Raw genomic sequence first — 103,369 nt, 5'->3', positions numbered from 1 at the left:
TCTTATTATTCTCCATGGCTGAGTGAGGGGGGGGCCCTGCTGACACTGTGAGGGGGGGCTCTACTAACACTGAGGGAGGGGGGGCCCTGCTGACACTGTGAGGGGGGCTCTACTAACACTGAGGGAGGGGGGCCCTGCTGACACTGTGAGGGGGGCTCTACTAACACTGAGGGAGGGGGGCCCTGCTGACACTGTGAGGGGGGCTCTACTAACACAGAGGGAGGGGGGCCCTGCTGACACTGAGGGAGGGAGGCCCTGCTGACACTGTGAGGGGGGCTCTACTAACACTGAGGGAGGGGGGCCCTGCTGACACTGTGAGGGGGGGCTCTACTAACACTGAGGGAGGGGGGCTCTACTAACACTGAGGGAGGGGGGCCCTGCTGACACTGAGGGAGGGAGGCCCTGCTGACACTGTGAGGGGGGCTCTACTAACACTGAGGGAGGGGGGCCCTGCTGACACTGTGAGGGGGGGGGGGGGCTCTACTAACACTGAGGGAGGGGGGGTCCTGCTGACACTGTGAGGGGGGGCTCTACTAACACTGAGGGAGGGGGGCCCTGCTGACACTGAGGGAGGGAGGCCCTGCTGACACTGTGAGGGGGGCTCTACTAACACTGAGGGAGGGGGGCCCTGCTGACACTGTGAGGGGGGGCTCTACTAACACTGAGGGAGGGGGGGTCCTGCTGACACTGTGAGGGGGGCCCTGCTGACACTGAGGGAGGGGGGCTCTACTAACACTGAGGGAGGGGGGCCCTGCTGACACTGTGAGGGGGGCCCTGCTGAGACTGTGAGGGGGGCTCTACTAACACTGAGGGAGGGGGGCCCTGCTGACACTGTGAGGGGGGCTCTACTAACACTGAGGGAGGGGGGCCCTGCTGACACTGTGAGGGGGGCTCTACTAACACTGAGGGACTGAGTTACATTGTATACCTTTTGGTTTAGTGTAACATACAGAAAAATGCGCTCCCACCCCCCCCCCCCCCCCACATGGGTGTGTATAGTAAAAGAAATTTAACAATGACTTGGTGTCAATCAGTTTTTATAATGTATGGATACGTTAAACGAACAGCAAAAACCCAGCGTGACCCTAGCCCTAGACGTTTCTTGATACACTTAAAGAGGTTTACTAATTTACTTTTCCCTTATCCACAGGATAGAGGACTAGTGAGAGATCACGGAAGGTCTGACCTCTGTACCCCCATCGGGCCCCGGCTTCTTTAATATGAATACAGGTACAGCACGTGACCCGCAGCTCTATTCATTCCTATAGAGCGATCTCCTACTTACCTCCCTCCTCGGCGGCATTCCCATGCTGTTTGAAGTTTACTCCTCAGTCCGGAGCACCGTTAGGAGCACTCCATCACACAAGCCGGCCGGCCTGCCTGCTCCATTGATTATCATTAGAAGCAGTGAACCTGCTTGCGTGATGGGGGTAGGGCAGTGCTCCTAACAGTGCTCCAGACCGAGGGTTACACTGTTAACAGCACTGGAACAGCACAAAGGAGTAAAGGCCGTATTCCACGGAACGATTATCGTTCGTATTCGGCCGATATCGGCCGCTACGGACGATAATAGTCCGGTGGAATAGAGTGCAACGATCAGCCGACATCGTTCATGTCGGCTGATCGTTGCAGTCGCTTGTTTTTCAACATGTTGAAAAACAAGCGACTGATATAGCAGCGATCTGCTGCCGTCGCTCCGTTGAATAGGAGCATCCTATGGGCTGCCCGGACGATCAGCGATCACCCGGGCTCCCCTCCCCCCCTCCCCCCCCCCCTCCCCGCTGAGAGCGCTCGTTTGCTCCTCTAAACGACCTGTGGAATAGGGGCATAAGGGCCCTATTCCACCGGCCGATTATTGTTTGCATAATCGTTAACAATTAACGATCTCAAACAACCGCTATTGCGAATGACCTGAAAACGTTCACTCATTTCCATGGAACGATAATCGTTACTTATGATCGTATTTGCGATCGTTTTTCTTTGGTATTTTTTCTATATTGCGTTCGTATCTACTGCGAACGACCGAACAACGTCTTATTCAATGCGAACGTTTTGCGAACGAGCAACGATAAAAATAGGTCAAGGTCTTATAAAGCGATCAACGATTTCTTGTTTGGTCGTTAATCGTTAACTGCATTTCAACCGAACGACTATCGTTTAGATTTGAACGATTTTACGATAATCTGAACGATAATGGTCCGGGGGAATAGGGCCCTTAGGTAACAGACATAGCTTCTTCCTTGCTGTTTTCTGTGCACTAGGGAGCTATCAGCAGGTTGGATTCTTTTAACCTGCTGATAGTTCCCCTCTAACAATCACCAACATACAGTTATGTGAACAAAGAGAAATTTTCCCATTGGGTTCAACAGAATTCCTAGGAAAAAAAACAGAAAATTCCTTGCCAAATTTTGCTTCTTTGTTTTCCCATAATTTTATTCTCTTCTTTTCCGTGTAGATAAATATCATTTATGTAGCAAAATTTTCACACATTTTTTTTTTGTCCGTCACAAAGACTTTTACTTGGTTCTTCCTACGCTATATACTGCACTTTATGCACAATGCGTCCCTTACTATTTCCTATTGCATGTGCATAGCAACAGCATGTAGTGCAGTATATCCCTCCTGTCCATCCTCCTTATAATAGCGTCCCCGTGGCTGATTGTTACCGAGCAGTAGGCGCTCCATATGCCGCCATATGGTGACCGCTTATGATAACGCCTATAGCTGAGAATATCTCACTATGACGGCATCTAATGCAGCGTATGGATTATGTTGGACTATTATTTATAACCAGTGTATTATTACTGCAATGTTTAGACAAAGTGGTCAGAAGGTGACAGCACCGGACTGCATACAATTTTTGCAGGTGTGTAAATATACAAACAGTGCGATGGGCCCTAAATTTGCGGATCCACAATTAGGGGGAAAAACTATGGAACGTGTGAAAGAAGCCTTATGGTGCGTTTACACAGAGATTTATCTGACTGATTTTTGAAGCCAAAGCTAGGAAAAGACTAAGAACAGAGAATAGGAAAGACTGAGATTTCTCCTCTTCTCAAACCATTCCTGGCTTTGGCTTCAAAAATCTGTCAGATAAATCTCTCTGTGTAAACGCACCATTAGATCTGGTTCTCCCCTTAGAGTCAGTGTAGGATTTAAAGGAGAAGTCCGGTGTCGGACGTTTTTTTTTTAAAAGAGTCGGGGAGGAGGTGACTGAACATAACAACATGCACCTAGCTCTCTGGCCCCAGCGCTGGGGTCCGCCGTCCTCCATCTGGTTCCTGGTCCCCCGGTCGTGACGTGTCACCCCCACCAGTCAGCAGCCATAGAGGAGTCTCCCCTTGCCCGCTGACTGGCTGAGCGGGCTGACACGTCACAACCCGGGTACCCACTGAGACTGGGAATCGGAGTGGGGGACAGCGCTGGAGTCAGGGAGGCAGGTGTACCTTCTCTCCGGTCAACCCCGTCCCCTAGCTGCTTCCTGGTCTGAATGGGGACCCAAGTCGTGACGTGTCAGCCCGGTCAGCAGCAGTGAGTCCCACCTCACCTGCTGACTGGCTGAGCGTCACTGACATGTCATGACCTAAGTCCCCCCTCAGACCAGGAAGCGGCTGGGGGACCGGGAACTGAAGCGGGGGGATAGTGGACCCCAGTGCTGGAGTCAGGGATGTAGGTGCATGTTATTATGTTTAACGACCTCCTCTCTGGCTCTTTTGGGGGAAAAAATTCTGACCTCAGACTTCCCCTTTAAAGCTATGAATATACTTGTATCTTCCTATACTTCTGGGGTAGGGAAGCTGCAGTAACACATTGCCTGCGCAGAGACACCAGCAGAACTGATTAGGTTTTGCCTTGACTAAATTAATAAAAAGAAATCACACTGTTTCTTGTGACACCACAAAACTTCACCATAGAAACCGCAGTTATGTCATGACCATAGAAGCGCCGGCTCCTGCAGGCTTCTCTAATACTTCATTATAAAAGAAAACGAGACGGTAATGTGGTTATGTAATCAGGTGTTTTTTTACCTCTTATTACGAAGAATCCACATTTCCCTCATTGTGAGGATCTGATGCATCAATGAAATGGTTGCCGCTCCTATTTGTGCTTTGTTGAGTTGAAAAATTAGGCCGGGTTCGCACTCTTTTTGTCGTCTGTTTAATGTATACATTTTAATGGGGGGGGGGGAGGATGGTAAAAACAAATGCTGTTGTATGCCATACAGCAAGATGTGCTTTCCTGCGGCTTCCATTATAAATAAGCCGCAGTTTTTTGGGGAGGTCTGTTTAACGTACACAAAGACGCGGTTGACCACATGTTTCTGTACGTTACAAGTAAAGGGGTACTCTGGCGGAAAAATAAAAATCTTTGACACCAACTGGTGTCAGAAAGTTATATAGATTTGTAATTTACTTCTATTTAAAAATCTCAAGTTTTCCCATACTTATCAGCTGCTGGATGTCCTGCAGGAAGTGGTGTACTATTTCCAGTCTGACAGAGTGCTCTCTGCTGCCACCTCTGTCCATGTCAGGAACTGTCCTCGTAGAAATCCTTTCCCTGCTCTGGACAGTACCTGACATGGAAGGAGGTGGCAGCAGAGAGCACTGTGTCAGACTGGAAAGAGTACACCACTTCCTGCAGGACATCCAGCAGCTGATAAGTACTGGAAGATTTGAGATTTAGAGTTTCTTCACACACATCAGATCCGCAGCGGATTAAATGTTGTGGATTTGCAGCAAAATCTGCTGCAGATCCAGTGTCAGTGCATCCCTATGACATCCTGCTGCGAGTATATATGTTAACCCCCTGGCGGCCGGAGCATACATCACCTCCTCCCCGCTCCAGCGTGCTTTGGAGATTCACGGCATCTGCTCGTCCCGCTCAACCAATCAGGGCGCTGCCCTGCCGCAGCCACTGATTGGCTGAACGGGACGTCCCGCTGAGAACCCCTGAAGCACGCCAGGGCGGGGAGGAGGTATTCTCATAGGGATGAGCCACCCTTAAAGAAGCCACCCTTAAAGAAGTCAATTACAGATCTATATAACTTTCCTAAACCTGTTAATCTGAGCAAACAAATGGCTGGAGTACCCTTTTAAATGTACTGAAACAGATGCAAAAATGTACTATGGACCTAGCCTAAGGACCCCACTATATGGAGCAAAAATCTGCCGAATCAGTCCGATTCGGCAGATTATTGCTCCGTGTGATGAGAACAACGATCAGCCAGAGACAACAATCATCAGCTGATCATGTCTTTTGGTCCTGCTTAAAAATCATCGGACGCCATATGTGTATCGCTACGTCTGAAAGCGATACGCAGCCGATGGACGATGATTTTGTAAGAAAAAAAAAGGGATATAAAAACACCTATTAAAAAATAGCTAGAAAATAAGTAGCTGGACGTTTTTGGTGGCTTTTTTTTTTTTTTTTTTTAAACAAAACAAAAAATAAAAAATGGGAGTGCAAAACATGTGTCTGACGTAAGCCTTAATAGGATTATCCAGCACAGCTACTTTCTTGGAAATACATCCCCACTGGTCCTCAGGTTGTGTGTGGTATTACAGTTCAGCTCCATTCACTGAGCCGCAAATCCACACCCAAACTGAGAACAAGGAAGTATATCTCTGTATATCCAGAGATGAGTGCAATGGCCATAGGCTGTATCCATGTTTTCCAGGACTCCCAAGGGCTCCATCAAACTTCTTCAGCCACCAGTATTCAAATGCCGAACAATTGGATTTGAGCATGCTGGAGCTGTGCCCATGTCTATGTATAACCCCTATAATTCTAATTACAAAATAAATAGTATGACCTATGGACCTATGGTCGACCAACAAAATGCCGTTAACTTGCCTCTATGTGAACTTAACCTTGAAAAGTAACTTCCTCTTTGTGTTGTGATTAGAGTCTATATAAGGAATATATTCGGCTGCTGGGAGTGGATCAGAGCCTTGACGACTAGAGGATGCAGGATCACTCCACAAGGTATTTATCTCTATGCTTTTGTTATATTCATAGTACATAGTGAAAATAAGAATCACATATTGGGGTCATTTAGTATGATATTGTTATGACACGTTATCTGTCACATGCTGAACATTACTTCCTAATATGAATTCTATAAATAAAATGTTAGGCCTCATTCTGATGGCTTTGATGTAGTCACATTTCAGCCCCTGTATTACAGCCGCAACACATGGACAGATTGCGGAACTAATGACCTAAATTACCCATAGCTCTAGGGATATGGATGCTGGAACATGCAAGGCCAAGTTCACGCAAGTTTGCAACAACGGCCGTTGTTTAATCACAGCGGCCAATCGCATTTACCCCAATTGAATCCCAGCCGTACTGTATATACACTGTGGCTGGGATTCCATGCGGCCTTACAGAAAACCACCATGTCAGTTTTCTGTCAAAACAGCGGCCGTACAAAATAGACTGTTCACACAATGTGAAGTACGGCTCCCGGCCATACTTTACATTGTGTGCTATGGCTAATTGGAGTGCGAGCACACCCGAATGAACCTGCATTCCAATTCAAATAAGGGTATATTTAAACTGAGTAAATGTGGCGGAATGCTTCTCTTTGGGAGGGCTTGCGCGCTTCTGCTGTCCGCTCAAAGAATTGACATGTCAATTCTTTGATGTGAGAGTGGCAGATACGAAGGCACGTGAGACCTCCCATAGAAAAACAGTGCCACACTGAGGCAGGTGGGAGTCCGACACATTTGCTCAGTGTGAACATACCCTAAAGTGATGTTGAACATCTCACAGCAGCCGTTCCGTGACATGACCACGGTCACTGTTATGCCTTTTGTGTGGCATTTCATGCCCCTCAAAAACCGCCAGAAAAAACGCCAATGCGTTTTTTTCCATGCATTCTGCCTTCTTTTACTTTATATATGAATGCTTTTTTTTTTTTTTTTTTTTTTGCTTCTTTTTTTGTGTGGTTTAGGTGTTTTTGTGTGCTGAACTTTTTTTCCCCTCAGCCATCACATGACCTGGCTGCTGGATTACAAAAGGTGACCAAAAATGCCAGAAAACAAAGCCATATCCACTGCAATGGCATTTTTGAGACAACCAGAACAATCCCATTGAAGCCTATTGTAGAAAAAAACGCCACAGTTTACCGAAAAAAACGCCACGCTCTCAGCATGCTGCGTTTTGGAAAAACTGCCACAGAGCCTCAAAACGCCAGAGAGGAAAGAGATCATAAACTTCCACTGACTTCTAGCCAACACCTGGCCACTAGAGTTTTTTCACGACTTAAACCAGTGTGAATGCAGCCTAAGGGTTTATTGGTTCTGCAGCCAAAACCTGTACACAGTTTTTATGTGCTTCAGCAGTGCTAAGCGTGGAAAACACATGGGGGTTGTCCAGTAAAAATGTTTTTCTTTCAAATCAACTGATATCAGAAAGTTATGCTGTGTTTACACAGACAGATTTATCTGACAGATTTCTAAAGCCAAAACCAGGAACAGACTATAAACAGAGAACAGGTCATAAAGGAAAGACTGATTTCTCCTCTTTTCAGATCCATTCCTGGCTTTGGCTTCAGGAATCTGTCAGATAAATCTGTCCGTGTAAATGCACCATTATACAGATTTGTATCTATTTAAAAATCTTGAGTCTTCCCATACTTATTAGCTGTTGTATGTCCTGTAGGAAGTGTTGTTTTATTTTCAGTCTGACACAGTGCTCTCTGCTGACATCTCTGGCCGAGACAGGAACTGTCCAGAGTAGGAGATGTTTTCTATGGGGATTCATAGAAAACTAAGACAGAGTTCCTGTCTCAGCCAGAGATGTCAGCAGAGAGTAGTGTGTCAGTCTGAAAATAAAACAACAGGACATACAGCAGCTAATAAGTATGAGAAGACTTTAGATTTTTTAATATATGTAAATTACAAATATATATAACTTTATGATATAAGTTGATTCGAAAGAAAAATATTTTCGCTGGACAACCCCTTTAACGTTTTGTTACCCAGCTGTGTGGCAACCACTTCAGAACAACTGCAATGTGGAAATATAAGGGGATGTTCACCCATGCAAATTATAATTGGTTGCAGAAAATCTGCAGCATATTATCCACATAGAAATCGCTTCTTCGGACGATAATTGACCCATGTAATGCTGCGTTTACACGGACCGATTATCGTGCGAATTTGCACGATAACGATCGAATTCGAACGATAATCGAACGTGTAAACGCATCGAACGATCAAACGACGAACGAGAAATCATTCATTTTGTTCTTTGAACATGTTCATCGTTCGCAAAAAAATCGTAGATCGTTCCGTGTAAACAGTCGTTCACCAATTTTTCCTATGTGCGAGATAGGCTTAAGCGATCGCAAAACGGTCGCAAATTTTCCGTCCGATATATCGTTCCGTCTAAACTCTGATCGTTATAAAAAAAAAATAGTTACTTCGAAATCGTTAATCGTACGATTGGGGCGAATTATCGTTCTGTGTAAACGCAGCATAAAAGTGACGGCGATCAGCCGAGGAGCGGGAAAACACCGTTTCTTGGCTGATCGCATCTCTTGTACTGCTGCAAAATATATCGCTATGGGATGTACATCTCCCTGTGTCAACAAGGGATGTCCGGCTGATAGTAATACATTTAAAGGGAACCAATCACTCCAATAATTGATATAGCACTAAGTAACGATAAGTGATAGTATTTTTTTCCCGGTTCACAGGTATCCGTCGGCAGCATAGGACGCTGACCTATCCTGTGAAAGCAAAGGATGCCATTAATTTCAATGGCTGAACAGAGTCACATAGTCCGTTTTAAAATTAGCATTTATGGCCCCAGGTCACTCCTTTTGGCCACTGAAATGAATGTTCTGAGGGTGCAGTCTTAAATCAGTTTTTCTTCTGTAGAAACTGAATAACAAAAACCACATCACACAACCATAGCATTCTACAGTAGAACATACAGCTTTGTCATGTAGCCATCGGCTTTGTATCCTATTGGGTTATGGTAACACAAAGCACATACGCTATGGATTTTATGCTGCACATTTCGGCTATGTCCATGCACATTGGAGTTTCATTGCAGTAAAGCAAAGAATTGATGCAGTAAAGCAAAGAATTGATGCAGTAAAGCAATAAATTGATGCAGTAATGCATTAAATGATGCAATAGTATGTTGTGCTTAGCTAGGCTAGAAGAATAAATGAATATAAATAAGCGAACACAGCAGAAAATCTACCCTGAAGTGTACGTTCACATGCAGAAGAATCCACAGCATCATTTTGTGATAACTTATATGACTACAAGATGAAAAAGTTTTTCAGAAAGGTGTAGAAAAATGTCCCCTATGTGCTGTATGTTAACATTGCTTCCCTCTGTGTCTTGACTGGAGCTGTGAGGCAGGCAGCAGATTGCTTGTGTGATCTCCAGCCCCTTCACTACAGACTTTGTGTTGAAGTACTGCACATATAGTTTCTGTGAGAGCTAGCAGCCTACTTGATTGATAGAAGGAGTCATTCCAACCCTGCGATAACTGAGAGGAAAGTGTACAGCAGCTTGCAGAAACACCCTCGGAAAAGGAGTGGGAGGGTGGCGTGGGCTTGTGCACTGCTTACAACACAAGCCTGCGAACGGCAACAAGGATGCAAGGGGAAAGAAACTTTAGAGACAAACCTGACAGAATGCATTGTGTCATGGGAGAACAGATTCACACTTCCCCCAATCCCATCAATGTCTAGCTAATGTAAGCATCACAGTCTGGCCTTTATAAAAAGTCACTCGAAAGCTAAGGCTGGGTTCACACTGTGTAATACTCACATGTTTATGTCTCTGATGTGTCACCCATTTAATCACATGTGTTCCATAGATGCACTTTTTGTTTTTTCTTTAGGCATGTAATTTTTATTGGTGTAAGATTAAAGGGGTACTCCAGTGAATTTTTTTCTTTCCAAATCAACCAGTGTCAGATAGTTATACAGATTTGTAAATTACTTCTATTTAAAAATCTCAAGTCTTTAAAGGGGTTATCCAGTGCTACAAAAACATGGCCACTTTCTTTCAGAGACAACACGACTCTTGTCTCCAGTTCAGGTGCGGTTTGCAATTAAGCGCCATTCATTTTAATGGAACTGAGCAGAAAAACCCACCCAAGTTGGAGACAAGAGTGGGGCTGTCTCTGGAAGAAAGTGGCCATGTTTTTGTAGCGCTGGATAACCCCTTTAAAGTGACTGTACCACCTGGCCCAGGCTGAAGCACTGGAGGCGGGCCGACCCACCCTTAGTGGGAAGAAACCCCAGCCCCTCCATGACGTGACTCCATTAGAATCAATGGAACCCTATCATAGAGGGGCGGGGGTTTCCTCCCACTAAGGGTGAGTCGGCCGCCTCCAGTGCTTCAGCCTGGGCCTGGTGGTACAGTCACTTTAAGTACTTATCTGCTGTATGTCCTGCAGGAAGTGGTGTATTCTTTACAGTCTGACACAGTGCTCTCTGCTGCCACCTCTGTCCAGGTCAGGAACTGTCCAGAGCAGTAGCCAATCCCCATAGAACATCTCTTATGCTCTGGACAGTTCCTGACATGGACAGAGGTGGCAGCAGAGAGCAATGAGTCAGACTGGGAAGAATCCACCACTTCATGCAGGACATACAGTAGCTGGTAAGTCGTGGAAGACTTGAGATGTTTAAATAGAAGTAAATTACAAATCTGTATAACTTTCTGATACCAGTTAATTTGGAAAATAAGATAGCTGCTTTTCATCCAAGATCTGTCCTGCGGTCTCTTTAGCAGGTGATGCAGTTATTGTTCTAAAAAACAACTTTTAAACTGGCCTAGATTGGGCTGGCACAACCTCTCTGTCCCTCCTCCCCACCCTCCTCATCATTAGGAATGCTCCAGGCAGATTGTCTCCTATTCCTCAGCTGTGTCAGCCCGGCACATGGGCTGGATCGTTAAGACTCCTGTGCAAATGTTCAGCATGGAGAAAATGTTCCATTGGCATTCCTAATGATGAAGAGGGTGGGGAGGAGGGATGGAGAGTGGTGCAAAGTTAGGGCACAGATATTCTAAGCCACGCCTGTAGGGCACAGGGCTGTAAGTTTTAAAAGTTGTTTTTTAGGACAATAACTGCATCACCTGCCAAACGGACCCCAGGACAGATCTTGGATTATAAGCAGCTATCCGAAGGTACAAGTGGTTTGGGGGGGTCAGTCAGTTTTCATCAGTCGGGTTATTAGCAACCACACTCCCACTGATATTTAGATCTAGCCGGGTGAAGGGTGTTGCAACACGCTTCAGTCACTGGCCTGGTGCTGGCTCTGCAAGAAATATACTTTATTATTATTATTATTATTATTATTATAAGTCTATGAAGGCTGTCTCATGCAATGAGATGGATTAAGCATCGAGCCAAGGAGTGAAACACGTGGTCATGCCCTTCACCCAGTTATATCTAGACATCAGTGGTCTCAACACTGAGATCCTGATAGATTAAAACTTTTCATGTCTAAAGTTTTTGTAAATAACAGTAATGCTTGAAAGGGTACCTGCAACGACAGGACGCTGCTGAAACAGCAGTTAGTTCCTCCGTTAGACCATGTTCACACAACGTATGTTTTACATAAATCATCGCAGTTGTTGCAATTTGATTTATGCAAAACATACATTGCATTTCAATGAATGGAATCCCGGCCGGCCCCATGAAAACCTGACATGTCAGTTTTTTGCAGCCGCTATTCATTGAATAGCGGCTGCAGAGAACCTGTCAGTTCACACAATGGAGCGTGCTGCACACGGGTGCGCCCGCATCCGAATTCACCAGAAATGAATATCTGGCTTCGCTTTGGCTGTCCAGGCATGATGGGAATTGTAATTTTGCAACAGCTGAGGGCTAAAGGTTCCCCATTAGAGATGAGCGAACCTGGAGCATGCTCGAGTCCATCCGAACCCGAACTTTCGGCATTTGATTAGCGGTGGCTGCTGAAGTTGGATAAAGCCCTAAGGCTATGTGGAAATCATGGATATAGTCATTGGCTGTATCCATGTTTTCCAGACAACCTTAGAGCTTTATCCAAATTCAGCAGCCCCAGCTAATCAAATGCCGATCGTTAGGGTTTGGATGGACTCGAACCCGAACCTGGTTCGCTCATCACTATACCTGATTTAAACATATTGGGAGCATCACTATGAATGCTGATGCCAGGAGTTCCAAACTCCAGTCCGTAACATGGATCGTTATTATGTAACATGTGACTGCCCCCTAACTATCATCTTCCCGTTTTTTGCAGATCTGCCAAAAAATTCAGATTATGCATGCAGTACGGATTAATTTTGCGGATCGCAGGTAACAATAATGTCCTGAAAAACTACCAAACTTGTGAATGTCGCCTTCCTTCTTGATCTCTGATTAACTCATACTGTACTCGGACAGGTCTGAACACATCTCGTGCAATCTGTATTTTTAAAAAAAGTTTTTACAACTAAACTTTGCAATAAACTACGTTGACATTTTCTAACATATTCGCCCGGCAGCGGTTGACAGAGGGGTCATCATTTCCATGGCTCCGGTAACAAAGTGTGTGCAACAGTCAGCAAGTCAGGGCAATGCCTGCAGCACAGAGAGATTCCTGTGCTTTCATTTCAGCACAGGAGGAGGAGGAGGGGGGAGGCGAGCACTGAATATATGAGGAAGTGACGACTCTATGGAGTTAAACAAGACAGAAAACAAGTTTTTTTTTTATGGACTAGGAGTTGTTGGCTGGTGAGAACTCTGGTAGAAGCAACTCAGGGTGTGGACCCTGCTGTGCACCACTTATTTAGGCTGCCTGACTGTTGATTTTCTGCTGCATTTTTTATTTTTAAAGGGATTTGGTATTTGCTTTACTTTCCAGAACTTCTTTAGCTTGTGTGGAGTTTGCACAGTGCAATTGACAGGGGCAGCTGCAACACTCTGGACAGGGGGAGCATTACAGACAGCCCTGAGAATATCTACACTATGAGGAGACCGCTGGAGCTTGCAAGTCTCAGAAAGGTATGTGCACTCCTTTACTACTGCTTTATGGCGGGCCAAAACTTCTTGCATAAAAAGTTTCGATGGTGGGAAATGTCATAATTCAGTCTGCACCGTATACATACAAACAGGGGCCTTGTCGCAGCAACATTTGCACAACTTTCTTTCTTGCACTTTCTGGTATGATGTATTCCACATACACTACATATATTGCATATTTTGTAATTGTTTTGCTTGTAAATTTCCCGGAGGGCGGACTGATTTTTCTTATAGATTTTTCTTATAGGTCTCGCTATGTATGAGGAATAAATCTCACATAGAATAATCTATTTTGCAAATGTATGTGTTCTATAGGATACGATGATGATACGGCTTTAAAGGCTTTCCTTTATAATATAAATTAAGCTTCATTAATGATGATTTATGCGAATGCTATGAATATTTCCATTCACTGACAACCTACAGAGATCTGTGGTGACTTATGGAAACATAATGTGCATAAGAATGTTATATAACAATGATTCAGCTTTATCAACTTGAAATCACTTTTGTCAGAACAAAACAATGTTGCAAGGTCTTGTGATGGTGCAAGTATAAGTACGCTGGATATCAGTCTGCAGAACTGGTGATTTTTGCAGGATCTGCATACACCCTTTTTGTTTTCTATGGTTTTACGTATCGGGGCGTAACTGATCCTTAAACATTAGCAAATACAACTTCAGATGAACAGCAACCAATGACAAACTGCACTAATTTATTTACAAACAAGGCCGAAATGCAAAAGTGATTAAAAAAAATAAATACGCCCTGACTGCTTTAATAGGATTTAGGAGCGTAATGGTGCGTTTACACAGACAGATTTATCTGACAGATTTTGGAAGCCAAAGCCAGGAATGGATTTGTAAATAGGATAGATCCCAGTCTTTCCTTTATGACCTGAACCCTGTTTATAGTTTGTTCCTGGTTTGGGCTTCAAAGATCTGTCAGATAAATCTGTCTGTGTAAACGCACTATAAGTAACAGCCAGGTGCTGCTAGTCAAATGCTCTTGAGTGTTGATCATCAGCAAGTTTGACCACTGTATAAAAGCGTATGTTTGGGCAGTTGTCTGGAGCATTAAAGGAGTTATCCAACCATGAAAATGCTACCTAAGCTATCGGCATCATGTTATAGAGCAGAAGGAGCTGAGCGGATTGATCTATATCTTTATGGGAAAAGATGCAGTATAACTTGTAATTTATTGATTGAAATTGCTGATATTTCCACGCCAAAGAGTCCAGCCCATTGAGTGACACCGCCCACTGGACTCCTTATCAAAGAACGATCAGGGATTTCAATCAGCAAGTTACAGGTTATACTGTGTCAGTTCTGTAGCGTGAATCTTTACACTGATTTGGATCTCCCGCCGTCATAATGAATGATGATGCCAGGAGTTCTGTGATTCTGGTCCACTGTCATCACCCCCCCCCCCACCCCAAAACCACTTGTATCGTCAGATAGCTGCTTTTAATCCAATATCTGTCCTGGGGTCCGTTCGGCAGGTGATGCAGTTATTGTCCTAAAAACAACTTTTTAACTTGCAGCCCTGTGTCATGCTGGCGTGGTCTGGAGTGTGTGTGCTCAAGCCTTGCACCCACCCCTCCGTCCCTCCTCCCTGCCCTCCTCATCACTAGGAATGCCCTGGGAAGTATTTTCCCATTCATCACTTGTGTGAACACTGCCAAGGTGCCTTAACAATCCAACTCATGTGCCGTGTTTACACAGGTGATGAGCCGACTGTCAGTTCTCCTCGGCGTTATCGCCCCTTGAAGTTGGAGGGGGTGTGTATGTAGGGCGAGTTTGGGGGGGGGGGCTGCCTGGGGTGACAGGTTCCCTTTAACACAAGGGCATGAAGCAAGGACGTTGGCGATGAGCAATTGTTGCTGCCCTTCAGTCAGGGAAGGGTTATTGGGTACTTTCCAAACACTAAAAAATCCATCATTCTACAGTAAGAAAGATAATTCACAAGTAGGAAAACATTCAAGATAGTTGATGATCTGCATCTCTGACTCTACAGGCCACAGTTAGCAAGTTCATGATGATACAATTAGAAAACGACTCAACAAGTATGGTGTGCATGGAAGTGTCTGTAATAATTAATATAGCCCTAAGCCTATACACTTGGCGCATATATATAGGGAAATTGGTAAGATAAGTAAACAATCTGTAAAATATAAATATATGACTGGCTTTAGGCTAGAGCTACACCGAGATGTTGGCCACACAATGTTTTTAGTGGCCACTGATCACTGTTGCATCACAATCAATAAAGGGAAATTAGCTCACATTGTCACCCCTGTTACCAGTCCTGGAGAGGTTTCTGGCAATGTTTAGGTTGTGGTAATTGGACAGTGCAACTAGGTAAATTTTGGGTGTGAAACCAAAGTCACCATGTAGCCTAATGGTCCTAATCATTTGAAAAAAATTTTTTACATTCGCTTTAAGATCACTTAAAGGGGTACTCCGGGCTGGGGGGCTTTTTTGCCTATGGTCGTGGAGGAGGTGGATGAGGGCAATGACGTCCCCTCACCTCCCTGTTTCCAGCGCTGTGTCCCGGATCACGCTGCTCCGGTCCGCACTGCCCGGCCGCTTCCTGGTCTATTCATGGGTTTGAGACGTCGCGTCTCAAGCCCGCGTCAGAGTCCATGAAGCAGACAGGCAGCGCAGACCAGAGCGATCCAGGACACGGCGCTGGAAACGGGAAGGTAAGGGGACGCCATTGCCCTCATCCACCTCCTCCTTGGCCATAGGCAAAAAAGCCCCCCAGCCTGGAGTACCCCTTCAAGGCCAAGCCACACAGAATGGTGGATCTGCGAAAGACTGTTTAGACAAAGCGATCTGCAAATTATCAGGATCTGGGATCTGCAAATTATATTTACATGAGCAGATAATTGCTTTGATGCGATCACTATTGTGCAGATTTGAAAGATGATTGATCTGTGTAAAAGGACCATTAGCCTTAGGCTACATTCTGTGGACTATGTGCTACAGAACTCCCGACATCATCATTCAGTCTGATGCCACAAGCTCCTACATAGGTAACTCTTTGTACTACTGTACTGACACATCCATGTGTGGAGATTTGAACGGTTTCGGAATGATGTTGCTGGAACTTCATAAATCCAGTCTGTACCACGTCATCCATATATACATACTGTGAATGGAACGTGAGAATAGGGGGTCTTCCGCACTATCTGTGCAGGGCACGTACGTGCTTGATAACGCTCTTAGGAACTCTTCACGCTACTGTACCGACACACCAATGTTAAAGAGTTACTTCCAACTTTTAGTTTGTAGCACATTGAACGCGCATGCACCGTAATTGCGGAACTTGTAAATGCTAGAGAGCCTCCTTAAAGGAGACCCTAGTGCTTATTCCCATAGCTGAGGCCGGTTCACTGAACATGTAAGGCTCCTGTGCTCCAAGGGAACAATACATTTGTAATGGTGTGTTTACACAGAGAGATTTATCTGACAGATTTTGGAAGCCAAAGCCAGGAATTGATTTGAGAAGAGGAGAAATCTCAGTTTTTCCTTTATGATCTGTTCTCTGTTAATAGTCTGTTGCTGGTTTTGGCTTAAAAAATCTGCCAGATAAATCTTTCTGTGTAAAGGCGCCATAAGTCTGATGGAGCATGGCACAATAGTTTTTGTTTGACAGATGCAAAAAATTTTGTTATTTTTTTTAGTACTTTATGAAATAATCTAGTTGATTCTTTCAAATCAACTGGTCCCAGCAAGTGCCAGAGATTAGTAGTTAACTTCTATTAAAAAAAATCTCCAGTCTTCCAGTACTTTCAGCTGCTGTATGTCCTGCAGGAAGTGATGTATTCTTTTTGGTCAGACCTAGTGCTCCCTGCTGCCACCTCTGACCATGTGAGGAACTGTCCAGAGCAGTAGAGTAGCAAATCCCATAGAAAACCTCTCCTGCTCTCCAGACTCAAAAGAATACACCACTTCCTGCAGGTCATACAGCAGCTAATATGTAGTGGAAGAATTGCGATTTTTTTTTTTTTTTTTTTTTTTTTTTTTTGTTTGTTAATAGAAGTAAATTACAAACCAGTTTTTTTTTTGTTATCTACCCCTGTTACCCCTGTTTTGTTATCTACCACTGTGCATTGGGATTATTGGGAATGGGGGAAAATATTAAACCACAATTTTTATCAGTAATATACAATTATGACACAACATTAAATGAGCTTTTTTATGTTCATTTTCAATCATTATGAAGCAAGACGTCGCTATCTATCTATCTATCTTATCTATCTATATATATATATATATATATATATATATACATACACACACTCTGATAAACCAACAGCACTCCGTTCTCTTTAAATTCAAATAAACGTGATTTATTCCATTACATGGGCACCTGAAGTAGTGATATATGCATTGCATTCTGTAGTGTGGCTGTGTAACTAAACCAATGCAGCTGCCCCCCTCCTGCAGCTCCCTGATCACATTTCCACATACAGTATATTGTAAATTTAGAACTCATTTACTGCTTTGTATAACTGTGAATCTGTGTGCATTTATAAATACATTTATAGGCATCCCTGTTAAATCTCAAGATGTTCTGCAGCAGCGCCTTGTCTAACCCATTTTTCTTAGCTGGCTTCACACTAACCACTAAGTGCTTTATGTCCATGTCCTGATTCTTTTACATGTTGTAGCCACAGGCAAAGTAAGATGCTTTTATCCAGGATCTAATAAATCACTCACCACAATACCATCAGCCGGCCTATACAATATAACAGACAAGCTGATTTGCAAAATATATATATATATATATATATATATACATACATATATAATGTAGAGGAGACTATACGGAGCACAGGTTACATAGCTTGCTGTCTAGCATATTAAAGTTTCTGTACTTACCTATAGACATTCCCATAGACAGTAAATAATGGAGAGGTAGGGGGGCATTCACACATTCTGTGATTTCGGTCCCAGCACATGGCTGTGTCAGTACAGTAACACGAAGAGTTAAACTATTTTACAGCTCCCGGCATCATAATAAATGATGATTCCAGGAATTCCAAACTCAGTTCCGTAGCACATGGTCAGTATTTACAGACAGCAGGGGAGATTTATCAAACATGGTGTAAAGTGAAACAGGCTCAGTTGCCCCTAGCAACCAATCAGATTCCACTTTTCATTTTCCAAAGAGTCTGTTAGGAATGAAAGGTGGAATCTGATTGGTTGCTAGGGGCAACTGAGCCAGTTTCACTTTACACCATGTTTGATAAATCTCCCCCATAGTGTGTATAGCCTCCTAAGGGCTCGTTCGCACTGCAGACTTTGCAGACTAGACTATATGGTACCTGAATTTTCTAGAACAGATCACCTCAGAGCTGGCAGAGGGAAAGGAGCTGAGCTGAGCAGAGAGAAGCTGACCAGAAATGGCAAAACATCACCGCTTTGCAATTGTTGAAGATGCACTAATTTCAGAGGGATGTATGTAGGTATGTATGTATGTATGTTTTTTTTGGGAAACTTTTGCTGTGGTCATATGCTGTGTGCATGCTGACATTGTCATTTCTTTCTTGTGGGCCCCTGGTATCACCTCCTTTAGGTTGTCTTGGGATTTCCCCACTCATTTCCCCCCCATTTCCGCGTTCATTTAGCGTGTAATTTCCGCTTGTATTACGCTTGTATTACGCGCTGAAACAGAAAATCAGAGCCCCATTGATTTGTATAGGCTTCCGCCTAAATATAGGCCCAGTAAACGAGCGCCAATCTAGCAGATTGCTGCTCGTTTATAGTATTGGCCCATGTAATAGCTGCAACTTCTGTGTACAATACTGCAAAGTCTATATACAAGTGTTTTAGTTTATGTTTTGTTTAGAGGTTTTTTTTTTTCAATGCTGTTTTTATAAAAAAAAAAAAAAAACCAAAACTGTTTAACAGGGTAGCTTCACACACACCGTATCGCAGTGAATTTTCTGCCGCCGATACGCAGCAGATTTGAAGTAAATAACTGAACACCGCATCAAATCTGCTGCTGATCTGCTGTGCATCGGTCGTGTGTGTTAGCATCGTTAAGGGTACGTTCACATGTATCGGATCCACAGCGTATTATCTGCTGCGGATCCTATATGTGTGAACGCACCCTAAACACATAAAAGGCAGCTGCAGCCGACCAGAGGTGCTGACTGTGCATTAACTGACAGGTTACTAGTTAGCCGGTTACCTTTGCCTTAGTCTCGGGGGAGGGGATGCTGCACATTTTCATATCTTACACTGAAATTCCTTGAGTGGAGAGCAGAGGCACACAAGACATCACATCCAGACAGTGAGGCAGGCGGAATCTCCGCCTGTTTTGCTCTGTGTGAACGGGCCCTTACTATTCTGCGCCGTATGGCCTCCAGCACGCTCAAGCCAGCCTCCATGTTTGCGCATGCGCCAATGCTGTCAAGGGCCATGCGCAATAGCTGTGCACCTCTTCTCTTCATTGTTTGCAGGGACGCTGTAGACTGGTGCAGTGGCGCAGGTGCGCTAAGTGTCCCGATTGTGGGCACTGGCTTCAGCCCCTCAGCGTGTGCCACTACCCGGTCTTTAACGCCTATGCGAACAATGAAGAATAGAGGCGTGCATCCTGGGATATCAGTGGAAAACTGTCAGAACGGTGCGCACAGCCTTTGACAGCATCGCCGCATGCGCCAATGCACCAGCCCCTCACCACTACTCCGCTCTAAAACTTGTTAGAAAGAGAAAGATATGAAATTGTGCAGCATCCCCTCCCCAGAGCACTAAGGCAAAGGTAACCTGCTAACTAATAACCTGTCACTTAATGCACAGTCAGCACCTTGGGTCCTCTCCAGCTGCTGACAGATTCCCTTTTAACAATTGCAGTCACCATTAGCCTACCTTTGGTCCATTGAACACAATAGACTTTGGCAGCTGTGGTGTGAAGGCAAGGAGCACATGGGGTGGCAGGTAATAGTAAGTGACTCTGGTGCATGGTGAATGTGACTGTGGTGTAGTTTCTGCACTGGGGCCCAGCATCTGTAGTTGCAGTACATCTCTGGTACAATTACACATGTTAATAAGCTCTATACGTATACCCCTATTTGCATTAGCAGACATTAGTTTGTCATTACATGGGTGTGCTCGGCCTATTTCATAAGGGTGTGCCTTAGGAAGAAATATGCAGCGTAGTAAATTTTTCAGACATTTGACTTGACCATTACTACACCCACTAAATCCATCGACCACACCTCCAAAACCACCACACTCACCTATATGTAAATACACATAAAGACAATAGCTTGGTCACTATTTTAGCAAAACCAGACAGAAAAGTATTACTTTACTTTAATATTATACTCATAACGCGAAGCCAAGCATGCAGCATTTGATTACTACAGTGGCTGAAGAAGTTAGATGCAGTCCTAAGGCAGCCTGGAAAACATGGCCATAGGCCATGTGCTGTATCCATGTTTTTCAGGATACCTTAGGGCTGCATCCAACTTCTTTAGCTACCAGTAATCAAATACTGCACACTTGGGTTCACTTAACTCTACTTGTAATTTAAAAAAAAAATTACCACTTAGGCTAGGTTAACACTGCGTTTTTGTAATCTGTTTAAGGCCCCGTTCCCACTGAGCAAAAGTAGCGAAATTTCGCGGCAGAATTGTCCGCCGCGGAATGCAGTTAGCCTCCCGCTCATAATGGGAGTCTATGGGAGGCGCGCGCATCGTGCTTTGTCTGTGCTGAAGAATGAACATGTTCATTCTTCAGCGCGTACAGAGCAGGAGCGCGCGCCTCCCATAGACTCCCATTATAAGCGGGAGGCTAACTGCATTCCGCGGCGGACAATTCCGCCGCGGAATTCCGCTACTTTTGCTCAGTGGGAACGGGGCCTAACGTATAGGTTTATTGGAAAAAACGGATGCAAAAACAGATGCAATTGTGAGTGGTCCGTTCGGATCCATTTTTCCATTGACGTCCATTGTAAGAAATAACGGATTGAAACGGATGTGGGATTTTTTAATGGACAAAAAAAGTAGTGTTGACTACATTTTTCTATCCGTTAAAAGTTACCAATTAAAAACGAATACGTTGAACAGATTTCAAAAACGCAGTGTGAACCCAGCCTTATCCAAAAGATAAATGATAACTGTCTGACTGGTGGTGGTTTAGCTGCTTGGACCCTTACCTATTAGGCTTCCATAAGACACAAAATTTACATGGTTTTTACTATTGGCTTAAAAAAAAAACTGGCAGCAGTTTTTACACTTTTTTGCAGTTTTTCATCTTGTGTGTGTGTGTGTGTATAATAGCATAGGGGTTTTAGGTGTTTTTTTGTTTGCTTTTGTTCTTCTTTCTTTTTTTTCTTTTTATTACACGACATGTGAATCTAGGTTTTCTAGGGGAAAAACGCCAATATGCATATAGACACAACTTCTCTAAACATATGGGAGGGGAAAAAAAACAAAAAACAAACAAACATGGAGCATGCTGCAACTTTGCTGATGCAGCACTGCAAGGATATGGTCAACTACTGCAATTAACTGAGGCATTCATATAGCATTTTTATTGCGTCTTTGGATGTTTGAACACAGCCTTATCGCCTGTCCTAGCACCTAGCAGCAGCAACAACAACAAAAAAAAGTTCTGGTAAACCTGTAATGTATGAAATCTAAGTAATATTGTATCTACTCAGACTCCATATTCTACAAAAGCACCAGATTTCTAATAGTGGCTCAGGCTGTTAAAAAAATCGAGGTTTGAGCCCGAAAAATACAGTAAGTCTGTCCTTTTTGTACTTAATGTAACTTAGCTAAAAAAAAGAAAAAAAAATTGCATGTTTTATTCCAGCCCAAGTCAAGTGCCATTCTAATTTGTCACATAGTGGTTGATGACACACTATAGTCTTTGACTTGGGTGGAGCAGCTCAGAACAAAATGATTATGTTTTATTGCCATAAGGATATAGGTCATGCTTGGAGAAGCGATTGTGTCAGGCAGCCTTTGATAAAGCAGACAGTGGTGAAGCTCTATGGTGTAGCGTGTAATTACACTTCACTAAGCTAGTGCTGGGGTTCTTGTGCAAGGTTGCGTTTGCAGGACTGTCTTGCTGATTTGCATTGCAAATAGTTCGGCGCAAGGCCCAGCCCATGGGACAATTGCCAAGTTCCTCTGTCCTTTGACCTAAAGTCTCTTGTGAGTGTTTCCTTTTAGTCTATAGTTATGTTTGTGTGACATTTCCAAAGATGAAGCAATGTAGCGTTCACGGTGAAAACAGTCCAGGCTCCGACAATTGTTTTCAGGAATCAGAAGGCGTCTGTCTTGAAAATCATAGCAATGAGCTGAAGAATATGTAATTGTGACGTATTAACCACTTAGTGGCTGATACAGCTTGTAGCTCTGTGATGGGGCATCCTATAGGTTAATGTTATATGCAGTATAATTCTATCTCTTGCAGCAGGAAGCCCAGCTTCACTTGCATTGTGTGTCACTGTATGCCTTTTTCAGAGGGTCCTCAAAGGTAAATCAAGGCTTTGCTCTCCTCCCTGACCATCCATAAAGTTTTAGACAGCTTATAATGTACATAGTGCTGCCTCCTGAGTGCAATCTCCTCTACCCCTCTCTTCTGGCTTTTCTTCTTTATTACCAGCAGCAAAACTTAGCTAAGCTAAGGCCAGGGCTGATTTTGCGATGCAGACCCCCCTACTTGCTCTTTCCCATCTACCTTCATAGCACCTTGCAAACCCTGAGCATCAATAACCCCATTCTTGCCCCACATGCCATTATTATAGCCGTATACTAAATATACTGCCCCCCCCCCCCTCCAGCACAACGCAGCCTGTTCAGTCTAGTGTACTCTCCAGCATTGCAGAGAGGCGTAGTTGCTGGTCTCAGAGGTCTGACCCCACAATTTATAAAGTACAGTGGTACCTTGGTTTAAGAGTAACTTGGATTAAGGGTCTGTTCACACGCACTGCGTAAAACTCGCACAGAAATCGTATTAAACTCGCACGAAAGTAGCTGCGTTTTTTGTGGTGTTGAACTTGCCTGTGAAAATCAAAACCCGCATGTAAAAATCACACCAAACACGCAGCGAGAATACACATACATTGACTTTATAGAAATCAGTATCACTGTGGATTTATATGCGAGAAACTCGCAGCGATACGGTACGTGTGAAGGCTCCCTTAGAGTGGATTTGGATTACAAGCGCGGTCCCGGAACGAATTATGCTCGTAATCCAAGGCACCACTGTAATGGCATATCCTTAGGAGAGTGATCTACCCCTTTAAGTGGCTTCCCACCAAGTGAAGTGTAAACCTATAGGAACTCAAATATGCCCCTCCTAATGTACACAGTATTTTACTTACTAGAAAGGCATTCTGTTTTCTTCCTTGTAATGAAGATTCTATGCAAATGCTTCTTTCCTGGCCTCTTCCTTCACCTCCCACCCTCTCCTCCATTCACATTTACTTAACCCGCCTCAGATATGATAAATGTAACCAATATAAATAAATACCTGAAATCTACAGCCGATGAATTATACATGAATGTACCCTTAGGGTGTGTTCACACAGGGTAGATTTATTGCAGAAATATCTATGCGTCCATGTGGGCCTTCCATTTATGTTTCTGCAGCATGTACATGATCTTTTTAATTTACTTTATTTTTAAATTTTTTTTTTTTTTTACAAATTTCTGCAACAAATCTGAACATGAACATAGCCTTAAATGTCTATCCTGTGTGACTATGTGACTCCCTTATTCATGTCAGCGCACTGTGATTACCAAATAGGAAGCACCAAAGTTGGAACACCCACACGACAGCTCATAGTTAGGAATTCAAGCCACTATTATTAGGGTTTTCAATCATTTCAATGAAGGTCACACCCTGGGAGCACTAAATTTAGCAATAACAAAATAGTTTTTTAATAGTGCACCTTATGGAAGCCACAGTAGCTATAATAATTACCATTCTTCTCTTTTTGTTTGTTTATTAATTCACCCCCCTTCAGATTGCTCATTTACGTAACTAATTTCTATCATATATATCCTAAAAATTTATAGCATTGATAGTAATGTCTTTATCCTCCAATAACTTCTACAAACCATTGGAGCATAAAGCTGAAGACATGGCTGCGCTCTTAAAGGGGTTTTCTGGTGAAGACAGCCACCTCTCAGAATGACTATGCTTATAATGTATGAATGTTCAGTGTCTTAAACTTTTTTTTTTTTCCCCTCGGCAAAGTAAAAATACTTCTCAAAGTAATTTTAAAGAGTATTTTTAGCCAAGGGGTAGTATGAAATCTGCAGTAATACAAATAACACATAGCCATGCATTTTAAAAAGTTGCTATTTATGCATTACTATAACAGTTTTCCATACATTAATAGCTAGTTAGTCAATTCTAAATTTAATCTGCTATGAAATAAAATGCCCTATAAACAGAAAGATATTACCAATAATACCACTACATTCTGCCTAAATAATACCACCACACCCTTACTCCTATCATAACCATTATAGACCATATGAGAAATAAAAATGCAGTTACATTCAGTGACTCACAGGGGGCATCTTCTCTGATTATTCAGAGAATTCTCTTTCCCTTTTCTTCTCAATCTGTGAGACATGTGATGGTGTCTCTGCAGTGTTCTTTTGCATATTTGATTTCCCAGGGGGCAATGTTCTAGAATACACTGACGTTGAGACACGTGATGGTGTCTCTGCGGTGTTTTGGTTGATCTCCCTGAGGTCAACCAGCGTCCTTTTTCTTCTCAATCTGGCACAGACAATACCCTCCAGCCACAATTCCTCCATTCTCACACAGTGGTTCGGGGAGGGCTAGGTCCCGCTATTAGAAAGGTAGGTGCTTCCTGTACAAATCCAGATCCCCTTGTAAGTAGTTTTCCAAGTAGTGATGTCTCCCCACTATACTCCCTTAACCTCCCAGCTCCCACACAGTGCTCTGCTATCTTCTTTCCCCACGCACAGGAGTGATGACCTGTACGCCTCTGTGCCTTTCTGTCAGGGGCATCTCTGTCAGGCTCCTTCGTGGCAGAGGCCCCCTACTCTGCTTATGCATCGTTCTGACCCATACTTATAATTACCTCTTGGGCTCACACCGACACCAGACCCTGTAGCTAGCGCTTGCTGTGCTTGGTGTCGGCACGTGCTATCTCCATAATAATAATATTTTAGATAATTAGTTATGATCATGCTTTCCTAATTCTACTAGACTTGACTAATGCTGCGTTTACACGGAGCGATAATTCGCCCTATCGTACAATTAATGATTTAGAAGTAAAGATTTTTTTTTATAACTATCAGAGTTTAGACGGAATGATATATCGTACGGAAAATTGCGAACAATGATTTTAGAACCTGTTGTAAGATCAAAATGAACGATTTCTCGCTCGTCGTTCGATCGTTCGCTACGTTTACACTCGAATTCCATCATTATCGTGCAAATTCGCACAATAATTGTTCCGTGTAAACGCAGCATAAGAAGGGATGGTAAAAATTTAAAACCAATCACATATGATTTTTTTTTATTTACTTTTACTTTTATTTACCTTCATATAGGTCCAATTATATTTCTCTTTATTTTGTTGCTTTGTTCACCTGTGACATATGTTTTTTTTTTCTCCTTTTTTTTTATTTTGCAGTATTTTTTTGTTTCTAAACATTACTGGGCTCTGTGCCATTACTTTTTGGCTATATATATATATATATATATATATATATATATATATATATATATATATATTGCATCAGATGTAATTATGCAGGAGATGAATTCTAACTGAAATATCTGTAGAATATAATATTTTCCGTTACATAGTGCATGCATTTTTGGTAATCTGTCTAGGACCAGTAAAGGCTGCATCTAGTCTTCTGACTCTATTTTATTCTTTAACTCTATTTTAGTATTGCCTATAAAAATTATTAAAAATTATTTTAAGATACAAGGCAGGGGTAGTGAACCTTGGCTCTTAAGCTGTTTCAAAACTACAACTCCCATCATGCCTGGACAGTCAAAGCTTTACCATGATGGGGGTTGTAGTTTTGCAACAGCTGAAGAGCCATGGTTATCTACCTTGCAATAAAGACAATAAGGGGAAGAATAAACATCTATATTTGCTGCAGCAGAGCAAGATAAGCACTTACAGGGATTATAAATAGAGATGAGCCAATCTCGAGCATGCTTGAGTCCATCTGAACCTGATCGTTCCGTATTTGATTAGCTGGGGCTGCTGAAGTTGGATAAAGCTCTAAGGTTGTCTGGAAAACATGGATACAGCCAATGGCTATATCCATGATTTCCACATAGCCTTAGGGCTTTATCCAACTTTAGCAGTAACCGCTAATCAAATGCCGAACGATCAGGTTCGGATGGACTCAAGCATGCTCCAGGTTCGCTCATCTGTAATTATAAACATTTAAGGTAGTCTGTTACAATTCAGAGGTAGTTATCTGGCAGTGAGATATATATTCTAACATCTAGAGGTTGAGACAAGGACATCCAAGGCTATCAATTTTTTATATATATTTTTTTCCCACTAGGTTATAAGCTGAATAGCAAAAACTGTTCTCGGGCCAGACAACCCCTTTAAGGCCTCATATACACACACCAGTTTTCTTCTGTCCGTAAATCAGGATCGCGATTGGCAGAAAAAGGACCCATTGATTTCAATGTGGTCATCCACACATCTGTTTTTGAGCACAGAAGTAGGGCCTGCACTTATACAGTGCGTTTTTGTGGAATATATATAAAGCAGAAAAATTAAAATAAAAATGCAAGTATTATAATTCACTTGAGATGCTGCTGCATATCTATGGCTTCTGCTATAGGCTATTTCATGCTAATTTGTGGCTAACTGTAATGTAATTCAGTTACCATCTATAATCTAATGACATTTTGTCACATATACTGGTCATAGGGAACTCCACACATAGGTACGCATACACATTTAAAACCCCCGCTCTTATTCTTGTACTTGAATTCCTCTTAAAACAGAAACTCTGGGGCTTTTTTTTTTTTTTTTAGGTCGGGTTTACACTCAGCCGACGACATTTCCCTCTAGCAAAGCACCGGCGGGGAACAGATCTTTGAACTGATCCCATTCATTTGAATGCAGCGCCCTGCCTGATAGTGAATGAAAAAAAAGGATGGGACACCTGATGACAACTGATGCATTTTTGTGGCATCAGTTTCTGTTAAAGGAGAAGTCTGGCGATTTCCTAAAAGCTGGCAGGGTCAGGGGGGAAATTGATTACAAGTAAGAACTTCTACCTGTACCTGCGGCTGGAGTGGCCTCAGGACCCCAGGCGGAAGTCCTCCCCCTTCCCCCGGGTTGTGATGGAAAATGCCTGTCCTGGCTGATGGACAGGCCGCTCAGCCAATTAGTGACTGGAATTACGTCCCGCCCCAGTCACTGACTGGCTGAGTGGCCAGTCCATCAGTCGGGCTGTGACATAGACACTCTAGAGATCCTGGAGCCTGGCGGGGTCCCATGGCTTTTGCGGCCGATCACCGCAGGCACGGGGAGAGGCAAGTTGTTACTTGTATTCAATCTCTGCCCTCCCCCTGCAGGCTGCTGGCTTTTAGAAACAGCTGGACTTCTTTAAAAGAAGGATGCCGGACCACCTTATGAATGTAAGCCCGGCCTTAGAATTCTGGAGCAGGAAAGTGCCTGCTCATCTGCTGAATGCAGCTTTTGAGATAGTGATCATTCGTGCGGTCCGGCTCCCCATATCAGGCCGTGAGGACTTTTAGGCCTCATCTACGCATCTGCTTTCCTTCTGGGACCACACAAATCTGGATCAGTAATCTGGATCAATGGCAAGTGGATGGCACATCCGTGTCTTGTCCAATAAAAACTGACCCACTGACTTCTATTGGAGCTTCTATTCCACAAAAACGCACTGTATACACTTCGGACGGGATCCCTAGCGGCACCATAGAAAACTATCATGTCAGTTTTCTGTGGCCACTATTCAGTTAATAGCAGCCGCAGAAAACCCTGTCCGTGCACACTATGGAGTGAGCGGCTCCGGCTCCACGCACCGTAGTGTGCAGTGGGGAGTTCTGATGCAGGCGCGCTCTGATGCATCCGCATCAGAACTAAGCGGCGCTAAAGATCATCTGGCCGGTACTGCGGATGATATTTTCTGAGGCCGGCCGTTCTGTGACCCGGCCGGTCTCATACGCAGTCTGAACATAGCCATAGGGTGCATTCACATGTACAGGATCTGCAGCAGATTTGAAGCTACAGATTCAAAGCAAATCAATCTTGGGCCATCAAATCTGCTGCAGATCCTGTACGTATGAACGCACCCTTATAGGTTACAGAAAATGTTGTGGGTTTTACATTGAATCCTGAGGAAAAACAAAAAGGCGGTGGAAAAGTTCTCTCTGGGAGTTTCCATCTTCCCTGGACCTAAGCAGCCCCGCTGCAGTTTAATGTGCAACTCGACTGATTGTTCAGCGTCTGTGAGTTGCTGCAGGTTAAAGTAAAGATTAACATCTGTTACACTAGTAAAGAGAGAAGAAAAACAATGTAACTTCCAAAAGGCATGTCCGCCAATGGGTGTGTATAGGACAGGGACACCTTTACACCAATTTTTTTTTTATTGAATATTTTTTTTTCCCTGAATGCAAAATAAACCAATGTAATAGTTGTAATAATAATTTTTTACCATTTAGCTATAGCTTTGGCTGTCCAGGCATGATGGGAGTTGTAGTTTTGCAACAGCTGGAGAGCCAAGGTTCCCCACCCCTGTCCTAGTGCTACGCCATTAATGTCTGTGAGTGCGACAACCCCTTTAAAGTGTCACTGTCGTGTGTTTTTTAGTTTCGTTTTTTTGCGGAATTCAATAGCACAAGTACTGGGGTTTATTAGGCAAATCTGCCATTATCTGAATTCAGAAAGACTCCCCCCCCCCCCCCCCCCCCCTCTCATCCACTGCTCATTTATCAGGAAATCTCAACTCTTTTACATCAGTCGAGCCTTGTGTAACCTATGGAGAGGGGAGGAGGGAGATTAGTCGGCAGCAGAGAGCAGAGAACAAAGGATTACACAGCGGGACCTGTGTGAAAGATGGTATTCAGAGGTCAGAGCTGACTTCAGAGGAGATAGCCCAGTGATGTAAATTAACGCTTTGTTATCCTGTTTTGGTGCCTCATCTCCCTCCACCCCTCCCCTGTCGATAAGACAACCATGAAGACAGGGGGGAGAGCTTCAAACTGCTTTTTCATGATAAAAATGCATTTTTCGTCAAATACACCTAATAACAAAGTTTCTTAAAATCGCCTGTACTATTGATTTCTGAAAAAAAAAAATTAGACGGCAGTGACACTTTAAAGGGAACCTGACAACTCTAACCTGCTCGAAGCGGCTTTTATTTAGATGAAACTGATATGGTTTTATTGGGCATGTGTCTGGCACAGCTGCATTACAGCAGCTGTAAGATGTATCTCTATATTATATAACACAATGTAGTAATAAACTATCCATATAAATGCAGAATATTACAGCCTAAAGACTGTAATGATATCTTAAAGCGCTATATGCCATAACTTATTTTACTGAGCCGCCTCACACATACAGGGCTACACCCCACATATAATACACCGTTCACTTGTAAGTAATGGGTGAGAGGACAGCTTCTAAATACGAATGCTGACGGCAGACATTGCTTGTTTATTTTCCAGCAGAAAGGGGTGTTTACTGCCTGTAAATTCTCAGTATAAAAAGAGCGACTTGAGTTAAACAGATAAGTCATTGTGTTTGCCATAGTGATCTGGCTGGCAGGATTACAATACAGGGTGCACAGCTGTGGAATGGAGAATATCATTTGTTCATTATGTAACAACTGGTGACTAGGAAAGAATCCAATATCTATCTTGTCCTGTGTGTTTGTAGTGTGTTATGTGCTCTGCAGCATACAAGAATAGATATAATAATGGACATGGAGCTTGGTTGGGAATTGGATTCAGATCAAATGGAAATATGGAAGGCTCTGTATAATACAGTTTAAAAATCTACAGCTTTTCAGTACTTATCAGCTGCTGTATGTCCTGCAGGAAGTGGTGTATTCTTTCCAGTCTGACACAGTGCTCTCTGCTGCCACATCTGTCCAGGTCAGGAACTGTCCAGAGCAGTAGCAAATCCTCATAGAAAACCAGAAAACCTCTCCTGCTCTGGACAGTTCCTGACATGGACAGAGGTGGCAGCAGAGAGCACTGTGTCAGACTGGAAAGAATACACCACTTCCTGTAGGACATACAGCAGCTGATAAGTACTGGAAGACTGGAGAGTTTTAAATGGAAGTACATTACAACTATATATAACTTTCTGGTACCAGTTTATTTGCCCCTTTTAAAGGTATGACCTTTCTTTTCTCCCAGACCTCCACTCCTATCCTATGGTTTTCGAATAATCTGCCAGCATCCACTGACCAGTTTTTTGTTGTTGTATGTCCTGTATGCAAAAGTGAATGACCCCAGGATGTGTGGATGAGGAGGAAAGCCTCAGCTTGTATACAGAGAATCTGCATTGTCCCTAAAACTATGATTTCAGAGGACTTTTCAGGATTTGTTGTCCTGTGTATGTATATGAGGAGCAGGACTATATCAGCCCATTCTATCACTAGTATATGCTATTTCCCCCCTTGTTCGCACCTTGCCAACTCCATCTCTGTGTCTGCTTTTCCTATGCTCAGCTCCAGTGTGCAGAGCAGCTCTGAGCAATCTTACATGTGGCCACAAAGTCTGCACAATGCACAGGCTGTTTGTCTCCTCTTCCTGCTCACTCAGCCCCTCCCCCCCTCCATAGACTATGATAGGAGGTGCAAACCCATCTTCATTCATATGTCATGGCATAGCAGAAAGGGGTAGGTGCAGTACTGTGATTAGCCATATCGTCGGGGGGGGGGGGGGGGGGGGCTGTTGCATTGTGTATACACTATATATATAATCTCTTGTAATGCTTCTCTGTTGAATCATGCTGTGGTATAAACTGAAATCCCTGCAGAAAATAGAAATTGACCTTGCATCATAGATTACATTATCATAGGATTTTATGGTATGTTTTGCAAACTGAAGGATCACCAAAAAATGTTGCCTTCATATCTACTTAGTAATTTATTGTTTTTAAAGAGAACCAGTCAGTATGATTGTGCCGATATGGTTCCCAGCAGCGGAGTATAGAGCTACTGTGCAGCTCGTGGAGGATATATATATTAGCTGCGGCTGTAAAAGTAGCTTTATAAAGGTGGAAAAGATTTTTTATTATGCTGGGCAAGGCTGGGAGAGGGGTGGCAACTAGTCATCTGGGCGGGGAGCTGCCCGTGACTATTCTTCCTGTCAGCGTGCAGTGCAGGGATGGTTGGCAGACATACAGAGAGGCTGATAAGCTCTGTGAGCTGCACACTAGACCTATATTCTGCTGCTGGGAACCATATCACCACAATCGTGCTGATTGGTTCCCTCTAGGCCCTGTTCACACTACTGAATCGGCTCAGAGATTCCGTGCGGAAACCCCTCGCGCGGACTCTGCGCCAAATCCTGTTTTTAAAATATCTTTGAACTGAGGTTTTTTTTGCATTAAATCTTGGCGCTGATTCCATAGTGTGAACGGAGCCTTAAAGATAATAGAAATGTATTATGCTCTGTGTCTGGAGCAGATTGTCCAATAGTCGCAAAGTTTAATTCTTTTCTATTGTAGCCGATTAAAGTGAATGCAGTTGAAGTTGTAATACCAGACACAACCTGAGGACAGGGGTGGCGCTGTTATTGTGTTGTTTTTCTAATCTATTGCTTTGAGGTCAAATCTAGGCAGCGCCCACAGATCTATGAGATGGATCTGCATTGTGTACCTTCTTTTTGCACACAGCTTTGCTGCATGAAGGATACAAATGATTTATATGAGTACAGAAACTTGCAGATGTTAAAGACGCTACAATATGAATTTGCATAATGGAGCATTTTATACTTTCATGGTTAATTTTCCATTTGAGACGATATGAGGTGGTGAAGGAGACTACCGTTCAGGGAAACTGGTTGTGGCTTGCAGAAATGACTCGTCTTCTTTCAGAGAAGAGCATTGGCCACAGCATGAATATTACCCCTCAGCATTATACCTTATGTATCGGTTTCCAATAGTGTTAGTTGGGTTAAAATTTTCTGATCAGTGGCTACCAATGCTTTCATTATTTTTAATTGCAGTGACCTAATACTTATAATGCAGTTTGTGTGGCCATTGCAGCCCTACAGAAGCCTGAAATAGTGAGGCGGTAGGTATATGAATTAAAAGCGAAACTTTTTCTTTCAAATCAACTGGTTTCAGAAAGTTGTTTAGATTTCTAATGTACTTCTGTTTAAAAATCTCCAGTCTTCGAGTACTTATCAGTTGCTGGATGTCCTGCAGGAATTGGTGTATTTTTTCCAGTCTGACACAGTGCTCTCTGCTGCCACCTCTGTCCATGTCAGGAACTGTCCAGAGCAGGAGAGGTTTTCTATGGGGATTTACTACTGCTCTGGACAGTTCCTGACATGGACAAAGGTGGCAGCAGAGAGCACTATGTCAGACTGGAAACACCATTTCCTGCATGACATACAGCAGCTGATAAGTATTGGAAGACTTGATATTTTTAAATAGAAGTAAGTTACACATTTATATAACTTTCTGAAACCAGTTAATTTGAAAGATAAGATTTTTGCCAGAATACCCCTTTAATCTTATCAAAGCCTTGCTCCTCCTTCTATGATCCAGCCTTGGGTTTGCTGACACAATAGCAGAAGGGGAACAGATCTCTCTCGAAGGCCTCATGCATTGCGCTGTATGGAATAAGAGTCACTCGGAGGTGAAATATAAGCTTATAGCCGAGGGCATTTACTGACGTGGACCCTAAACTGTACTACAAAACCATTATAACAGAAGGGTGTAAGGGTGGGTAGCACTGTTTAAGTTTTTATTCAGTGTGATGACATCTGTTATATTATACCAGTCAGAGTAGTATAGTTGAAGGGGTATTCCCATCTGCGAAAATTATACTGTATGAAGAGGATCGGGGGATTAGCAGCGGGTCATGCAGGTAGACTGACACTTTATTCTTTATGGAATCTGCTGGAAACAGCAAACACCTTACACAGCAGCAGTATCTGTAGCTCCCATACAGAATGAGTAGACATCCCCTTCTAGCTCCCTACTGCTTTATTCTAGCTTATGGGAGACTGAGGTCCCTCTTCTCGAGATTGCAAGGGGACCCAACAGTCTCCTGAGATCATCGTTCCTTCATCAGCCTTGTAGCTGTTCTACACAGAAAAGGCCAGGAGTGGAAGTGATGGGCCTATTGGGATGGGATTACTGGGCACTTATGGCACTGGGGATCGCTCTATTGACCCTAAAGTAAAAGTATTGTACTGCCCCCCAAAAGTTATACAAATCACCAATATACACGTATTAGGGAAAAAAGCTTATAAAGTGCTTTTTCCCTGCACTTACTACTGCATCAAGGCTTCACTTCCTGGATAACATGGTGATGGCACTTCCTGGATAACATGGTGATGTCACTTCCTGGATAAACATGGTGATGTCACTTCCTGGATAACATGGTGATGTCACGATCCGGCTCCCAGAGCTGTGCGGGCTGTGGCTGCTGGAGAGGATGAAAGGCATCCATACTAGACACTTTTCTGTACTTTAGATGCTTTTGAGCTGAGTAAAGAAATGCAATGCTTGTAACGTCACCCAGTCACTTCACAACTAATGATGCTGAATGTGATCACGTTCTGCAAGTTACCAGGACACATCAACCATCAGGAATCCAAACCTGCTGGATTTTAGCAGCTACATTATGATCTCATAGCCCCAAGTCAGTGTGTACCTCAACCCTAATAGAGTCTCCATGGCAGAGCATTCCACATATTGTACTCTTCCTATAGCATCTCCTTTGTATCTCCATACAACCCTTTTTTATGCATTATTTTTAAACTTGCAAAAAAAACCAAAAACATTGTTTAAAGGGGTTGTCCGGCGATAAAAAATTATTCACAGAATAACACACATTACAAAGTTATACAACTTTGTAATGTATGTTATGTCTGTGAATGGCCCCCTTCCCCGTGTTTCCCCCCACCCACGCTAGACCCGGAAGTGTGGTGCATTATACTCACCGCATCTCGTGTCGTCCACGGTCTCCGATCGTCAGCAGTGACGTCTTCTTCGGGAGGCCGGCGGATCTTCCCGAGTGCCGGCCACCCTCTGCAGCATCATCCGAAGCTCAGCCGCGATTGGCTGAGCATAACTGTGCTCAGCCAATCGCGGCTGAGCGGCTGATGACGCGGCAGAGGGCGGCCGGCACTCGGGAAGATCCGCCGGCCTCCCGAAGAAGACGTCACTGCTGAGGATCGGAGACCGTGGTCGGCACGTGACAGGTAATGTATAGCGCACCACACTTCCGGGTACACGGGTGGGGGTGGTGGGACACGGGGAAGGGGGCCATTCACAGACATAACATACATTACAAAGTTGTATAACTTTGTAATGTGTGTTATTCTGTGAATAATTTTTTATCGCCGGACAACCCCTTTAAGGGTGCGTTCACACAAACAAGATCCGCAGTGGATTTTCTGCTGCAGATCCGCAGCAGATTTCATCTAAATAACTGAACACGACATCAAATCTGCACCGTCAAATCTGCTGCAGGTCCTGTACGTGTGAACGCACCCTAAGTGGGTTGTTTTTTTTTTTTTACATATATGCTGTGTATGTAGACTTTACTATACTTTACTACAGGAACTGTCCAGAGCAGCAAAGGTTTTCTATGGGGATTTGCTGCCCCTCTGGACAGTTCCTGACATAAAAAGAGGTGGCAGCAGAGAGCACTGTGTCAGAATGAAATGAAAACACCATTTCCTGCAGGACATACAGCAGCTGATAAGTATGGGAAGACTTGAGATTTTTTTTAAAAAAGAACTAAATTACAAATCTATATAACTTTCTGAAACCAGGTGATTTGAAAGAAAAAGATTTTCGCTGGAGTCCCCCTTTAACATGTGGACTAATCATTGCTGAACAAAAAGTAGAGGGAGGTAGGTTGGATTTTCTTGTGCTCTGTCCAGACCACTCCTGTTTATGGCAAGGTATACAAGAATATTATAGGGAATTGCATACAATGTTATATACATTCGTGTATTTACTAACTAAGGTTCTTCTGTTATGTAGAAATTGTTCCATATAATAGGAGCAGAACTGCTTCTTCTTGCTGGGTTACTATGCTGAATGTACGGGAAATTCCAATTTCTGGTTTCATTCCAGCTCCATAAATGAACTACCCATACTCTCAAACCCGCATGGTTCTATTAGATTAACCCTTCAGTTAGATGACAAGGGGATTTCAATTTTCTCATTGTGCTTATTCAACCTCTGAAAGTTCCCTGTAGAGATGAGCGAACCTCAAGCACATTTGATTTTATGTGAACCCGAGCGTGCGGCATTTGACTACCGGCGGCTGCAGATATTGGATGCAGCCCTAAGGCTGCCCAGGAAACATGAAAACTTCCATAAGCTGTATGCATGTTTTCCTGGACTCCCTAGGGCTGCATGCAACTTCTGCTGCCACCAGAAATCAAGTGCCGCACGCTCAGGTTCACATAAAATGGAGTGTGCTTGAGCTTGGCTCATCTCTAGTCCCCTCCATGGTGCACAGCTGTAAATTCTCTGCTTTTCAGGAAGTGGGGCCATAGATGGGCTGTTTGGCAGGAGTACACACACAGGTACTTCCTTTCTCTTATGTTTCTGGCCAATTACAGGACAGCACCTACTCCTCTCTGCTATGCTATGACAAAGTGCTGAAGAATAGACTGCCACTGTGTTGAGGGATGATTTACAGTACATTACTATTGATGATCGATGACAATCAATGGATCGGGCGGGCCGGATGACGCTTTGGGGGAAGGGCAGTGCTGCTTACAGTGCTCCTGGCTGGAAATTACCCTCCTGGGCACTATAGGGGGCTATCTGCAGGAGGGTAGATTCGTCTAACCTGCTCAAATTGACAAAATAGCATCTGGGGTTCAGCAGTAGGCACATTATGGGGGAGATTTATTAAACACGGTGTAAAGCGAAACTGGCTCAGTTGCCCCTAGCAACCAATCAGATTCCACCTTTTATTCCTCAGACTCTTTACACCACTTTTCACTTTACACCATGTTTGATAAATCTCCCCGATGATGGTCTCCTGCAGACTTACAAGTCTATGGACTATGACTGTATCCATGTTTTCCAGGCAGCCTTGGGCCTGCATCCAAATCTGGATCATCTGTGCAGAACATATGCATTTATTTCTCCACACCACCCAAGAGTGTACAGAGGCATAGGAACTATCCTGTCATAGAACCTCCTGCACAAGGCTGTCCTATGTCTTATAGACTGTAAGCCCTCGCGAGCAGGGTCCTCTTCCCCCATGTACCAGTCTGCCATTTGCCTTCATGTAATGTGTTTTGACCTTGTATTGTTCCTGTTTGTTACCCCTATCACTTGCATAAGGAATTAAAACAGTTGTCCTGCGAAAATCTGTTTGTTTGTTTGTTTTTTTAAATCAACTTGTGCCAGAAAGTTATATAGATTTGTAATTTACTTCTATTAAAAAAATCTCAGTCTTCCTATACTTATTAGCTGCTGTATGTCATGCAGGAAATGTTTTATTTTCAGTCTGACACGGTGCTCTCTGCTGACATCTCTGGCCGAGGCAGGAACTCTGTCTTGTTTTTTTAAGGATCCCCGTAGAAATCCTCTCTTTCTCTGGACAGTTCCTGTCTCGGCCAGAGGTGTCAGCAGAGAGCACTGTGTCAGACTGGAAAGAATACACCACTTCCTGCAGGACATACAGCAGCTGATAAGTATGGACGGACTTGAGATTTTTTTAATAGAAGTAAATTACAAATCTTTATAACTTTCTGGCACCAGTTGATTTGAAAGAAAAAGATTTTCACTGGACAACCCCTTTAAGGGTGCCTTATAAATAAATAATTAATAAGAATACACGTGGTCTAAATGGAATGGGGGGCAGAAGAAGCCTTGTCCAAAAAAGCCTCATAGGTAAAAAAAAATAAAAATACTGCATCAAAAAGGTGTAAATGTGGCTTCAGATTGGTAATAGGAGGAATGTCCCACTTATCTGCAGTTTTAGAAGTAGAGGCCATGACTCATGGGTGACTACCCCAGACCTTTATGCTTTTGAGTAGTTACCAAGAATCCCAGCCAGCTGCCGGATAGTGTAAGGCCATAACTGAATTATGGATTTCTAAGTAATGCATATTTTTTTATATCTTATCTTTGCATGTAATGAAAAAAAAAAGAAATTAGCGTGGAAAAGTATGACATGGGAAACTACAAGTTCCCAGAAGAACAGGAGACAGAAGGAAATGATGTTAGCAGGGAGCAATAGAGAGTAAATCTTCTTCATCCAGTGAGATGGAGGGAGGGTTCCCTGAGTGTTGTGTAATTGCACAGCCCAGCAGCAGCTCCCTCCTCCCCCTCCCTCCCTCCCTCCTCTCACACTCTCACTGCTGGGGATTTTGTGTGTCTGTTTTGTTGTTGCAAGCAGTGAGCTCAGCTGATGAGTCAGAGCCATGCAGTCATTCCACTCTGCACCCAGCTCCTGGCTCTGCATAGCAAGACTTGGGGAAACACAGTCACCTTGTAGCTGGAGCTGCGCTCACACACCCGGGGAGGGTTCTTCATTCTTGTCGGGTCACTACTAGAGGGGTGCACGTCAGCCCCCCTCCCTGGTTCTTCTGGACTGCCCACTTCCCTGCCAAGAAAAAAAAAAACCTTGGATATGTTCAGGCTGGCTGCTCCTCTGTTTGCAGAAACTTGGTGAGTTATAGGAAGAGTGCATGAAGTGGGAAGGGGCGAAGTTGACTTTTGTAAGTGCACTGTGCTCAATGCTTTAAAAGCAAGATGCGTGTTTAAATAAGCTTTTCTTAGCTCCTTGGGATCTTGCAATGTGGAGAAACAGCGTATGATCTCAAGGCGGTGCACATCCAGCAAGGCGGTGCACATCCAGCAAGGCGGTGCACATCCAGCAAGGCGGTGCACATCCAGCAAGGCGGTGCACATCCAGCAAGGTGGTGCACATCCAGCAAGGTGGTGCACATCCCGCGAGTGAGTTTGGAGGTGTAGCTCAGTGAAATTGCAACTTTTGTAGAATATGTTACTTTACAATATTTTTAAGCAATAGTAACAGGGCGAATAAAAATAACATTTTATATATGATCCAGACATTAAGGCATGTGCACCTGCCTTGGCTATGCGACTGTGCGGACAGGGCTGTAATATTATAGTCAGTTCTTTTCTGGAGTGTACATGCAGTACATTCAGCCTAGGTCTTCGTGCCTCTGACTTTGTGTGCTTCCCAGTCCCTCCCACTGTCCTTCCCAACATGAGGGGCCTTGCAGATTTTGCAATGAATACAGTCCATGTGTTTGGGTTGAGAGGAGGAGGGGGGGGGGGGGGTTGTCCACAGATTACTGTCTGTTTTAAATAAAAAAAAAAAAAAAAGCATGCATGACAAATATAGTGCGTGCACTTACTGCGCTGCTTTATAGCGGGGAAAAAGTGATTTCCTTGTTATTTTACTGACTGAACTAACTAGAATTGATCTGGAAAAGGAGATGTTATTAAAGCAGGGATGGGGAACCTTCAGCTCTGTAGCTGTTGCAAAACTACAATTCTCATCATGCCTGGACAGCCAAAGCGAAGCTTTGGCTGTCCAGGCATGATGAGAATTGTAGTTTTGCAACAGCTACAGAGCCGAAGGTTCCCCATCCCTGACTTAAAGTATATAGTACTGAGGGGGCTTTATAGATCTCTGGATCTTGAGGAGTTTGGAAGATGCAAATACAGTTTTTTTATAAACTCGTGCAAGATCCTATGGATGTACATGTCAGGTTATAAAGGATGGGGGGGTTGTATAATTTCCCATACACGCTTCTTCAGTAGATTTAATTCATCTTTCTGGTGCATGATAAAGCTCACGACTTCCATTCTGAATGGGGCAATGTATTGCATGGGAATAAGAGAGCAGCACGCAGTCATTTGTGTAGAGCGAGCGGGCTGGTAGGTGTAGATGCATTCTTCTTCTACTTGCATCGACTCTGCTCTGACTTTGCAATTTCCTGTAATATCAGTTTCCTGTTTTGAAAGCAACGTGACATGTATTTGTAAATCACTACTGTTGCACGGCAAAGGTTTTGCTTCTCACACCGATATTCTTCTTCCTCAATCAGATATATGGACGACGTGCAAAAAGGACTAGGCAGATAAAACCCTAGAGCTTGCAATCTAATGCGTGCACGTTGCTGCTTGTCTAGGTCTTACTTGTGTACAGCGCTGTTTTTCTTGACTACAGTTCTTCCTTTGACTTTTTATGCTCGTACACATTGAAGGAATGTGTTTATGTGGATTTCCTCGGAAATTGGGCAGACTTCAGTCTTAGAGCATTGAACTGGGTGAGAGTTTTTGGGGGGGAACATGCCGAAAGCCTCCCCCCCCCCTCCCTCTTGATTTTCCCAGTGTGCTTATTGGGATTCTTGGCTGGTAGCGTGCAGCTGCCCATTCCAGGAAAATATGCTCTAGTCAGTTTTCCTGGCTGGCTGTAATCCGGTAAAACATGTCTGGGGAGAAAAGCTGAGCTACAGTAGGAGCGGCCCTGACAGTGGCTGATATTAGGTCACAAAGCGACCGGAACAGAAACTACTCCTAATATATGTGTGGGAGGCACTGCTGCATGATTGTAATTGTCAGCTCTTTGCAACAGCACAGTGTTGTATGTATGCAAGGGGGGGAACTGGGAAAATAAATCCCCTCAGTCTTGTAAAACACGCCTTGAAATGTGGAACCTCTGTAGTATTGAATTTTTATGGTCAGGGCCATGTTATTGTGCAAGGCTTGTGGTGCTCCATCCCCCTTCACAGAGGACTAGAAGAGTTCCAGGAGCACATTGACTTATTCGTGGCTTTCTTTGCTCTTGCTATAGAACCGGTGTCTCGTGATTGAGTCTTATCGTAAGCTCCAATATTAAAGGAGTTATCCAGCGCTACAAAAACATTATTACTTTTCCCCCCTCTCTTGTCTCCAGTTCAGGTGTGGTTTGCAATTCAGCTCCATTTACTTCAATGGAACTGAGTTTGAAACCCCACCCAATCTGGAGACAAGAGAGGGGAAAAGTGGCCATGTTTTTTTAGTACTGGATAACCCCTTTAATGGTTATCAGATCTCCCATCATCTAATCGAAGGTTGCCATGAAGACTTCTCTGCCATGTCAACAATGCGGTGGCCGTATATCTGATGACGTTGGGATATTTTAGTCTAATGGAATGTAGCATCAGTCTAAACATTGGAGAATGTTTCCGGCTTCAGCTTGCTATGACTAGCTCTACAATGTTGAGAATTTCCTAATATTTTTCAATGCAGTTGGAAAGGTCCATTGTTTTGTAGCTAAATTTCTTTGCATGCAAACATTCTAATATTGAGTTATTTGCCGGAAATCTATATGCACCATCAGGATTAGAAACTAGATTTTTTTTTAAATTTATTTACAGGTTAATTTACCTTACTCCACAGGATGAATTGACACATTTTCTTGCAAAAATTTCTGCAACTTCTATTCATCAGAATGGGCCTTGCAGAAATCCATATGTTTGCTGCCAAAACAACCCAATTCAGATGAACTTAGTTGGTATTTTCACTCAAAAAAAAACTCAGCCATGTCTGAGTCTATCCCTTTAAAGGGAATTTGCAAGCTCTATATTATCGTCAGAGATGCAGACATGGACACATTGCTGATAAGAAAAATAAGACAAACAATTTCTATCTCTTATCTGAAGACTGCTTGTTATAAAGTCATGTTTTCCCTCTAAGCTCTAGAATCATAGAGGCTGTGGTCAGCTGCAGCATGCATGCCTCCCTCCTTCCCTGCTCTGCATAGTTGATGTATTGGGTTTGGCCTCCAGCACTTGTACATCTATCATGCAGACAGTACAGATGGGTGGCGTGCATGCAGCGAGTTGGCCTCTATGACTTTTCAGCTTAGAAGGAAAACATGATTTTACAACTTTGCGAGAAATAGAATGGAGGATAAAAAATATTGTTACCTCTCAGTTCTTTGACCATGACTGAAGCTTAGATAGATAGATAGATATGATACATAGCTGAGAGATTCCCTTTAAAGGCTGAAATACTCATGATCCTTTAAGTGCATGAGTACAGTTGTGTTTGCTATTTGGACCATTCTCATCTATAGGAGCAGTGATTTCATGGTATATTCTTTCTCGTATAACTTCCTGTGATCATGTTCGCACTTCCCTACTTTGGCCGGTTTAGTATTTTCTGCATGTTTGCAGAGCCTGACGACTGCAGAGCGCATTGTGCCTTGTATTGTGTAGCCAGAAGCTGCTTTCTGTGCAGTATTTCAATCCATTCCCTGTATTCTGCACAACCCATTGCTGTATCCAATACAAGTAGAATACTATGACTGCATTGTTTAGAAGATCTGCATTAAACATCATGTGCTGCATGGAACTTGCTTAGACTGCTGGAATCGTGGAGGGCGTTTTACATCCATTGGGATATAATTTTTTTTTTTTGTTTAAAAAAATTTGTCTGAAGATTACAAAAATCAAGCAGATGATCAAGCTAGATGATTCTAGACAATTTTCTATAACCTTACATCCTGTAGCCCCGGAACATGCATAACAGGATGCCCTCGTTTAAGACCCTATTGATTATCTTGTTATGTATTGTAAAGTACTGCACTTAAAATAGTCCTTTGTATCCTGCAGGAGCCATATAGTTGAAGTGCAAACCTGTATATACATGAGTTTTACATACTTTTTATACCAGGGGTAGGGAACCTTGGCTTTACAGCTGTTGCAAAACTGCAACTCCCATCATGCTTTGACAACCAAATCTTTAACTTTGGCTGTCCAGATATGATGGGAGTTGTAGTTTTTGCTGGAGAGCCAAGGTTCCCTACCCCTGTTTTATACCTTGTTTGAGTGGGTGTGGTTTAGCTGCATTCACACATTCAGCGTTTTTCCTGGTCCGTGAATGTAGTTTGCTAGCTACCTCCGTGATCTGTGCAAAACCGTCCACGTCCGTGTCCGTGTTTTCCATGGATCTGTTTAAAAGCATTTTAAATTACATTGATTACATCACATCCGTGTACATCTGTTAAAAAACACGTATCTCATTGATTTTTATGGGGAATCCGTGCTGTGCTTCCGTTCCGGGTTATGACATGTCCTATTTTTAAAAGGAACAGATTGGAGATCCGTGAAAACTGATTGGCCCAATACAAAGCAATGGGCTATAAATTTGTCCGTGCGTCCATTGCTTTGTATTTGTAAAAATTCAGGAAACGTGTGAATGCAGCCTAAGGCTATGTTCACACTACGTAAATTCTGTGGAAATCATGGCTGTTGTTTTAACAGGCGTGATTTCCACAGAACTTACGTAGTGCTGCAGGCTGAAGGGATCCTGGCCGGAGTGTATACACATGGCATACACTCTGGCCGGGATCCCTAGCGACTCAGTGAGAAACTGACATGTCCGTTTTCTGCAGCGAATAGCGGACACAGAAAACCCTGTCAGTGCACACAATGGAGCGAGTGGCTGCGGCCACGTGCTCCATTGTGTGCTGTGGGGAGTTCTGATGCGGGTGCGTACAGATGCGCCCGCATCAGAACTCTGGGGAGCTAAAGATCATCCAGCCGGTACTGCAATACCAGCCGGAATGATCTTTTCAGAGACCGGCCATTCTGTGACCCGTCCGGGTCATGGAACGGCCGGTCTCTTACTTTGTGTGAACATAGCCAAAGGGAGGTTCGGCCTGCGATGCAAAACCATACACAAAAAAATTGTTGCAAAGCATCATCACAAATTAACTCCGGTATTAGTTGACGGTATTGGTCGTCCTGTCCCCTAGTCCCTTGTGTCAGATGAAAAAGGTATAAAAAACTACAACATGCAAATCTATGCAAATGCATGCCATATGTTTAGCTGTGTATGCACATTGGCTTCTGGAAGTAAACAGTACTGTAGTATTCTGCAGCAGGGGAACTCTAGGAATCTGGTTGACATCTGCAAGTTTATGTGCCGAGGACTGTCTGTACCCCGAACCTTCTCACTGTTGCTTAACAGCTGCAAAAAGCTTTAAGAAAACAACAGCTGCAGAAATAAAAGCGAAAAAGAGGGCACAAAAATCCTCACGTGGCTTTAATGTGGATAGCAGGCCGTGCAGGCCTATAGTGTGCACGCAGCCATTGATACGGACGGGTCTCTGGTATAAGTGTGCACTGGTATGGGGAACATTCCGCAGATAACGGGTGTGTTTGCAGGCATGTGCTGTGTGCTTGTCGACACTAGCGTGTGGGCGGATCTGCTTATAACATGTCTTGTTATGCTGGGAATCCACACAAACAGTCCTGCGTGTATTAGGCTCATTTGCCGTGATGTCATTTTAACTAGCGTTTCCCTCAGACCTTTGTCACCGGCCGCTGATGAAATGCAATATTTTATTGTTACTTGACCTTTCTCACTGTAATAAAAGTTGCATGTGGTATTTATCAGAGCGGGTATTGTGCGGTGGTTCTATGGCAGATGGAACTTTTATGAGATGCAATGTATTGTTGGAGTCGTTCGTGTCCCCTCCATAGAAGGGAAAAATATGACATAATCTTTTAATGGTATCTAGTGGAGCGCATCAGGGGAGGGCTGAAAGGGGCCGGGGCCGCCAGGCATTGAAGGTCAGGGGCCATAACTATCCACTGCAGTCATGATACAGCAGTCCAGGCTAAATACATTGCATTATACGATATAATTTCAAGAGAAATACAAGCATTGTGAATATCCATCCATGCATTGTGAATATCCATCCATCCAGCCAGCATTGTTCTTCATAGAGATACATTATAGGCCAATAACAGGCTATGGACCTAAAATAAGGTCATGAGGCCTAATACTCCTATTTGCATGTTATTTTAGTAATGGCCCTATTGCACAAAACAATTATTGGCCATACTTGGCCAATACCAGCCATTCAGGAGGATAATCGTTTAGTGTAATAGTGCATGTTTGAAAGCAACGATCAGCCAACGTGCTGAAAGGTGCCAATCATTTATGTGACTTACTTCAATGGGCTGGCCAAATGATCTAAGGATCGTTCAGGGAGCCCCTTCCGTTCCTGTGTAATAGCTGGGAACGAGAGGGGAAGCGAGCGCTAAGCTGACAGGTCGGTGCTCGCTTCCCCCAGAACATTGTGCCGTGTAGTACAGCCTTCAGATGGGGTTCTCCACCTCCAGAGAGGTTTGCCAGTCATGAAGGTGGCCATGCATGTGGAATAGCTTTTGGCAGTATGTTCTTTTGGTCAGCAGCTATCGCTCCTAACGTTTGGAGCGGCCAAAGGGTCGTCTTCTGAATGGAGAGAAAATGGGGTAAGCTGCTGCCACACTTTTCTGGCCTCATCATCTCTCTTCCAGAACAAAAGAGTTGGACAGATGAAATCCAGAATGTCCGATCCTCTTCTTCTTCTTCTTCTTCTTCTTCTTCTTCTTCTTCTTCTTCTTCTTCTTCTTCTTCTTCTTCTTCTTCTTCTTCTTCTTCTTCTTCTTCTTCTTCTTCTTCTTCTTCTTCTTCTTCTTCTTCTTCTTCTTCTTCTTCTTCTTCTTCTTCTTCTTCTTCTTCTTCTTCTTCTTCTTCTTCTTCTTCTTCTTCTTCTTCTTCTTCTTCTTCTTCTTCTTCTTCTTCTTCTTTTCTTCTTCTTCTTCTTCTTCTTCTTCTTCTTCTTCTTCTTCTTCTTCTTCTTCTTCTTCTTCTTCTTCTTCTTCTTCTTCTTCTTCTTCTTCTTCTTCTTCTTCTTCTTCTTCTTCTTCTTCTTCTTCTTCTTCTTCTTCTTCTTCTTCTTCTTCTTCTTCTTCTTCTTCTTCTTCTTCTTCTTCTTCTTCTTCTTCTTCTTCTTCTTCTTCTTCTTCTTCTTCTTCTTCTTCTTCTTCTTCTTCTTCTTCTTCTTCTTCTTCTTCTTCTTCTTCTTCTTCTTCTTCTTCTTCTTCTTCTTCTTCTTCTTCTTCTTCTTCTTCTTCTTCTTCTTCTTCTTCTTCTTCTTCTTCTTCTTCTTCTTCTTCTTCTTCTTCTTCTCTTCTTCTTCTTCTTCTTCTTCTTCTTCTTCTTCTTCTTCTTCTTCTTCTTCTTCTTCTTCTTCTTCTTCTTCTTCTTCTTCTTCTTCTTCTTCTTCTTCTTCTTCTTCTTCTTCTTCTTCTTCTTCTTCTTCTTCTTCTTCTTCTTCTTCTTCTTCTTCTTCTTCTTCTTCTTCTTCTTCTTCTTCTTCTTCTTCTTCTTCTTCTTCTTCTTCTTCTTCTTCTTCTTCTTCTTCTTCTTCTTCTTCTTCTTCTTCTTCTTCTTCTTCTTCTTCTTCTTCTTCTTCTTCTTCTTCTTCTTCTTCTTCTTCTTCTTCTTCTTCTTCTTCTTCTTCTTCTTCTTCTTCTTCTTCTTCTTCTTCTTCTTCTTCTTCTTCTTCTTCTTCTTCTTCTTCTTCTTCTTCTTCTTCTTCTTCTTCTTCTTCTTCTTCTTCTTCTTCTTCTTCTTCTTCTTCTTCTTCTTCTTCTTCTTCTTCTTCTTCTTCTTCTTCTTCTTCTTCTTCTTCTTCTTCTTCTTCTTCTTCTTCTTCTTCTTCTTCTTCTTCTTCTTCTTCTTCTTCTTCTTCTTCTTCTTCTTCTTCTTCTTCTTCTTCTTCTTCTTCTTCTTCTTCTTCTTCTTCTTCTTCTTCTTCTTCTTCTTCTTCTTCTTCTTCTTCTTCTTCTTCTTCTTCTTCTTCTTCTTCTTCTTCTTCTTCTTCTTCTTCTTCTTCTTCTTCTTCTTCTTCTTCTTCTTCTTCTTCTTCTTCTTCTTCTTCTTCTTCTTCTTCTTCTTCTTCTTCTTCTTCTTCTTCTTCTTCTTCTTCTTCTTCTTCTTCTTCTTCTTCTTCTTCTTCTTCTTCTTCTTCTTCTTCTTCTTCTTCTTCTTCTTCTTCTTCTTCTTCTTCTTCTTCTTCTTCTTCTTCTTCTTCTTCTTCTTCTTCTTCTTCTTCTTCTTCTTCTTCTTCTTCTTCTTCTTCTTCTTCTTCTTCTTCTTCTTCTTCTTCTTCTTCTTCTTCTTCTTCTTCTTCTTCTTCTCTTCTTCTTCTTCTTCTTCTTCTTCTTCTTCTTCTTCTTCTTCTTCTTCTTCTTCTTCTTCTTCTTCTTCTTCTTCTTCTTCTTCTTCTTCTTCTTCTTCTTCTTCTTCTTCTTCTTCTTCTTCTTCTTCTTCTTCTTCTTCTTCTTCTTCTTCTTCTTCTTCTTCTTCTTCTTCTTCTTCTTCTTCTTCTTCTTCTTCTTCTTCTTCTTCTTCTTCTTCTTCTTCTTCTTCTTCTTCTTCTTCTTCTTCTTCTTCTTCTTCTTCTTCTTCTTCTTCTTCTTCTTCTTCTTCTTCTTCTTCTTCTTCTTCTTCTTCTTCTTCTTCTTCTTCTTCTTCTTCTTCTTCTTCTTCTTCTTCTTCTTCTTCTTCTTCTTCTTCTTCTTCTTCTTCTTCTTCTTCTTCTTCTTCTTCTTCTTCTTCTTCTTCTTCTTCTTCTTCTTCTTCTTCTTCTTCTTCTTCTTCTTCTTCTTCTTCTTCTTCTTCTTCTTCTTCTTCTTCTTCTTCTTCTTCTTCTTCTTCTTCTTCTTCTTCTTCTTCTTCTTCTTCTTCTTCTTCTTCTTCTTCTTCTTCTTCTTCTTCTTCTTCTTCTTCTTCTTCTTCTTCTTCTTCTTCTTCTTCTTCTTCTTCTTCTTCTTCTTCTTCTTCTTCTTCTTCTTCTTCTTCTTCTTCTTCTTCTTCTTCTTCTTCTTCTTCTTCTTCTTCTTCTTCTTCTTCTTCTTCTTCTTCTTCTTCTTCTTCTTCTTCTTCTTCTTCTTCTTCTTCTTCTTCTTCTTCTTCTTCTTCTTCTTCTTCTTCTTCTTCTTCTTCTTCTTCTTCTTCTTCTTCTTCTTCTTCTTCTTCTTCTTCTTCTTCTTCTTCTTCTTCTTCTTCTTCTTCTTCTTCTTCTTCTTCTTCTTCTTCTTCTTCTTCTTCTTCTTCTTCTTCTTCTTCTTCTTCTTCTTCTTCTTCTTCTTCTTCTTCTTCTTCTTCTTCTTCTTCTTCTTCTTCTTCTTCTTCTTCTTCTTCTTCTTCTTCTTCTTCTTCTTCTTCTTCTTCTTCTTCTTCTTCTTCTTCTTCTTCTTCTTCTTCTTCTTCTTCTTCTTCTTCTTCTTCTTCTTCTTCTTCTTCTTCTTCTTCTTCTTCTTCTTCTTCTTCTTCTTCTTCTTCTTCTTCTTCTTCTTCTTCTTCTTCTTCTTCTTCTTCTTCTTCTTCTTCTTCTTCTTCTTCTTCTTCTTCTTCTTCTTCTTCTTCTTCTTCTTCTTCTTCTTCTTCTTCTTCTTCTTCTTCTTCTTCTTCTTCTTCTTCTTCTTCTTCTTCTTCTTCTTCTTCTTCTTCTTCTTCTTCTTCTTCTTCTTCTTCTTCTTCTTCTTCTTCTTCTTCTTCTTCTTCTTCTTCTTCTTCTTCTTCTTCTTCTTCTTCTTCTTCTTCTTCTTCTTCTTCTTCTTCTTCTTCTTCTTCTTCTTCTTCTTCTTCTTCTTCTTCTTCTTCTTCTTCTTCTTCTTCTTCTTCTTCTTCTTCTTCTTCTTCTTCTTCTTCTTCTTCTTCTTCTTCTTCTTCTTCTTCTTCTTCTTCTTCTTCTTCTTCTTCTTCTTCTTCTTCTTCTTCTTCTTCTTCTTCTTCTTCTTCTTCTTCTTCTTCTTCTTCTTCTTCTTCTTCTTCTTCTTCTTCTTCTTCTTCTTCTTCTTCTTCTTCTTCTTCTTCTTCTTCTTCTTCTTCTTCTTCTTCTTCTTCTTCTTCTTCTTCTTCTTCTTCTTCTTCTTCTTCTTCTTCTTCTTCTTCTTCTTCTTCTTCTTCTTCTTCTTCTTCTTCTTCTTCTTCTTCTTCTTCTTCTTCTTCTTCTTCTTCTTCTTCTTCTTCTTCTTCTTCTTCTTCTTCTTCTTCTTCTTCTTCTTCTTCTTCTTCTTCTTCTTCTTCTTCTTCTTCTTCTTCTTCTTCTTCTTCTTCTTCTTCTTCTTCTTCTTCTTCTTCTTCTTCTTCTTCTTCTTCTTCTTCTTCTTCTTCTTCTTCTTCTTCTTCTTCTTCTTCTTCTTCTTCTTCTTCTTCTTCTTCTTCTTCTTCTTCTTCTTCTTCTTCTTCTTCTTCTTCTTCTTCTTCTTCTTCTTCTTCTTCTTCTTCTTCTTCTTCTTCTCTTCTTCTTCTTCTTCTTCTTCTTCTTCTTCTTCTTCTTCTTCTTCTTCTTCTTCTTCTTCTTCTTCTTCTTCTTCTTCTTCTTCTTCTTCTTCTTCTTCTTCTTCTTCTTCTTCTTCTTCTTCTTCTTCTTCTTCTTCTTCTTCTTCTTCTTCTTCTTCTTCTTCTTCTTCTTCTTCTTCTTCTTCTTCTTCTTCTTCTTCTTCTTCTTCTTCTTCTTCTTCTTCTTCTTCTTCTTCTTCTTCTTCTTCTTCTTCTTCTTCTTCTTCTTCTTCTTCTTCTTCTTCTTCTTCTTCTTCTTCTTCTTCTTCTTCTTCTTCTTCTTCTTCTTCTTCTTCTTCTTCTTCTTCTTCTTCTTCTTCTTCTTCTTCTTCTTCTTCTTCTTCTTCTTCTTCTTCTTCTTCTTCTTCTTCTTCTTCTTCTTCTTCTTCTTCTTCTTCTTCTTCTTCTTCTTCTTCTTCTTCTTCTTCTTCTTCTTCTTCTTCTTCTTCTTCTTCTCTTCTTCTTCTTCTTCTTCTTCTTCTTCTTCTTCTTCTTCTTCTTCTTCTTCTTCTTCTTCTTCTTCTTCTTCTTCTTCTTCTTCTTCTTCTTCTTCTTCTTCTTCTTCTTCTTCTTCTTCTTCTTCTTCTTCTTCTTCTTCTTCTTCTTCTTCTTCTTCTTCTTCTTCTTCTTCTTCTTCTTCTTCTTCTTCTTCTTCTTCTTCTTCTTCTTCTTCTTCTTCTTCTTCTTCTTCTTCTTCTTCTTCTTCTTCTTCTTCTTCTTCTTCTTCTTCTTCTTCTTCTTCTTCTTCTTCTTCTTCTTCTTCTTCTTCTTCTTCTTCTTCTTCTTCTTCTTCTTCTTCTTCTTCTTCTTCTTCTTCTTCTTCTTCTTCTTCTTCTTCTTCTTCTTCTTCTTCTTCTTCTTCTTCTTCTTCTTCTTCTTCTTCTTCTTCTTCTTCTTCTTCTTCTTCTTCTTCTTCTTCTTCTTCTTCTTCTTCTTCTTCTTCTTCTTCTTCTTCTTCTTCTTCTTCTTCTTCTTCTTCTTCTTCTTCTTCTTCTTCTTCTTCTTCTTCTTCTTCTTCTTCTTCTTCTTCTTCTTCTTCTTCTTCTTCTTCTTCTTCTTCTTCTTCTTCTTCTTCTTCTTCTTCTTCTTCTTCGTCTCCATCTCCATCTCCATCTCCATGGAGGGTATTGAGGGTAGTCAGCACCTACGTTGACAGCCTGCTCTGCTTTAAATCATCGGGTTCAGAATTTTTCTAATGTGTGGGGCCTTGACAGATGTAAAATTAGGTAGATCCTATGGCAAGACCAACAATCCAATGTTTATGGCAAAATCTTTTGGCCAAAGGTTCATTATTTCATGTTCTCTCTACCTACCGCGCTGTTCATGTGTTTCCTGTGGGAAGAGGATTAAGCCGCAATGAGACAGCTCTGGCACTGGCTTATCTCTTCCTCAACAATAGGGTTGGGCATTACTAATTCCAACGTGCTTGACCCTTCTCTCCACCAACAACATCAAACTGCCAGCAGAAGTGGTTAGTAATAGAATGGAAACCTTCCTGAGATAAACATACTGTATATTTATCCTAAGATGGTTATATAGGGTAGGTGAACCGTGCATTTTTTTTTTTCTTCCACCAATCTCCTATGCTTCCCAAAGATGTCTTCAAGGGGTTCAAAAAAGCCATTGTTCACACAGGCTGTTTACTGCAGATTTGTTGCACATTTGTACTTTATTAAAGCAAATGTACCAGCAGTACATTCCCTTTACTGTCCGTTTTTTCTTGAACCGTGGCCTGGTTGCCCTGTACGTCTCCATTCTACTCCCGTGCATCGGCCGGGGTTGAAGCACTGGAGGCGGAAACGCCCGCCCCTCTATGATGCGGCTCCATTGATGCCAGTGCTTTAGCCCGGGCCTGTGCCGAGGAATAAAACGGCACTTTACACGGAAACCGGGCCAAAAGAACCGCGGCATCTGCTTCCATGCATGGGCGCTCTTCTATCCATGTGAACATTTTAAAGCGAATGTACTGCTGGTACATTTGCTTTAATTTAATTGGGGAAACCCCAACAAACCTGCAGCATTTTCGTCTCATCAGTAACATTTCCAATAGCAGAGGCCAGCACAACTCAAGCATGCTCGAGTCTGATCTTTCGGCATTTAAATACCGATGGCTGAAGACGTTGGATGCAGCCCTAGGGAGTCCTGGAACACATGAATACAGCCTATACGCTCAATCAATAGTGGTATGTTTCAGCGCTGCTAATCTAGCACGTACTAAGGTTTTTAGCAGCTCTCTCATATCTTTTATTTCCACCCTCATGCTTGCTTTTAAGAACTTGAAATACAAGGTGTTAGGTGTCACATGTCCTTTTGCTTCATGAGCAGATTGTTCGGCTATAAGTCATCGGCTAATGAAATGAATAATAACCCGCACAGAGCTGCAGTGCATCTCTGGATGGTAATACTACATTTTCTTGATGGAAATATCTCTTGGGGCCCATTCAGGAGATAGTGACGTGGTTAAAAAAAAAACTGCACTCAAAGTAAGTGATATGTAAAAAGCAATGCTGTCCAGGCCCCACGCACCTCTACAATGGCCCTATTATGTTACAGTACAATGCAAAGTCACAATAAGACCATCCCTGTTACTTTAATATTCTGCGTTGCAATGCAAGTATTGCCTGCATATGAGTTTTACACGGAAGTCAATAAGAAAAAAAACAACCACGGGGGAAAAAATAGCAGTCACTTAATGCTTGTGTACATTCACATTCAGGGAACACCTGACCTTTGCAATAGAAGAACAACTAAAATTAACTCTTCAAGTACACCAAGGTCTTAAACCGTCCAGAAACAAGAGCTCTTTGCCTGTGGCTATCTCCCTCTACTTTAACATAAACATTTAGGTAAGATAAGCTGCTGCCAGACACCCCTTCAGGAGAAGAAAAGGGTCTGGAAAATTGAGTTCTAGCATGTCTGACCCTGAGGGGCAGTCAATTTCTTGTTTACATCTCTCCTTGGAGGTATACCCTGATGTACACCACAATATGCCTATATAGTGGCATACACAAGAGGTATAGAACTGCCATTGACTACTATAAGTTATTGTAGAAGGAGTATGTTAGAGTCCCTTTAGATAAAAAAGTGTAGTAGTCTTCACTTTTTTAAAATATGCACGCCTATGCAAGAGTATGCACTTTTTTTAGTATATTATCACTTAGTAAATACTATCAGTATAAGCTGGGGGATGCTCCCAATGTATATATTTTATATAGCGAATACAAGAAGTGATCAGAGCCATTGAAGTATCTAATGTGCATGTATAGCTAACACTTTAGAAACAGACAGTACAGCGTCTAAGTAGCCTCGCCACACATTCTATAAGTTAATAACTTTATATATTGTTTGGTTTTTAAAGGTAAGTAATAGCTATGCTATACTCTCATAATGCTTATATAAACATACAATGAAGATGCTGTCCGCTCAGAGCTGTAGACATGGGCAGATAGCTGATGAGGAGATAAAGCAAATGATACTGGTCTTTTCTCTAATGACCATTTGCAAAATTATAAAGTAATGTTTTCCTTCTAAGCTTATGAGTCATAGATGCTGTGCTGCAATGTGCACTCCTCCTCCCTCCCCACCTATCCTTGCCCTGCATGATTGATGTACAGTATACAGTTTGATTTCCAGCACAGAGCACTGTACATCAATCATGTAGGGAGGGAGGAGGTGTGCATGCTGCAGCTTAGCCTAGCCTCTGATTCTCATGATTGTATAATTTGTCTGAAAAGAAATTATACCGGTCTCTTGGCTTCTGTGTACGTGATGCTCTACACATAATTTAAAGCTCACACATTCCCTTTAAAGGGGTAGTTCAGCAAAAAATAAATCATATATATATACTGTGTGTGTGTGTGTGTGTATAATATATAATATATATATATATATATATATATATATATATATATATATATATATATATTAAATTTCTTTTTATTTTTTTATTTTCTTCCCAGTTAACTGGTGCCAGAGATTTGTAATTTACTTTAATTTTTTAATAGAAGTAAATTACAAATCTCTGGCACCAGTTGACTAGAAAAAAAAAAAAAAAAAATTATATATATACAGAGATTTGTAATTTACTTCTATTAAAAAAGTAGTCTTCCAGTACTTATTAGTTGCTGTATGTCATGCATTAAGTAGTATTCTTCCAGAGCATGAAATGTTTTTATATGGGGATTTGCTCCTGCTCTGGACATTTCCTGACATGGACAGAGGTGGCAGCAGAGAGCACTGTGTCAGACTGGAAAGAATACACCGCTATCTGCAGGACATACAGCAACTGATAAGTATCGGAAGACCTGAGGCTGTTTTTTAATAAAAGTACATTTCAAATCCGTTGCACTTTCTGGCACCAGTTGATTTGATAGAATTTTTTTTTTGCTGAACTACCCCTGCAGACTTTGGGGTCAGTGGTAGCTTCTTCAGTGATGTCCTTTTTGGCCCTTGCTGTAATGTATAAAAATAGTCATGCAAAGTATGGATCAGGTTCTTGCAACAACCATTGAAATTCCAGATCATGATTTGTAAGTACAGATTAGGAAATCAAAGCGGGGATGTGACCAAATAATTTCCATGGTACAGCTCCTGTGGAGAGTTTCTTCCCACAGCTCCTGTCAGTCTTCCCCTTCCCTCTTACTTTCACCAATCTGTTATTACTGTGTTCTTGATCTCACAATTCCTACTGAAGCTGAACGGAAATGGTGGTAAGCGAATTGCAACAACAGTCTCTTATTACACTGCCTGCCTCTAAGCTCTGCCTTGTATTGTGTACGGTCAGAAGTAATTGACTCCTTCTTATCCATTTTCTACACAATAATTTCCTGTATACAGTCATTGCTTTTATCTCCTATTCTTGTTCTTTGCTGCAGACTGCAGCACAGTAGAGAGAAAAAAAACCATCAATGCTACAGACATCTATTTATACATGAATTATGAAAATAGAACTTAGGGCTTTATGCCAGTAGTACTCACACAGGGACTTCCTTTCCCTTACTAATCTGACAAATCGTAGCTCAGCACCTACTCAGATCTGCTATGCCATTACTTAGTTCTGGGGGATGATTTACACAGTACAATACTATAGGTGGCATGTGGAGGGAGAAGGGATTACTGATGTACTTGCATTTGCTTTCTGAAAAGAAAAGCACAGCAGCATAGCAAGGAAGGGGTACATTAAGCACTGAAGCACTGCTGCTTACAAGCTAAAGCATAGGTAGGAAACCTTGGCCCTTTAGCTGGTTCAAAACTACAACTCCCATCATGCCTGGACAGCCAAAGCTTTAGCTTTGGCTGTGCAGGCATGATGGGAGTTGTGGTTTTGCACCAGCCGGAGAGCCAGATGCACTTCTGTTTACATAAGGGGCAGTTGCACTGAGCTTTAGGGGTGGTCAGAGATGAGAGGAAAGTATTGATTTGTCTTTCAGGTACAGTGTGAATCACCTTAAAGGGGTTTTCCACTGAAAACAAACTTGTCCCCTATCCACAGGATAGGGGACAAGTAAGAGATCACAGGGGTCTGACCTCCGTGCCCCCCGGAGATCTCCAGATCGGCCTCGGCTCCTGTGTTCTGAATAGCACTCTGCTTTTTCCTGCAGCTCTATAGAGAATGAACGAGCTGCTGGTCATGTGCCGTCCTGCGGCTGTATTCAAAACAAAGGAGCCAGGAAGACAAGTTACTTTTAAGTGGAAAACCGTTTTAAGGAACCAGACAGTGCTAACTTGCAGGTACAAGGCTTTCTCTCCTGCACACAGCACACACCACACACCAAGCCCACTTCCTGTGTCTTGTCCAGATCTAGCTGTTACTAGAGACAAATATTCCCTAACAGGCATAGGACAGCAGATTGCACAGGAGGCAGACACGGTGTGGTCAAGACTTTAAGCTGTTTTTTTTTCTAGGGTAAGGAGACATTTTTTTTAAAAAAAAAATACGTTTTTACACATGTGTTACTAACCACTTAGGCTATCCAGTGGTGGAAGGTTGTGTGAAATGACATTTGAGGGAGGGAAGTTGTATAAAGCCAAGTTGTGTTTGCCAACCTGTGGCTCACCAGCTGTAGTTTTGCAACAGCTTAGAAAACACTGACACTATGGGTGTTATATGTGATTGTGTGTAATATGGCCAGAAAAACAATGCAATGCACACGGCTGCAAACAGATTCCGCCAGGTCCACTTGCTACTTAGTAACCTGGGACCACCTGTGCCACATTTTGGACAAAAACTTTCTAATAGTGGAGCTTTTTCTCTAAAGCGCTGTTCACACATGGTTGCAAAGTTAACATATAATATTTATAGGAACTATTTTGCACCCATCCCATGATCTATTACAGGATACAGACTCTGTGCTTGTAGGGAAGGGTTCAGTACATCTCCATACGCTATGTCTATTGGCCCTATTCCACGGAACGATTATCGTTCGTTTTCGGACGATATCGACCGCTACGGACGATAATCGTTCCGTGGAATAGAGTGCAACGATCAGCCGACATCGTTCATGTCGGCTGATCGTTGCAGTCGCTTGTTTTTCAACATGTTGAAAAACAAGTGACTGATATAGCAGCGATCTGCTGCCGTCGCTCCGTTGAATAGGAGCATCGGCAGCAGACGCTGCTATATCCTATGGGCTGCCCGGACGATCAGCGATCCCCCGGGCAGCCCCCCCGCAGCTCCCCGCCGCCCCTCCCGCACTCACCCGCTCGCTGCAGCCGCGTTGAATAGCAGCGGCAGCGAGCGGGGAACGAGGAGCAAACGAGCGCTAATAGCGCTCGTTTGCTCCTCTAAAACGACCCGTGGAATAGGGCCATATGGCTCTCACTGATATAACAAATTCCTCCAATGTTTTCAGTCTTTCACAACTTGCTCTTCATGCATTGCAGCTGCTGGTAGATAATAAGAAATCTTCTATGACTGACAGTCTTCGTGATATGATGGAGGATGCAGGGAAATTAGGGATTCTTTTTTTAAGCACATCTAGTGTAATGAGAAGACAAGGAGCGACATTGTTCAGGGAATGTGAGTCTGCAGGAGGATAATCCAGGCTTGCTCCATGCCACGTGTGTGATGCTCTGCGCACGGCTGCTTGAAAGCACAACAAAGAGGTTTTTCTGTAACATCAATCCGCATCACATGTCACTTACAGCAAAATGACTTGCCGTTTAGTCATTGTTCTTGTTTAACCAGGTTCAGCATTAACCGTGTGAGCACTGTGATTAAAGGCGATATCTCTCATCATGAAATAAGACGGTAGAAGCTGTTTGATGTAAAGTGACCCAGCCCCGAGACCGGATACCATCTCCCGTACTACCTAATGGATCCCAGTCAATATTTGGTTCATTTTGGTCACGTGTCCTAGAAAAGATGTGTTGTATATCAAAGCTGTTCCTGCAGCATGAAAAAGGTTTTATATTATTTTTTTTCTCCGAAATGCGTTAGCTGAGAGTTCCTTGTCCTTGAATGAAGTAGAAATAAAGTCTGGCAGTACATGCATATGCAGCCATCTGGTCTATAGGCTGATGCAATAGACAGTCAGGTAGGCGATTGGGCCCAGAGCAATTTTTGTTTTCCTAGAGGCTTCTGTAAACCATTATGGAGTATTCCGGTGATGGATTTTTTAAAATGGTGGACTTTCTGTAAATAACAAAGCGTGCATACTCACCTGCCCTGATCACTTGCAGCTGCTGACACCTGATTTCTGCTACTTCCTGCTTTCGCTGATGTGTCACCCCTACAGGAAATGCCAGCTCAGACAGTCACTGGCCACATTGGTGACCCAGTCAACATGTCGGTGAAAGTACAAAGCAGTGGAGGGATGCAGGTACTGGGAGTTATCAGAACAGCAGCTGCATGGGATTGGGGCAGGTGAGTATGCTTGCTTTAATGTTTAAAAAATATATACCTTTCAAGCATCCTAGAGAGCACCCAGACCGTAGTGCATTCACTCTCTTCTCTGTCCTTGTGGCAGGAGACAGACTTTGACAGTAAGTCCATGGGCCAATCCTGCAATGAGGTAGGCAGCAAAGTGCTCAGCTGCAGGTGTCTCGTTGGTTCTACAGATGGGTGGGGGTCCGAACATCCAGACCCTGACCAATCAAAACTTTTAACATTTTTTTTTTTCTTCTCAAATGACAGGGCCACCACCCAGATTTCATTCCTATGCTCCCTTGATCTTGTCCCTTTGCATGTACTGTCATAAGGTCAGAGGTTGCAGCTTTCTTTATAATCTGTAGATTTACATGCACCAAACCAACAATGTGCTTGTTTATGGATTCCAGACTAAACGACTTCTTGAGCGTCTTGTTTAGATTATAGCAGGGCTAGAAGAAAACTAACATGCTGTTTACAGAGGGGAAATGCCTGCTCCAAGTGTTCTGCGCCAATGGAGACTTGACAAAGGAATGTCTACAGATTTCTGTTTGCATGGGGACCAAATGTCAGACCGCATGCGTGCATCTTCTGCTGCTACTGCTGGAATATTGTAGCTTTTTATTCTGCAGCTACTATCGGGGAAAGTAAGAGGTGGCCATCGCTTTCTCATTGGACGTCGTCTTGCACTTTCCTGGAAAGTGTCTTGTTGTTGCTGCGGAGGAATGTGTCGGGGAAGTGTTGTAATCCCAGGGTACTGTTTTTGGTAAACAAACCGAGCGTTTCCTTATTCTTAGATGTCAGAGTATAACATCCTGATCAAAATTTTATAGAAAAATCTGAGCATGTGTCCTATATTTAGAAAGCATTAGGTCACCAATGACATGCAACTTTTTCTATATCAAAAGGTCATGGCCAGGATGACTTGTACGAGGGTTTCGTCTAGTGCAATACTTCACCTACCGATTGCTTAATTTTTGCCAAGTGCAAACTAAGCATAACTATAGCCATTATGTTGGTGCTGTAAAATTAGTTGTTTATACATCAACCATGTTCCATGGGGTAACTCATCAGTGGAGATGTTCTGTGTTCTTCTATGGTCTTACCACATAAGGTTATTGCGTCATATCACTGGCCCATGTTTACAGCAAAACTTCAGTTAAAACCATCAGTTAAAGGGATACTCCAGTGATATATATATTTTTTTTTTTATTAACTGGTGTCAGAAAGTTTTATAGATTTGTAATTTACTTCTATTAAAAAAAATAAAAATCTCAAATCTTCCAGGAGGTGATGTATTCTTTCCAGTCTGACCCAGTTTTTTAAAGATATTTTATTAAAGGTTTTTTATGTTATAACTGTACAAGCATTAATTCGGTACATTAAGAATGGTGTACATCTAATCAAGAAAAATTACATGGAGATTGTAACATAAGAAGACAAGTGATGACATAGTAAGAAGAATAGAGCATGTCACGTCACACAATATTTTCGTACATAAAAAAAAAGTGTTGTACAGGGGGGGGGGGGGGGGATTTACTACTGATGTGGACAGTTCCCGACATGGACAGAGGTGGCTGCAGAGAGCACTGTGTCAGAATGGAAAGAATAAACCACTTCCTGCAGGACATACAGCAGCTAATAAGTACTGGCAGGGTTGAGATTTTTTAAATAGAATAAAATTCCAAATCTGTATAACTTTCTGACACCAGTTGATAAGAAAGATTTTTTTTTTTTTGTGTTGTGCATTACAACAATATCAGGATTACTAGCAGGGGTGCAGCCCCTGAACTCATTAGGTCTCTCTTATGTATACTAGGAGACCAGTACTATAAATGAAGCCCTGTTACAGATTTGTCGTTGCGGCCCTGCATCTCCAATTTCGCCAGCATAACAAAGTTTGTGGCTCTGAACATGAACCCAGAGTCCAGGTTACACAAAGCTTCTGTATTTTTAGTGAAATGCTGATTGTAGATGTAATAGGGTTTCATTATAGAGAGTAGCTGCGGCAGTAACAATGAACTCTGCTTCTGTGCATTGTACAGCTCTGGCCCACACTCCTTATGTACAAGGTCAGCCTGACATTATATGGGAAGAACCATGCCAGATTGCATTGTTTGTTGAAGTGACATTAGCTGAGACGGCTTACATGCACTTAGAAGAGCTGTTACCAACGGGATGTGTATGTGTGGGGAAGCTTTCCTATACAGTTCATGCACAATGGGGACAGCATTGTGCTGTTTATGTTCTGCAGCATCTTAATGCTTGAGTAGGTGGATAAACAGGCGTTTGCTTCTGATGACATTAAAAACGCTGGGTCATTGAGAAGAACAGCAAGCCATTCATAACTTCCTTAATAATGCAAGTTTTATAGTGGAAACCGGGCACAATTTTTAGTCCAGGAATATGGTTGGAGGGCCAAATGTTCCCCACCCCCATTTCTGCCTGCTCCATCTCTCTTGCTCTTTCTCTTCTCTTGCACTGCTGTCAGACTACATTTCCCAGTAGTCTTTGCGGTGCACGCTCAGAATGTCCTGTTTCTTCCACCCCCTCCCTCCTCTCCACCCCCCTGTCATGTCTGTGCTCAGCAAACAAGCTGAATGTGAGACAGTGGTCACATGATCTCTGTCTCCTAAGGGGGGGTTGGAGCAGAGGGAGCAGGAGACAGTGGATTGCACAGAGGCCAGTTTTCGCCACTTCCTGGATGTCCATTAACTACCCGTGCAGCAAAAGTGTGCAGACACAGTAATACATTATATAGCATTTTTAAACTTGATAGGCCATCAATATTAGATCAGCATAGTCTCTAAGGGGCCTATTCCACGGAGCGATAATCAGCCGAATCAGCCTGATTTGGATGATTATCACTCTATGGAATAAAGACAACGATCAGCCGATATTATCAGACGATAATATAGGCCTAGCGGCATTAGTATCAGCCATAGATGGGATGTGCAGCCGTTCCTTTCTCTCCAGTTCGTGGATCAGCCGATATAATGTCATTGACTGATCGTTTAATTACGTTCAAGCCTAAAATCATCAGGCACCAATCACGCATCGCTGTGTGGAATGGCGGGCGACCGACCATTTCACTAGCACCATACATTACCTAAGCATGTTGCAGGTCTTCTCCTGTGCTCCTTCTACCTCCCGGTCCCACGCGCAGCAGCAGCAGCTTCGGTGCGGCCTGACAGAGCGGTCAGCCAATCACTGGCGAGGACCGCTGCGGCCGGTGATTGGCTGAACGGTCTGTCAGCTCAGTCAGGCCGCACCGAAGCTGCTACTGCGCACTGGATCGGGAGGAAGAAGGAGCACAGGAGAAGACCTGCAACATGCTTAGGTAATGTATGGTGTAAACAAGGGCTGCAAGGACATTGGTAACGATGTCCCTGCAGCCCTTGCTAAACGATTATCGGGCCGTGGAATAGGCCCAGTAAACGAGCGCGATCTAGCAGATCGGCGCTCATTTCCATTATTGATCGGCCCGTGGAATAGGACCCTAAAGCCCCTATTTCACGGGTCGTTTAGAGGAGCAAACGAGCGTTCTCATCTTTCATCGCTGATCATCCGGGCAGCCCATAGGATATAGCAGCGTCTGCTGCTGGTGCTTCTATTCAACGGAGCGACGGCAGCAGATCGCTGCTATATCAGTCACTTGTTTTTCAACATGTTGAAAACAAGCGACTGCAACGATCAGCCGACATGAACGATGTCGGCTGATCTTTGCACTCTATTTCACGGCACAATTAGCGGCCGATATCGACCGAATACGGACGATAATCGTTCCGTGGAATAGAGCCTTTAGTCCTGTCACCAGCTGTTTGGTCAGTGCACTTGGCCAAGTCCTAAGCCATAGCCTCTATAAAGTTTATGTATGCTCATCCCTACATCTTCATACTGTTGGTAGCCGTGGTGTGCGGTATACTGCATTGTTGTCATTTTCAAATGAATGGGACAACTTTTATACAAGTTATATAAATGTACAAGTGAACTGTGAAAAACAGCTGAAGCACGAGGATGTCAAGCCTGGGCGAGGCCCTCAGGGTTTTTGCAGTCAAACTTTGCACATCATTTAAAAGAAATGAGAATAAACTATCAATGAGCAGATGGAAAATGGGGACCGCACAGATGTCACACCTCATCCCTTACAGTCATGTCAGATGAGTATTGTTCATTGTATTTATTCCAGTATCATAGGAAACAAGTGTTCGCATTGTCGATCTAAACCATGCAGGATTATTGCACAGATGCAGTATGTACATTAGAAAGCCAAAATCCGCACCCCAGTGCAGTTTGCATAGACCCTTACATTGTTACATGGAGACCCTATAGGTTTGTGTTATGGCCCCTTACATTGTTACATGGAGTCGCTATAGGTTTGTGTTATGGACCCTTACATCGTCACATGGAGTTCCTATAGGTTTGTGTTATGGACCCTTACATCGTCACATGGAGTTCCTATAGGTTTGTGTTATGGACCCTTACACTATTACATGGAGCCCCTATGGGTTTGTGGTATGGACCCTTACATCGTCACATGGAGCCCCTATAGGTTTTTTGTTATGGACCCTTGGCATTCGGTGTGACGCAGACAAGAAAAACATCAGTGATGAAGCCTGGTAATGCTGATTACATGGTAAAGTCTAGACAGTCCGTTTAGACCAGAGATGGGGAACCTGCTGCCCTCCAACTGTTGCAAAACTACAATTCCCATCATGCCTGCAGCTGTTGCAAAACAACAATTCCCATCATGCCTGGACAGCCAAAGCAAAGCTTTGGCTGTCTAGGCATGATGGGAATTGTTGTTTTGCAACAGCTGGAGGGCCGAAGGTTCCCCATCCTTGATTTGGACAATAGCAATCCCACAAAATCCATTAGGCTCTAACTTTGTTCACTATTTGTTCATTTAAAGGGGTTATCCAGCTATTAAATGCTTTGTAAAGTTTGTATTCCTATTGGGACAACTGCTGCTTCCGCATTGACCATAACCATGGATCAGGCCTGGTCAGACGCTCCTCCTGTATTATACTGCTACGTGCATCAGTCTGAACAGACATCAGTGGTTGATCGGAATAGTTCCTGCTACATTTTATCTACTTCCTCTTTCACTTTACATGCAAATTGTTGCAAAACAAATCAAACAAACCCTTTTATTTTCTGCTAAAATGGTTACACACATATACGTGTAATGCTTTTATTTTTTATTGCAGTATAATGAGAAGCCTGGTATACTGTGCGATAAATGGTGAAACTATTTTTAACAAAGCATGCAATGTGGACAGATCGAAAATGACAGGATGCAGCGGTATTCTGTCTGTATGCCGTCACCACTGTGAATAAATGTAGGATCTTGTCCCTTTTATCTTTGATTCATCAAACAAAACCCCTTGTTGAGAACACAGGATATAAAGTGGACCTGTAAGCAGATTTTTCCTGACTAAAGTAAAGATACTGTACAATGGAGATTCGTACCCTGAAGAAGAAGATGCAACTCTTATATAAATCTGTCGCTCCAACGCTGAGTTTTAGAGCTTTTATACAAATGTATAACCTTATTTGCATAAAAAGGCTAAAGCTTATATATCTACGCTGGAGAGATGCATTTAAAGTGACTGTACCACCAGGCCCAGGCTGAAACACTGGAGGTGGGCCGACCACCCCCATTGGGAAGAAACCCTAGCCCCTCCATGACGTGACTCCATTAGAATCAATGGAACCCTATCATAGAGGGGCTAGTGTTTCCTCCCACTAAGGGTGGGTCTGCCCGCCTCCAGTGCTTCAGTCTGGGCCTGGTGGCACAGTCACTTTAAATATTTATATCTCCTGATTGAAGGTAAGAAGCCCTGTTGTGACAGCAAAAAACTGTGGACAAGTCCTAATCTAAACCTCTTTCTCCCTTAGGATGAAGGTAAGTTTATTACCTTCATCATCGGCACCATTTCCATGTTCTTAGTAGTTTTAATCCATTTGCTAAAATGGCATTTTGGTGTACTGGGGTGGGACTACCACCCCTAGTGCAGCAATCTGCTTTGGGGCAGCCTGCCCTGCTTATATTCATTAGAAGGGTCTGGTTGGGGCAGATCAGTGCACCGAGGGCAGTAGTCTCACGCTTCCTTCCCCCACTCCCCCAGTGCACCCAAACGCCTCATTAGCATATGGATTAAACTGCTAATATGGAAACGGGACAAGGATGCTTTCCTTTAAAGCAGATTTGACATTAAGGGTATGTTCACACTGAGTAAAACAGGCAGAATTCTGCTTAAAGAAGTGACATGTCACTTCTTCGAGCGGGGGAGCGTGCGCTGTCCCATAGACAGGCTATGACACACTGAGACAGGCGGAAAGTTCTGCCATGGAATTCCTCCTGATTTGCTCAGTGTGAACATACCCTTAGGGTGCGTTCACACATACTGGATCCGCAGAAGATTTGATGCTGTGTTCACTTATTTAGTTACATTGATATCAAATCTGCTGCAGATCCTGTACGTGTGAACGCATCCTAAGAAGCCTATCGGGGCTTGCGCAACCTACTGACCACTTGTTTGTTCATCACTTTTCTATGGAATATAACCACTTGTACTATAGTGGTGAGCCTCCACCACTGTGGTTACAGAGACTTCTTCTTTTTGGAATTTTGCTTTATAAATTCTCTATGGATTGCAAGACGTAATAATAATAAAACCCGACTAGAGGCTGAGTGAGCAGTAACCTGCCCAGCCATGCCTACTGCTCCCCTCTGTGATCTTGGTCTTTGCTGTGTCGATGACTGACATACACAAGCCTCCCTCATTAATAATTGGTAATGAATGCAGCCATTTGGGAGCTGTCTGGAGCTCCGGCTTTTGCAGAGCAGCGGGTGAAGGATGTGACTAAGCACGGTGACCCATTTTACAGTGTTGTGTACCTCGCCCCAGAGCAGGGAATTGCACCTCTTGCTACTGAAACCGGCTTACCTTGTTGTTTAGAGAGGGCGTAGGTAGCAGAAGCCTTCTGCAAGGACAAGTCCCAGGATTCCTGCTCAGTCTGGATATTATTCCTGTGTGTGTGTCAGCACGTGCAGGGTGTTTTGCACCTACTGTGCTCTGGAACAATTTTTGCTAGTGATAGTGTGAATACTGGATGCACCTTTTGTGCTCCCGCTTTATTCTTAAATTGTGGCTTCTGCGCTCTTGGAAACTTTTTGTGCATTTTGGCGGTCTCCATAGAAACTGAGTAGGTGTAATCTGTTCCAAACATTCTCGCCGCGTATCATTTATTAAAACTTGTTAAAATTTGCCTAACAATAAACTAGGGGTCATGTAAATACTGGTAGTCAGAGGCAAAATCGGGAAAAGCCTAAGACTTGGGGGGGGGGGGGGTGTTAGTGAAAGGGGTATTCTGGCGGAAATGTTTTTCTTTTAAATGAACTGGTGTCAGAAAGTTATACAGATTTATCATTTACTTCTATTTAAAAATTCAGTACTTATCAGTAGGGATGGTCCGAACCCTCTGAGGTTCGGGTTTGTATGAACCCGAACGCTCTGCATCAGATTCCCGCTGTCTGGGTGGATACAGCGGGAGGACCGCCTGGAAAACTGGGATACAGCCTATGGCTATGGCTGTATCCCAGTTTTCCAGGCGGTCCTCCCACTGGATCCACCCGCTGCACGGAGCGGGCAGACAGCGGGAATCATTACCAAGAGTTTGGGTTCGTACGAACCTGAACCGCACTCTGTTCGGACCATCCCTACTTATCAGCTGCTGTATGTCCTTCAGGAAGTGGGCTTTCCTTTCCAGTCTGACACAGTGCTCTCTGCTGCCACCTCTGTCCATGTCAGGAAATGTCCAGAGCAGTAGCAAATCCCCATAGAAAACCTCTCCTGCTCTGGACAGTTCCTGACATGGACAGAGGTGGCAGCAGAGAGCACTGTGTCAGACTGGAAAGGATACATCACTTCCTGCAGGACATACAGCAGCTGATAAGTACTGAATTTTTAAATAGAAGTAAATGACAAATCTGTTTAACTTTCTGAAACCAGTTTATTTAAGAGAAAAAGATTTTTGCCGGAGTACCCCTTTAAAGCTTTTAGCTGTGTATGTGTAATGTATGCCAACTTATACCATGGCATACTCATTCCTGTATACATACATTTTGCAATAGTTTTCTCTGTACATGTATCAGATTCCACCTTTTTCCTCATTTTCCAAAGAGTCTGTGAGGAATGAAAGGTGGAATCTGATTGGTTGCTAGGGGCAACTGAGCCAGTTTCACTTTACAGCATGTTTGATAAATCTCCCCCATAGAGCCTGTTTCTAATGTGAGCAGTAGACCTCATGCACACAATATTATCACAGCCCCATACAGTACTTGCAATATGCCGCCCATAGACTTCTATGGGGCTCTCCTATGATCTGTTTCATTCCATGTGGCACGGTTCTATACCTGCGTGCACGAAAACCTCTGCACAATAAAGTCTTTTGTTTTTTTAGCTCTCCCATTGATTTTACGCTGCCCGCACTAAAGAAGGGATATGTCGATTCTTTTTCAAGCTGAAAAGAATTGCATGAAAAACTGCAAGGTTCCCATTACAATCAATTGTTTTCAAGTGAAATCAGACTTTTTTTTAATTTTTTTTATTTTAAGGCCAAATAGAAATGTGGTTTTCACCTTTAAAAACACTAATTTTGTCTGTGTGAACATGCCCTGAAATATATATTACACTAGGAGACTAAATGTATACATCATTTATATGTAAGATTATAATAATAGCTTTTTATGTTTTTAGTATCTAGTAGCAGACAGTAGATTGAGGTGCATCAATCTGGGTTACATAAAAGGTAACATAATACAAAACTACTAGGCAGTCCTATGGAGACGGACGCTCCCATATAATAATAATAATTTAGGGGCAGCACGTTGGCTCAGTGGGGTCCTGGGTTGAAATCCCACCAAGGGCAACACCTGCAAAGAGTTTGTATGTTCTCTCTGTGTTTGCGTGGGTTTCCTCCAGGTACTCCGGTTTCCCCCCAAAACATACAGATAGGTGGATTTAGATTGTGAGTAGAGATGAGCAAACCGAGTTTGAGTTCGAGTCAATCTGAACCCTATCGTCCGGCATTTGATTAGCTGGGGCTGCTGAACTTGGATAAAGCTCTAAGGTTGTCTGGAAAACATGGATACAGCCAATGACTATATCCATGTTTTCCACATAGCCTTAGGGCTTTATCCAAGTTCAGCAGCCACCGCTAATCAAATGCTGAACGTTCGGGTTCGGATGGACTCCAGCATGCTTGAGGTTCACTTATCTCTAGTTGTGAGCCCTATTGGGACAGGGAGCAATAACTGGCGAAACTATGTAAAGTGCTGCGGAATCTGTGTGCGCCATACAAATAAAAGCATTTTATTATTATTATTAATAATAATAATAATAATAATAATAATATTTATATAGAGCCACCAGATTCTGCAGCTTCTTTTTCAATATCGCGAGTGATTTAACAAATATTCGATTGGGGAAAACAGATCTGGTGATATATTATTCAAGACCATGAATGAAACTGGACACCCCCCACAATAAGCTGAGGCAGGAGAAGGGTTCTGGTTACAGCTGATGCAAGCAATGCTGAGAACACAGCAATACAATGCTCCTGTATAGAAAAGCTGCAGATTACAGAGCTGTATATGCTCCAATCACCTTTCCTTCTTCTGGGTAAAGAAGAAATATTGTAGTCTGAATTTATGTAGCTTGATTATAGTTAACCTGGAGAATTCTTTGCAGTATTGGTCAACTGTTCACAAAGTAGGTTCCATTGAAAATTTAAAGGGGTCATCCACTAAGACAACTCCTTTTTGCTCCAGGATAATCTTTTGGGTTGTACTGCAGTAGGGATCAGCAGTTATTGACTGTAAATTCTGGTGGGAGGTTGGCAGCATTTCCCTGCAGCGCCACCACAGGATAAATAAAGCATTACATATTGAGACCAATTGTAATGCATTGGCACACAGGATTTTTATAATAAGATACGTTATAAGTTTGTGGCCGCTCTACTTTCTAGTATATACATGAAGGTTATGAAAAATGGTCTTTTGTGCATACATTCATTTTACAGCAATAAAAAAAAAAGGTTTTTGTTAATAAAAAAAATGACTTTGCATTAAAAAACTAAACAAAAATAAGACCAAGCTTATTGGGAACATGGCCTTTAAGTGGGTGCCATAGAGCAGGGATGGGCAATAGAGATGAGCGAACAGTAAGTTAAAGGGGTTGTCCGAACATAAACTTTCTGCATTTGACTCCCGGTGGCTGGAAAAGATGGATGCAGCCTTGAAAACATGGATACGGTCATAGGCCGGTGTCAAATACAGAGTGTCACTCATCTCCAATAGGGAACCTTTGGCTCTTCAGCTGGTGCAAAACTACAATTCCCATCATGCCTGGAAAGCCAAAGCTTTAGCTGTCCGTGCATGATGGGAATTGTAGTTTTGCAGGTTCCTTATCCCTGCTGTAGAGCATGACATGTTCTAATGATGGGGTAACTTGCTTGTGGGTAAAGATGATATTACTTTATAAATGTAAATATAAACTGTTAAAAATTAAAAATTTGTTAGATAATATCTTTATACATCTTTATATCCGATGAATTAATCTGCTTTATTTTTTCCATTCTACAGATACGCTTTGTCGGAATGGGTGATGAAGCCGAGTAGATCACAGGATAGAAGATCTACACAATCGCCACCTACAAGAAGCGTGAACTTATTTTTATTTTCGATTTTTGATTTGATGACTTTGGAGACGTCTCCTGATTTACATGCCTTTTGACTACCATGAGTCAGCAGCCTCAGCAGAAGGCTTCGAATAAAAGGACCGGGAAAAGAATCACTTTCTTTAGTGAAGCACAAGGCCACCCCGTGACTAGTAAAGAGCAGCAACTGAAAGAGCAGCAGTTATACGGGACTGTGTCACGGTTGCCCGTCTCCCAGGCTTCTGAACTGACCAAGTCGAATACTTATTCTGCTCCATCTAACAATATGTTGAACACAGTCATGTATGCTCAAGAGAGACCTGATGGTATGAGGATTAACCAGCAGCCAGTTCCTGGAAAGTGGAGCGTAGGTGATCGAAACGAGGCCGCATGGGCAGCCCAGCAAGCCAATATGTGGCAAAGAAACGCACCTGGTTATCCAATGCAAATGGTGCCTTCATATTACAACCATCACGAGCCTATAAAGAGAAGCCAAGACAAGGGAGTCGGGGTGTCCCAGTTAGATATGTATGGAGATGCTCTACAACAAATGATGTCTCAAAAGACACAGTTGGAGCAGCATCAGCTAGCTCAGCAGCAGGCCCACTTAAACTCCATTTTGCAAGCCCAACAGCAGCAGCAGCAACAACAGCAACAACAACAGCAGCAGCAGCAACAGCATCAACAAAATCAGCATTTGGCTTTGCAGTCTTTCCAAATGGCATTTGGACATCAGGGTCAGAAAACATCTCTGCAAAATCTCTTCCATGTTTTTCCAGACGCTCAGGCAAACGCCGCCGCTTATGCTGCTCAGCAGAAACAACAGACTGCGCTTCCGAAGATGCAACTTTTTGAGAATTTTTACCCATCGCAGCAGCAGGCAGCTTATGGCATGCAGCAAGGCGTTCCAATAAACCAGCATGCAGCTCCCCAGCAAAAAGCATCTGTAATGAACCAGCCGCAACGTGTTCCCACATCTGAGGAGTATATGAAGGCTCTCGCGGAGCAGAGTCAGCAAGCTGTTCTGCCCAAAGCTCAAATACCATTGCCTCGTAGGTCCCGAAGACTTTCCAAAGAAGGGCCAGAGCCTTTACCTCCCACTGTGGTCGGACAGTCCAATAACCCTTACGCACATCACCCGTATGAGCAGGGAGCACAACATCAGTTAGCCGCCCAAGAAAGATACAAGCAGCTCATGTCCAGAGATGGACAGGAGGCCCAGCATGGCGTCCGCCAAGAAATGGACAACGCATCGCTACCTCAAAATGGTAGAACAAGAGAGGGCCAGGTAGCTGAACAAAACTCTATGGGGCCAATACAGCCTGATGGAGCCGGAGCTGTGACTGTCATCCAGTCAACTCGGCGAAGGCGTCGGATATCACAAGAAGCCAATTTATTTACCTTAGCCCAGAAAGCAGCAGAAATGCCAAATCTTGAAAACACTAAGGTAAGGAGACTTCAGATAGACATTTATGAGTATTGAGACAAACACGTAACTAATAGAGATGAACGAACCCTAAGCACACTAGGGTTTCTTCTAACCCCAATGTGCAGCATTTGATTATCGGTGACTGAAGTTAGATGCAGCCCTAGGTAGCCTATAGCCTATGGCTGTATCCATGTTTCCCAGGCAGCTTTAGGGCTGCATCCAACTTCTTTAGCCACTGGTAATGAAATGGCACGCACGCATTGTGTCCGAATACCATTTTATATCAGGTTGCAGTAGCTTTTAAACCTTGCTTCCCTATTGTTATGCAGAGGTGGATATTGCTAGTGTAAAGGCTTTTTATGCGTAGGTTGAGGGCTGCACAGTAACAAGCTGATCACTGTCCCATCTAGTTGAGGGAATTATTGGAAACGCTAGGAAGGCTTATTCAGCTATTGATCAGCTAGAGATCATTTCCATGATCAGCGTTCTCCCACTGCACGTCTAATCAGCCATAACATTAAGACTAATATTGTGTAGGTCCTTCTCTGGATGCCAAAAAAAAACCCTCTGATCCATTGAGAATCGGACTCCACAAGACCTCTGAAGGTGTCCTGTGGTATTGGGAACAATGCATTGGCAGCTGATCCTTTAAAGCATTAGTATCATTTAAGAAAAACTATAATTTGATGATCATAATTATCATGCAGACATATGAAAAGTATTGATCAAAAATTCGTATAGAGACATGTGAAAAGTTTTGATCAGATCAGATTTATCAAACATGGTCAGCTGCCCCTAGTAACCAATCAGATTCCACCTTTCATTTTCCAAAGAGTCTGTGAGGAATGAAAGGTGGAATCTGGTTGCTAGGAGCAATTGAACCAGTTTCACTTTACACCATGTTTGATAAATCTCTTATGCGTTCAGACCTCCATCGATTAGTAGAACAAGGCCGGAGAAGCACTTATCTGAGTAGTTCTTCCCAATCTGCAGCTTTGCTTGCTGGAGACAGGCTCAATAGACTTAGGGCCCCTTCACACTACAGATTCGGCGCAAAGATTCCGCCGATAACCTCCGTCCGCAGACTCCGCACTGAATCTTTCCTGCTATGTCTTTGAATGGGAGTGCTCCCACCTCTCCGCTCAAAGAATTGACATGTCAAATGTTTTCTCAGATGATAGCAATGCTTTAGGTTCTGTAGGTTTGTCAGATAGGGCCACCACAGATGATACTCCTTTTTCCAGCACATCCAATGGATGCTCAATCAGATTGAGGTCTGGGAAAGTTAGAAGTCAAGTCAACACCATGTCTTACCAACTCTTTGGGTCCTATTAGACAAATCGAATTTTAGCTATAAACGATCGTTAATCGTTAACCTGAAATTGTTCACCATGTTACACAGAACGATAGTCGCAAGTTACGATCATTACAGCAATCGTTACTGTCATCGTTTACTCCATCTGATTCCAGCAAAAGAATAAACGATTTGGAATTACACTGAACAATTAGTGAACGAATGCGGAATTACAGCGAACGATTAATGATGATTTTAGGGTCAAATCTAAATCGATGATCAATGACGCATGAACGATTTTTTGATTGTTGCCTACAATTACACATTACGATTATCGTTTCAATTCAAACAATTTAACGATTTTCCGCACGATAATGGCCCCCCACGTGTAATAGGGCCCTTTGTCAGCATATTGAAACCAATCCTCTTTCAGAGTCCAGTCTACTGTCTCCCTCTGTTCCCTAGAGGTGGTCGGGCCCTGCCTTAGGTAATCCAGTCTCCCTCTCACCAGCATGGAACCTTAGCAGCCATCACACATGACATGCAGACGCAAGTCTCTGTCTAGCCATTAAGGTATAGAATGGATTCTGTACCATATCACAGTCATAATGCTCAGGAATAGCTGTAACCATTCACTTAACATTCTTTCTTGGCAAAAAAAAAATCACAGCTTAATAAATTCCACCCGTCACTGCTGCCTGTATACAGAACAATAGTCCAGCTCTTTCATTAGATTAGTTGCTATAGGAATTTTTTTATATTTATATTGGAATAAACATTGAGTACAATTGTCTCCTGTATAGAGCTAAATATGGCGGTAGTAAAACATGCCGGCAAATGTTCCACACAGGACACTTTCTTCTGGCTGAGATAGCGGATTCAGCAAATTATAGAGCATTAGCGCAGCACTACCCTAGCATTTACAATGAGCAATGTACATATTATCTACAGCAATGTGTTTGGAGATCGAACAGCTCAGCAGTGAATTTGGCTATGGTCGGAAACCCCATAGAGAGGGAATGAATGTGCTGGCTCTGTGTGTGCGCTGGCACTACGTTCACACTGGGGACTTTTGACCTTCATTTTTGGGATCAGTGGCGTTGCTAGTGGTCAGACCCCCACCGACCAGCTAGTTGTTTGTTATTCTGAGGATAGGGATAGTTGTTAATCTTTGGATTTTTTTCATGAGGTACCTGTCCATATACCCTATATCCTGCTCTGGAGACTCTCCTGGCAAATGAATAGTGCCTTTGTACCATTACAGAGTAGAAGATTATAAACTGCACACCATTTGTCAATTGTTTTTTGTGTTTTATTTAGGCAATTTAATTTTTTTTTCACAGTTTCCAGCACGGGTAATGGAGGTTCAGTATGAGTTTTAGTATACAATATCACTGCTGGATGTTTGAGTCACTCAAGACCTTTATCGACAGGGTATACTGTGTGCATGAATATTAAGAACACCGTGTATTGGAACTGGATCTGTATAGATGATGGTGGCCGGAGCCTTGAGTGACCGAAACGTCCAGCAGTGATATTGTATACTAAAACTCATACTGAACCTCCTTTACCCGTGTTGGAAACGGAAAAAAAAATTTAATTGCATAAATAAATAAAAAATTGATGGCAACTTGACAAATGGTGTGCAGTTGATATTCTTCTACTCTTGATATTTGTTTCGACTGGCACCCCCGGATTTGAGTGCACAGACGTATTACCAGTTCTTGTACCATTACAGTCGTACCAAGATGAATGGCTATCCTTGGAATACAATTATTGGGTATTGGGTGCTACAAGGCAAATGTCTGGTTCCAGCTTCCCCTAGCAAAATCAGCTGTATGAGTGGAAATTTTTCTTTAGGGGATTTATTCGCTCATATCGTCTGTCAAATTTGATTCTGATTGAACAGTTAATTTGGATTTATAGAAGGGAGTCCCGTTCCTGTACACTGCCCTTGTAAGCCTCGCTGCTCGGTTAAAGGCCATTGGCCTGGCAGCGGATATTGTGAGCCCCCCTGCTCCTGTACATTGAATTTTTAGGTGATTTACTTTGGACAATTTTTGAAACAAACTGATCTCTATATACCACTAATCTCCGTATACATTGTTGCAGACTAAAGTCCCTATTACACCAAGAGATTATCGTTCGTAATTGGCCAATTATCGGCCGTTATGGCCGATAATCGATTGGTGTAATAGCTCCTATTAAAAGGCAACATGTACAATGTCGGCTGATCTTTGCCTTTCAACTTGTTGAAAAAATTTGCAACAGTAACAACGGTCTGCTGGCTGTCGCTCCGTGTAATAGTAGTGGCAGCGGCAGACCGCCGCTATCTCCTATGGGCTCCCAGGATGATCTAAAGAGAGTCCGGGGAGCCTCTCACGCAGGTCCCCGCGCACCCCCCGCGCTCTTACCTGCTCATTGTCGGCATGTGTAATAGCGCCGGCAGCAAGTGGGGAACAAGGAGCAAGTGAACGCTGATCTGACAGGTCTGTGCTTGCTTGCTCCTCCAGATCTGCCCATGTAATAGGGGCTTTAGTACAGTTGAATGGCAATGGTATTCAAGGATAGTCTGCATCCATGCAAAAATAGTTGTTTTGAAACAGTACAAGGTGGTGACTCCACATGATGGAAGATGTGAAACCCATTAGGGCCACACCTCACAACTTAAAGGGACTTAAAGGATCTGCTGCTAACACACTGGTGCCAAATATCCCGTTGACGGGAGTCTCGTAAAGTCCAGGTCTCCATAGGTCAGAGCTGTTTTGACAGCACGAGGGGGATCTACACAAGATTAGGCAGGTGGTTTTCATGTTATTGCTAGTCGGTGTATGTTACTAGTACGAGTCCAGAGAGGTGTAAGTCTGCCCTTGTTTCTGTTCTTGAGATCACTGTGACCATCAAGGCGGAATGGCTGACGGTGTCTCAGGGTCACTGTACCCGTAGTGGCATGGTCCTAAAATATCACCATTAAGCTGGTGCGCCTGAGCGGCAGCATTGCTGTCGTTACTTTGCCCGCTGTCTTAGAATATGAGAGTGAGACTGAATATCTTCCTTGCTATAAATAGAGGCAGAAATGAAACTCAGGGCTAGTGAGGAACACGTGAAAAGGATGCGTTCTCACATGTTTCTGGCTCCTTTCCAGAAAGAATTATAATGTATCTGATAGTCATCCTGTACTGGCATCTTAGCTGTGTACAGGGAGCGATATTGTGGGCTCGTTGGCCGTTATTGAAATGCCATTCATTTATAGGAATGATGGAGACCTGCTGGTGTCCAGCTTCTGCAAATATATAATTTATTACGACCACCTCTTTATCAAGACCGGATTTTTAGTCCACCATACGTTAAGTGAGGTGGTCTTCTCAAAGACAATATCTCTAAGATAAGAAAAAGCATGTAGCACTCACTGAAATCTACTGCAAATGGTTCATTTATTGAAGAAAACTATTTTCATGAAGATTAGGGGAGGGAGGTGATTGCAGAGGCGTCTGGGGAAACAGACGTTTTCGCGCCAAATGACGCTTTCTCCGTCCCCTTCTCAAAGACAATATCCACTATGCATAAAGACCACTTTCAAATGGTCTTAAAAAATGTCATTGTATATAAAAATAGGTAGTGACTAAGGTTGAGCGAATGCCAGACAGATTTGCTAAACTGGAATCTAATGGATCGGCTAGTCTTTCCTATTCCATGGACTTGTCTGAAATAAGAATCTGGACTGGGGAATTGGGACACTGAAAAAACTAAAAGAATTTGGGCCTTATTACAACAAACGATTATCGGTGATTATCGTTTGGGTTAATAGGTCATGTTAAAAGGCAATGGTCAGCCGACATGCACAATGTTTTTTAACATGTTGAATCAAAACAATCGTGACAGCGACGGTCAGCAGCCCTTTGCACCGTCTAATAGGAGTGGCGGCAGCAGACCGTCGCTCTCTTCAGTGGCAGCTCCCCTTGGCCCCCTTGTTTCTCCCTCTCTCCTTCTGTGCCTGTAATAGCACAGACAGTGAGCAGGGAATGAGGAGGAAGCGAGCGCTGATCCAACAGGTTGGTGCTCGCTTCCTCCTCTAGATTGTGCCGTGTAATATTATAAATCGATTTTTGCCAATGATTCGCTCGACTCTGGTAATAAAATAAAAGAGGTTCTAGATACTTTTAGAAGTCTTAAATGAAAGCTATGCAAAAGTTTAATTGCTGTAGGAAACTAGAGATGTATCCTATTGCTTTTCCCATGCTTAGAGCTCTCTCTATGGACCCGAGATCTGTGACTGGATTTGAGCATAGTATAAACGCTACATGCGCTCTGTTATTTGGGCCCTATTTATAGCGAACCATAGACCGCCTCTAATTATGCCTAGCACAAAGGAGATTTCATGTTATCCACAAAGCTCTGGGATTGATACTCCCTATTCTGAAACTCCACTTTTTCATTAAAACTTCAGTAACATTGCTTATACTGTATATATTCAGATACTAGACAATACACCCTTCACTTGAGGACTAAAATAACCATAGTGTCGCGTACCCCAGAGACACAAACACAAGTACTAGAACCATGGTGTAGTATACCCCAGAGACACAAACACAAGTACTAGAACCATGGTGTAGTATACCCCAGAGACACAAACACAAGTACTAGAACCATGGTGTAGTATACCCCAGAGACACAAACACAGGTGCTATGTATCAGGTGCATGAAAGTTTTTGTTAGAATAGGAAGATTTACTGCTTAATAGTATTCCTATACTTTTCAGTCTTCCTCTAAGTCTTTGTTGTAGTATAACCTTGGTCATGCACAAATAAATAATTGCACGATCAATATATAGAATAAAATCTTGATGAATCTTTGGTATTTCAGGATGTTGAGACAAAAGAGAAGAATGAGACTTCGAAAAGCAACGCTGAAATTCCTGGTGCATCGTCCCCTAAGAAGTCCCGAGGGGAGGGGGACTTGAAGCCCCTGGTTATGCCGGTATCTGTACCAGTGAAAATGGAGACTGGACGGGAAAAGGGAGAGGACGAAAGCAGTCTTAGGGCAGTAACATCTGAGAGGCCGCCATCTGCATCGATGCCATCTGTTATAGTAACGCGGCACAGGGGTGGTCATACGGGCGTCTCAGAACCTGCAGTACAGGTAGGCGGCTACTTTGAAGGTTCTTTAAATGGAAGTTGTGTCTATATCATCAATTGCATTGAAATGCTGTAATTTCTTTGGTTAGCTATAGATATAAACAATAGCTTACCATATTTAAAACTTTTTTTTAATACTTGTTAATGGTTTTTTAGTACTCTCCCATTACTGGGTCCTTGATGAGTGAATGATGAGCAATGTTTCTTGAGGGCCTGAAACTATGGGAACACAGAGAGCTTACATGCCAGGTTTTAACAGTGCTCCAATGAGGCAATGTAAACCAGTGTGACACCCACTTATAGGCTTACATATTAGGGTGCACGCCATATTTAGGAACATTAATACAGACTTATAGACTGCTAGAGGTCCATAATACACCTCCAGTTTTAGGCTAAGTTCACACAGCGTACAACTTAATTAACAACAGCCGTAGTTGCAGTTTTGCAAACACGGGCGTTATTTAATGAAATTACCGATCACATTGAAGTCTATGGAATCCCGGCCAGAGTGCATACACTCTGTATACACTCTGGCCGGGATTTCAAGCGGCTGCACAAAAAACTGACATGTCAGTTTTGTGCGGCTACTATTCATTGAATAGCGGCCGCACAAGACTGACAGAACAGACAATGTAAAGTACGGCTCCAACCGCACTTTACATTGTCGGCTATCGTGCTTTCAAATGCAGGCACACCGGAACGTGCCCACATTCCAAATCTAAAGAAATTAAGTTCATCCAGCCGGTACTGCAGTAGCGGCTGGGAGGAACTTCACTGACACCAGCCGTTCTGTGACTTGGCTCTTTCACAGAACGGCCGGTTTCTTACGTAGTTTGAACCCGGCCTAACTGTAAGGAGCACAGTTTTCCTTGTACATATTCATACATGAAAAAATTGTGGCATTCCTCACTGTGCCTCTAGGGATAAATATGGCCCCTCAGTGAGGAACTGTATGATGCCACATTTGGGGCTTGTTTATCAGTATTATGGACTTGCGGGGACTAAGTGCTAAGAGGGTCTGTGCACATAGCTTTACATCAGGCTTGATTGGCTGCTTTTAAATTGGCCGTATGGCCTAATGATCCAACCATTGGGCTGAGAATTGGGCAGCGCCGGATAGTTAGCAACCCTGCGCAATGCTAGGACCCCCTTCTTGATCTTTTAGGAATGGTGTGTGTCTATGGCTGCTTATGCCTGGCCCCAGCAAGGACTTTGTGGCTTACTGTCGCGTTACAATATTGAGTTATAACTGGGGAGCCATTATATGAGGCAAGAAGTGATTCGTTGTTCTCTCCACATAGAACTAGATATGTGAAATTGTAAAGCTATTAAGGGCAAGTATCCATACTGCAAGATACTTCGCTTTGGCTGTCCATGCATGATGGGAATTGTAGTTTTGCAACAGCTGGAGGGCCGAAGGTTCCCCGTCTCTGCTTTAATATATATGTTTTTGTTCAAGGTGGTCAGTATTCTTTTTCTTTAATTTGGCCAAATATTAAACATGACTTTTTTTCCCTCCCTTTACAGAACAGTGATGCCTCTTCTTTGTCAGACACTGCTTCCCGGAAACCAAAGCAACGACCAAGGCCTGAACCATTGTTCATCCCTCCCAAGCCTGGCACTTTTGTTGTTCCAGTTTACACCAATATAACTCCTTATCAAAGCCACCTTCGCTCTCCTGTTCGAGTTCCCGATCATCACGGTGACAAAAACTTTGAGTTGCCTCCATACACGCCGCCTCCAATCCTCAGCCCTGTGCGGGAGGGATCTGGACTTTACTTCAATGCCATCATATCCGCAAACACACATTCAATGCCTCCGCCTATTACCCCGAAAAGCAGCACGAGAACCCTGCTGAGATCTAGTAAGTGCTTTTTTGTATTGTGTACATGCTGCCTACCAGATTTTTAAGGCTCTTTTGCTCTGTTTTAGAGTGGTAGCAGGTAACAGACCTGCTGCACTCGCTCCCATTCCCCATCTGGCCAACCAGTAAGACTCATTCGCCCCCATTATACTCTATGGGATTAAAAATTTGGAGTGAGCTGCGGCTTGCTTTACCCGCTTGATCGCAGTAGGCCTCAAGACTGAGACCCGATGCAATCGACATGTCAAAAATTTTTTAATAATTTGGCTGTTTCTTGGGTTAGTAGTACATTAAGGTCAGTATACTGAGCCCCTGTATATTTAATACAGTTGTATTTAATTTTGCAGATAGCGGAGAGGACATGCCGCCTTTACTTACAGCCGAAGCAACGCCAGTGAGTCTTGAACCGTAAGTCTATTATAGTTTTATTATACACAGTTTGTTTTGCAGTTTGGTTTATTTTAACACTTACTAGGAAAAGCATGTCCTATTAGGGTGTATGGACATCATGGAGGGGATTCCTCTCTAAAGGGTCAATTGCAAAAGTGGACCTTAACCCTTTGAGAGGTTGTCTAGGCAAAATTAACTTGTTCCCTAGTTAGAGTAAGAGATTATGAAGGGGGGGGCGTCCGACCTCCATACCCCGTGCCGATCTTGTGGCTCCTGGCTTCTTTTTGATGAATACAGCTGCGGGTATGGCATATGGTTCATTCCTATGCAGCCACTGGAAAGAGCCGAGTAGCCGAAACAGTGGGTTCTTTTTGACGGTTGCATAGGAATGAATAGAGCCTTGGGTCACATGCTGTACCCTCGGCTGTATTCATAATAAAGAAGCCGGGGGCCCCATATGGAGATCGGCACGGGGTACAGAGGTCGGATCCCCGCAGACTCTTGTTTCCTATCCTGTGGAGGTGGTCTTCGGAGGTGGTCATTTCTTGAGACATTTCTCTAAGCCCGCAGTTTTTAGGTCACTTGACAACTGTTCTGTGTTGGACCATACAAGTAGCAACCTCAGCTCTTCAGCTGATAGGGCATGAGATGAAGGGTTAGCAATACCAACCCTTACACCTATATCAGCAGCATGGTGAGCAGGGTAGTAATGTCCTGGCACCATGTTATTGGAGTTAAACAACATGTCTTTATTAGTCCAACTTCCAGTCTGGTATACATCCTTGTACCAGACTTTCTATTTGCCCTCTACACTCTGGGTATTCAGCCAACTCCGCCTCCCTCCTACTTTGTGGAAGGTGTTATGGCCAACAAAGTGTAGTGGGATGGAAATAGAGTTGGCTGAATTCCTAGCTAGAGTGTACACAGGAACAGGAAGTGTTTTACAGGTGTACAAGAGACAGCAAGTTAGGCTAATAAAGACAAAAGGGCAGACAGTTTGCAATATATGTTTATTTATCAAACAACTGAAAATGGCTATTATTATCCTTTTAAAGAAATAGTACTCCATGGGGCAGATTTATCAAACATGGTGTAAGGTAAAACAGGCCCAGTTGCCCCTAGCAACCAATCAGATTCCACCTTTCATTTTCCAAAGAGTCTGTGAGGAATGAAAGGTGGAATCTGATTGGTTGCTAGCCACCATGTTTGATAACTCTCCCCCTCCATATGTATATATTAATGTTTGAATCTATAGCTTTTGCTTTAGGCATTGACCTGACTCCGCTCCCTCCTATTGCATGCAGTCATGAGATGGGAGTGGTCTTTTATGATGTCATTAGTATTTGTGGTATAGCATGCAGATTTAATCCCACAATCCATTAGTCCATCTTGATGACTTTGCATAGTGATCTTTTGTCTGATGCTATTCCAAGGGCTTAACCTATATCATTACATGACCAGTAGCGTCCAGAGCATTGTATAAAAATTTGTACTACAGTCCTTTGGTGGTGGAGATATTCAGGAATTGATGAATGTAATGGCTGATGTTCATTGCAGTGTGTTGTATAGTATGCAATACATATGGCTCATTATAATGCATTGGAATATGACGTTGCATTCAATGAGGCCTCATTCAGACCCTGCAGTTGAATACAGTGTACGGTTACAGGCTGTAATAACATATTCCAGGCCTCAGTACATGCTGGAACCAGGTGGAAACTATGCAGACATGTCTGCTTCTTTTACAGCCGGCTGTATTGTCCCAGGTGGTGACCATGTGGAATCCAGAGGGAACTGTGCAGGAATATAATATTACAGCCTTATTGCATTATATGTGGAAGGGACGGCAGAACTTTTATAGTTCTCCATAGTTTCCAGGGATGTTTCTATCCCTATAAATTTTGCTGACATCAAGGGTAATGCGTGCTTTGTGGCCTTAGTGATATTATTCATTGTACAATAAAAAGTTATGCATTTTGTTTAAATAGTTTGCTTCTGTTTCTTTCAGTTTTCAAGAAGTTTAAAGGGGTACTCCAGATAAATGTAATAGTTTTTCTAATCCATTGGTCTAAGAAAGTTATACAGATTTGTAATTTACTTCTATTTAAAAATTCTCCAGTCTTGCAGTACTTATAAGCTGCTGTATGTCCTGCAGGAAGTGGTGTATTCTTTCCAGTTTGACACCAAGCTCCCTACCACATTAGTGACAGGAACTGTCTGGAGCAGGAGAGGATGTTTACGAGGATTTGCTATTGCTCTGGACAGTTCCTGACATGGACAGAGGTGGCAGCAGAGAGCACTGTGTCAGACTGGGAAGAATACACCACTTCCTGCAGGACATACAGCAGCTGATAAGTGTGGGAAGACTGGAGATTTTTAAATACAAGTAAATTAAAAATCCGTATAACTTTCTAACACCATTTGATTTATAAAAAAAAAAAAAAAAAAAAAAGTCTTTCTCCGGAGTACATTGTAAATTCACTTTAAATTTCTAAAATCTTGCAGTTTTCACTCTGGCCACTGAGCCTGACAATAAGCCGACAGGCAGGATTATAGTGAAAGAGAATGTCTTTAATTATAGAACTATAGGCAGATATCATAGGATCCACCGTGAACAGTATCTTACCTTCACCTCCTATCTGCAACGGTCACTGAGCATGCCCACAACTTTGTCCCAAATAAGTAATCTCCAGTCTTACATGTTTATATGCTCCATAATTCTGCACAATAACAAATACATAAAAAAGAGAAGGGACATATAACGGACGTGTGACGTGTATCTGCCTTTTTTTAGGGTAATGATCCCATTTTTCCAAAGAATTAAATTGTTGATTCTTTTTCCCTCTTCAGGCGTATTAACATCGGTGCACGTTTCCAGGCAGAGATTCCTGATTTAAGAGACAGAGGTTTGGCATTGGCCGACAAGTACAAAGCAGACCTGGTCTGGTGTCCCTGGGATGATATGAACAATAAGCAAGGTGGGGCTAAAAAAAACTGCTTTATTAAAGGTGAAGTCCGGTGAAAATTTTTATTAAAGTATTGTATTGCCCCCCAAAAGTTATACAAATCACCAATATACATTTATTATGGGAAATGCTTATAAAGTGCTTTTCCCTGCACTTACTACAACATCAAGGCTTCACTTCCTGGATAACATGGTGATGTCACTTCCTGGATAACATGGTGATGTCACTTCCTGGATAAACATGGTGATGTCACTTCCTGGATAACATGGTGATGTCACTTCCTGGATAAACATGGTGATGTCACTTCCTGGATAAACATGGTGATGTCACTTCCTGGATAAACATGGTGATGTCACAACCCGACTCCTGGAGCTGTGCGGGCTGTGGCTGCTGGAGAGGATGATGGCAGAGGGATGCTCAGTGTCCCTCCAGTGTTCCCCTGCCATCATCCTCTCCAGCAGCCACAGCCCGCACAGCTCTGGGAGTCGGGTCGTGACATCACCATGTTATCCAGGAAGTGACATCACCATGTTATCCAGGAAGTGACATCACCATTTTTGTCAGGAAGTGACATCACCATGTTATCCAGGAAGTGAAGCCTTGATGCAGTAGTAAGTGCAGGGAAAAGCACTTGATGTGCATTTCCTGTAATAAGTGTATATTGGTAATTTGCGTAACTTTTGGGGGGCAACACAATACTTAAATAAAAATTTTCGCCGGACTTCTCCTTTAACGTGCTGATTTTATGTACAACAGTCCATCTGTATGAAGACAACAATATGTACACAATTTTGTTTTCTGGAGTGCCCCTTTAAAGTATCCAGTCTTCCTGCGCAGCAGAGATTAGTTTTTCATTTCTCTCTTTGGAGCTGCAGTGTTTATTCACTCTGATACCGCTCTCTCTGACAGGTGTAACCACAGGCATGTAGAAAACCACAGATCATGTTACCCCAGCGGCTTATTTCCCTTTCCCTATTGAAAAAATAAAACATTGTGTTACCTGAGAATGCTTCTTATTGGTATAGTCATCGCTACCTTCTACCTGGCCCGCAGCTACTTCAGATAGGGCTGGCTCACGTTGGCGTGTGTAAACAGTCTGTTCATCTGGTTGGAGTTATGTGAACTTGATATTTTATGTTGCGTGTTAATGTTTGACTGATCACACTGTCATTCCTAATGGTTCCTCTTTTATATCAGTAGTTGAGGAGTTGCTGACAGCGGCCTGTTCCAGCATCTTACCAGGTGGGGGCACCAATCAGGAGCTGGCGCTTCATTATCTTCATGAGTCCAAGGGAAGCATTTTGGTAAGTCTGCACACCATCACAATGGAAATTGATTGAAAGACTTTTATAATGGGCTCTGTCATTAAAAAAAAAAAAAAAACTTTTGATGTGTCACTGGGAAAAAAGATTTAATTGGTAAGGGTCCTATTACACGGGCCGACTGCAGCCTGATTATTTTAGTAAACAAGCACCGATCTGCTAGATTGATGCTCATTTACTGGACCTATTACACGGCCGGATAATTGGGCAGTAAGGGCTGCATGGACATTGTTAGCAATGTCCATGCAGCCCTTGCCTGCACATCTGTCACCTTAACTCTCCCCGCTCCTGGTCTTCTCTCCTGTGCCCTGCAGCTTCCTGGTCCTGGCAGTGGCAGTGTCTGAGCATCCTGTCAGCTAACAGGCCGCTCAGCCAATCACAGGCCAGGACCGCCGCAGCCTGTAGATTGGCTGAGCAGTCTTTGAGCTGACTGGAAGCTCAGACGCTGGGACCATGAAGCTGTGGAGCACAGGGGAGAAGATCGGGAGCGGAGAAAGGTAAGGTGTCAGGTGTTTGGGCAATCGAAAACCGTCGTTGGTGCCTCACTATTACCTTAGCGATGCACAATCGGTGCCTGGCAGTTTTAGGTCCTAACCTAAATCAACGATCAGTTGATGGTCATTGTCATCGGCTGATTATTGTGTCTATAAGACAGAGCAATAATTGGCCCCATTTGGCTGATTATCGCTCTGTGTAATAGGGCCATAAGGATCCCCACTGATCAGGAGAATGAGCTGGGAAAAGCTTGTGGTAGCCCATTGTACTCCGCAACCTGCATTGATGTCCGTCCAGCTCCTTCATTTTACGTCTATGTGGCCGTTGGACAGATAAGATTGACAGCGAGAATGATGATAATGCTACTGTGCTTGATTCCCCACTCATTTTAGTTTGTTTTTTTTTTTAAATGTAAAGCTTTTCTTCTTTGCAATAAAAAAATGAAAGGAAAACTATCAGCAGTTTAGAAGAATCAAAGCCGATATGTCCCTATATGTCTCTTACCTTCATCCTCTGTCCCGTTTCTGTGTTATAAGGAGTTAAATATTTATTCTAATTAGGCATTTTCATGCCCCGTCCCCAGTGCACCAAATGTCTACTTAGCATAAAGATTAAACTCCTAATAGCACGGAAACTGTGCCAAGGATGAAGGAACGAAACATACCTTTATCCTCAGCACCCTGTGTGCAATGTAGCTGTTTACATACATCTAACCTGCTGATAGTTCCCCTTTAACTAAACACAGAATTACAGTATAATCACTTAATATAGAAAGATTGCTAGACATTAAAGTGTACGTTCATCCCTCCTTTAATTCTGTGCTCTTTTACCTGATACCAATAGGCCACCCTGACTAAGCTGCTTTTAAAGAAACCAAAAAGGCTCAAAGGCCATCATCTGGCAAACTATCATTACTCTGGTAAGAACAAAGTATCGCTCTTGTTTGTGAGATTCTTATTATGTACTATTGTTGGTTTTCTTATTCAATGCAAAATGAACTCTTCCTTATAACTTGTGTGTTTTACTCAGGATCGGACAGATGGTCTGGAAATGAGAAGAGGCTTTTCAACAAGGGAATGGCCATCTACAAGAAAGACTTTCTGCTGGTTCAGAAATTGGTATGTGGCTGACTTGCGTCTGAGCTCTCCTATGTAACGTATGCAGATTAGTCATACATGTAAAGACACCATCCAGCCCAATATAGCTTTTGCAAGGCCTGCAGCTTCTTTAGTGCTTACTTCACCTACAAGTTGCAAGCAATGTACTAATTTGCATTGGCAGTGCCAGGTACTTCACACTGTTATGGCTGATCCGGGTATATGGCTCATTTATCCATTTAAACATGAATTACACAGCATTGACTATATGAGGTCAGGCTGCCAGCTCTCAGCATCATGCTGGTAGAGCAGAAAAGGATGTAAAATCTATTTACAGAATAATCATTAGTGAGCAGTACGCACTCACGGTTGTTATTAATAAAGGGAAACACTCTAAATCTTTATACATTTTTGGAGTCAAAGTTCATAAAATGCGAAGAGGTGTTTTGTTAACCAAGTGATGAGTTGATTGATATAACTAAAAATATCCTGGTATCTGAGCAGTTGTGGTGCCATTTGTCACATAGCTCGGTGTTGGAAATATTGAGCAATACCCCCATAGAGTGAACAGTACTCATGCAGAATACAGGCCCTCCATGTGAACTAACCCAAGTGCTTGTGTCTAATTTCAGATTAAAACAAAAACCGTGGCCCAGTGTGTAGAGTTTTACTACACCTACAAGAAGCAAGTGAAGATAGGACGCAACGGCATGTTAATATTTGGAGATGTAGAGGCCGCAGCAGATGAGAAAAACCCAAGAGAAGACTCTGAGCTCGATATTAAGGTATCATTATATGTGCAATATCTTCACATTAGTATTACACGGCCTGATTGATACTGTAAACAAGCGCCGATCTGCTAGATCAGGGCTCATTTACTGGGCCTGTTAAATGGCCTGATAATCGTTTAGCGAGGGCTGCACGGACATCGTTAGTGATGTCCATGCAGCCTTTGCCTAAACAGTTTTTACATCACCTGTCCACGTTCCCGGTTTCCTTTGCACTCTGCATGATTCCTTCCCAGTCAGAGCTGACAGGCCGCTCAACCAATAAGTTTCCGGGACCGCTGCGGCCAGTCATCAACTGAGTGGCCTGTCAGCTGAGACAGGCTGCTCTAAAGTTGCAGCGCGCTCAACCAGGGAGGAAGGAGAGCACATGAGGAGACCGGGAACGTGGACAGATGATGTAAAAACTGTCTATTGAATCGTCAACACATAGTGATGCGCAGTCGGTGCCCAATGATTTTAGGTCAGGGCCTAAAGAAACGATGAGCTGATGATCGTTGCTGATCCTTGTTTCTATTACACAGACCAATAATCTGCCGAATCGGACCGATTTGGACGATTATTGCTCTGTGTAATAGGACCCTAGGACTTAAAAGGGTTATCCAGGCTTAGAAAAACATGGCTGCTTTCTTTTAGCAATAGCATCATTGTTGCCTTCAGTTTGGGTCTGGTTTTAGAACTCCATTGTTCCATTGAAGTAAATAAAGCTTTGCTGCAAAACCACAAATGTCCTGGATACAAGACAGGTGCTGTTTCTGGAAGAAAGCAGCCATGCTTTTCTAAGCCTGGGATAAAGCCTTTAATGATTTATATCTTTCACACATTTAAGTCTTAAGAATGTTGCCAGTTGCCTAACCTTTCTTTGCATCTGTCAGTCTGTATGTCCGCAAGAGGTTCTAGCGTGTTGCCAACAGACTTGTAGACTTCAGTGGACTGAACATAATTTAAAGGGGGTTATCCAGGAATACGCAGCTACTTTCTTGCTAAAACAGCACCATCCCTGTCTCTCAGGTTGTCTGTGGTATTACAATTCTAGTCCTAGAGGTATTAAAAAAAATGGGTTACTTAACCCCTTAGGGACCAAGCCTGTTTGGGCCTTAATGACCAGGCTCATTTTTCAAAATCTGACCTGTCTCACTTTATGCGCTTATAGCTCAGTGATGCTTTAACGTATGCTAGCGATTCTGAGATTGTTTTTTCGTAACATATGGTACTTTATGTTAGTGGCAAAATTTGGTCACTGTCTTGTGTGTTTTTTGTGAAAAACATCAAAATATAATGAAAAATTTGAAAATTTTGCACTTTACGAACTTTGAAATTCTTTGCTTCTAAAAGAAAAAGGCACATGACAAAAATTAGTTAGTAAGTCACATTATCAATATGTCCTCTTTATTCTGACTTCATTTCGTAAACATATTTCACTTTTTTAGGGTGTTACGGGGCTTAGAAATGTATCAGCAAATTATCACATTTTCATGAAATTTCCAAAACTGATTTTTTTAGGGACCAGTTCTTTTTTTAAGTTGATTTAGGAGGCTTGTATACTGGAAACCCCCATAAGTGACCCCATTTTGGAAACTAGACACCTTAAAGAATTAATCTAGGGGTATAATGAGCATTTTAACCCTACAGGGGCTGGAGGAAAGTATTCACAATTAGGCCGGAAAAAAATGGAAAATAGAAATTTTCCAATAATATATTTGTTAAGATTAAAGTATCTCATTTTCATAATAAACATGAGAGAAAATGCACCCCAAATTTTGTAATGCAGGTTCTCCTGAGTAGAACGGTACCCCATATGTGGGCGTAAACCACTGTATGGGCACACAGCAGGCCTCAGAAGGAAGGGAGCACCTATTAGCATTTCCAGTTCAGATTTTGCTGAAGAAATTTCTGAGCGCCAGGTGCGTTTGCAGAGCCCCTGTAGTGTCAGCAGAATAGAACCCCCCCAAAAGTCACCCCATTTTGGAAAGTACACCCATCAAAGAATACATCTTGGGGTGTGGTGACCATTTTGACCCCACAGGTATTAGAGGAAAGTATTCAAAAGAAGACAGTAAAAATGAAAAAATAGAATTTTTCCAATAATATGTTTGTTTAGTTTGAAATTTCTCAATTTCACGAGGAACAGGGGAGAAAACTCACCCCAATATATGTAAGGCAGGTACTCCTGAGTAGAACGATACCCCATATGTGGGCATAAACCACTGTGTGGGCACACAGCGGGGCTCAGAAGGGAAGGAGCGCCAATTAGCATTTCCAGTTCAGATTTTGCTGAAGAAATTTCTGAGCGCCAGGTGCGTTTGCAGAGCCCCTGTAGTGTCAGCAGAATAGAACCCCCCCAAAAGTCACCCCATTTTGGAAAGTACACCCATAAAAGAATACATCTTGGGGTGTGGTGACCATTTTGACCCCACAGGTATTAGAGGAAAGTATTCAAAAGAAGACAGTAAAAATGAAAAAATAGAATTTTTCCAATAACATGTTTGTTTAGTTTGAAATTTCTCAATTTCACGAGAAACAGGGGAGAAAACTCACCCCAATATATGTAAGGCAGGTTCTCCTGAGTACAACGGTACCCCATATGTGGGCATAAACCACTGTGTGGGCACACAGCGGGCCACAGAAGGAAGGGAGCGCCAAGCATTTTCAGTGCATGATTTTCCTGAAGAAGTTTCTGAGCGCCAGGTGCGTTTGCAGTGCCCCTGTAATGTCTACAGAATAGAACCCTCCCCCCCAAAATCACCCCATTTTGGAAAGTACACCCCTCAAGGAATTTATCTTGGGGTGTGGTGACCATTTTGACCCCACAGGTATTGGAGGAAAGTATTCAAAACTAGACCGTAAAAATGAAAAAAATTGAATTTTTTCAATAACATGTTTGTTTAGTTAGAAATTTCTCAATTTCACTAGGAACAAGGGAGAAAAAGCACCCCAAAACTTGTAACGGAGGTTCTCCTGAGTACAATGGTACCCCATATGTGGGCATAAACCACTGTATGGGCACACAGCAGGGCTCAGAAGAGAAGGAGTGTCATTTTAGTTACAGGCAATATGTGGGTGTTTACTGGTTATCTGGGGTGGTAATAGACAATCTCAGGGTGTTTACTGGCTATCTGAGGTGGCAGCAGGCAATCTGTTGGGGTTATGGGCAATCTGGGGTGGTTACGAGCAGTCTGTGCCAATCTGGGGTGGTTACGGTCAATCTGGGGTGGTTACGGTCAATCTGGGGTGGTCACAGGCATTCTGGGGTGGTCACAGGCAATCTGGGGTGGTCACAGGCAATCTGGGGTGGTCACGGGCAATCTGGGGTGGTTACGGGCAATCTGGGGTGGTTACTGGCTGTATGGGGTGGTTATGGGCAATCTTGGGGTGTTTACTGGCTATCTAGGGGTGGTTACTGGCTATCTGGGGAGGTGACGGGCAATCTGGGGGTGTTCACTGACTATCTGGGGATGCAACGGGCAATCTGGGGTGGTGACGGGAAATCTGGGGTGGTTGCGAGCAATCTGTGGTGGTTACAGGCAATTTGGGGTAGTTACAGGCAGTCTGTGGCAATCTGGGGTGGTTACGGGCTGTCTGGAATGGTTATGGGCTATGGGGGGGATACGGGCAATCTGGGGAGATTACGGGCAATCTGGGGTGGTGACAGGCAATCTGGGGTGGTTATGGGCTGTCTGGGATGGTTATGGGCTGTCTGGGATGGTTATGGGCTGTCTGGGATGGTTATGGGCTGTCTGGGATGGTTATGGGCTGTCTGGGGTGGATACGGGCAATCTGGGGTGGATACGGGCAATCTGGGGTGGATACAGACAATCTGGGGAGGTTACAGGCAATCTAGGGTGGTTACGGGCAATCTGGGGTGGTTACGGGCAATCTGGGGTGGTTACGGGTAATCTGGGGTGGTGATGGGTAATCTGGGGTGGTTACGGGTAATCTGGGGTGGTGATGGGTAATCTGGGGTGGTTGCAGGTAATCTGGGGTGGTTACGGGTAATCCAGGGCACTTGACTTTGGTGACAGGCGTAAAAAAGTGCCGGCACCATTTGGAACAAGCGATCAGTGGTATATAGTATATACCGCTGATCACTTGTACTAGGACCACACCGGGTGGTCACCGATCATTGCCCCATGCTCTCCGCCACCTCCGGCGGAGCTTGGATCATTTTTAGGAATCCATCACTGTGAACAGAGTCTGTTCACAGTGATGACGGCGGCCATCTTGGATCAGATGGCCGCCCAGGGAGGGGAGGGTCAGTGGCCAGGTCACTAGGGTTAATTCTGGGGATGGGGGGACATGTTTTCATCTCCTCTCACTGTGAATTCACGGTGAGAAGAGATGAAAGCGTTCAGCTGCGCTGGCAATGCCCATTACCGGTAGCCGCCTTTATACTGATAATAACGGCGATCACCGGTGAGGGGACTGGCCGGGACTGACCCCACACTCTCCCCCAACCCCTCAGCTACCTCCGATAGCTGACAGGAGGGGGCTGCGGGCATTACCGGCGCCGCTGCACTATTCTGCACCATCGCCATAAAGAGCTGATGGCAGCAGAATAGACCCCATTAGTGATCGCCGTATAAATCCGTATCGGCGGTCACTAATAACATAATAAATGTATTCTCTGGGTCATTACGGTTACGGCGATACCACATTTGTATAGTTTTTTTTAACTATTACCGCTTTGGCGCAATAGAAACTATCTTCCTAGCCAAAACCCACAAAAACTGTCCCTGCATTGCAAGATCCATAGCGTTCTCATCTTTTGCGCGACAGAGCTGGTTTTGGGCTTATTTTTTGCGGGAAGATCTGTAGTTTCTATTGATACCAAGTTTTATATGTATATGACTTTTTGATCTCTTTTATGACGTATTTTCTAAAGTGGATTGATAAAATACAGCTATTCTAGTACTGTTTTTTTTATTTTTTTTTTTACAGCGTGTGTCGTGCGATATAATTATTGATATAGTTTTATAGATTGGGTCGTTACAGACGTAACAATACCAAATATGTATAGGATTTGTGTTTTTGATCACTTTTATGTAATGTTTTATAGTGTATGGGGAATGTAATGCATCTTTATTATTGGGGGGGGCTGGGGGGGCTGTGTTGTGTTTGGTGCACACTTTTTTTCACTTTTTTTTACTTTTACACTAGTGTACATTACTGTACACTAGTGTAAAATACTTTGATCATTGATACAATACATTGCAGTACCTGATGTACTGCAATGTATTGTATCATGCCTCATGCTGACAGGCAATAGCCGCGGCCACCCCTGTCAGCATCAGGCATCTCCATGGTGACCCCGGGTACCTTTATTAGGACCCCGGAATCACCATGGAGACATCGGGACCCCGGACGGCGCCGCGGGACATCGCGATCATGTAAGTGAACCACGGCGCCGTCCGGGATCCACCGGGACCCGTTAGATGCCGCTGTCATGGTTTGACAGCGGCATTTAACGGGTTAAACTGCCCGGAGCGGAGAATCCTCCGCTCCGGGCAGTTACAGGAGGGTGTCAGCGGTCACACTGACCGCTGATCCCCCGTCCTGCAGCCGCCGCCGGGCGGTAATTTATTCCGATGCGCCCGCCGTTAAAAGGCGTACGCATCGGAATAAAGCCCATTAGTGGCCGCCGTGAAAAGGCAGCATGGCGGTCACTAAGGGGTTAAACCAGAAATCCCCTTCAAGGCCCGAGGTGGAATTTACAGCCTCTCTTAACCCTTTGCTCGACCAAATAGTTTGGGAGAACGTGTTGTCCTAATACTCTACCACCACCCAGATTTTCAGGCTGCATAAAGTATCAAGTGTTAGGAATACTGTCCAGCTGGGTGGACTCCGTGTGCTTGTGTGCCAAGTCCTGTACGCTGTTTGCTCTGACGTAGAGAAGGGAGTGTCGGCCAGATCAGTCTGTTTGTGTGAAGGGCAGAAGCTTCTATTACACATCTGTTCTCTCTCCGTCATGTTGCTCTTACGTTAATGCCAGGCTGGTGTTAATAGCTGGAAGTCCTGTAATGGCTGAGTAGCTAAGGCCTGAGAAATCTTTAGAGAAGAAATGCCGATATCAACCTGTCATCACTAACCTATAGTATGCGGTGCTAAATATTGTGATGATCGCCATAGCTAGCAACGTGATAGAATGCAGGTCAGCGCGCTGGATAAATCACTGGAAGCCATGCCCCCATCTAGTGTAGCTTTCTTACTTAGCACACAAGTCATTCCCTATGCCAGCTTGTTCAGTAGGTGGGAGATTGATCAGGAGCCTGTGACGGTGTTGGCAGCACTTGATATGGCGACGTGTAACTAGTGATCAGTGCTTCAGATGGGGCTGGGATTTCTTGTTTTGACCGAGACAAATGAATTCACCATATTCAGCGTTTGAGCACACAGCTGTTCATGCTTGTAACTGATAATAAGTAAAACGTGACAATTTTGCATGAAACTGAAAGCATGCGTGATGGGTTTTTGGTGGATAGAACCAGTTTAAAGGGAATCTCCAAACAAATGTGATACTGTGTTATACCTAGTACAAAGAGAGAAGCCCTGTATCGGTGCCATCCCTCATGGAGAAGGATGCTGCTGTAGAGGTAGTGCAGGTTCCAGTTAGTGTTTATCTGGCTCACACCACTGTTGGGTTTACAGTTGCTCTATAACGTCCTCTATGCTGCTCTATAACGTCCTCTATGCTGCTATCTGTGGGATAGAGGAGCATAAAGACTTAGGGTAGTATTACACTAGATGATTTTTCGTCGATTAACGAGCGCTATAACAAACTATCTTAAATCTTTCGCCCTATTACACGCGATGATGGTTACTTATGGTCGTTCTTGCACTCGTCCTTTCCTGGCTGATAGACCAGGGAACGACTGAACAACGTTTTATTACACCGAACGATGTTTTGAACGATTTGTAAACGCTCAACAATAAAAATAGGTCTATTAAAGATCAATGATTTCTCGTTTAATCGTTGCCTGCTATTACACAAAATGATTATCGTTTAATTCCGAATGATATAACGATTTTTCTAACGATAATTGTTGACTGGAAGGCTCCATGCACACGGAGCAAAAGTGGCGGAACATGTTCATTCTTCAGTGCAGAGAGAGGAGGCGTGCGAGCCTCCCATAGACTGTCATTCTGACAGGGAGGCTAGCAAATTCTCCGCCGCGGAAATCGGTTACGGCCCTTAGTCCCCTGCTTCCTCCTCTCCCTCCCCTCTCCATAGATTACTATGGAAAGCTGTAACCGGAATCTCTTACAGAACCTCAAATTTGCTGTTCTCTCTGCTGTATAGATTCTGTTGTATATTATATAGATTTGAAAAAAGTGAATAAAAAGTTAGAGGTGGGGGAGGGTGAAAGAAAAGAGCCTGATGAATTAAGAAAGAACCATTTTTGTTTAATAAGGTATACTATAAATTTTGATTTATGTTTTTTTTTTTTAAATCCCTTTCAGAGTTCTCAACGTCTTGGACCAGGCATTCCTCCGCAAAATATAGAGGGCAATGATCCTGGAATGGAGAATAATGTGCATGAAGCAACAGAAGAGGAGGATGAAAGGAGGAAAGGGTCTTCCCAAACAAAAGTTACACAAACTTTACAAGCTAGTGAAACGGTAAGAGTGTTCCTAAAGTTACTGAATGAGACATATCACTATGTGTATCTGTCTGTAAGAAACGTTATAAATGCATCTGTATCTGTAACATATATAGTAAATGTGATAGCTTGAGGTCCCAGAGGTTCTTCCATAGGGACTGGTGGTGTTTGGGAGAGAGCGGGAGGTTACGGCTTCTCTTTAAGGCTGCACCATTTTGTTTGCATTGGTGCAGCAGCAGGGGCGGATTAACTTTACCATAGGCCCCGGGCTGCTCACCAAGCATGCCCCCCCCCCCCCATTGTAACTATGGCAGCACTAGCCTGGCGTTCATAGTACAGGACAGTTAATTTGTGCAAAATTGACATAAAAAAACAGTGATTTTTTTTGCAAATCATGGCGGAAGTATAGCCAGGAGACAGTACACCATTGAAAGTATGAGTCTATTTAGCATCTGCTTATGGGCATATCATATCCTCTACAAGATTGTATCATGATGATGTACCAACCATGTGATATCCACTTGGCGAAGTGTTGCAAAATGGTATGGTCCAAAAATAAGCATGATAATCCTTCTAGCGAGAGGAGTTGGCCTACTACCTGGCATGTTTGTAAATAGATGCCATTCTACTTTTTCCAAGAGGATGTTCCTAGAAAATAAGTTTTATATCCATTTTATGCAGAACTTTCTAAGGGTCCTACGAACGGCCGGTATTGCCGCTAGCAATCAGCCGCCGAACTAACAAACGCTCACTCTTCAGATGATCAATGCTAAAAAAAAAAAAAAGATTGCCCATCAGCGGCACATATTCTATATATTGGGAACAGGGTTTCTTTCATTGTAACATCATTTTAGACATGTAAGGATAAGGAGTAGTGTTGAGCGGGTCTGTCAAACTGTTTGGAATTAGGGCCCTATTCCACCGGACGATTATCGTTTGCATAATCGTTAACTATCTCAAACGACTGCTATTGCGAAAGACCTGAAAACGTTCACTCATTTCCATGGAACGATAATTGTTACTTATGATCGTAATTGCGATAGTTTTTTCTTCGCTATTGCGTTCGTATCTATTGTGAACGACCGAACGATGTCTTATTCAATGCGAACGATTTGCGAACGTTTTGCGAACAAGCAACGATAAAAATAGGTCCAGGTCTTATAAAGCGATCAACGATTTCTCGTTCGGTCGTTAATCGTTAACTGCATTTCAACCGAACGATTATCGCTTAGATTCGAACGATTTAACGATAATCTGAACGATAATCGTCCGGTGTAATAGGGCCCTTAGGATTAGGATAATTTGAGAGAATAATCAAAACATTTTTGCCAACTTAAAAAAAAAAAAAAAAAAAGTTCCAATTGAAATATTTATATAGATAACGGTCTATATTTCCTCAGTCAAATGACACACTCATCTTAAGAAACCAAGAACCAGACACGTCCTTGACGGTGAAGATTCCCAAACCGCGGGGACGAAGACCACGGGCGAGTATTCCTGCAGATGAAGCAAAAAAACCTGACAGTACAAACAAGGCTCCAGCACAAGAGGGCACTTTCCCATGTAAAAAATGTGGCAGGTAGGTAGTGATACCGTCCTTTTTTTTTTGTCTTTTTTCTTTGTGCTTTACGTATATGAATTGCAACTTAGAGGATGTTGACACATTTTGGATATTGGCTTAGAGCAGGGGCGTAGCTAGGATTCACGGGGCCTGATAGCAAAAATTTGTAAGGGCCCCCCTCCCCTACGCACAACACAAAGCACTGCGAATCCGCTTTACTGCTGGTGCACTGATAACCCCTGGCCTCTACATGGAGCTCTACACATTTTCCTTTCCAACTTGATTGCCAGCTGGAGAACAGAGGTCAGAGGTTATCAGAGCAATGAAGCAGAGATGTCTGTCTTCTGCTTGTTAACCCTTTTTTGTGTTGCAGCATGTAAGTAAACATTGGTCACTTACACACTGAAGTACATAAGGGGTTAAGCAGAAGGACACACGTCCTTTATCTTCTCCCCTGGGCCCCTCTCCTGCCCTGGGCCCCATAGCAACTGCCTACCCTGCCTCTATGGTAGCTACGCCACTGTATTAGAGCATAATATTGGGGGCTCCCTTTCATGATTTAGAGAAGCTTCTGCTCTGACACCCTTTGCGCATGCATCTAACATGTGGTTCTTTCCCCTGATGAGTAGAGCTGACCGCCATGGGTTAGAGAAGCCAAATGTTCTCTTTTAGGAATCTTCTGTTTCCCAGGGCCTTGTTGATGCTCCATAACAAGAGATCTGATTACTTTTCTTCCTCCAGGGTCTTCTATAAAGTGAAAAGCCGCAGTGCACACATGAAGAGCCATGCAGAACAGGAAAAGAAGGCGGCAGCGCAGAGGCTGAATGAGGCAGCAGCCGCAGCCGCCGCCAGAGCAGCTTTACATGCACAATCCCGTCGGATGGAGAGCAGTGACAGTGGGAGCAGCAGTGACAGCGGCAGCATGACTAGCAGCAGCAGTGAGAGCTGTGACAGCTCAGATGGTGAGATATAACTGGAGCACTCCGCTGGCGCAGTGAGGCTGGAACCTCGCTTCATTCCCTTCACCTCCTTCCTTCACTTTTTATTTTGTAATTGAATGTTTGCATTTTCTGCAAGGATCAAATCAATGAACAGTTCAAAGTGGACTCGGGACTTTTTATCTTCTTAAATTAACTATTTATTTGGTAAACAATCTCCGATGTATCATATGTTTTGGAAAGTAGACACATTTTCTATCCTACCCTTGTGCCTGTCAAGACAAGTTACAGAAAGAAAAAAAAAATTCTGCAAGCCAACTCTTCTTTCCTTTAAAAGCTGCAAAAAAAAGGAGGCTTCCTGAAGAAACATTTCTGTCGTGGACCTTGCTTGGTATTCTGTCACTGTGGAAAGTGCATTTTGTTTAGTTTGTACTTTTTATTTAGTAGCATTCACTGTATTGCAACGTGGAATTTTGCACAAACCCATGAGTGCGCTACTACAGAGGTTTGACATTTTATTGAATGATATTCAGTACTGCAACTGTTCTATCCCTGCCATACAACAAAAGGGCTACGCGGACAACAGTACACCCCCTATATTGTCTTACAGGGATACAATTTCATTCATCTTCATCATGGCTGCCAATGTAGCTACATTGGGGCATAATGTGTGTGATCGAGTGTGCCTTGTAGCCCTTTGCCTAAGGTGTACAAATTATTATTAGAGGCGGCCATTGTATGGGCTAATCCTATGATAATGCAGCCAGATTGAAGATATTAAGAAACTGGTGGCTCTATTTTTGTGGGAAAAACTAAAAACATCCCAATGCTCCAAAAACATTACAGAGTGGGAACACGGCCATAACCCTGTTAAGAAACGGCAGTGCTGTTAACCTTGATGTTACACAATCTTCTTGTAGAGCATATTTAGCACACTAAATATGGAATCCAGAGACCCTGATGTAGACTGCTCCATAAAGGGGCATTCCCCTGGGCTTGTTATGGGAAAGGGCATAGCATGCTTATTGCTGGGGTCATGCAGGCGCACTGATCGCTCCATTTAGTGTGAGGCAATTGTGTGGGGGGGGGGGGGTCAGACTGCGATCGGCTTGATATCCACTATATGTAACAAGCCCGGATAGGTATACCCCTTTAAAGGACTTGTACATAAAACATGGTTGTTTTATTCCAAATGTTATTTGAAACGTATTACAGTACAGTATACCGTCCTGGAAAAAGTCCAGCCTTGGCATAGAGCAGGGATGGGGAACCTTCGGCCCTCCAGCTGTTGCAAAACTACAATTCCCATGCTTTGGCTGTCCAGGCATGATGGGAATTGTAGTTTTTCAACAGCTGGAGGGCCGAATCCCTGGCATTGAGGATCAAATATTTTCGGCTGCTTTATTTCCGAGGTAAAAACAGGACCTCTTCCCCAACATTTCTGCTTAAGATACCGCCCGTAATCATGGTGCCTATTAGAGATGAGCGAATCTCAAGCACGCTCTGGTTCATCGAAACCCAAGGGTGCAGCTTTTGATTACCGGTGGCTGCAGAAGTTTGATGCAGGCTTAGAGGGTACTGGAAAACATGTATGCAGCTTATGGTCTATAGCTATATCCATGTTTTCCAGGCATCCAACTCCTGCAGCCGCCGGTAATCAAATGCTGCACACCTGGGTTTGGCCGAACCACAGCATGCTTGAGATTCACTCATCTCTAGTTCCCATCATTCACAGGTCCAAGCTGAAACAGTGAGAGACTAATAAATTATCCAACAGGTGCACAGGAATGGGATGAGATCACTTCTTGCACAGCCTGGAGTGTAATGATGGTTTACAAACCAATACTGTTTGTGTAGCATGTATTTACCTCATAAATAAAGCAATTCAAGAAACTTGATGCTCGATTGGAGTCAATTGGATCTGTGGAGGCGGAGGACATTGGGATCGGTGGTGAGTTGCACTTGCTTTGTTTTATATTTATTACAATACAGCACCTCACCTGGAGCTAAGCTGCAATGCAAGATTTAATCAACACCAACAAATAATAAAAAAAAATAGGCGATGAACTAGTAAATTTGTATCGTAAAAGACCCTAAAGGGTACAAACACACACGGCTTATACGCTGCGTATTTACTGCTGCGATACGCAGCAGATTAGATCTAAATAACTGAACACAGTATCAAATCTGCTGCGTATACGCTGTGTGTGTTTGTACCCTAAAGCAGCAATGTTTTCCTAATCCCCTTTAAAATCAGGATCAGGGGGAAGGAAATGGAAAATCTAGGCTATAAAGCACTTTTTTTTTTTTTTTTTAACGATTTACTACTGTGAAATGAAACAGGATAAGGAAAGATGAGGAAATAGTGGGAAGTGTGACTAGAATATGTTTCCTTTAATTGCTAACTTTTGGGTAAGGCTGGGTTCACACTGTTTTTGCAATCGTTTTTTTTTTAATCCGTTTTTTGAAAAAAAAAAACGGATGAAAAAAATGATGCATTTGTGTGCATCTGTTTTGATCCGTTTTTCCATTGATTCCATTGTAAAAACGGATGTTTTTTTAACGTACACGAAAACGTAGCTGACCCTACTTTTGTGTCCGTTATAAAAAAACGAAACTATTTTGATCCGTTTTTGTTTGTTTTTTTTACAGTGGAAGTCAATAGAAAAAATGATGCACACAAATGCATTTTTTTTTTAATCCTTTTTTTTTTTTTTTTTTTTAAACGGATTGCAAAAATGTAGTGTAAACCCAGCCTAACCTTAAAGAGGACAAGTCAGCTCTCCTGACCTGTCTGGTTTTGTAAAATAACAATTGTGGAGCATCTATACTTCAAACTGTGCACTTGTTCCCCTGTTATTCCTCCTGGAAATGTATGGTCACTTATCAGCAGGGCATAGTAGCATGTCTGTCATCAGTGCACTGTCAGCAGTGATTGGATAGTATTAGACTCTGGGGACACACCCAGTTGTCAATTTATCCATACATTTCAGGGAAAAATTGCAGAGGAACAGTTTTAGATTAAAGTGACTGTATTACCAGGCCCAGGCTGAAGCACTGGAGGTGGGCCGACCCACCCTTAGTGGGAGGAAACCCCCGCCCCTCTATGATAGGGTTCCATTGATTCTAATGGAGTCACGTCATGGAGGGGCTGGGGTTTCTTCCCACTAAGGGTGGGTCGGCCCGCCTCCAGTGCTTCAGCCTGGGCCTGGTGCTACAGTCACTTTAAACTGCATACCTCTTACAAACCTATTGCAGATTGATACATCTCTTCATATTTGTATATAGGTAGAGATCTATCAATCAAGGTTGGCAGGGCTGCCAGAAGTCGCAAGGGAGCGCCCCTATGACTAATGGTTCAGGCAGCATGAAAGTGATAGTTGTTGGCCATGAAAGCTGTGCTCTTACTGGTCTACAGACTTGATCTGGTCTGCATTTGGATGCCCTTATAGTGGTTGCTTCTGCAAAGTTTACATGACGCGTGCTCTTCAATGCAGCAAAATAAACTTGTCCTATTAGCGATGCACTTATTATCACCTAGTTTGTGTTGAAGAATGTGTGAAACCATTTACTTTCCAGTAAAACCTTACATAAGAAAACCTATATTTTTTAACAATTTATGAATAGATGTCTATAGCTCTACAAGGGGAATAAAAAGACAAATGTATATACACTATATGTACAAATGACCTATATCTACTTTGTTTTGTAAAATACGATATTCTTTATATGCTTCAGAGACAATCTGTCCGTGTTAATACTTTTTGGAGAGAGTGATTGATCCTCGATATAATATTGACTGCCTATTTTTTTAATTGACGTGTATTCCTTATAAATGCATGAACTTCAGATTTTGTATTAATGGTGGCCTATGAAAATGCAGTATTGTAATAATTCTACATGGTATATTTATAATTATCAGGGACGTTGTGTTACCGGTTTCCTGTTTTTGGAAGATGTCACATTAAAAAATTTTTTGATGAGAAATACCTAACATATTTTAAAAAAAAATTGTTAGATTTTGTTCAAGTTCGAAAGGGGTTTGTCAGGGGTTAGGAATACATGGCTGCTTTAAAAAAAATAAATGAATAAAATAGACCAGCGCCACATTTGTCCACAGGTCGTTTGTGGTATTGCAACTCAACACCAAACACTTCAGTGGCATTAAGCTGCTATATCATATGCAACCTATTGACCAATGGCGGGCTGTTAAAAGAAAGACGCCATGTTTTTTCTAATCCTAAACAAGCCATTTAATTATTTAGCTCCAGCTTAGTGACTTCCATGTTTGTATAGACAAATGAGAAGTTTACCAATCCCATGTTGTCGTATAAGAAAGACTCCCAGTGCCAACTAAAGTCATGTAAAATCCATTTACTTATTGTTCCCAAATCCTACAATCCCTTAAAGACAATTTCTCCATAAAATAATAAAAAAAAATTCACCATGAAAAGTACCGCAATTCATTTAGTTGTCCTCTCATAGAAGTCATCTTTTTCTTCTACCTATTTTTGGGAAAGCGACTTGACGATCATTGACGATCATTATGGATTCTATTACAACTCTTACTGGGCTTGTCACCCAGCTATGCCAGGCTACTGAATGGAAGGTTTGCTGCAGATTTGCATAGTATGAACAAGATGAGTGACAAACACTATAATGGGTTTTATTGGACTTATTTTTGATTTACTAACTTTCATACTCATCACAAGGAATCCCAGCAGGATATGTTTGGAGGATTTCCCTTAGAGAAAACATAAGCTTGTTAATGGCTTAAAGAGAGCGCCTTGAGGACAGGGTCAGAAACATAAGGTCTGTTAGTTGCAGTGGGGCCCTTATAGGATCCTATGACCATGGTCTGAAGTGCCTCTCTTACAATACATTCATTATTGTGGATTGCTATAGGAGTTGTGTGTAAGATTACATCACACTGTATTGTAGATTAATACATTTGTGATGCCCCATGCCACAGTGTAAGGACTACTTTTTTCAATCCCTACCAGTTAAAAGGTCCACTGACGGTAGCGTTGAGCAGACTTGCCTAACCGTTTGGGTTCAGCAATGTTCTCCAAACCTAAGCGATTGGCATAGGGCTGCCAGGACTCCATACAACTTCTCCAGACAAGGCAAGTCAAATGCCGAATGTTCAGATGTATTCATATGCTGGGTCCTGCTGGGTAAGTTGTGACTTTTGTAGCCACTATCTGACCCAGTAAATGTGTCCGGCATGGGGAACCCTGGTCTGATAACTTGGATAAACCTAATACAGCATTTAATTATTATTTTTTTTATAAACAATTCACCCCTATGGCTTGTGCTACATATATTGTAGGGGATAGACAACGTTGGGATTCTCTGTGACTATGTTGGCATAAAATGTCCAATATGGGCTGCTACTGGCAAATATGTATAGAAGCAAGAGCTGGCTTTACTCTGTTAGGCCGGGTTCACACTACGGAATACACGTGGATAAATTCCGGCGCTAGTACACGCTCTCGGCCGCGCACCTATCTGCCCGTGCCATAGACAGCATTCTATGTACGGGCGGATTCCACATTCCAGAATCGGCCCGTCCATAGAATGGTGACCATGGAGCCGGCGGAAAGGAGCGCAGCCGTGAGCGTGTACTAGCGACAGAATCCGCTGGAATTGATGCGCGTGGATTCCGTAATGTGAACCCGGCCTTAGTACCTAAGTTGGGAACCTACATGCCACAAACAGCTTTAGCCTATTGTATTAGCACTGCCAACAATCCTAAGAAAAGGTTAAAAGGGAAGTATACATACTTAAACTAATGAAATACTGTTCAGAGACTGAAAACTATTAGTTTTGAAATACTTACCAATATAAGTCAATGGAGCCCCTTCACAGGGAGTGAAGGACACAGCCAAGCTCTTCTCCCACCTAGATTCGGTGGGGACAGCACTGGGATCCTGACCAATCAAACCCTTTGACATATCAAGTTTTTGTTTAATGACTAATGTTTTATGGTCTGACTTATTGTAAGCCTTTGGGACCAAGCAACGTAGTGGGATATGCCTCTTTTATTTCTATAGCCCCAGACTGTCATGGAACCCCATCAGAATGCCAGGATTGTACTGTGGGCTGGCAGCAGGCTCCTCCTACCTCTGTCAAGTAACTTAAATGACAGTCAGCAGCAACCACAGCATCTAAGGCGTTAAATGGCCAGGATAGTTTCCTGGCTGCCAAGCACTGCTGGTCTCCCAAAGCTAAGGCAGCTCCTGTGCGATCATTCTGGCCTAAGTGATTGCTGTGGAAAACCAGGCAAACATGAAGTGCATTATGGCAAGGTGCACCTAGGAGTTAGTATTGTAATAGATTAGTTCTGGGGGCAGAATTCCATAATTAATACATTAAATACATCCCAGCTATCATCCATGATTAAGTCTGACAATAAGTGTTTGATATTCCTACAGTGCCACATGCCTGTAGGACAAGACAGGTCCTCCAGAGTAAGAAGATGCTCTCTGCTCTGGCCAAGTGAGCAGCCAAAGCCAGGGATGGATTTGAAAAGAGGATAAATTTCAGTCTTTCCTTTATGACCTGCTCTCTGTTTATAGTATGTTTCTGGGCTTTGGCTTCAAAAATCAGCCAGATAAATCCGTGTGTTTAATAGGGCCCCTCACCATTCCTTAAAGAGACTCTGTCAGTAGGTTTATGCCGTCCTATCTCAGGGTGTCATAAACTAGTGACAGAGAAGCTGAACAGAATGCTGTATCACTTACATTGTTCTGTGCAGCTGATCCAGAGATATCCTGCTGAATAACATGGACAAAAGGAGTTCTCTCCATTATGTGCATGAGCCCAGTAGTCCTGGATATTCATGAGAAGCAGAAAACTCCGCCCACCAGCTGCTGATTGGCAGTTATCAATGCTGTGAAAAGGCAGTTAACTGTCAATCAGCAGCTGGAGGGCGGGGTGCAGCAAGAATCCTATTCTCCTGCATATTAGGAGAACGGCTGAACAGAATGATAGAAATGCTGAACAGATTGGTGTATTATTTACGTCGCTAGTAACCTGGTGACAAATTCCCTTTTAACAGGTTGTATGAAAAGGTGTTCTAAACCAGACAACCACTTTAACAGACTGATGTCCAGTGGGCTTATCCTCAGGGGCAGCCTTTAACAAGGTTGTTTTAATGCTGATGTATGAATAATAAGAACACAAAGAAACATGTTGATGACTTTGATATCATTTACGTCCCCAGCCTGATCTATATTCGGAGTGTGCTGGAGATTATAACTCTGTATGTGTGCTATTTGGAATACCATATATTAGTTATATTTTTTATGGCTACAATATAACGAAATCTGTTAATTATCACCTCAAAGTGAGAATTCTTTCTTTTGTAACCAGGGCACGTGTTGTGCAGTGATGTAACTATGGTTACATGTTCTGTGCAGACTTCCTATAATTGAATCCTTTTCATATTTGCCAATCCTTGTTCTATGGACACCATGTTCCTCATAAATAAACTGGCGTTTACCATACAATGCATCATACATCATGTTAGCTGCTGATTCTCTACTCCATCTACAGACAGAACAGATGACCACACCAATTGTTGCATCTGGAACATGTAATATGTGTGTTCACCTATTTTTTTTTCCCCCCTAAAGTCTCTGTTAGGCTAGGTTCACACTGCATTTTTGCAATCCGTTTTTTTCATCCGTTTTTTTTTGCAATGTGTGTGCATTCGTTTTGATCCGTTTTTCCACTGACTTCCATTATATATATATATATATATATATATAAAAAAAAAAAAGGATCAAAACGGATCCGCTTTTTTTATGGACACAATAGTGTCAACAAAAAAACGGATCCGTTTTGATGTTTTTTTTTTCTATAATTGAAGTCAATAAAAAAACGGATTGAAACTGATGCATACAAATGCATCTGTTTTTTTCATCCGTTTTTTGCAAAAACCGATTGCAAAAATGCAGTGTGCACCTAGCCTAACACCTCAAAAGGTATTTGTGTTAAGTGTTTATTTCCCCCCTATTGAATTTAATGGGAAAACCCATGACAGGTCACATGTATTTTCATTTTATATAGAAACACAGAAGGTTATCAGCAGCAGAAAAAGACCACCTGGTCCATGTAGTCCGCCCTATTAGTATTTCCCTTCTTATTATCTTAGGATAGATATATGTTTATCCCATGCAGGTTTACATTCTGTTATTGTAGATTTACCAACCACACCTGCTGGACGTTTGTTCCAAACATCTACTACTTTTTCAGTAAAGTAATATTTTCCAATGTTGCTTCTGATCTTTCCCCCAACTAACCTCTTGTGTCCTCTTGTTTTTGAGTTCATTTTTTTAAATTAAGAACACTTCCCTCCTGAACCTTATTTAGTCCTTTAACATATATAAATGTTTCGCTCACATCTCCCCTCTCCTTATACAGCTTGAGATCCTTACGTCTTTCCTGCTATGTTTTATACCTCACACCCTCCACAATTTTTGTAGCCATTCTTTGGACCCGTTCTATTTAAATCAATATCCTTTTGTAGGTGAGGTCTTGTTCACTACTGTTAACTGGATCCTGGCCACATCAAGCTGGCCTGACAGAGCAGGGGGCCCTTATAAAGATAGATGGGAATCCCAGCAGGGACCCGCAGCTATTGAACATTTATGGCATCTTGTGGAACCATATCATAAATGTCTGAGATGGCAATACCTATTTAAATGGGGTTTCCATCACTACAAAAACATGGACACTTTCTTTCTGAGACAGCACCGCACTTGTCTCCAGTTCAGGTGTGGTTTGCAATTAAGCTCCATTCACTTCAAAGGAAATGAGTTATGCTGGGTTTACACGGAACGATTATCGGGCGAATTTTCGCGATAACTATCGCATTGAGCGATAATCGTTCCGTGTAAACCCAGCAAACGATCAAGCGATGAGTAAAAAATCGTTCATCTCGATCTTTCAACATGTTCTTAAATCGTCGTTCGCTAAAAATTCACAGATCACTTTGTGTAAACAGTCTTTCAAAGATTTTCCCTATGTAAAAGATGGGCTTAAGCGATCTTAAAAACGATCGCAATAACTATTTTTCTTACAAATCTTCTAACGATTTTTCTGCGTCTAAACGCTGATCGTTATAAAAACCAAATAGTTGCTTCAAAATCGTTAATCGTTTGATTGGGCGAATTATCGTTTTGTGTAAACCAGCATTATGGTGTGTTTACACAGACAGATTTATCTGATGGATTTTTGAAGCAAAATCTCAGTCTTTCCTTTATGACCTGTTCCCTGTTTATAGTGTTTTCCTAGTTTGGGCTTCAAAAATCTGTCAGATAAATCTGTCTGTGTAAACGCACCATTAGGGTCCATTTACACAGAAAGATTATCTGACAGATTATCTGCCAAAGATTTGAAGCCAAAGCCAGAAACAGACTATAAACAGAGAACAGGTCATAAAGGAAAGCCTGAGATTTCTCTTTTCAATCCATTCCTGGCTTTGGCTTCAAATCTTTGGCAGATAATCTTTCTGTGTAA

General features: G+C 42.7%; 1 protein-coding gene across 4 annotated transcripts; it reads left to right on the top strand.

Moving 5' to 3' along the window:
- The first annotated feature begins 12,732 nt into the window (after positions 1-12,732).
- MIDEAS (mitotic deacetylase associated SANT domain protein) lies at positions 12,733-94,912 on the top strand. Of its 4 annotated transcripts, none has more exons than XM_069950257.1 (13): positions 12,733-13,008; positions 66,894-68,414; positions 74,554-74,829; positions 76,353-76,689; positions 77,037-77,097; positions 79,930-80,057; positions 81,243-81,349; positions 82,706-82,781; positions 82,892-82,980; positions 83,592-83,744; positions 91,203-91,361; positions 92,743-92,921; positions 93,645-94,912. In XM_069950257.1, the coding sequence occupies exons 2-13, from the start codon at positions 67,050-67,052 to the stop codon at positions 93,874-93,876; spliced, it is 3,162 nt and encodes a 1,053-aa protein (XP_069806358.1). In that variant the 5' UTR covers positions 12,733-13,008; positions 66,894-67,049; the 3' UTR covers positions 93,877-94,912. The 4 variants fall into 4 exon arrangements, with proteins under 4 accessions (XP_069806358.1, XP_069806360.1, XP_069806357.1 ...); XM_069950259.1 differs by lacking the exon at positions 12,733-13,008 and adding an exon at positions 37,645-37,896 and having other exon boundaries at positions 81,246-81,349; XM_069950256.1 differs by lacking the exon at positions 12,733-13,008 and adding an exon at positions 37,645-37,896.
- Positions 94,913-103,369: the final 8,457 nt, after the last annotated feature.

The sequence above is a fragment of the Dendropsophus ebraccatus genome, chromosome 13 (genome assembly GCF_027789765.1).
Source record: "Dendropsophus ebraccatus isolate aDenEbr1 chromosome 13, aDenEbr1.pat, whole genome shotgun sequence".
In the NCBI taxonomy this organism is placed as follows: Eukaryota; Metazoa; Chordata; class Amphibia; order Anura; family Hylidae; genus Dendropsophus; species Dendropsophus ebraccatus.
This window is presented reverse-complemented; position numbering and strand designations above follow the sequence as displayed.

What these genes read in the sequence shown, in the direction of transcription:
- MIDEAS (XM_069950257.1), top strand. Translation starts at nt 67,050, where the DNA reads ATGAGTCAGCAGCCTCAGCAGAAGGCTTCGAATAAAAGGACCGGGAAA. An exon ending in CAAATCTTGAAAACACTAAG is followed by an intron (nt 68,415 to 74,553) that starts GTAAGGAGACTT and finishes TTGGTATTTCAG; the next exon opens with GATGTTGAGACAAAAGAGAA. An exon ending in TGATATGAACAATAAGCAAG is followed by an intron (nt 80,058 to 81,242) that starts GTGGGGCTAAAA and finishes CTTTTATATCAG; the next exon opens with TAGTTGAGGAGTTGCTGACA.